At 42.1% G+C, this 144,179-nt stretch overlaps 1 protein-coding gene across 2 annotated transcripts; it reads left to right on the top strand.

Moving 5' to 3' along the window:
• Positions 1 to 1,326: 1,326 nt before the first annotated feature.
• On the top strand, positions 1,327 to 118,463 carry CRISPLD1 (cysteine rich secretory protein LCCL domain containing 1). 2 transcript variants are annotated; one of them, XM_077270671.1, is made up of 15 exons: positions 1,327 to 1,482; positions 3,676 to 4,006; positions 46,919 to 47,037; positions 48,156 to 48,288; positions 49,883 to 49,998; positions 50,215 to 50,315; positions 60,051 to 60,230; positions 66,193 to 66,253; positions 71,290 to 71,356; positions 75,630 to 75,760; positions 77,411 to 77,454; positions 77,546 to 77,618; positions 102,033 to 102,108; positions 104,863 to 104,996; positions 115,576 to 118,463. In XM_077270671.1, the coding sequence occupies exons 2-15, from the start codon at positions 3,749 to 3,751 to the stop codon at positions 115,625 to 115,627; spliced, it is 1,545 nt and encodes a 514-aa protein (XP_077126786.1). In that variant the 5' UTR covers positions 1,327 to 1,482; positions 3,676 to 3,748; the 3' UTR covers positions 115,628 to 118,463. The 2 variants fall into 2 exon arrangements, with proteins under 2 accessions (XP_077126786.1, XP_077126787.1); XM_077270672.1 differs by lacking the exon at positions 1,327 to 1,482 and adding an exon at positions 3,343 to 3,430.
• The last annotated feature ends 25,716 nt before the right edge of the window (positions 118,464 to 144,179 follow it).

Here is a 144,179-nt window from a genome sequence, read left to right on the forward strand (position 1 = left end):
CCGTTTGAGCTGCCTGCCTCCTGTCCGGTTCTCCGCTACTTGCAGTACCTGCCTGCCCGCCAGTCCAGCCAAGTCAGCTTCCACATACCCAGGGTTTAACTGGAGGTAGCACCTTGCATCTCCTGAACTTCCACTCTGGCTCTGTTTGAGGGGTCTTACTACGGGAGTCCGGGGCTCGCTTAGTCACACCCCCTTCAGAGCCCCCGGGTAGTGGTCCTGTGGTTCCCCAATAAGTACAATACACAAATTTGCACTTCCCCACCTGTGCCTCTGTTTCCATTCGTTACAACACCTACTACATATTGGGATAGGATTTTGGAGATGGGAATACCCCTTTAACATCTACTATGTTATTTTTACGCTGCAGCGCTGGGGTCCTGGGTTCACATCCCATCAAAGACAACATCTGCAGGGAGTTTGCACATTCTCCTCATGTTTCCTCCCACACTACAAAACCATACTGACAGAGAATTTAGATTGTGACAAGTGTTGAGTGAACATGCTTGTGTGTTAATAGAGTATCTTTGGTGTGCTTGAATACTATGTTAGAATCGCCATGACTGCATGTCTCATGGCTGTTCAACAGCAGCAACACATGCAGGGATTGCCTAACAAACAGGGAATCCCAGCATGTTTTGTGGCTGTTGAACAGCCATGAGACATGCAGCCACGGCGACTCGAGCATTATATTCGGCATGCTCGAATACTTTCTATTAGCACACGAGCATGCTCAAATACTTTCTATTAGCACATGAACATGCTCGCTCATGTCTTATTTGTGACCCAATGTGGGCCAAATAAATAATAATAAATAAAATGGGCCAAAATTACCCATAAAAGTCTATTAGTTGCTATAAATCACTTACGGTGCACATCACCATCTGTGTGCTGTACAAGATTAACAAGTTTTCTAATTTAATTATTTGTTTGCCTACAAGAAAATCACAAACAAAACTGATGGTAAAAACTGACCAAACACTGATGGAAATATGATCCAAAACACTGATAAAAATCGGTGTGGTTTTTTGTGTACGAGAAAAATCACTGAAGTTTAAATGAGTCCTGGTTGCAGAAAAATTATATTTTTTAACATCTATTTTTATTTACGTGAAGTTAAAATAACGTTAAACTATTTCCTGCAAGCGAAATCACATCCACAATCCGGTCATTCTCAATACCTAACAGCGCTCTATTTCTGTGCAGAAATTACAAGTATTAATCCTGTGCTCACAGCATACTCGACCACCCACCTGAACACTTGCACAAAAAAGCACATGACAATCAAGAGGAAAGAGGGGGTAGAGCTCAATGCACTTTCCGCAGACTCCTCCTCTATAGCTAGGATCTGCTTTGAAAGCCCCGCTCTCTGATCTGGTGGGATTACTGAGTGACAAGCTCTGCTGCCAGTGCTGTATCCCCAGCACAGAGAGCCCCTGGTACTAAGTCGCTTCTCAGCCCTGGACTTGCTTCCCACGCCAAGCAGTAAGTATCCATTCAGCACAGAGTTAGTCTTTTATTTTCTGCTTTTCACTGTACAAGGCTATGGCTGTGCTATACTCAGCTGCTTCTGAATGTATGGGGCTACACTCAGGAGCATGTGACTGTATGGCACTTGTCTATAACTGTGGACTTCATACTTGGATACTATATTATTTCTGTATTGCATGTGTGAACTTTGCAATAGTTGCGGGAGATTTCCTACAAAGGCGAGGAGAAACTATGCAGACGGAATTCATTGAATTCTTGAAAGTTGTATATAAACAGTTCTGCTCTCATCTGTTCTCCTCCGAGCAGCTGAAACTATCCACTCAGCATTTTGTGGTTGGGTCGCACATTGCAGCATTTGGCACTGCAGTCTTATTACTTCCAAGACAAGTACGTAAAGTTATGTTGACCTAAAACTGGAACAATAAGTCCCAGTCAAGATCCCATCGGGCTCTGTACATCTCAAATGGCCAAAATTGACTCTACTATTGTCCAATTTGCCATGGCTGAAATGGGGGGGGGGGGGCACAATGATTTCTGTAGGATATGATCAAAATATATAACTGCACATTAGAAAAGGCACAAATAAGCAAGAAAATGCAGATTCACGCCGTTGATTGCTATGTTCTTGTTATACATGATGATACATCGTCTTGTTATGTTATATCGGTTGAATAGTTTTGACAAAATATTGACATGTACAGAATCACAAATTAGGAAAGATTTTATGCAGTACTTTCTTCAGCTTGTTTCATTCATTTGAATGGGACTTGCCGAAATCAATGTTCATGCTGCTGAGACAGCAGAAACAACTGCGTTCACAAGAATGGGATTGGTTTACAGTCATGGAAAATTCTACAATGAATGTGTCATATTGATTTACCTGCGCCAACAGAAAATCAATCAGGAAGATCAAGACTATAAAGTAATCAAGCGTTTAACACGTGGATACATTGTAACTCCTGGGTTTAAATGACTGTCATAAGTTCTGTGCAGTATATACAATAGAGGGGATATGGGAAGTGTAATGTGAGAATTGTCAAAGTGCCAACGTGTATCATTACAATATCTAGACATGGAGAATGAAATGTATAGAAAGTGTGAAACAAATCATTGTGTTAAAAATACAGCAGGGCTGAGTTTGCACTTGGCACGATACAGTGAAGCCTCTCCAAAAGACCACCTTCCTGAGAAGACCACTCCATTATCTAGAGCACATTAAGCTTTTCCATACATACATAAAGGACAACTTTGAGAAGTTCATTCTTCCAAGCAATTTCTGGTGTCTTTAAAAAAGTTTCACTTCATTTCATTCAGAAGTCTTACCCATGGTCCACGTATTTACATAGGACTGCATGAATACATAGGGCATTGCCTTTTCTTGGACAATTCAATGTTTATTCTTATTCTTAGTTGTGTTGTTAATGTATGGGTTAAATAGTGGCATTGGAGTAGTTTTATCTTACTGGCTAACATGATGCTATACAGATGCTAAAGAGGACCCTGATGAAGGGGAAAAGCTGCAGCATCGAGAGTTCCTGGCTGACCTGGATAAGTCACCCATTGATTGTGTTTAGGGATCAAAATGCTGTTAGTCTTGTTATACCGTCCCTGACTTTTATTATATTCAATTACTGAGTTTGTGCTCTGAGAGTTGTTCCTTGCTTATTTTTCCTGAGATGCAGAACATTTAGTGATCTGCTGCAGTGAGGTCCTGTGGATAGCCGGTGTAACTGTGAATCTGCAGGAGCAGCACTGATTGACATCCTACCCACGTGGATCTAGGGGGAGTGCCTTGGGGTCTTGGCAGAGCAGACGTGTGTCTAGAGTTACAGTAGTATTAGTCACTGTGTTGCAGGAGAGTGTTTAGGATGGCATTCAAATCTCACTTGGCGGTATTATTTTATGCTTTTTAATGTGCTGCATATATTTTTGCGACATTAAGGTACGTAGCATAGATGAGCTAGTCAGATGTAGACGTAGCAGATCTATGCTGTAGCAAAGCTGGATTGTCCCATTTAATCGTCTACATCACAATTACGTTATTTCTTCATGCTGTGACATTTCTCTTTGATTCTTTTTTATTTTATACTGGTTGACTTATGTTTTTTACTGTTTTTATAATTTCCATATTGTGGAGCGGTTTACTCTGTGCTACAATTTGTTTCATTGATTGTATTTTTCTTACAGGTATAATTTTGAGAACAAACACATGCAACTTTAAATCCGATTTTATTCTCGAAGAGTTGACAGGCCTCTCATCATGAAATGCACAGCACAAGAATGGCTCCGGCGGACTGCCTTGCTATTCATAGTTCAAACAGTTGCTCCAATGCTCATTCCTAATGCCACCCAATTAGAAGGCCTCTTGGAAAAATATATGGATGAAGATGGAGAGTGGTGGGTTGCAAAGCATAGGGGAAAAAGAGCCATTATGGAGAGTGACATGAAGCTTATCCTAGATTTGCACAATAAACTGAGAGGTGAAGTTTACCCTCCTGCTTCTAACATGGAGTTTATGGTAAGACATGTTTCCGTTATATACAGCATTGAAATTATTAATTTTTTAAAATAATATGAATATTAAAAAAGTAATATGGGTGATGGAAATAAACCTTTAACTTATTTGAGAACCTGTGTAATCACTGTAATCCATGTTTCACGGCACTAGTATACACCACGAAACATGGACTGGCTACAGATCTCCAGTCTGTGCAGTGCGGTCTATGTTCGGACCCGAAAACATGGACGTGTGACACCAGCTTTAGGCTCAGGTTTAATTTAGGTCTCTGACTAGGCCACTTGCTCCGTAATTGGACCAATGTACTGCAACCTATCCCAGTGCTACTGCAGTTACAGATAATGCACTAGTGACCATTATATGGATTCTTCTTGGTGTAGTGCATAATTCATTGCTACTTTCTTAATGACAGGTTGTCAAAGTCATGTGATAGCTAAGCATTTCCACAGCCATTTTGGACTGTTATGAAGGCACCACTTCAGCATTTTTTTCTTTTTATTCCAACGATGGAGTGGTGCCAGTAATATAAGTTCCCTGCACTTACTCTCATACTTAACAGCCGTCGTTTTCCTCTTTTATCGGCATCGCTCTGGTCTGTTTCCAGCAGATTGTGATCTGCCAGATAGCCCCAGTGTTTTCTGGCAGTCACTTATTAATGCAAGTCGATGAGAGACTTCTACAAAGAAGGAATAAGGAACAGGAGAAGTCAGCTCACCATTTGCAGTGTCTTTCCAAGAATGAGTTCCATGCACGGAGCCACATTGGCTTGGGAAGGCAAGTTCCAAAGATTGAAGAAGAAAAGGTACTCCAGCATAGAAAAATCTAAAACTTTGTCTTAAATGGAAAAAAATCATAAAAACAGGCACAATACGGACAAAATCAAGATCCCAGAGAGCTAAAAAAGTGACGTGTTTCCACATGATTAAGACCGAAGTGTCGAAACATGTCAGTTGGTAGCTCTCTGGGACCTATATCTTGTTCCCATTGTGCCTGTTTTTATGATTTTTTTTCCATTGAAGATGAAGTTTTAGATTTTTCTATGCTGGAGTACCTTTTTTTTCTTCATTCTGTGAGAGACTTGTGACCTTTACCTCTGACTTTACCTTCTGTCTGACAGACAGAAGATACAGTCACAAGATAGGACTGAAGCGGCGCCAGGGAGAATTGAAGACTACAGGTGGTGAGTATGATATTAGGTGCAGGGATCTTACTCTCTGCAATAAAAATAAATGCTGGAGTGGTGCTTTAAGTAGGTGTTTTCATCTCATAAAGTGATACATATTTACTAAAACATGCAATTAATTTATGATAAGTAGTTGCCTGACCTCTGGATTTCTATCCAATCCTTAAAAAGATCTGTTCATAAGTTTGACCCCCCCATTCCCTAAACCCTTTTTTTGCACATATAGCCCAGTGCAAGATTAATTCAATGGTATTTTTGTAGGTTCCAAGAATGTTTATAACCCAAGGAGTCAAAACTTTGGTAAGTTCAGTCTCCAAACAATAGTACTTAAAGGGGTTGTCCACTACTTTCAGTTAACCCCCCAATGTATCCCCCCGAGGCCCCTAATTAATTTTATAAATACCTTCTGTTGCCGTTTTCGCCTGTGAGTGGCGCTATGGCGGCGGTTGAGTCCGGGTCACGTGACCCCCAGGCTGCAGCCACCGCTAATTTCCGCCGACGTCACGTCAATTTCCAGATTCTGGAAATTGACGTGACGTCAGTAACAAGTTTGTCCAAGCCGCACAGTCAGCAGTCACTCAAGAGTGACTGGGCTGTGGGTGGGGCTGGGGGCCGCCTGCGGCGCTGTGCTGGGGGCGGGCGGGACTTTCCTGGGGGGCGGGGCTGTGTGTGCAGGCCAGGTATCTGTGCTGGGATCTGCTGGCCGAGATGTGCGGCGGCGGCCGATCCCGTGGTGGCGGCCGTTGCGTCGGCATCTGGTGCCGTGGCGTCGGCCGGTGCGTCGGCATCTGGTGCCGTGGCGGCGGCCGGTGCGTCGGCGGCGGCCGGTCCCGTGGTGGCGACCGGTGCTTTGGCGTCCGGTGCTGTGGCGGTGGCCGGTGCGGCGGCTGGTCCCGTGGTGGCGGCCGGTGCGTCAGCGTCCGGTGCCGGCCGGTGCGACGGCGGGGGTCTGCACGGTGAAACCGAAGGTGCTGGAGTGTGGCTGTGCGTTGGTGGTGGCGGCGGCGTTGTCTCTGTGTGCAGGCATGGTCCGATGGGACTACAAGTCCCATCGGGCTCTGCCTGCTACACTGACAGTGATTGACACATTAGCCAATGATGGGACAGTAGTAGTCCCATCATCCGGCTAATGTGTTGAATGTAAAAAAAAACACATATACATACAGTACATACATAGAACACACATACAGAACATGCGATGACATGCGCCGTGCGACGACATGCAACATGTGACATCATGCAGCATGAGAAATGTGACATGCAGCATGCGACGACATGCGCCATGCGACGACATGTGCCATGCGACATGTGACATCATGCGGCATGCACCATGCGACATTCCACATGCAGCACGCTACATGTGACAACATGCGACGACATGCAGCATGCGACGACATGCAGCATGCACCATGCGACGACATGCAGCATGCGATGACATACGCCGTGCGATGACATGCAACATGTGACATCATGCAGCATGCGAAATGTGACATGCAACATGCGACGACATGCGCCATGCGACGACATGCGCCATGCAACATGTGACATCATGCGACATGCACCATGCGACATGCCACATGCAGCACGCTACATGTGACAACATGCGACAACATGCAGCATGCGACATCATGCACCATGCGACATGTGACATCATGCGACATGCACCATGTGACATGTGACGGCATGCGACGACATGCACCATGCGATGACATGCAACATGTGACATCATGCGACATGCCACATACAGTACATACATACAGTACATATAACATAGATTACATACTCACCATCACTTGTCACTTTGATCCCCGAAGCCATTGTCATCTGTAAAAAATATTAAAATAATAAACAAACACTATACTCCCTGATCCGCAGAAATCCAATTAAAACGAGTGTCCCTCGACGATCTCCCGTGGAGAGCTGGAGCATCAGCTGATGCGACCACTCTCCAGGGGCTCCAGGAACACAATGAAGGGTGGAAGGTATCCTTCCACAATGTATTCCCCACAATGTATTCCTACGCCCCTGTGAGAAAATAGTCCCTAGTCTCACTTTATGCCATTACTGTGTGAGACACAGGCAGCAATTGCCATAAAGTGAGACTTTGTCCTAAGGTAACCTCAGTGATGCACTGCAGGAGCCTTTGTCTCCTGTCAGTGTGTCACTGAGGGTCCTATAGAGCAGTGATATCACCCGATGTCACTGTTCTATAGGGGAGATCGTCGTGGGACACTCGTTATTAATTGGACTACGGCGGACAGGTAGTATACGGTTTATTATTTTTCGTTTTTTGCAGGCGCTGAAGTATGGTAAGTATGGTTAAATGAAGAATAATAAAATACTTTTTTCCTAATGTGTATGTGTTTTATTAACCCTTTCTTACTATTGGATTAATAATGGATGGGCGTCTTATTGACGCCTCTCCGTTATTAACCCGGCTTAATGTCACCTTACAATAGCAAGGTGACATTAACCCCTTATTACCCCATATCCCACTGCTACACGGGAGTGGGAAGAGAGGGGCTAAGTGCCGGAATTGGCGGATCTTACAGATGCACCATTTCTGGGGCGGCTGCGGACTGGTATTTGTAGCCGGGGGGGACCAATATCCATGGCCCCTCTCTAGGCTATGAATATCAGCCCGCACCTGTCTGCGTAGTCTTTCTGGCTATAAAATATAGGGGGACCCCACGTAATTTTTTTTGTGGGGTCCCCCTATTTTAATAGCCAGTAAAGGCTATGCAGACAGCTGCGGGCTGATATTCATAGCAGGCTACAAATATTGGCCCCCGGCCGTCAGCTTTCCCCCTCTGGCGCAGAAAATTTCGCGGGAGCCAACGCCATTTTTTTTTTTCTAACTGAAACATATTGTTCATTAACCCCTTTCTGCCAGCTGACGGAATAGTACGTCAGCTGGCAGTATCCCCCTCTTTGAGGTGGGATTCGGCGGTGAGCCCACTTCAAAGCCGCAACATGTCAGCTGTTTTCAATACAACAACTAAAAAAAATGTACATGATCGCTAAACGGCATAGCGAGAAAAAAAAACAAAAGACAAAATTATGTTTTTTTGGTCGCCGCGACACTGCATTAAAATGCAATAACGGGCGATCAAAAAAAATGTATCTGCACAAAAGTGGTATCATTAAAAACGTCAGCTCGGCACGCAAAAAATTAGCCCTCACCTGACACGATATCTCAGAAAATATAGACGCTACAGGTATCAGAAAATGGCGCAATTATTTTATTTCTTTTTAGCAAACTTTTGAATTTTTTTTCACCACTTAGATAAAAAATAACCTAGACGTGTTTGGTGTCTATGAACTCGTAATGACCTGGAGAATCATAATGGCAGGTCAGTTTTATGCTGTGTGCACACGTTGCAGATTTGGGTGCCGAATTTTCTGCACAAAATCTGCATCTCCTTGCAGAAAACGCCGCTGCGTTTTGGATGCATTTTTTTCAAGTTTTTTTCATTTTTTTTGCGCGGTTTTGATGCGGGTTTTTTGTGTGGTTTTGATGCAGTTCTTGGTGCGGTTTTTGGTGCGGTTTTTGCGTGGTTTTTTGTGCGTTTTTGCATGCGTTTTTGAAAGCTAAATAAAGATGTATTATTGAACAAAAAAAAAGATTTGGGATTTCATTATTGTCCAACCTCCTCTTTTACATTTGTCCAACCCACACTCCATTACACACACAGATAGACAGATAGATGATAGATGAGATGGATAGACAGATCTACATATAGATAGATCTATAGATGCATACATCTATCTATTCCTATATCTATCTATAGATATATCTGGATAGATATACTGTATCTATTGATAGATGTATGGATAGTGTAGGGTGTGTGTCCACTGTCCGGATTACATCCGAATTAGCTGCAGATTGGATGCTGCGTACTTGTAGTCCCATCGGATGATGCCTGCACACACCCCAAAAGACCCCCCGCACAGCCCCGCACACACCTGAACAGTCCCGCACACACCCGAACAGTCCCGCACACACCCGAACAGTCCCGCACAGCGCCGCACACATCCGAACAGTCCCGCACACATCCGAACAGCCCGCAGACCCCGCACACAACTGAACAGTCCCGCAGACCCCGCACACACCTGAACAGTCCCACACAGCGCCGCACATATCCGAACAGCCCGCAGACCCCGTCCGCACACACATACACACACACCGTCGCCGCCCACACACTTCCCTCCTCCTGAACTGCAGTGTTTCTCGGACCCACATCCGCATCTAAACTGCACATCTTTTTTATATCTGCGGTTTTGCTGCGGATGTGCCCGACTCAATGCAAATCTATGGGTGCATAAATGCTGCAGTTCGGCACAAAAGAAGTGACATGCTGCGGAAAAAAAAGCTGCGTTTCGGTGTGGCCTTTTCCGCAGCATGTGCACAACAAGTCTGCGGCTCCCATAGACTTACATTGGTTGTGCACTACACTGCGGATTTGATGCAATTCTGTGCTGCAAAAAATGCTGCGGATCTGCAATCGAATCCGCAACGTGTGCACACAGCCTTAGCATTTAGTGAACCTAGCAAAAAAGCCAAGCAAAAAACAAGTGTGGGATTGCACTTCTTTTGCAATTTCATCGCACTTTGATTTTTTTTCACATTTTCTGTTACACGACATGGTAAAACCAATGGTGTCGTTCAAAAGTAGAACTTGTCCCGCAAAAGATAAGCCCTCACATGGCCATATTGATGGAAAAATGATGGCTCTGGAAAGAAGGGGAGCGATAAACGAAAACAAAAATGCTCCAGGGGTGAAGGGGTTTAGAAACATGGATATGGACATATATATAGAAATAGACATAGATATATAGATATATCTGTATGTATTCATCTATCTATCTATCTATCTATCTATCTATCTATCTATCTATCTATCTATTTGTTATCTATCTATCTATCTATCTATCTATCTATCTATCTTTCTATCTGTGTGTAATGGAGTGTGGGTTGGACAAATGTAAAAGAGGAGGTTGGACAGAAATGACATCACAAATCTTTTTGAAGATAGAGGAGGGAGAGGAGGGAGGGGTTGGGGTGTGTTTTGGAGTGGGTGTGCCAGGTGCAGAGTTACAGGCGAGTGCAATGCATCATGGAACTTGTAGTATTAGAGCACAGTAAGTCAGGGGAAAGGAAGTTGTCGATTAACCCCATGAGAGCTGGATCCAGCACTGAAGATGTGCTGCTACAGCATGATAAAAGGTAATATTGCTAAAATAAACACAGTAGATGTTTTCAGTGGCACATAATAGCAAGATTTATGAAAAAAAAAAAAAAAGTTTATTGTAGTGGACAACTTCTTTAACAAATAGATTTATCAAGATTCAGGCAATGGAAGGACATGGTAAAGATACCGATGAGCTCATATTTCACTGGACTGGATGACATGGGCATACAAATAGTTTACGAGGGTCAAACTTACTGAAATAAAAGCGACTTAATGGTGGCTTATATCTGCTTTCCATTCTAAGTTTTCTTTGCAGAGTGTTGCTTCTGGCCACTCATTGTGCAGAAAACTAAAAAAGTGTCCAAATTAATGAGATCAGGCCATCATTTTGTAGGAAAGGAAAACCAGATTGGGCATGGTGTCCAACTATACCAGAGAAGCCAGAATAATGCAAATATTGCCTCAAAATTACAGGTGCAGATTATTTTTTAAAGTGTAAATGTTACTTTAGTTTTTCTTCCATAAATCAATAGAACACATGAAAATAAGCAACTTTGTGATATATCTTATCGGACAAATCTATTTCTTTCTCTGCCAGAATTGATCAGTCATTAGCAAAATTCTCTATTCTGAGGTAAAACCTGTAATCAGTGAAGACAGACTGTTACATCACTGAGATAGGAGATGGTGGCTGCTACTGATAACATTCTATGTAGATGGGATAAGCTCTGTCTCTAGCTCCTCTCATCCACATAGAACCTTATCAGTAGCAGCCGCCATCTCCTATATAGATGGGAGGAGCTAAAGACAGAGCGCCTTACCTTCTATCTAACCAGTAGCAGCCGCCATCTCCTATATAGATGGGAGGAGCTAGAGACAGAGCTCCTTACCTTCTATCTAACCAGTAGCAGCCACCATCTCCTATATAGATGGGAGGAGGTAGAGACAGGGCTCCTTACCGTCTATCTAACCAGTAGCAGCCACCATCTCCTATATAGATGGGAGGAGCTAGAGACAGGGCTCCTTACCTTCTATCTAACCAGTAGCACCCACCATCTCCTATATAGATGGGAGGAGCTAGAGACAGGGCTCCTTACCTTCTATCTAACCAGTAGCAGCCGCCATCTCCTATATAGATGGGAGGAGCTAGAGACAGAGCTCCTTACCTTCTATCTAACCAGTAGCAGCCACCATCTCCTATATAGATGGGAGGAGCTAGAGACAGAGCTCCTTACCTTCTATCTAACCAGTAGCACCCACCATCTCCTATATAGATGGGAGGAGCTAGAGACAGGGCTCCTTACCTTCTATCTAACCAGTAGCAGCCGCCATCTCCTATATAGATGGGAGGAGCTAGAGACAGAGCTCCTTACCTTCTATCTAACCAGTAGCAGCCACCATCTCCTATATAGATGGGAGGAGCTAGAGACAGCTCCTTACCTTCTATCTAACCAGTAGCAGCCGCCATCTCCTATATAGATGGGAGGAGCTAAAGACAGAGCGCCTTACCTTCTATCTAACCAGTAGCAGCCGCCATCTCCTATATAGATGGGAGGAGCTAGAGACAGAGCTCCTTACCTTCTATCTAACCAGTAGCAGCCACCATCTCCTATATAGATGGGAGGAGGTAGAGACAGGGCTCCTTACCGTCTATCTAACCAGTAGCAGCCACCATCTCCTATATAGATGGGAGGAGCTAGAGACAGGGCTCCTTACCTTCTATCTAACCAGTAGCACCCACCATCTCCTATATAGATGGGAGGAGCTAGAGACAGGGCTCCTTACCTTCTATCTAACCAGTAGCAGCCGCCATCTCCTATATAGATGGGAGGAGCTAGAGACAGAGCTCCTTACCTTCTATCTAACCAGTAGCAGCCACCATCTCCTATATAGATGGGAGGAGCTAGAGACAGAGCTCCTTACCTTCTAACCAGTAGCACCCACCATCTCCTATATAGATGGGAGGAGCTAGAGACAGGGCTCCTTACCTTCTATCTAACCAGTAGCAGCCGCCATCTCCTATATAGATGGGAGGAGCTAGAGACAGAGCTCCTTACCTTCTATCTAACCAGTAGCAGCCACCATCTCCTATATAGATGGGAGGAGCTAGAGACAGAGCTCCTTACCTTCTATCTAACCAGTAGCACCCACCATCTCCTATATAGATGGGAGGAGCTAGAGACAGGGCTCCTCCCTTCTATCTGACCAGTAGCAGCCGCCATCTCCTATATAGATGGGAGGAGCTAGAGACAGAGCTCCTTACCTTCTATCTAACCAGTAGCAGCCGCCATCTCCTATATAGATGGGAGGAGCTAGAGGCAGAGCTCTTCCTCCCCTCCTATATATATAGAATTAAATCTGTAGAAGCTTTCATATATCCCAGTAACGGGAGAGTCTGTCTTCATCACTTGGTGTAATCCATGTGCTGCCCAATGTTGTATGTGAGGTACCATATTCTTCTGTAGGACACATGCTTAATATGAGGAAAAACCTCCATAATATGTCATGAGATTCACTCTGAAGTGAATGCAGCCCCTATAACAATAATTGCTAGTGATGGTGGCTGCACTGATGCGGTTTACTAAGCAGTGATAGAATGAACCTGATGGTTAAGGAAAGCAAAGGAATATGTGGATGCTACTACTGTGCAACCAGCCTCTCAGAAGAGAAGACGCAAGCTTATATGCACCAGGCTTGGCATTTGTAGCTAGAGGCTGCAGCAGTGTGGGCCAGGTAGGATCAAAGCTGCAGTGTTGGTGTTGAAAAAAAGTGCCACCAAGATGGCCTGCTGGAGCACCACCAAGATGGCGTGCTGGAGTAATCCATGGTGACAGTAGATCTGGGAACAACAATGTTGCCTGTGAGAGATTGTCTTTCTCAGCTACAGATTTATAACTTCAAAGCTTTCCGTGTCAATAGCAGAACTTGAGACATACTTTAAGTAGTGCTGAAATATTCTGCCATCATGACAAATATAGACAGAGCTTGGTGGATGACTGTTTAGATGGATAACTGGTGCTGGAGCCACTGAAAGGCACTTGCTATGTGAATCATCCCCATTCCTCTAAAGTACATATGAGGAAGAATGTTTTGAAGTAGGAGATATTTCAGAGTTTAAATGTAACCCATCAATAAGGCTAAATTGAATACAAACAGAAATATACTGAACCCCCTATATTACCCACACAGAATGCCAAATGAAACTCAGTGGAAGAATACTGAACCCCTATAGTACCCATACAAAGCGCCATACTAACACATTTATACATCAGTACAGATTGACAATTAGTACGAATTTTTCTAATGGTCATGTGCATGAGATTCCAGGTGTAAACACATTTCTGCAACAAGTACCTACCTGAGCAATTTCTGCATTAATGCAGCCTATATTGTGGTTCCCATCATATTTGCTAGAAAAGGCTATGTTCGATAAGGTTTTGGTGAGTTTTTGACTCTTTCACTGCATCAAAACCGTAGAGTCTTACAGGTCCAGCAAAGTGGTTGGGATTTATAGAGATCTCATGCCCACCGTGCTTTTATTTTACTGACCTGAGATGCGTGTTTCAAAATCTGCAATAGGTCAGTTTCTCTTGCCGGTACACTGAGTTTTCTGTGCAGATTTTCCCAAAATCCACAGCAAAAAAATGCACATGCGTTTTTAGCATGTCTCCACAGCAGATTTTCTCTGCAGAGAGTAAGAGGACTAGAACTCTAGTGCCACCTATTGGAAGTAGCAATCCTAACAGTCAATATTGACCCTCTAACAAGCATAGCCACATGACTTAGGATAAAAGCCAAAACCAAAATCTCAATTTGCAGACACTGTTTTGTGGTACTGCCCCTCATCAGTGCGTAGTGTGAGATCTGGTTTGGCTAGGTGAAAGACTTCTGACCAGGATACAAGGGGTAATGTTTCTCTGTGCAGTGAGACTGAAATGTCAAGCCTGACATGCCAAGATGAGGGGACATTTAAGCCTTGAAATGCTCCTCTGGGAAAGATGCAAATTGTCTCTTCAGAGAGGAAGAGGACTAGAGCTCTGCTACCATCTATTGAAAGTGTCGAACCTACAAGTCAATATCGACCCTCTAATGAGCCTTGCCACATGACTTAGGATAAAAGTCAAAGCCAAAATCTCAAATTTGCAGACACTGTGTTTCAGGGTACTGCCCCTCGTCAGTGCAAAGTGTGAGATCTGGTTTGGCTGTGTGAGAGGTAGCTGACCAGTATCCACAGTGGAAACACAAGAAAACTGCTTGTAATCCGCACATAGGTATATCAATAATGTTTTACATGTCCCCCATTGATTCCTCTTGAAAAACAAAAATATTCTAATTACAGGATCCTTTAGTCCACTTTGCTAAGAAGCAAAAAAAAGAGGATTTTGTCATTTATGGGTCAGATACCTTTTTCTCAAAGTCAAATACTAGGAAGTATCAAAAACTAAGCTACTTTTTTTAGTGTGACACACCAAACAGAGACAAAAACAGCATCAAAACCGTGGTAAAAACGTGTTAAAAAATGCACACAAAAATGCAATAAAAAAGCAAGTAACCTAATTAAAATGACCATAAATGCACCATACGGGGCTACAGATAGTGGTACTTTTATGGCTTTTGGATAGCTGTATGGAACTATACAGTATGATAAGAACTTCTGCAGGTGCTCTTGGGCCAATTGGTACCAGTCTTTCATATGTTAATGTGCATGAGGCCTAATTCTCAGAAAGAAATAGAAAGCCCATCCAGAAAGGAAATAATATAAATGTGCTTTTCCTTTTCCATTAAACTATATAAGGAAATTCCACTGATTACTTTTGGATTTCTTCCAGCTGACATGTTCGTGACAAGGATTTAATTCCTCCCAAATTTTAGAGAATTTCAATTCCCACTTCAAGCAGTTAATGAATGAGAGAAGAAACACTTATCGATGAGATACCCATGCCATGTATTCTGCTTCAAATCCATCTTTTTGTCATCTTCCTCTTTGGTTACAATTTCCAATAGGTGCGTGTGTGGGACATATGTTCAGCATTTTAGAGTTGTTTATGGCAATACTGAGGAGGAAAAATCTTACTTCTGCTCACTTGTTTAAAGTTGGATAAAAAAAGAACAAATATGTGCAGTGTGGATTGAATTTCATTTCCTTAAAAAAAATGGTTTTGAGAAGTTTCAGCCTTGGAGTCATGTAATTTTACATCCATTTTTTTCTCATGGTTTCTGGCTTTGTAACAAATTGAAAAATATTATGGTGGTATTTCCATGAAATGAGTTACAAAAAAATAACTCTTCTGCTTTCATTTTCTTACTGCTATCATCTATAATAATTATGTTGACAACTGTTTTCGACTGCTCTACAGTTATTGCATTATTTCCTTTCAGACATGAACATCAATGCACAGACTTATTATGTGACGTTTATAAAAGTTCATCATTTTTATTAGTCTTGAATCTTTCATCATTTAACCATGATACTCAAACGTTAAGGAGCTTTCAGGTACTAAAGAATGCTTTCTTGCAGGGGCGGAACTTGAATCTTGTGAACCCAATGCAAAATCTCGAACACCCAACTTTTAGAGTTCCATAAAAGTAATAGTCTCTTTTTATAGAGCAGATGCCCCTTTGGGACATCCCTTAGCCTCCAAGGCCTGGGTACGATTGCAACCCCTGCACCTAATATAGCTAGGTCTATGCCTCTAAGTTTCTTTTAGCACACAGCTTTAGTAATATGTTGTGGAAAGCTAGAGCAATGTTCCTAAATTGTGAGTGATTGGTGTTAATCCATGAACATACCAAGCTCAGACATCTGCACTTTTGAATTCCATTTCTCTGTTCCATTTGAGGAGGATGGATCCATTGCATAACAGATGCAAATCATTCCAGAAACACTCCATTGACTATAATGGTGTCAGTCTAGATTCTGTTAAGCCATGTTCAAATGAGCATATGAAAAATTTAAATTATTCATCCATATTGCCTTCTGTTTCACATCTGTATGGAACCATCTGGAACCAGAAAGACTCCTTCGAAAATAATGGCATCAGTCTAGATTCTGTTAAACCATGTACAGGCTATCAAATGAAAAATTGACATTTTTCATCCATATTGCCCTCTGTGTGTCATCCATATATCCATTTTTTTACGTCAATATTTATTGTATTTTGCGGTTTATAAGACGCACCAGATTATAATATGCACCCCAAATTTTGAGAAGAAAAATAGGAAAAAAAACTTTTTTTAATAAAATGGTGGTGCTTCTTACAATCCATGCATCTTATTGCAGGGTGGAGGCTGCAGGGTGGAGGCTGTGGTGAAGCGGAGTCCCAGGGTTGCTGCTAGAGGAGGCAAGAGTGGAGCGTTGCTGCAGGTCACATGGTGGGATGAGGGGTCACTGCAGGTGTTCAGTGGTGCGGGGGCTCCGCAGACATTTTGTGAAAGCCCAGAGCCCCTGCACTTACTTTGTTTACTATGTATTGGACTCCAGGAAAATGGCTGATGGGGGCGGTGCATTTGCAGATGAAGATCTTGGTGTTGAGATCTCATCTCTCGAGATCTCCATCTGCGCATGCCCCACCCCTGGCAGCCATTTTCCAGGAGTCCACCGCATAGTAAACCATGTAAATGCGGTAGCTCTGGGCTTTCATAAAATGTCGGCGGAGCCCTTGCACCACCAAATACCCGCAGCGGCACACATCTGAAGACCCCCTCATCCCAGCCTGTGGCCTGCAACAATGCTCCACTGTTGCCTTCTCCAGCAGTGACCCTGGGACCCTGCTCTACTGCGGCCGGTAAGGTATATCAGCATTATAAGACCAACCCCCAATTTCTACCAAAATTTTTTGGGAAAAAAATTAGTCTTATAATCTGAAAAATACAGCAATCTGCTTTTATATATCAACAGTCTTAAAATGATAAAAAAACATTTCCTTTTTAATAGCTGCTATGCAACATGCATGGTCTATAAGGGATACTTTTTTTGTTTTCATTGAGTTGAATGGGCAAGACTCATCCAAGAAATGGAAGAACCAAGTGCAGTCTTGGTGCCCGTGTGCTACAAATCTGCTCAATAAGATCGGTTTGTGTGCAGTCCAATTTTTAACACGGACAACCCATGTTTATAAAAGATGCTCTTCTGAATGAGTCCTGAAGATGTCCATTATTTTACTGAAGAAAAAAGTGCATAAATTCAATTTCTCTGTTCCTAGAGCTGAAAAAAGAAAGTGAATACAAAAATGTAGGGTAGGATGGAGCCTAACTTTGTCATCCAATGTCTCCCATTGGATCCTCTTGAAAAACAAAAATATTGTAATTGCAGGATCCTTTAGTCCACTTTGCCAAAAAACGAAAACAGGAAGCATTTTGTCATAAAGGTGTCAGATACTTTTTTCTCAAGTCAGTTTGGATAATATTCTTTGAGATCATGAGCTGAAAGTGAAACTTTTGTTAAAAAAGAAATGGCTCCTGTGAGTCCTGTTACATCTGGTCTAAAGCTTACATAAGATTTCACAGTTAGAATATCATAACATAACTGTAATGGTGTAATGATTATTTGCTGCCGTAGGACCTTGACAACTTAATATAATTTAGAGAACCATGACATCTGCACTTTGCCAGAAAATCCTGAAGGAGCACAAACATTCAGTTTTTCATTTAAAGACGAAGCAAAATTATATTATGTACAGTTATATAGATACTAGGATGGGGGATATGTAAATACTAGATGGAGGCCCAATGCTATCGCATCGGGATGGCAGTAATGTCACGATGGGGGCAGGCTTTGCAGCGTTGAGAATCTCTCCCCCATGTGCTCACCCACCTATCCACTCTCTCTTTCCAAATGTCCTGACTTCTCCCGTCTGTGCTTTCTTCTTTGACCTGTCTACCCCATGTGCTATATGGATTGTTTTTGTCCCAGAGATGCTGTTGCTCTTTAAGAGTCTCATTTGCCCGTTGTTGTCTTCAACATTGTGCCTTTGCTGCTTTCCTTTCAATGTCATTGCCGTACTTTTTAGGAGGAGCCATGTTGGCATTGATAATTGCTCTTTAAAGGATTTTTCCCACAAACGAAAGTTAATTTTAAAAATTGTCTGTGTCTGACCATGTACAGAACATACCACAGCTCCTGGGCAGGGGAGGAAGCAAAAGACAATACTGATATTACAGCAGGAGATCGCAGAGGATACATTTTGTGAGGTAAAATATTGTTTAAATACAGTCAGTGAAAATTTTACCTGACAAAATGAGTCCTCTGTGATCCCCTGCTGTAATGTTAGTATTGTTTTTTGCTTTCTCCCCTGCCCAGGAGATGTGGTATGCTCCGTAGATGGTCCGACTTTCGTTTGTGGGAAAACCTCTTTAATTTGACCGGCTTCCTCTGCCTGTTGACACATCGCGCATCTGCCGCCGGGATCAGCCGAATGATTCACTGTGCCTGCGTGGAATTTTCGCAGGTGCAGTAAGTCAGACCACTGCCATCTTTGTGCAGACAGATAGCGGTTTGTCACATTAAAACTAGGCATGTGCTCCTCCTGTACAAAGGTGGCCACGGTCAGTGAATCATTCGGCTGATCCCGGCGTGTTTGCGACGTTGTTCCGCTGGTGGTACCACGCAAAAGGCTGCGTAGGGCACATACAGTGTGTGTATGTGTGTGTGGTGCATATGGAGTATACAGTGTTTGTGTATGTGTGTGGTGCGTACAGCATATACGGTGTGTGTTTGTGTGTGTGTGTGGTGCGTATGGCGTTTACAGTGTGTGTGCATGTGTGTGTTGCAGCTGTGTTTCGCTGGTGGTACCGCGCAAGAGACTGGTACCACCAGCAGTTTCCATATTGGGATACCCATCACTTGGGTGTCCCAATATGGCCGTCGGTGAACTTCTGCTTCTTGGAATTCTGGGATCCGGATACATCTGGACGTAACAGGATGTGAAAACATTACAAGGTAAGTATATATTAAGATTAGTGATGGGTGAACGTGCTCGGATAACGTCTTACCCAAGCATGCTCGAGTGTTATCCGAGTACCTTGGGTGTGCTTGTATATTATGTTCGCGTCCCTATGTCTGCATGATCTGCGGTTGTTAGACAGCCTGAACACATGTGGGGATTCCTTAACAAGCAGGCAATCCTGCATGTGATCAGGCTGTCCAACAGCTGCAAATCATATAGCCATGGGTAAGCGAATGTAATATACGAGCATGTGCAATATACTGGGATAACACCCAAACATGCTCGGATAAGATGTTATCTGAGCACGTTTGTCCATCACTAATAAATATTGATGAGCAACACAATCACTTAATAGCTAAAAACAAACTAAATGAAAGTTTTTGAGTGACTATGTCTCAACTTAGGCTTAACTTTGCACATCCACACATGGATCATAAAATTCCAGAATGTGTGGAAATTCAATTTGCAGAGAAGTTACTCTCTGCAAATTCATAGACCCTTGTTATGGTCTAGGGTCTTTCTAAACCCTAGAGCATACCAAACATAAAATGTAAAAAAACACACAAAATATTTAAACTCACCTTACCGCTCACCTCTTCAGACCCTCCACTCCTCACAATTGGTGATGAGCGAGTATACTCGTTGCTCGGGTTTTCCCGAACATGCTCGGGTGGTCTCCGAGTATTTGTGAGTGCTCGGAGATTTAGTTTTTGTTGACGCAGCTGCATGATTTATGGCTGCTAGACAGCCTAAATACATGTGGGGGTTGCCTGGTTGCTATGGAATCCCCACATGTATTCAAGTTGTCTAGCAGTCATAAATCATGCAGCTGCGTCCACAAAAACTAAATCTCCGAGCACTCACAAATACTCGGAGACCACCCGAGCGTGTTTGGGAAAACCCGAGCAACGAGTATACTTACTCATCACTACTCACCATCACTCATCTGGTCCTCATCATATCTTCTTATCACTGCCATGAACACTGATCTGACTGGGCCTCCTGCATTAGGTGAAGACTTCTGACTGTGATGAGGCCCTGGGCAGTTCTGCACAATCACTTGAAAAGTAATGACATCACGACGTGCACCATGACCTTGCACATACATGCAGAACTTTCCCAAATCTCATTAAAGCTGGATGTCCTAAGAGGCCAGGGGATTTCAGGGAGAAGACGACTGGGACAACTCTTATCCCTGAATGCGTTTTCTACTATATTTGTAACTGAAATTGCAGCATTTCAGACTAAAAGAGTTCTGTAGTGTAGGATTCGTGTGTTCGGTTTGGGAAGCAAGAATTAGGTGACAGGTTTATTAAAAAAAAGCTAATGATAAAGGCAAAAGGGGGAAAACATAGCTTATTCACTTTATATTAAGATTAAGAATACCAAAGAATAGATCTTTAAACCTTTAAAAATTATTTTGGCCTAGGTGCTACTTTTAATCAGTTTGGACAGCCTATTTCAGAATGTAGACAAATAGATCATAGGAGTCTCGCATAGCAGCTAGCTTGAGTTTTTTTGTCATGTTCTCCAGTCCTTCAAACCAGAAACCCTAATATTTTAGCTAAACCTACACAAGCTCGGCATTAAACTAAGGCTAAACTAAAGAATAGAACCCTTCAACAACAGTTGAAATTTTAATTTTTTTTAGATGTGATATTTTGTGTATTATTTTGTAATCTTTCATTAAAAAGAACCTGCAACAGTTTTGACTTTGTAAAACTGCCGACAGTAATAGAATGAGCGATTTGCATAGACACTCCTCAACACTGAAATTGCAACATCTAGAAGGAAAAGCCATGGAATTCTGAAAATCATGTGATCAATTAATGTGTTAATGATATGCAGGTGATGAAAAAAGGGAATACAAAGCATCCCAATTTATTCAGTATTGATTATGAGCGCTACGTGCAGAAATTCCCGGACTTGCGCGCCTTGGCTGGTATCAATGAGGTTATTGATGATTGTCTGAGGATTGTTTTGTCATGCTAAATGCACTTGGTCAGCAAATCATGATGATTTGCTGCCAGCAGCTTCTTTCTTCTTTTGCAATTGCCGACCAATGACCCAAATGTGCTTGATGGGAGACAAGTACAGAGACACTGCAGGTCATGGTAGCACGTTTAGGCCATGCAGCTGGAGCATATTTGAATGAATAGCATGTACCATTGAGTTGAAAAATGGCTCCTCGGACATTTTAAAGAAACGGTCATACCATGGTTCTATGATTAGTCCATTCTGTAATGCAAATGAAATTGGACATCACATACTAAACTTAAGGCATCATTGACTACACATATCATCAGAAGGTGTTTGCACAGCATTGGATAAGAACCAAATGTCCACCTACTGGTGTTTCATTATTTTCACATTACAACTCTAAAAGGCTATCACTGTGCAGATCAGTAGAGGACAATGGAGGCAGCAATGTAGGTTTATGCTCTTCAATGATGAGTTCTGCTTTTGTCTGGGATATAATGATGGCCGGAGATTAGTCTGGATACTATGTGGGCAACGTGGCAATGTTATTAATAGGCCTTCACAAGGAAACGTTGCATTGATCATACTCTCAAAATTATGGTGTGGGGTGACATTGTGTATGATAAGACTCCCTTAGCCTTTATTGCACGTATCTTAACAGCATGGCATTACATTGACTTAGTCAAGGAACATGACATATCCAAGTCACATGTTGCTCATGCTACTGTCTGCAAGCTATACAGCCTAAATTTGCTATCATGCCTTGCAGCATCTCTGGACATGTCTCCTATTGCTCATACTTGGGACATCATTAGTTGGCAATTTCAAAGGGAGCTGCCAGCAGCAGATCATGATGCTTTGCATGCCCAAATGCATTCAGTGTGGCAGAACATTCCTCGGACAACCATTAATAATCTCATTGATAGTAGCCAAGATGTGTGAGTGCAGAGATTTCAAGATGTTTTGAAAACGTTTCTATCTTTTTATCATTTAGTATTTCATGAACCTGTCTATTGATACTGTGATTTCTATTACTTTTTCCTTTTTTGCACATATAGCTCTAAGTAAGAGCATGAATATGAAAAAAAGTTTTACTCCAGAGCTTGAAACTCCCACTAGTTTACTGGAGTGTACTGGAGGCACTTTGGTTTCTATGCACAGTGCCTCATAACCACTCCAATTCTGTCTTTAATTGACTAACTGCCGTAGTCTTCAACAGAAGTGCACTGCAGTCATCAATCAAGCGCAGGGGATAAGGGGTTGCAGGGCCACTTGTTACAAAGCCTGAAGTGCATGTCAGAGGTATGATCCTCCTCCTCCAGTGCACATGCTGGCGCTGCAGGCCCTGGAGTAAACCTGTATTTTTAAAATCATGTTGCCACTTACTAACAATTTACAGGTATGTTTAGGCAGATCCCATGCTTCTTATCTATCCATGTCAACAGTCTTGCACAGAAGTGATAGCAAGTTCCCTTTTATTCTGACTCCATAACTAGGATGCAAGTGTAGGGTGCTTTAGTCACCATTTCTAGGCTGTCTTTATGTACCATTACTCACACAAAGTGATTTCATCACATAGCTTGAATCGACTGCAGAGGCAAGTATAAAGATTTCAGAAGAGTTATTTTCAAGCTGAACTCTTGTAGTTCTATACAATTACAGTAGCAGTAGCTGTAACAGCTACAGTAGGTAAAAAAGACTATTCTGAACCAAAGCTGCAACACATGTGGCTTCTTAAGATGGCTGACATATTCACAAAGAGGAAGAAGATGGGGGGTTGCTGACATCAGAGATAGGAAGACAGACAGGGAGAGAGGAGGACTAACTACTAAAAGGCAAACCTTACTGCATAGCAACACTATAGCAACAATATGATACAATACTGTATGATTCCTAAGTCATGGGACATGACACCTTGATATATTTTCTATGATTAGTCAGGCTAGGAGAGAATGGATGACCCCAATAATAATTATACCTTATATGTAGTTTCCAGTTTTCCTACTCATCCTAGAAAACAGCTTAACTTGTTAACCAGCTACAGGGGTAACAAGTACCCATGGAACCCAAAGAAAATTTAAGAAGAGACCCTGGTTTACCTGGACTACCCTTATCAGCAAGTATTTTTGACTTAAGAAGTGTATGATTGATTATTTTGTGATACACTCTGACTGATGGTTTTTTTCTTTTTTTTAGCTTGATCTCATAGCAGTTTGTATTCAGTTTTCAATTACTACAGCATTAATCCCATTATTCATCATCATCACTAACTGCAGCTTTAACTTAGCAGTTTGGCCCCACAGCAACAGGCATCTCTCCTACCGTGAAAATAATTCTGATGTGATTGGGATTTGTTGCTGGTTGTAGTCCACCACAAAACTTATTCCAACTGTTCTTGTTATGGAGATTGCCCAATTTTATTTTGAATGACAGAAACTGTGTAGAAGGTGGGATCTAGATGATAGTATAAATATATGCAAAATGCGGAAAATATTTATAAACGTGTAAAAATCCCCTTAAGTAACGTTTCTTTTACATGTACCGTTGCTTTGCGGCCTGTTTGTGCGGCCCAAATAAATTTCTATGGGGTCAAAAAAACGCGCGGCAATAATTTTGCGGTGCGCCATGCGCCTTATGGCCGTGAGGGCCATACTTATGGCCTTGAAAAAAGATCGAGCCTGCTCGATCTTTTTGACAGCTTATGGACATGGCCCCCATTGTAAATCAATGGGGCCACAAAAACAACAGAAGTTTGTTTTTGCGGTGCACTGTGACTTCCGGTTTTGCGGAGCACCGTTTTTTTTCCAATACTATTTCCATAGTATTGGAAACCTGAAAATCGGCGATCCGCAAGTTTTTTGTGGTCCGTTATTGCAGCAGACCATGAAAATTGCGGCGATATGGCCCGCAAAAGAGGCCCGCTATAACGGGCCGCAAAAAACACGGTATGTGTAAAAGTAGCCTAAGGATAATCTACTTTTCCCACTTCATTTTGACATTACATGTCGAAAATAGTTTTAAAAGCTAGAATTTATATAAAATCTGATTATTCCAGTGATGGTGCAGTGTTACTGTGCTTCTTAGAGAATGATGGCTTTGAACAGCTCATACTCGGGGTTGTAAGAAAACAATCATGCTTTCAACTCCAAAACCGATCCTCAGTCCTTGAAGTGAAATCAGAGCCTCCTCTTCCTTTCCTTAATGGAGTTACGGATGTAAAATAAAGCCCTGTCATTGAAACAACTCCGGGGATGAAAAAAGACAGTGGACCATTGTTGTAAGAATGAAGGCTTTATTTATTGGAAATGATAGTAAGCAATGCCTCCTTATTTATTGCAAAAGTTGTTTCTGGTAGAAGTGTAGTTAACTGTAATTGCACACTCTCTAAATGATATTCAGACTTCTCTCTATTTTCTCTTTGAATGAAAATTATAATTTGTGTTTTCAAACTGAACAGAACTGATATCATGTGCCGCATTTCCAAGAGATGTTCTCCTTTAATCAAGGTCATAGTCTTATTTAGGTTTTTCCCTTTGTAAGGGAACTCTTGTTTCCAGATTTGCTTGAAGGTCCCAAAACATCCTATCATCCTCTGTGTATGTACGATCTGGGGGTTTGCTACTTACCTGTTTTTAGGCCACTAGTGGTTAGATGGTAAGAGGACCTTGAAAATCCATGACAAATCAGTGAGACCAGAATCCAGCGTAAAAAGACTAAAACCTCTTTACTGAAATTCCTTAAGTAGAACTGTAATAAACGATGGCAAGCACAATGCTTCTTGCACACATCTCCTGCATCATACAGAGGCTGTCTTCTTTTGTATAACACACTCAGCATTTTTATGCTAATTGTTGTACTTTTGAACAACACCTTTACTTTTACCATATAGTGTACTGGAAAATGGGAAAAAATTCCAAGTGCAATGAAATTGGAAATAAATTGCAATTTTTGTAAAATTTTTTACCATGTTCACTAAATTCTAAATCTGACCTGCCATTGTGATTCTCCAGGTCACTATGAGTTTGCAGATATCAAACATGCATTGGTTCTTTTTTATTTCATTGGTGATAAAAAAAATCCAAAATTTGTAAGAAATAAAAAAAAAACTTAATTTTCCGAGATCCATAGTGTTTTCATTTTTCAGGATCTAGGGCTGGGTGGAGGCTTGTTTTTTTGTGCGCCAAGGTGACATTTTTAATGATAACATTTTTGGGTAGATACAATATTTTGATTGACTGTTAGTGCATTTTGCATTTTGCATTTTGCGTCCGCCCAAAAAACGTACAGTACAGACCAAAAGTTTGGACACATCTTCTCATTTAAAGATTTTTCTATATTTTCATGACTATGAAAATTGTATATTCACACTGACGGCATCAAAACTATGAATTAACACATGTGGAATTATATGCTTAACAAAAAGTGTGAAATAATTGAAAATATGTCTTATATTCTAGGTTCTTCAAAGTATCCACCTTTTGCTTTGATGACTACTTTGCACACACTTGGCATTCTCTTGATAAGCTTCAAGAGCTAGTCACCGGAAATGGTTTTCACTTCACAGGTGTGCCCAGTCAGGTTTAATAAGTGGGATTTCTTGCCTTATAAATGGGGTTGGGACATCAGTTGTGTTGAGCAGAAGTCTGGTGGATACACAGCTGAAAGTCCTAATGAATAGACTATTAGAATTTGTATTATGGCAAGAAAAAAGCAGCTAAGTAAACAAAAATGAGTGGTCATCATTACTTTAAGAAATGAAGGTCAGTCAGTCTGAAAAATTGGGAAAACTTTGAAAGTGTCCCCAGGTGCAGTGGCAAAAACCTTCAGGCGCTACAAAGAAACTGGCTCACATGAGGACCGCCCCAGGAAAGGAAGACCAAGAATCACCTCTGCTTCTGAGCATAAGTTTATCCAAGTCACCAGCCTCAGAAATCGTAGGTTAACAGCAGCTCAGATTAGAGACCAGGTCAATGCCACACAGAGTTCTAGCAGCAGAGACATCTCTACAACAACTGTTAAGAGGAGACTTTGTGCAGCAGGCCTTCATGGTAAAATAGCTGCTAGGAAACCAATGCTAAGTACAGGCAACAAGCAGAAGAGACTTGTTTGGGCTAAAGAACACAAGCAATGGACATTAGACCAGTGGAGATCTGTTCTTTGGTCTGATGAGTCCAAATTTGAGATCTTTGGTTCCAACCACCGTGTCTTTGTGCGATGCAGAAAAGGTGAACGGATGGACTCTACATGCCTGGTTCCCACCGTGAAGCATAGAGGAGGAGGTGTGATGGTGTGGGGGTGCTTTGCTGATGATACTGCTGGGGATTTATTCAAAATTGAAGGCATACTGAACCAGCATGGCTACCACAGCATCTTGCAGCGGCATGCTATTCCATCCGGTTTGCGTTTAGTTGGACCATCATTTATTTTTCAACAGGACAATGACCCCTAACACACCTCCAGGCTGTGTAAGGGCTATTTGACCAAGAAGGAAAGTGATGGGGTGCTACGTTAGATGACTTGGCCTCAACAGTCACCAGACCTGAACCCAATCAAGATGGTTTGGGATGAGCTGGACCGCAAAGTGAAGGCAAAAGGGCCAACAAGTGCTAAGCATCTCTGAGAACTCATTCAAGATTGTTGAAAGACCATTCCCGGTGACTACCTCTCGAAGCTCATCAAGAGAATGCCAAGACTGTGCAAAGCAGTCATCAAAGCAAAAGGTGGCTACTTTCAAGAACCTAGAATATAAGACATACAGTGGGGCAAAAAAGTATTTAGTCAGTCAGCAATAGTGCAAGTTCCACCACTTAAAAAGATGAGAGGCGTCTGTAATTTACATCATAGGTAGACCTCAACTATGGGAGACAAACTGAGAAAAAAAAATCCAGAAAATCACATTGTCTGTTTTTTTTATCATTTTATTTGCATATTATGGTGGAAAATAAGTATTTGGTTAGAAACAAAATTTCATCTCAATACTTTGTAATATATCCTTTGTTGGCAATGACAGAGGTCAAACGTTTTCTGTAAGTCTTCACAAGGTTGCCACACACTGTTTTTGGTATGTTGGCCCATTCCTCCATGCAGATCTCCTCTAGAGTAGTGATGTTTTTGGCTTTTCGCTTGGCAACACGGACTTTCAACTCCCTCCAAAGGTTTTCTATAGGGTTGAGATCTGGAGACTGGCTAGGCCACTCCAGGACCTTGAAATGCTTCTTACGAAGCCACTCCTTCGTTGCCCTGGCGGTGTGCTTTGGATCATTGGCATGTTGAAAGACCCAGCCACGTTTCATCTTCAATGCCCTTGCTGATGGAAGGAGGTTTGCACTCAAAATCTCACGATACATGGCCCCATTCATTCTTTCATGTACCCGGATCAGTCATCCTGGCCCCTTTGCAGAGAAACAGCCCCAAAGCATGATGTTTCCACCACCATGCTTTACAGTAGGTATGGTGTTTGATGGATGCAACTCAGTATTCTTTTTCCTCCAAACACGACAAGTTGTGTTTCTACCAAACAGTTCCAGTTTGGTTTCATCAGACCATAGGACATTCTCCCAAAACTCCTCTGGATCATCCAAATGCTCTCTAGCAAACTTCAGACGGGCCCGGACATGTACTGGCTTAAGCAGTGGGACACGTCTGGCACTGCAGGATCTGAGTCCATGGTGGCGTAGTGTGTTACTTATGGTAGGCCTTGTTACATTGGTCCCAGCTCTCTGCAGTTCATTCACTAGGTCCCCCCGCGTGGTTCTGGGATTTTTGCTCACCGTTCTTGTGATCATTTTGACCCCACGGGGTGGGATTTTGCGTGGAGCCCCAGATCGAGGGAGATTATCAGTGGTCTTGAATGTCTTCCATTTTCTAATTATTGCTCCCACTGTTGATTTCTTCACTCCAAGCTGGTTGGCTATTGCAGATTCAGTCTTCCCAGCCTGGTGCAGGGCTACAATTTTGTTTCTGGTGTCCTTTGACAGCTCTTTGGTCTTCACCATAGTGGAGTTTGGAGTCAGACTGTTTGAGGGTGTGCACAGGTGTCTTTTTATACTGATAACAAGTTTAAACAGGTGCCATTACTACAGGTAATGAGTGGAGGAAAGAGGAGACTCTTAAAGAAGAAGTTACAGGTCTGTGAGAGCCAGAAATCTTGATTGTTTGTTTCTGACCAAATACTTATTTTCCACCATAATATGCAAATAAAATGATAAAAAAACAGACAATGTGATTTTCTGGATTTTTTTTTCTCAGTTTGTCTCCCATAGTTGAGGTCTACCTATGATGTAAATTACAGACGCCTCTCATCTTTTTAAGTGGTGGAACTTGCACTATTGCTGACTGACTAAATACTTTTTTGCCCCACTGTATTTTCAGTTGTTTCACACATTTTTTGTTAAGTATATAATTCCACATGTGTTAATTTATAGTTTTGATGCCTTCAGTGTGAATTTACAATTTTCATAGTCATGAAAATAAAGAAAAATCTTTAAATAAGAAGGTGTGTCCAAACATTTTGTCTGTACTGTAGTTCCGGAGTTTATTTTTTTTCTCGTTACACCATTTACCAATTGGATTATTGTTTTTTATGTTGATTGATTGGACACTTGTGATTTCAGCAATACCAATTATGTTTTTTGTTTGTTTTATTTTGAAAGGGGAAAAACGGGGGTGACTTGAACTTTTATACATTTAATTTTTTTAAAATATTTTTTAAAACCATTTTTTTCTACTTTTTATTTGCATCAATAGTCTCCTTAGGAGACTTGAAGCTGCGATCATCCGATCACTTGTGCAACACATAGCAGCCAGCGGCTGTTAGAGGAACATGAGAGCTGATCAAATCAGATGTCATGTGCCAGGAAAGATGGCTGTAATGGGGCTCTAATACCAATTAAATTGATATCTTTTTTGAAGAAATCCGCTTTGTGGTTCTTCATTTAGCACCGTTTGAAGTTTTCCGCTAATTAGATTTCGGTGCACAGGGGCCGGACTGAACACTAGGTCTTCTCTTCCCTGCCTGTGATTCCCAGCCCCTTTGCCTTGCTGTAGTCTGTGAATTACATGTCACTGCTAAGATTTCAAACAGAAGACGCAGGTCATTCAAAGACCGGAGACAGCAGAGGGGCCGAGTAATCACAGTCAGGGAAAAGACCCAGTGCACAGTCCGGCCCCTGTGCACCAAAATCTAATTAACAGAAAATTTCAAATGCTGATTTCTTCACCAAATGTATCAATTTAATCAGTTTACAGCGCAATTACAAGTATGTCTGTCATTTACATGACAAAATTGTTGATAGGGTGAGTAGGGTGGATATACTATATCTTTAAATGCATCTTGTAAATGGCAGCAATTTTTTTTACAGGGTTAGTTTTAGGAAAATGGCCAAAGCATTGTCCCTATAGAAAACTAACTTGTGGTATAGCACAAAAATCTGTGGGCGCATTGTTGCCTTCTCTCCATTCAGGCATGTCACAGCAGAGCCCCATTTTTGGAATTGTTGGGACTCCCAGCAGTTCAAACCACAGAGATCAATATATTGTCCTTTAAGCTACAAATAGGTAATAAGACATAAAAAAAAGAGTAAAAATAGTTTGCCCCTAAAAATCAAAAGGTTATATGACACAGTTTGAATGTGATTCCTGTTCACCACAATGTAACATCTGGCTGCTGCGGAACTGAACTTCCAACATAGTAGTTCGACTGGATGGTTCCCTTCATGACATTATTGATTGAGGTGTGTTTTAGTGTCAGTGACCACAAAGTACATTCAGAGGAGGAGACACAACCTTGACTTCACTCATAAATCTTTGCAGGTAAATAAAATCAAGCAGTGCATCTCAATTAGAACTGTTTGTGCTGAGCTTTTGAGCTTTGCTAAGTAAAGAAACATTTGAGGTTAATGGAGATTTAAAAGCATTAATATTAAAATAAACAGCTGAAAGATCTGAGACCTAAAAAGTCACAATGGTAAATTCAAGTTAATCTAATTCTGAAAATATAAATCAGACTTCCTTCCTATGGGGTGAATGCAGGGAGATGGCTGTAGAAAGATCTCATTCATCACAGAAACATTTACGGTCATTGTTGAAGATGCATTGGATGTTGTTTCTGCAGCTTTTATATTTCTGTCTGTCCGCCTATTACTACAGCCGGAAAACATTTCAAGAAACTAAATTTGCTTCCAATATAACTTGCACAGACAGAGCATGCTACAGTACTTGTTTGGAAAGGATACAGACCTTCTTTTGAAAGTCTTTGGCCTGATTAATTATTCATAGCTTTTGTTCATTATTTTTGCCTCTGTTAGCTTTACTGGGTCCAGGATTTCTTTTAAAGGGACAATCATATCCTGAAAATACTTCTGCGAAAATACTTAGCGAGTCAGAATTTGAGATTTTAGCTTGGGAAAAGTCACGATAAGGCCAGGGTCACACTTGCGAGTTCAATGCGAGAAACTTGCACAAGTCTCTCTCATCAAGTCCGGGCATGGCCGCCAGCACTCGGGAACAGAGCTTGCGGCTGCATAGAAATACATGCAGCCGCACGCTCCAGTCCCGAATGCCGGCAGCAGTGCTGGGACTTGATGCGAGAGACTCGTGCGAGTTTCTCGCATTGAACTCACAAGTGTGACCCCGGCCTTACTAAAAGGATTGTCCCACTATCAGCTTTTCACCTATCCTCGGTAAAAGTCTATGGAACCAACAATGATAGCAGAAGCTTTGACTTGGCTATCTTTGTCATTTCTTTAGACTGTAAATGGAGTGGCAGAATGTAAAATCGACAATCTCATGATGAGTGGGGGTTTTAGAGGTGGCATTCCCTTTAAGTAGGTGTCAAGTTGTAATTCTAGGACAGTGCTTTTCTGAAAGTAAAAAATTTGTAAAATCTATGAGTGAACATGTATATTATTCTTCTTTGCAGATATTCCTTGCATGTGCCTCAGCAGTTCTTCATTTGGTGGGTGCCAAATGTCCCTGAACAATATTTCTATACACTACACAGATGTTTGCAATATGGAGTTGTCTGATAACTCCCTGTGCATGTGCTGTGCATTCACCAATCATGTCATTACTGATGCTGCATTGGGGTCTGCCCATGTACATGATGCCTGTATTGACCATGTGTGTCTTTCTCAATTTACACTGATAGTTGTTCTGAAAATTAGTGTAAGCATGCTTGGCAATCTTTGGAACCATTATAGAAATTAGCAGAAATAGCCCCACTATCTCTATTATAGACAGAACAAGATGGGATCTCTTTCTCGAGATAGCTGCAGGCCCCAATTATGGGATAACATCTCTCACATATTTTATAGCAAAATGTAAGTATTCCCTTTATAATCACAATAGAAATAGAGTACTAATCATGTTTAATACTTTAACTGTGTAATGCACTTGATATTTGTGGATTGTCAAGTAGCTCTTGCCAGCACTACTTCATGGCGTTGGCCATCTTAGGGTTCATTTTGTAGAAGACAGTGAAGGATCTTTCGAAGAGCTCCATTCAGAAAAACAAGCTATAAAACTGTGGCACACAGTGTTTCCAGAGTCACACATTTTGTTTTGTCTGAGTATGGATCACAATGCATAAACTTGCCAAAACTCCCCTGACCTGAAGTCTGCAGTCATACATATATATATGACTGTCGATGTCAGGTCAGGAAACCCATGGCCAGTCTGTACTTGGGCTGTAAAACAAGGATGTGTGAAACTGGTATTATACTGTCTTAAAGCAGATTTTTTTTTTAGGTAACTAGGAGCTATAGTTTCAAAATTTCAAAGTGGACTTGAAATGGCTGGGAGACATTTATTATTTAAGGCACCTCCACCTGTACTGAGGTGCCAGTGCAACAATGTTAGTCTGTTATTAAACACGCTTGCTAGTTTTCAGGTCCCTGTCCACTAGTCCTGCTATTATCTGTGCATTCCTAACTACCTTGCTAGTACTTGCCTTGTCAGTATTACAGCCGGACCCGCCTGCACCTGCTGTGCCAATCTGTGTTACAGCCTGACTTGCTTTCATCAGCCTTGCCAGTCTGTAAATTAGCCGGACCCACCAGCACTTTTCATGCCAGTCTGTATACCAGCCTTACTAGTGCCTACCTGCATCAGCTCCTCTTTCCCTCTGGGCCATTCCAGCTGCCAGTCCCTTGAGGGTCAGCTGCTGTGCATCCGTGGTCTGTCCTGCGGTAGCACTTGGTGTTCATCCGAGGCAAAACCTAACTGCACCATCAGGGGCTCTAGTGAAAAGTCAGGTGCTCATCTAGTCACACCCCACCAGGCTGTCCATGGCACAGTGGTTCCACCACTCCCATTACAATTTGGTTGTACTGCTGATCTCACAAATATATGACAATTTCTAGTCCTCACTTTGGAGTTTATTGGCTAAATACCACTCTGAAAATAATTGAGACATATAAATCATCAATAGATAATGAACCACAAGCTGATCTCCAGTTGTCAACAATTTAACATTTTAACATATGGCAATATCATAGAGAACAGCAACGTTGATAGACCAACTATAAACAACAACAAGTTACTTAGAAAATTACTTCTATGTTACTACTGCTAGTCTTAGAATTCATCTATAAATTGCTTCAAGGGAAGGAAACTAAACTCTGTATCAGCAAAGGACACTGTGTGAACTGGGGCTTCAATTGAAATGATCAAAGAAAAACCAAGGAGGAAAGATATAAGCAGCAGATACTTGGTTGAGCAGAGGAACTCAGGAAATGGAGTCCTGACAAGGCCCCAAAAGTGTGGGGTTAAGGAGATAAAGCTGTTAAGAAGTACTCAGCATATATGGTATCTCTTTCAAGAATGTTGTAAAAAAAATTAAGCTCATGAAGCCAATTAGGAGAATCCCACGTGTGAGCAAATATGTTTCTAGTAATGGTGTGTCCACTTTTGTAGTGTACATAATGCAGAACCATCTTTCCCCTAGATATATACGATCCTTATTAGTCTTTTTTTTTTTTTTTTAAATTAATTAACCTCAAATTTAACATGTAGTAGTAAAATTAAAGGGAATCTGTCAGCAGGTTTTTGCTATGTAATCCAAAGACTGCATGAGGTATAGATTAAAAAACAGATTTAAATGATGTGTCACATGGTCAGGTTGTGTTATGTTTACTCACAATTAAGGTTTTATCACCTGGGGATTATCATTGACTCCAGCAGCAAATGCATGCTAGTCTGGCCACTTCTGTGATAAGCTTCTCACTGTAAATAGACACAGTAAACAGACAATGAACATAGAGGCTGGTGTTGGCGGGAGCAACTTTCACAGCTCTGCTGCATTCTACATCTTAGGGCTCATACTCACATGCGAGAAACTTGGATGAGTCTCGCACGTCAATACCTGGCACTGCACCCAGCACTCAGGAGGGGAGCGTGCGGCAGCATGTATTCCTACGCGGCCCACACTCCGATCAGAGTGCCGGGTGCAGTGTCGAGTATTGACGTGTGAGACTCATCCGAGTTTCTCACATGTGAGTATGAGACCTTAGGGCTCAGACTCATCAGCTTAAATAAGATTGATCCAATGTTCCTATAAAGTACGATGAGTGTCATGTGTGTACAATTAGATTTTTCTCACCTAGCATCCGTATGACATGCGTATGCAATTCGTAGGCAATACGTTTTTAACATCAGCTTTTACATACAGTAATTCTCTATGTCATTTCAAGCTAGTCTACTAACTAATAAAACAATCTTATATACAGATATACATAGATAGATACAGTGGATAGATAGATAGATAGATAGATAGATGTCATTGAGAGATATAATCAGTGCAGCTTACTGTACATGTATTTAGCTCATAATTAAATAAATAAAAGAAAAAATGGAAAGCTGACAGCTGGGTGCTGATGTTTATAGTCTGGGAAAGGGGTAATAAACATAGAACTTCACAGGCTATTAATATCAGCTCCCAATCATCTACTTAGCCTTTACTGATTATTAACAAGGGTAGACACCCCTGGGCTATTAATAGCCTAGGAAGAGGCCATGGATATTGGCCCCCTCCCAGACTAAGAACATCTGCCCTCCGCCACCCCAGAAATGGTGCATCCATTAGATGAACCAATTCTGGTGTTTAGCCTCCGCTCTTCCCACTTGACCTGGTGCCGTGGCAAGTGGGGTAATAGTATTAGGGTTGATGCCAACTTTGTAATGTCAGCGGACATCAAGCCCAAGGGTTAGTAATGGAGAGGCATCTATAAGACTCCCCCATTACTAACCTCATAGTCAAATGTAATAAAGACACAGACTGAGTAAAGTCCTTTAATTGAAACAAACACACAAAGTTCTTTATTTGAAATAAAAACTCCATGACCCTCTTTTATTCATTTATTAATATCCAAAGAAAAAACAACCACATCCTCATCTGTCCGTCGATAATCCATTTGTATCACGATGAGCCCAACTTGGCCATATCTGGATGTTTTGCTGAGTAGTCACATAAAATGCAACACTGGAGACACTGAGCTGCACGTGCGATCACTGCTTTAGTGCCAAGCTCTGACGTCAAAAAGGTGACTGGAGTTCATAGATTAACTCTGCTCACTTCACTGATGTTGCCACTCACTAAGTGAGAATTTCTCATGAATGTACCATTTTTAGGGGCGGCTAAGAGCTCATGTACTTAGCCAATATCCATGGCCCCTTACTAGGCTATTAATATCAGCTCACAGCCTAGCCTTTGCTGGTCATTAATTATAGGGGGGACCCCTTGCTCTTTTATTTAAAATTCTATTGTATTATGATGGTTCACGCTCTGAATTTACTGCACTCGGCTGATAAAATGTCAGGTTTCTTATGAGACGGGTGGGTAAAAATCGTACGGCCCATGCATGGTCTGTGTGCCGTGCAATTTTTTTTTTCTCTCACTCATTGACTAACATTGGTGAGTCTCATCTGATATATGCAGCCACTCGCAGCATACTGCAGTTTTTTTTTCAGTCCGATGCAAGCTGAGAAAAAAAATCACAGATGGACACAATCATTGACCAACATTAGTCAGAGTACAATCTGATTTTTTATCATATTGCACTCATCCTTTTTAAATGTAGACGAATTGAAGACCTAAAAACTCTGTGTCAGAACTGCTGCACCCAGTAATCTAAGTGATACATCATTGGATTCATGGTCTCTATATCTACATTATGCTGCTCTCAGATAAGGTAGCAAAAACCTGGTGACAGATTTCCTTTAATTACAAATGAAGCAAGTATTATCTTTACAGATTCTGAGTTATGTTATTAAAGGGAATCTGTCACCCCCAAAATCGATGATGAGGTAAGCTCACCGTCATCAGGGGCTTATCTATAGCATTCTGTAATGCTGCAGATAAGCCCCCGATGTTACCTGAAAGAGGAGAAAAAGAGGTTAGATTATACTCACCCAGGGGCGGTCCTGCTCCGATGGACATCTCAGGTCCACTCCGGCACCTCCTATCTTCATTCCATGACCTCCTCTTCTTGTCTTCACGCCGCGGCTCCGGCGCAGGCGTACTTTATCTGCCCTGTTGAGGGGAGAGCAAAGTACTGCAGTACGCAGGTGCTGGGCCTCTCTGACCTTTCCAGCGCCTGCGCACTGCAGTACTTTGCTTTGCCCTCAACAGGGCAGACATAGTATGCCTGCGCCGGAGCCGCGGCGTGAAGACAAGAAGAGGAGGTCATGGAATGAAGATAGGAGGCGCTATACCGGACCTGAGATGTCCATCGGAGCAGGACTGCCCCTGGGTGAGTATAATCTAACGTCTTTTTCTCCTCTTTCAGGTAACATCGGCGGCTTATCTGCAGCATTACAGAATGCTGTAGATAAGCCCCTGATGACGGTGAGCTTACCTCACCATCGATTTTGGGGGTGACAGGTTCCCTTTAACATTGCTCCATAATGACCTATGCTATAAATATATAGCAAGGATGTTGTAAAACAGAACATGTGGATCACTTCAGTAAGCAAAAATGTAGTCGTACTGTGTTAATTGGGTAGCATGGCCCATTTGCAGGGATAACACTTGGTATTTCTGCACCTTGATCTGAGATCCCTAATATTAACATACATATTGTGACACATCCCTTAAGTATTGAATTTAGTTTTCTCATTCAGTCTGATTGCCACAGGTGCATAAGATCCAGTCCCTCACCATGTAGTCTACCTGTACTAATATGAGACTCATTCTAAAGACCGCAGTGATATCAGTCTATTCCTGTAGAGGTCGTCACCATTGCTAAAATCAGTTATGGTAATGAAATTTCTTCCATCCAAATCTGTTCTGCAATCAATTGTAAGAGATATTATTAAAAAGTGGAAGGGTTTAGCAACTGAACCAAGAAGTGGAAAAACGTGACGTTTCGGGACAAGGTAGTTGAGTGCTGAGGTATATAAAAGTCACCAACGCTCTTCTGACTCAGTAACTGCAGAGTGCAAACCTCCAGTCCTCAGTCATTAATATCAGTGCATTGGGAGCTTTTTTACATGGATTTCCATGGCCGAGCAGCCGCATACAATCCTTACATTATCAAGCAAAATGTCAGGCATGGAATGGAGTGATGTAAAACACCCCACTGCTATCATCTGTAGTAGTGGAAACATGTTATCTGGATTAATAAATCATACTCTGCCAGTTTGATGGCTAAATCGGAGTTTGGGTTATGCCAGAAGAATGCTACCAGTCTGACTTAATTGTGCCAACTGTAATGTTTGGTGGTGTGAATTTACTGTGTTTCCTTTTTTTCATGGGTTTTCCTATACTGAAACATAATCACATCATATAGTCATAATACAATTTTATTTGTGTTCTTTTTTAAATACAGCTCTGGCAAAAATTATTTTATTCTATAAACTTCTGACAACATGTCTCCAAAAATTCAAGCAATAAATTTTAAATTTTTTTCCTGAAAAGGAGAAATGGTCAAAATTAAAAAAACCCCAAAAACATTGCTTTCAGACCTCAAATAATGCAAAGAAAATAAGTTCATAATCATTTAGAAATCATTTTGATTCTTGGTTAGTGTTTGGTTTAGACTGCTGTTATCCAATGAGGGGAAATCTTAATAGTTCAGCAGAGTAAGATATTTTGGACAATTGCAAGACTCAAATTTTGGGAACAGTTTGAGTAAGGCGCATTTCTATTCCAGCATGACTGTGCCCAGTGCACAAAGCAAAGTCCATAAAAGCATGGTTGTGTGAGTTTGTGGTGTGAAAAAAACTGACTGGCCGTACCGAGCCCTGACACTTTGAGACCTATGGGATGAGCTAGAATGATTGTAAGCCAGACCCTCTAATAAAACCAACTTGTTTGACTTGCACATACTCATATGCGTGAATGGGCAAAAATTTGTACAAACTCCAAAATGTTGCAGAAAGCCTTCCCAAAAAAGTGGAAGTTGCAAAGAGGCGAACCAACTTCATACTCATGCCTGTGGGATGTCAAAAAAGCTGCTGTAGGTTTAAAGTGTAGATGTCCTGATATGCTGTCCATATAATGTATGTCTTTATGGACATGTGTCCAAAACTGTACAGAGTATTCTGTTTGGTCTAACTAGTGATTTGTAAAATATTTAGAATTGAGAGTCCTCAGTGGTTGATACCTTTTAATGGCTAACTGAAAAGATGGTAACAAATTGCAAGCTTTCGAGACTACGCAGGACCCTTCATCAGGCATAGACTAATACAAATTCTGCAAAACCACATATTTATGCACAATACAGCCCAGAAAAAAATGCCATAGATAAGACAGGTGATGTGAAGCAGAACCACCATTATGTGAGTGCTAAATTGTTTATGTCCATAAATATTGGAACAGTTCATAAATAAGTAATGCAAATGTTTTATTGTCCTCTGATTGGGGTCTGGTTCTATGTTGTGATGACCCCAACGGTCTGAGGAGCAAATTCCTTAATTGATGTAAAAAGACTTAAATCCATGCGACGCATTCATTCCTGCACTGAGTGTGTCAAAGGTCATCATCAGCTTATATTCCCAGACTCTTCTGGATCTCTGAGATTTGAAGTTACCTTTTAATACAAGTAAATCTCAGAGAGACAGAAGAGTCTGGGAATATAAGCTGATGATGACCTTTGACACACTCAGTGCAGGAATGAATGTGTCGCATGGATTTAAGTCTTTTTACATCAATTAAGGAATTTGCTCCTGAGACCGTTGGGGTCATCACAACATAGAACCAGACCCCAATCAGAGGACAATAAAACATTCACATTCCTTATCTATGAACTGTTCCAATATTTATGGACACAACTTTTTAGCACTCTCACATAATGGTGGTTCTGCTTCACATCACCTGTCTTATCTATGGCATTTTTCTGGGCTGTATTGTGGATAAATAGGTGTTTTTTTCTGAATTTGTATTAGTCTATGCCTGATGAAGGGTCCTGCGTAGTCTCGAAAGCTTGCAATTTGTTACCATCTTTTCAGTTAGATATTAAAAGGTATCAACCACTGAGGACTCTCAATTCTAAATATTTTTCTATCCACTGGCTAACACGGTACCAAGATATATATCTTTCCTATAATGATTTGTACAAAGACAGAATGATGTTCATCTCTATCTTGGTACTTGCATAGGAATAGACAAGCAATTGCCTGGAAAACATTATAAAAACTATTAAGTTTGTAATATTAAGGTCGGGTTCAGATGACTATATTCTTGGTCTGGGCACTATCTTCATGTTTCCACTCATCCTGACAAGTGTATGGTGCTGCACATGGAGCAAGCATCATACTCAACCATATTCAAATTGCAGATGTCACTCACCTGAGTTTTAAACTTGCTGTCTGAACCAGGCATTAGGCTATGTGCACACGTTGCGGACTGGTGTGCAGATTTTTCCACACTGTTTTTGCAAAATCCGCAGGTAAACCGCACTGAGGAATCACCCGCGGATTTACTGCGGTTTTTGTGCAGATTCCACCTGTGATTTTACACCTGCGGATTCCTATTGAGGAGCAGGTGTAAACCGCTGCGGAATCCACACAAAGAATTGACATGCATTTCCGCACGTTTTTTTTCCTCAGCATGGGCACTGCTGATTTTATTTTCCATACGTTTACATGGTACTGTACAATGCACGGAAAACAGCTGCAGATCCACAGCGTCAAATTCACTGCGGATCCGCAGCAAAATCCGCAACGTGTGCACATAGCCTAAAAGTAGTAAAAATGAAAGCTTCACTTTTTGATAGTGAGGGTGATCAATGTGTTGAACAGGCTGCCACAAGAGGTGGTGAGTTCTCCTTCAATGGAAGTCTTCACACATTGAGTAGACATCTGTCTGAGATGGTTTAGTGAATCCTGCATTGAGCAGGGGATTGGACGTGATGACCCTGGAGATCCCTTTCAACTCTAACATTCTATGATCTCATTTTCTTACCCGTGTTTAGTGTATGTTGTGTTTCTGATATATATGCTGAACTTGTTCTTAGTAATAAAGCTGACATATGCAAAAAATATCTTTATGGTAATGGCAAGAGATGAGCAAAACTTGCTTAAGTTCAGCTTGGACTATCCCTATGCTTAATCCTCCTAACAACCGCAGGGATTTCCTGTCCAACACCACAGGACTCCTCCTGAGATCAGTTACTTTTCCCGCAAGCGTTTCCCCATCTGGCTTCCTCTGTTTGCAAGAGATCAAGGCACACTCCTCCTTGCCTAGTTCGGGCCATAGGCCTTAGATGTTACAGGAATGTCAGCATAAAATCTGGCATGACCCCATGCTGCCAAAATGTTATGTACTCCAGGAAATGCTTTCCCTTTTGCTTGATCTCCAGCCATTCCCATGCTGGGATAGTACCAAACATTCAACTGTATCCTATACTATTCTTATTACTGTACACTAATAAAGCCCCTCACTACCTTATCCATCCCATCTAAGTACTAAGCTCTGTTCTATAATTTCCCTACCCCTGAGCTTAGTGTACTAGGTTGCCTTAGGCATTATAAATAGAGTACCAACACAGCGGCATTGGTATACTCTATGCATTTTACATTACATTTTACATCATACAATAAAACGCACGAAAACCCAAGTCAAAATTCACATTACAATTGTTGTCTTCAGGGGCAGGTATACAAGTCTTTGCCACACCCTTACACCTGCACAGACCTCAGACTGTCTGACTATACCCTTGAGTGACACACGGTGACAACCGGTAGCCCAGCATATCCTCACTATCAGAGGCTCTAGTGAATGCCCGGTAGTCAGTTACTTACATCCTCAAGGGTAAGCCTGGCTCGTGGCACAGTGGTCCCACACCCACCAGCATCACACCAGACAACCTGCTTAATGCCTCCTGGCCCAACGACGCTTTCACCACTGATTAGCAGCTTTCTGTCCATATACATTATACACAGAAAGCTGCCAATCAGTGTTGTGTGTGAGATTACACAGGGCTCAGAGTTCAAGCACTGCTAGTTTTGCAACAGAACAAGTTATGATGCTATCATAACCTCTGTACCCAGTAGACTAAGTGATACATTGCTGCAATCAGGGTCCCAGCTTCTACCTCATTTTGCTGTCAGATTACATAGCAAAACCCTGCTTACAGATTGCCTTTAACGGGTTGTGTTTTTTTCCACATCTGTAATAGACATATGATTGGGAAATCTGTAAGAAGACAGTACGTTCAAGCCAAGTTGTTAATGTTCTACAAAACCAGAGCCCTTGTTTTTACACCTCCTATTAAAGTCAATTTAACAGTGGACAAATACTTTTTCAAGTTACAGAAACTGCTGAAGAGGTGAGAAAAATGTATCTGGGGCCAAGAGGACAGGTTTGCTGTAAGGAACAAGGGCCAAAATAAGTATAAAACAAAACCTCTTCTAGAATCTGGGGGGGAGAGAGGAATCAACGAGCGGGAAATTACATAAGTAAAATATATTGGTAATAGAATAAGAGAGCATACTTTCAGCAGATACTGCCTCTTCAAGTATAAGGGTAACACTAGATGCATTGATGTTGCATTCCACAGAACTTTTCACTGAATCTCTATTTTTTTTTCTATAAAGCAGAGGTACAAATCGAATATAAATTAGATTGTTTCCTAAATTTGATGTTAATTAGCAGTGATAGTGACAATGCCTAAATAACGGTGCCAAGTACATTTCCTTGGGCTTAAGGTACCTTCACATGAAACGACTTTGTAACGATATCGCTAGCGATCCGTGACGTTGCAGCGTCCTCGCTAGCGATATCGTTATGTTTGACACGCAGCAGCGATCTGGATCCAGCTGTGATGTCGCTGGTCGCTGAATAAAGTCCAGAACTTTATTTGGTCGTCCGATCGCCGTGTATCGTTGTGTTTGAAAGCAAAAGCAACGATACCAGCGATATTTTACACTGGTAACCAGGGTAAACATCAGGTTACCAAGCGCAGGGCCGCGCTTAGTAACCCGATGTTTACCCTGGTTACCAGCGTAAAAGTAAAAAAAACAAACAGTACATGCTCACCTGCGCGTCCCACAGCGTCTGCTTCCTGACACTTACTGAGCGCCGGCCCTAAAGTGAAAGTGAAAGCACAGCGGTGACGTCACCGCTCTGCTGTTAGGGCCGGAGCTCAGTCAGTGTCAGGAAGCAGACGCTGGGGGACGCGCAGGTGAGCATGTACTGTTTGTTTTTTTTACTTTTACGCTGGTAACCAGGGTAAACATCGGGTTACTAAGCGCGGCCCTGCGCTTAGCAACCCGATGTTTACCCTGGTTACCCGGGGACCTCGGCATCGTTGGTCGCTGGAGAGCGGTCTGTGTGACAGCTCCCCAGCGATCAAACAGCGACGCTGCAGCGATCGGCATCGTTCTCGCTATCGCTGCAGCGTCGCTTCGTGTGAAGGTACCTTTAATTTAAGAAAGTTGACTAAGCAAATTAACATCTACCATGTTGGATATAGGTTGCATGAAAACAAGAAAGTGTTACGGCTAGCGGAACGCACCAAATAATTAGAAAGATAGAGTAAGGTGCGTTCGCAGCCCGGGGCCACCATGCAGAGATGGAACCTGCTGCTAAGTAATGACGGACTATATGGAGGTACAATATGGATTCACACACGGGTTAACTTCACCCAGTATGAAGAAAGTGAACCCTGTTGCATCACAGGGCCGCGGTACCGCACAAAGAGCGCCAGCAAGGAGTCACAAAACTCTACCCCTAGCCTCGGGATTAGAGTACAACTAGACCTCTTGCGCTTGACACTGCAACTGGGGTGTCAGCGTAACCAAAATAATAATTTATATATATCTATTAAGTGCTTTTATCATCCATTATGGGAATTTTTTTTTTTTTTTTTTTGACCAAGGACACCCCATACTCCATCAACTTAGTGTCTCCCAGCAGCTGGCTCAGAGTCACCATATTAATACTGAGGACAGAGAAGACCCCTGATCCACGTAGCACAGGATGTACCAGAACTGACAAGCTCCAGTGATCCCACAGCCCAAGCCTCCCATGGTAGCTAGGATTACAGGTGTGCGCCACAGCACAAAATAATAAGTTAGATGCACGGGAGTGTGTGCGGTGCCGCTCTGGCGGACCTCACTAACCACCCAGGCTTGGGTAAGGAAAGCGCTGTGAAAGCGCATGGCGCCGCACTGGCGGTCACAGCAATCTGACGCTGTATTGTGTGTCACGTGCTGATGGCTATGTCAGGCACTAGATAGCAATCATCCACCTTACGCGAGCAGTCATACACAAGGGAGGGGATAAATAATGAACGACTTTCACACATCAACACATACACAATTACAAGTGTATACTAGCGCATAGCCGTGCGGCCATGCGAACCTTTTATAGCTGCAGCAAGTACAGGCCCTTCCCAGAAAGACCAATGGGAAGCTGACACAGAAGTTGAGCACCTTCAGGACCTTCCTAGAGGACCAATGGGTCTTGCTGCAGTATCTAAGCATGTGACCCTTGATCTCCAACGAGAGATCTTGCCCTGGGCATGTTCAGAAGGGGAAAAGTAGGACTTAGTCCCAAACACGTCTGCTCGCCGCTGCCCAGTACTGGCTACAATGGCAGAAGCTGGAAAGGCAGCAGTAACCCTTTGCACAGAGTCAGACTGAGCAAGACGTAGGGACCGACGTCTCCGCTGAGCAGACTCTACTGCGGCAGGAGAAGAATAGGAGACCGCAGCGGAGATGGTTCGAGATTCCCCCTGTGCAGAGGCGGGAACTCGACACCTAACAGGTGGTACCACAAAATCCTCTGTATAAGAAAAATTGTAAGGTATTTAGGGAAACTATTTAATTATTATTGTGATTGAACAGTCATTCACCTAATTATTCTCTTTTCTAGGATACATTAAAACCAATTGTTTAACTCTAAGGAAACTTTTTTTAACCACTGGTTGATCTGCATTGCCTCACTTTTCTAGGCCTTCTCTTTCATATTATAAGTTGGAGACAAATTCCCTAATGCTAAACATGAGCGGATTTATCCGTGGAGGTTCGAGTTCGCAAAGAATTTCCTTAACTTCTTGTGTATAGTCCCCATGTGACTGTGCGCGCTCCTGACAACATCTGAGCATGCTCTTGATATGACGGCAGGTGGTGTCCTAGATCACAGCATCAGTGAGCTTCTGGATAGTCTGTCACTACTTAGCAGTGTCATGTGCACTGATACATAATGTCCCAGAGGTTTTGAAATTGGAATCAGGTCTTGGGAACACGAGGACCCTAAATGATACCAATGCCTTCACTATCCTACACAAGCATTGTCCTGCAGGAGGAAGCCAGGGCCAACAGCCGCAGCATAAGCTTTGACAATGCCTCTGAGATTTCAACCAAAATTTTATCAGCAGGCAGGGGACAAATGGCTACAAGTCAAGGTTTGGGCAACTGTCCAATGATATGCTTCCTGACCATCAATGACTCACCACCAAACTGGTCATGCTGGGTGATGTTACAGAGAGCATAATGGTCACCATGGCATCTCCAGACTCTTTTATGTCTGTCGAATGTGCTCAGTATGAACTTGCTCTAATCTGTGAAAAATACGATGTGCTAATGCCAATTGTGATGTTCTCTGACAAACAACAATCGGGCTGCTCGGTGGTGGGCTGTAAGCTTAGGTCACACTCATGGAGACTGTTTCTCACAGTTTGGTTAGAAATATGCACACCAGTAGCCTACTAGAGATCATTTTGTAGTTCGGGCATGTTCTTCTCCTGTTCGTCCCCACAAAAAAGTGCAGATACTATTTCTGCTGCTTCATGATTGATGGCTTTCTCTGGCCTTGTCCAGCTCTCATCATGTAATGGGTTGTGTTCTGGTAGCCACACCATGACCTTGCAACCTTTCTCATGAGAGTACGTATTTATGTGCCGTCTAGGAGGAGATGGACTGAATGTGCAACCTAAATGGGCTGCAGGTACCATATTGTGGTACCAGTACAGGCAAAAGATGCAAACAAAACAAGAGAAGAATCAGTCCGGATGGATGAGGAGAGGGTAATTGTTTGTGTGCACCACCTAAAAGGTAATCCTTTTTTGAAGGTTATCGTGTTGTTCCTCTTCTGTTGTCGCTGTCATTTGCACTGAAGCAGGAGTTAAACATTTCATACTCACTTTCGTTTCATGACATTTGACCTTGACAACGTGGGTATGGACCGTGATGTCCAGACAAGCTATATGTCTCTTCAACAGCCTCATATATTTCTGTGAAGCTGTTGAATTCGGTTCAGGAAACCTGCAGCTGTTGCGGGCTTTGAAATCCATATTTGGACTATGAAAGTCAGATATGTGGAACTGGCCTCAAGCTCTGTAACTGTATAAATTGATATTTGAGGAAGATTAATTGACTTTGATTGTACTGTGATGCTTAGTTTTGTTAGCAGTTTCTGAGGAAACATTCTTAGTAGTTTTATAAAATCTGCTTATTTCTAGTTTATCTTGAGAATAAAGCACATAACGTTCTTACAAACCAGTATGGAGCATCCAAGGAAGACGTTTAAAGCTTATTTTTTTTACCACATACAGGATTAGATCACATATTGATTGAAAAATCGCCATTATTGTGGGACACAAGTCAAGATGACACTATTAATAATGGTATCCTGCAGAACTCGACAGGCACACAGAGTGCTGGCAGTACAGTATGCGGTTATACACCAGCAATGTTTTATTTCCCTTAATCTTTTCTTGAAGCTGTTGAGCTGCTGACATTGCTTGTCAAGAAGACCATAGAGGAGTTTCTAATTTTGGACCAAAGACAAGCCAACAATTCTAGAATAATGTCTGTGCAGCTGATAATAGGAGCAATTTGTTACATACTGTTCTAGAGATTTCAGTTTTTTATAATATGGATTGGGATTTTCTTTTCATTACAAGTGTTACTGTTTGGATTTAATGTGGCAGCTAACTTTGGGTACACCAAAGTTAGCTGCCAGCTTCTGCGCCAACCATAGAAGAGGATGTGGGAGTGTGGAAGGTAAGAATAATAATTATTTTTTTTACAAAATTTGTTAGACAGAAACAGAGAACATTATAGGAAGAGGTCCATAATGGGGGACATTGTTATAGGATGGTGCCCAGGATGAGGGACATTATTTCAGGAAGGGTCCAGAATGGGGGACACTATACCAAGAAGGGGCACAGGATGGGAGACATTACATATAGGAGCCTAGGATTGGGGCTATTAATATAGCAAGCGGAAAATAATGGGGGACATTAAATCAGGAAGGGACCAGGATGGGGGACTTTAATGCACGAAGGAGCACAGGATGGGAGTCTTTATTACGGGCAAGGGCCAGGAGGAAGGACATTATTAAATAAGGGGCCAGGATGGGGACATTATTACATTGGGGCAAGCATTTATGCCTTTATAGGACCTAGAACGCTACAATCTGACCAACATGAGGTTGGGGGTCCAGACCCATATTTTGCACTGGGGCACATCGAACTCTAGCTATATCAGGCATATGCTAAAAAGGTGTCTGCATACATCAGCATGTTTTTATGTTTAAGAAAGAATAATGTACTGCACCTTCCTATGTAAAGACATACAGTAAAAATGTACACTAAATCGAATACATTTCTGTAATTGGTGACATATACCAGCTGTACATTTATACAGTGGCATGCATCACAGCTTTCTGTCAAAGATACAGTATATGTTGGGAAATACGTCATTAAATCCAAAAACTAAGTGTGAAACGTCTTAGATACTGTACGTATATATTTATATGCTGCTAGTAAATCTAGACGACAACCAATATGGGCTCCATTACAGTTCCCACAGGTGTTATTAGAGGGAGGCATTTAAAGCATTTCCTACAAAAACTCCATGGTGGCCCATGTCTGCAAGCCTCAGCTGCAGTCTAGTAGAGGACAGCAGAGGATCTCTAAATAGCGTTCTTTAGATAACTGAAACTTTGGGGGTCAGGTTAAGTTCCGTAACTCTTTGAAGAATTTAATTTTTTTTTCCCACAGCTCATTTGTTTTCTTATAAAAATAGACCCTATAAAGTTATACAAAGCTAAACATTGCACTAATAAATGTAGAACTCAATAGGATCATTTTGCATTTCATGTATTATTTCAGCACAATATTTTATCCCTTTGCAAGAGTTACCAATCTTATTTTGTGTGTTTAAGATATGGGATGTCGAATTGGAAAGATCTGCTGAAGCATGGGCTGAAACTTGTCTATGGGAACATGGTCCTGCAAATTTGCTTCCATCTATTGGACAGAATTTGGGTGCCCATTGGGGAAGGTAAGACAAATATCTCTGTTTTTAGAAAAAAAGTACCATATATACTCGAGTATAAGCCGATACAAGTATAAGCTGAGGCACCTAATTTTTCCAAGGAAAACTGGGTAAGCTTATTGGCTCTAGTATAAGCCAGATATGCATTATTCCCTCATCTCTGTCCTGCTATGTGTGGCTCCCCCCGTCCCATCCTTGTATACATGGCTGGGCTCCCCCCATCCTCCCCATCCTTGTATGCATGGCTGGGCTCTCCCCACCCTCCCTATATGCATGGCTGGGCTCTCCCCATCCTCCACCGTCCTTGTATGCATGGCTAAGCTCTCCCCATCCTCCCCTGTCATTGTATGCATGGCTGGGTTCCCCCATCCTCCCTCATCCTTGTATGCATGGCTGGGCTCCCCCATCCTCCCTCATCCTTGTATGCATGGCTGGGCTCCCCCTATCCTCCACCATCCTTGTATGCATGGCTGGGCTCTCCCCATCCTCCACCATCCTTGTATGCATGGCTGGGCTCTCCCCATCCTCCACCATCCTTGTATACATGGCTGGGCTCCCCCATCCTCCCCTGTCACTGTATGCATGGCTGGGCTCCCCCATCCTCCCTCATCCTTGTATGCATGGCTGGGCTCTCCCCATCCTTCTCCGTCCTTGTATGCATGGCTGGGCTTCCTCAGTACTCCCCCATCCTCCTCCGTCCTCCTCACCCTCCTCAAGCTGTCGCTTCAAGTCCCTGCATCTCTGTTGTCCTGCGGCAGCTCTCCAGTGCTGAGCGGTCACTGGCACCGCTCATTAAGGTAATGAATATGCATGCCACACCTATGGGAGTGGACATGTGTGCATATTCATTACCTTAATGAGTGGTGCCACGTGATCGCTCAGCACAGGAATAGCTGCCGCAACTGGACAATGGAGATGCAGAGACGTACAGTGACGGCACAAGGAGGGTGAGTATGATGTCCGCCGCCCCCACTCCCCCACTGGTTGTCTGGACAATGACTCATGTATAAGCCGAGGGGGACGTTTTCAGCACAAAAAAATGTGCTGAAAATCTCGGCTTTTACAAGAGTATATACGGTACTTCTATTTATGAAAATTAAAGCCTTTTTTTACTTCCAATATAGGTTCAGGCCACCTACTTACCACGTCCAGGCTTGGTACGATGAAGTCAGAGATTATACGTTTCCATATCCACAAGAGTGTAACCCTTACTGTCCATTCAGGTGTTCCGGGCCAGTGTGCACTCATTATACACAGGTATATTTTATATCAACCACAATTAACTTATGTAGATAATCTTTAAAAATTGGAGCCTAGCTGGAGACTAATAATTGCATTAGAGTAACACCTTAACTCCTCCTTAAGAAAATTTATCATCAGGGTTTTGACACCCTGATCTGAGTGCTGTATAATGCAGGCAAAGACCCTGATTATAGCAATGTATCACTTACTGAGCAGCTTGCTGTAGTTTTGAACTTTCTGTATACAATGTACATAAGCGGAAGGAGACCAATCAGCGGTGGGGTGTGGAGTTATTCAGAGCTCATGAATAGGGAGGACTACATGACAACAGTGTTACTAGTCCAAGTGATAATCGGCTGTTGCTAAAAAGTGATTTTTATCTTTATCAAAACTGCAGCACAGAGCTCTGTAAGTGACACATCCTTAGAATTGGAGTCTCTGCCCCTACAGTATGCTGATATCAGCTTAAGTAGAAAAAACTTGGTGACAAATTCCCTTTGAAGGGGGTTCCCTCTATAATACAGCTGTAGGACAGCTCGTAGGTTGTTGGTCTGGACTTTCAATAGTTCAATTTCAACAGTGCATTTGGGTGATATGGAGTCCAGTGCAATGTTTCACACGCATTCATAGACTTATATGGATGCAAGTGATTCGATTCTGGATTGGAATGAGAAAATAATCGTAGATTTCAGCTGCCCCACAGAGCAACAATGTGACGAGCGCAATGCAATTTTTTTTATTGGACTGCACTTGTCTGATTTCATCGCAGGTGTGAGTGAGCCCTTTGTTAATGTCTTATGTGTAATAGTTATTGGCAAATTGCGTAAATTAATGTCACTGGAAGTATTTTATCATTGGTATACTATATATGCTGACTGGTATAAAAGCTTATGGCTACTATCAACTGACAGGAAACAGGCTGCCATGATTGCAGACTGTAATCTGCCAACACAACATAAAATTATCAGGATTTCTGTGATTAGAGGGAATCTGTCACCTGATTCATGTTGCCAAAACCTCAGGCAGCATGAATCAAAGCCTAGCTGCTCGATTACAGCTAAGTACATTTTCCTCTCAAATGTTTCGACATTCCAGAGAGTAATATAGTCAGAAGATCCTCATAACAGCTGTGTCCACCTTCATAATGTTAGGAGATGAGATTAATCCGGCACCAGATGATTGACCGGTCTCTCACTATGGGAGAGTCCTGTCAATCAATTCTAGCAGTGCTTGGGAAAGCCGGCCAGGGGTGGTGCCGCAACAGTCTCATCTCCGGCTATGATAGCTTGCTTGAATTTATTTATTATTTTGCTCTGTAATGCTGAAGCGTTTCAGAGAAAAATATACATGGCTGCAGTCGTGCAGCCGAGCTCTGATTCATCCTTCCCATGCTTTGGGCAGCATGAATCAGGTTTCTTTAAAGTGAGCAATTCATTGTTTACCGACATATAATATCGGTACAAAAATTAAGCTTCGCCTTAAGATTCGCAGTATTGAACAGAGCTTTAGCCTGTGCTTCAAGAGGACTACCTTTTAAAGGTAGAACATTATGATTCTATTATTGAACTTGACATTTTCTGTTTTTGTTTTTGTTTTGCTTTGTTCTTAGGTGGTTTGGGCAACAAGCAGTAGAATTGGTTGTGCCATAAACCTCTGCCATAACATGAATGTTTGGGGGCAAATATGGCCAAAGGCAATCTATCTAGTGTGCAATTACTCTCCAAAGTAAGTAAAGTTCAACTACATTGTATTTTTGTGTAATACTAATTTATAAACTGTATATATGATAAAAATAAGAAAAAATGTACCGTAAGTATAAAGTTGAACTTAATATTCGAAATTTAACTTTAAAATTAGAACATATCTAAAGTGTCAAATATAAAAATCTTGGCATTTAAAAATATATAAGTAATAACTCAATGGCAATACTATTTTTCAAAGGGGAAATTGGTGGGGTCATGCTCCCTACAAGCATGGCCGCTCATGTTCGGCTTGCCCACCCAGCTATGGAGGAGGCTGCAGGAATAATCTCTGTTTCCGAGGTACAGTATGCATCATCAGTTTAAAACTTTTACAAGTGCGTCCTACAAAAGTATAATATGTCCAAGAACACCATATTAAAGTTTGGATATAGATGAACTATAGGTATATTGAAAACTGTAAAAAGAAAATCAACCTATAACACATGCACATTTTAATGCAGATTTACCACGGATTTGTGGTGGAAAATGATTACGTGTGACTGTACCCTAATAGCCGATGTCTACACTCACACTTATGCTGGCTTCAGGGCTGTGGTTAGAGTTATGTTGACCTTGGTTACGATTTCTAATACCAACTAGTAGAACGGTAAACTTAGATCTAGGCTGTTATACAACTTAGAACTTCCGTCAGAAACTTATAAGTCAGTGAGTCGCTTTATAAATATGTTGATCAATACATAAAGGTAGAACAATAAAGGTAGAATGGATTTAATGGTAATATAATCTGATGTCGTTCAGCTTTATCTGTAGAATTTATCCTTAAAAAATTTCATCAGACCAAAGAATTATTTTGTTCAATAAAATATAATTTTATTAACATAAGATAACAATAATCATTAATATCACCACATTTATATGTAGAAATCTTATATTTATTAAAAATTATATAAATATTACATATAATAATAAACTGTATATAAAAATTATATAAAAAATATACAAACAGATGAATTATTCCCCTGAAATAGAGGTTTTACCAAGAATACTAAATTTAAAAATTAATATAAAGAAACCACGTGTGTGCAGGACAGGGCAAGCCCAAGCTGATCAGCACTACTAATTAATATGCAGCAATATATATATTTAAAAAAACCATAACAAAAATAGTGATACAGATACACATATGTATATATATATACACATATATGTATCAAAAATGAAAAAAATAATAAAAAATAATAAATCGTGAGTAAAATCAATCAGATAATATAATTTATATAATTGTGCAATCGTGCAAACAAAGTGAAGTCACCAAATCAAATTATATGCAAAATTAAATCAGACAATGAATAAACTCACAAATCCATCACCATAATGTGATTAATTCATACCATAATGCTGCCAATAATAAAGTGACATGTGCCAAAATATATTACAGTACTAACCAGCAAAGGATCGCCACTGCCCCGCACACACCACTCCAACGCACGTTTCGCTCGCCGCTTCGTCAGGGAGTGGTGTGAGTGGGGCATAAGGCCTTTATATAATAAAATAACAGCTGCCCAGTATATTCAATTACGGAACGCTATAATTATATGGCGCCGAGATACCGCATACAAACGCCGCCGCCGCCATGACCGGAAACCGGAACTACGTCACCAAGAGCGTCATCTGACACTGTTAGTAACCCAGACCCCGGAGTCAAGCCACAGGACGGAAGCGGTGCATGCGCACATCGGCGCTCAGCATCCCCACAGCCATTTTAGAGAGGGGCAAAAGAGCCAGAAACAATGAACCAGAAAAATTGCAAAATACTATACAATGATATGAATGATAATGCGATTATAACCAACTTTATTAGCACACCTAATCTAAGAATAATACTGGTGAATACACACCAAACATTTAAATTCAATATTAAATCCTAATGTGTTTAATGGACACCAACACATACTCACATACACATGTATACAACTCATATATCCATAGACATGTGAATCACTGTGTACTCATAACCCATACATACCATATATATCTGAATGACACACTAAAAATATGTTAATTGCGTGTGGAAAATATAAATAAACAACGCTTATAAAAATAAAAGCATATATAATTTATGTATACCCAAAAAAAATGTGCACCTATGTACCCATTCTTACAATACCTACACATAATCCAACACTATATATGTAACAACCACCTATGTTTTCATGATTTAACCTAATGACTGCCCAGCCCACTCTCATGTATACTATATAGGCATAATCATAGAAAAATAATAAATAAAAAATAATAAAAAATAAATAATAATAAAAAATAAAAAATATAAATGTATATTATAAATTATATATGCTTTTATTTTTATAAGCGTTGTTTATTTATATTTTCCACACGCAATTAACATATTTTTAGTGTGTCATTCAGATATATATGGTATGTATGGGTTATGAGTACACAGTGATTCACATGTCTATGGATATATGAGTTGTATACATGTGTATGTGAGTATGTGTTGGTGTCCATTAAACACATTAGGATTTAATATTGAATTTAAATGTTTGGTGTGTATTCACCAGTATTATTCTTAGATTAGGTGTGCTAATAAAGTTGGTTATAATCGCATTATCATTCATATCATTGTATAGTATTTTGCAATTTTTCTGGTTCATTGTTTCTGGCTCTTTTGCCCCTCTCTAAAATGGCTGTGGGGATGCTGAGCGCCGATGTGCGCATGCACCGCTTCCGTCCTGTGGCTTGACTCCGGGGTCTGGGTTACTAACAGTGTCAGATGACGCTCTTGGTGACGTAGTTCCGGTTTCCGGTCATGGCGGCGGCGGCGTTTGTATGCGGTATCTCGGCGCCATATAATTATAGCGTTCCGTAATTGAATATACTGGGCAGCTGTTATTTTATTATATAAAGGCCTTATGCCCCACTCACACCACTCCCTGACGAAGCGGCGAGCGAAACGTGCGTTGGAGTGGTGTGTGCGGGGCAGTGGCGATCCTTTGCTGGTTAGTACTGTAATATATTTTGGCACATGTCACTTTATTATTGGCAGCATTATGGTATGAATTAATCACATTATGGTGATGGATTTGTGAGTTTATTCATTGTCTGATTTAATTTTGCATATAATTTGATTTGGTGACTTCACTTTGTTTGCACGATTGCACAATTATATAAATTATATTATCTGATTGATTTTACTCACGATTTATTATTTTTTATTATTTTTTTCATTTTTGATACATATATGTGTATATATATATACATATGTGTATCTGTATCACTATTTTTGTTATGGTTTTTTTAAATATATATATTGCTGCATATTAATTAGTAGTGCTGATCAGCTTGGGCTTGCCCTGTCCTGCACACACGTGGTTTCTTTATATTAATTTTTAAATTTAGTATTCTTGGTAAAACCTCTATTTCAGGGGAATAATTCATCTGTTTGTATATTTTTTATATAATTTTTATATACAGTTTATTATTATATGTAATATTTATATAATTTTTAATAAATATAAGATTTCTACATATAAATGTGGTGATATTAATGATTATTGTTATCTTATGTTAATAAAATTATATTTTATTGAACAAAATAATTCTTTGGTCTGATGAAATTTTTTAAGGATATATTCTTGTGAGTTGTTTTCATTTGACCGTACAAGGTGTTACCTCTGGTATCTTTTTCTATATAGGATTTTGTTTATCTGTAGAATTATAGGATTTTAAAATCAAAATTCCATTTTTTTGGATGGACTTGTGTAAAAGTGTTGTCTTAATTGCGTTACAAATATGCATATAATTGGATATGGGACGTAACTATAGGGGTGCAGAGGTGGGAGACGCTAGAGTTGGTGCATATCAATTGTTAAGGCCCAATTTATTGGCAACTTCAGTAATCTGTGGCCACTGGACAGGAGCCCTAAGAACCGCATCTGACAGCATTTGTGGCTCCTTTTTTTATTATCCTGGCACAAATTCAACATTGTAGTGCGACGATGTACCAGGCCAGCCAATCCAAAAAGAAGGGCTGTGGATGCCATCAGGTAAGATGTGGTTCTAATGGCTCCCATTCAGCAGCCACAGATTATTGATGTAACTGATGGACTAACCTTCCAACTATAACTACACTTGTAGAGACCACAAGGACCTTTTCTTGATGAGGAAGATACCAGTATTTTGAATGTCACATAATTGTGGTGACTGTCATCATCTCTTTATTTCATTGGGCTTCAGATGCCCAAAAGAATCTACATCATAGCATAATTAGATAGCTATTTGCGTTTGGACTTTAACCCCTTAATGATCAGAGGTATTTTTGGTTTTATGTTTTCATTTTTTTTCCCCTTCTTTCCAGAGCCATAACTTTTTGATTTTTTTGGTCAAAATGGCCATGTGAGGGCTATTTTTTTGCGGGACGAGTTGTACGACACTATTGGTTTTAACATATCGTAAAAACGGGAAAAAAATCCAAGTGCCGTGAAATTGCAAAAAAAAGTACAATCCCACAGTTGTTTTTTTTTTTTTTTACCATGTTCACTAAATGCTAAAACTTACCGGCCATTATGATTCTCCAGGTCATTACAAGTTCACAGACACCAAACATGTATAAATTATTTTTACTTAAGTGTTGGAAAAAAATTTCCAAAGTTTGTTTTAAAAAAAAAAAAATTGCGCCATTTTCCTTAGCGTCTCCATTTTTCGTGATTTTTCTGTTGTTTTGACTTTTTTTCCCATTACTTCATTTAGTGATTGGTTTAATTCTTTTTTTATATTGATTGGGCAATTCTGAATGCGGCAATACCAAATGTGCGTATGTTTAATTTTTTTTATTATTGTTTTATTTTGAATGGGGCGAAAGGGGGGTGATTTAAACTTTTATATATTTTTTATTTTTTTAATATTTTTTAAAACATTTTATTTTTATTTTTGGCATGCTTCAATAGTATCCATGGGAGACTAGAAGCTGCTATAGTCCGATCGGCTCTGCTCCGTACAGGCGATGATCTGATCATCTGTATGTAGCAGAATTGCTGACTTGCTATGATCACTGACCACCGGGCGGTGCTTAAAGCAATCCAGTAGTGACAACAATAGAGGTCTGCTGGAGACCTTTGGTTGTCATGCCAACCCATCAGTGACCCACAGTCACGTGCCGGAAGAGAGCATTAAATGCTGCTGTCACAGATTAACAGCGGCATTTAACTAGTTAACAGCCATGGGTAGATCACGATTCCACCCACGGCTATTAGAGGCACATGTCAGCTGTTTAAAACAGTTGTGGACTAAGCGCCGGAGACCACATCCTAGGGAGGGAGTCCGACATTGGCGTACTATTACACCCAATGTCGGAAAGCGGTTAAAGAAGCACTCCTATGAAAATTTGTATCCTCTTAATATATTGCAATTATCATATTTCATAGCACTGTGTCCTTACAATTACTCATTATACTTTTCTACCTGGTACATTTTTCGTTTTTTCTCTGCTCTATGTAGAAACAGGAAGTCTATTTTCCCTGCATAAATCATTGCCCTCTTCAACTCCTGATCCAGCTGCTGCCTCCTCCCCCTGCCAAGAAGTTTTGCAGTGACTGATGATCCATGCAGTCATGCAGGGAATATAGACTTCCTGTTTCTGCATAGACCTTAGAAGGATTCAGCTAACCTATTTTAAACCACATGATGTCAAAGACTTAATTGAAAAGAGAAGAATTAATGGGGTAAAATGACAAAATGAGCAATTGTAAGTACACAGTGCTATATAATATGATGACTGCAATATATTAAGAGGATAAAACCTTTGATGGGAGGAGTGCTCATAAGCTGGATCTACTCTCAATTCCATATTGGGAAGTTAGAAGTGTTGATTACTTTGCTTTGGCACGTGCCCTATGTACGCAGGGCAGAGACATTTTCATCGCACACAAAGTTTAGTGCAAATATTTTAAAATTTTAATTATTGCTCAAGGCAAGTGCAAGTGGCGGACAAGGCAAAAGTATATATGATAGAAGCGACTTTAACGTTTTGAGTCGCTCCAAGGCCTTTGTCACATAGTCGCATTAAGGGAAGTGTGGAACAAAAACAGGATGTCAATGCACAAACATAGATAGTATATAAATAATGTTTTACAATATTTACAACATACAAAAATATAACAAAGATACCTGGCAGGAGAAAATATATTATGACAACATTGTAATTCATATGATGACACAACCGCAAAGCTGCATCATGTTTATGTGTTAGGTGTAAGAAATATGTATCTCTTTCTTATTTTGTTTCTGAACCTTAATTGAAATGTAATCCATTGACTATAAACATGTAGCAAACAATTTAAAATATGAAAGACCATAGAGATCAATAGAAATGTTGATGTAGAGCAAGGTTGAAACCCCTGTGGGGAAAGGTGAGACCGAGGGTGAGAGGGGAGGCAAAAGTACTATGTACCTGTATAGCGCCCAAATGACATATGGAAATCCCAGTAGGGATAAGTGTATGGTGGATTCCTGGAAGGTGTAAAATAGAGCATGAGTAGTCAATGGGACAGAAATGTAAGGAGGGGTATGACACTCATGCTGAAATTACCTTAGTAGCTGTGGCTGTCAGGTCGCTTCCATGTCTCCTGTGTGCATGTCTTGTGGGTGTGGAGCATCTTATATGGAGCAGGCCGCAAGTCTGGGAGCATTGGGTCATGGTGGGTGTTTCCCAGGAGTTGGCCATAACTAGAGTATAGAGGAGGCAGAGGAGGGGCGGCACTGTATGTTATCAGAGCCTCGATGTTCAGTGACGTGGGCAGAGGGAGGGGTCATGTGGTGATGCGTCATGCACCACATGACTCATGGTCATAGAGATCGGGGACATGATGCGGGGTGGCGCTGTGCAGAGCACGTGTCCTGGCGTGAGTGGGTGGGGATAACTGTGGTCATGTGGTAACGTGTCGCACACAAGGTGACCATTGTTAGGGTGATTGCTAACATTCACAAAAGAAGAATGATGTTTGTAGGAGACCAAGGCTGCCCCATGGGCACAGCAGCCAGACATGTTAGGAGCATGCCGTGGAGCAGTGAAAGGGTATGATGGTAATATACGGGATCTGGGTAAGGAGAAGGGAAAATTAGGAAATGACTCAGGGGGCGGGGGAATGGTGGAGAGGATAGGAGCAAAGTATGGCATACATAAGTGTGAGACAGGGGAGTGGGGTTTGTTACATGCACAAGGTATGACAAAGGGAGGACATGCCACAAAAAGGGAAGAGGTATGGAAAAAGGAGGGGGAGGGTTAGGTATAGGAGACAAAAGAACTTACCACAGGTGTGTCACCAATGGTGGTATGTGTAAAAGGGAAGAGGATGAGGGATTTCTCTTGGCTTCCTGATTAAACTGTTCTGAAATGGAAAAGAATAAGTTATTATTCAGTGAATAAAATAAATATAAAAAGATTTGATCAGTAGGGCGTGTGTCTCAATTTCTATTTCAAAAGATCAAGCTCTCAATTAAGGCCCAGTGGAGCTAGAGTTTGGAGCTTATGGATCAAGTAGGATTCTCTCCGCTTGACTAGAGTAATGTGGTTCCCACCCTGTACATGGCCTCGGACCTTCTCCAGGACTTGGAACCATAATTGTGATATAGTGTGTAGAGCTGTGGAGCAATGTGAAGGAATGGGTAGCCAACTTGTGCCACATCGAATTGTAGATATATGACTAGCTATCTGATCCCTGATGTGTTGTAATTGTTTCATCCACATAGAGATGCACACAAGGGCACTTGATGACATAGATCACGAAGTTGGACTTGCATGTGCAGTATTCCTTGATTGGAAATGATTGCCGTGTTCTAGGGTGATGGACTTCGCTGGACTTTATTACATTCAAGTAGGCAACGCAAATAAGACAAAGAAAAGTGCCTGTCTTTCTGGTGCGTTGAAATTGTTGTGTAGGTATACATGTCGTGCTGCCCAAGTCAGCTCTGATGAGAGTATCCTTGATGTTACGGGGTCTCCTGTTGTACATTAGGGCAGGTTCTTTGAAAGTCTCAATGGAGGGATAGGCTGGGAGCAGTAGCAGCCAATGTTTATGGATGAGTCTGTGGATCTTGGGCATGAATGGGTGATAGGTATGTGCAAAAGGTATGCAGTCACACTTGATGCTAGATGTACGCGGTGGTGGCATGGACAAGATCCTGTCAGTCTCTTGTTCAAGTAGAGAGGGGGGGTACTGTCTGTCCTTCAACCTGTTGGACATGTCACGCATTCTAGTGGCAATAGAGTTTTTGTGGATACTATCCTTGGGACCCTTTGGAATTGTGATTATGGAAGGTTATTCTTTGTGGACCTGAGGTGGCAACTGGTGAAATGTAGTAAGTTGTTGCAGTCTGTTAGCTTGGAATAAAGGTCCATGGAGAGCCTGCTGTCTGGATTTTTTAGTATGAGTGTATCTAGAAATGGAATTTGATGGAAGTCATGTTTGAGGGTGAAAGTAAGTTCATGTCTAACAGCATTAAGTGTGGTGGAAAAGGTGTTAAGAGTTTCAAGGAGACCTGACCAGATGCAGTATTGGTCCTCTATGTATCTTAACCAACAGCTAGCAAATTGTAAAAAGAGTGTAGACGTACTGTTCTTGAAATAAATTCAAATAGGCATTAGCATTCGCCGGGGCTACATTGGAACCCATAGTGGTCTCGCATGTCTGGATGTACCAAGCATCTGTGAATAAAAAAAGTTCCTCGTAAGACCATGGATAAAAGGTTTAGTAAAAATTGTATGGAGTCATCCTGCATCTCAGAGGTAGAGAGTAAGTGGGAAAACGCCTCAAGACCCTTGTCATGTGAAATTGAAATGTAAAGACTATTAACGTCAGGGTTCACCAGTATGCCCTCAAGGGAAACTGGGGGTTGGTTGTGAAAGATCTGTATGAATTGTCTGATTTCCAGGAGGAAGGATCGTGTGTATTTACTCAGAGGTATAAGTATTTTCTCTAGGTAATTGGAGAGTAGAGACAGAATGAAATCAGAAGAGGCCATGATGGGTCGTCCTGGAGGATTGATGGGTGATTTATGAATTTTGGTTATGACATAAAATACATGTACACATCACAACTGGCAGATAATGTGAATGGATGATATTCTTACGAATAGGACAAGGTGCACAAGACTTCATTATCTGAAAGTGATCATTGCTAAATCCCTTGAGAAAACAGGTGACAACTTCTATGGGAGTCATAATGGCATCCATACAGGTTGTGGGCCAATTTTTTTTTAAACAAGCATAACTAGAAAACTCTATAGCACAACTACTGGTAAGTTTTTGATGTTTGGTGGATATACCATTATGGTTCCATTTTTTTTTATTGTTTTGCAACAATTTTTACATTTATTTTACACTACCATTTCTGCACATTTCTAGCCTACAGTTTGATAATAAATATCGTAATATCAAGAAATCTAAATGATTTATCCCTCTCTTTTTATGGTCATAAACACACAGTTCACGTGAATCAGTTCATTGAATAGGCAAAATGTAAAAATAACCTGCAAGGTATTGTTTGTCGACCTCACTTGGCACTTTTTAATGGATAATAATATTTACCTATTGCTGTGAAAGGGCCGTGTATCTGGTATCTCTGTGTATTCATGCAGAATAATCCATATTTTGTAAGACATTTCAACACTGGAGTCATGCCTCCTGACATGAGGATTAATGGCCATCTTGATGTCCCCTGGAGAAATAGTTTGGTGGTCTTACCTCAGTCTCCAGTGAACCAGAGTCTTCTTTTTTTAAACCACAACTAGTAATTAGGTTGAGATTTACACAGTTGGCAGTCGTGTAGGGAAGATGCTTATTACTGGTCTGGCCATGCTTGTTTTCCTAGAGATCAAACAAGGTCACTTGAGTGTACTTCTGGGCCGATTCCCAACATACATTTCTTCACACAAGCTCAGATGTAACATCTTTTTAAAAATGCTATGAAATGGCATTTAACCCTAACCAATATTTTACATATGTTTATAAAGTATATATGTCTGGTGTATAGCCACATGATTTTATTTACCCTTTGGCAGATGGATCAGATTTTCACTATCCTATTCCTGAGCCTGAAGAAGAAACCAATGAGATAGAGAGACAACGTACAAAGGCACTTGACACCACTTCTCAAAGTAGAGCGAGGACTCACTCGCCAACGAGTTCCACCAGGACTGCCAGCTATGATAACAATGAAGTCATCAGCACCGAGCAAATGTGTGAGTTCTGCATTCTACTGCCACACTAGAGTCTTCATTACATATTGTCGTAACTCTCAACTCCAGTTATGCATCTATATTCTCCTCTATTACTGCTTAGTCGTTAGATTTTTTTGTAGCATGATTTTCTACCTAATTGCCTGTTGATAGTTGTAACCAAATTAGATAGGTCCATTATACTTGTTTTTTTGTTTGACTGGCATGCAACAGATTTTCTGTAGATTCTCTTGCAATATCTTGGTATTTGCTAATCAATGTATGTAAATTAGCTGGCAGAGAAAAGAAAATCATCTTACTGGTGCCAGCTAATTTAGGGAGCTAACTTTTTAAGTCAATTTCAAATAATTTAAAGAGCCTTCCAACGTGAGTAGAATTACTAGCCAAGCCAAGAGCCCAACAGCAGGAAGCTGCTTCAGGGAAATATGGCCCTAATCGGGGTTTGGCTAAGGGTGCTTTCACGTTGCGTTCATTGGCCCCATCGGATTTTACTTCTGACCCCCCGCAAAGCGGGACCTGGACGTCTGCACCAACGGGGCCATAGACAGTAATGGTGAGGGCAGAATGAATGTGCGCTTTGCCATGTATCATTTTCAGGAGTGTTTGCCTACAGGAGGTGGAGTCTTACCAAAATGATGTAGATCATAGAGTGCACGTTCGCGTATTCGGCAGCGTTACAGTCTATGGCCCTGTTGGTGGAGACATCAGGATCCCTTTATATGTTGGAGTTTGGATGTATGCCCTTATGTGGCCACCGAACACAATGTGAAAGCACCCTAACTGAAAGCTATGCCCTTGGTAACGTATTAAAGTTTCTTAAAGAGAGCAATTGAGTCTTAAAAGCAATGCTTCTTTAGAAAGAAACATGCAATTTGCCTTTCTCCCAAAGAAAAGAAAACTCTCATTTGTGCCACCTACTGAAGGTAACTACCCTATAAAGGGAATCTGTCAACATGTTTTGTTACCTCTTCTGAGAGCAGCATAATGTAAGAAAAGAGACCCTGATTCCAACAATGTATTACTTAGATTACTGGGTGCAGAAGTTATGACGCAATCAGAGCTTTTAGATTTAGTGTGTAGCAGAACTGAAGAAAGCTAACCCCGCCCACGCCTGGCTGTGTATGCACATAGTCTATAGACAGTGAGCTGCTTATCGCAGGAGGTGGTGGAGTCAGTCTAGAAAGCGTATGCCTTGTAGTCTGGTCAATGATAATCTCCTAGTGATAAAATCTTCATTATAAGTAAACAGCAGCACAGAGCCTTATATGTGACACATCCATGAAATCTGTTTTAGCCTTTATCTCCTGTTGTCTTCAGATTACATAGCAAAATCCTGCTAACAGATTCCATTTAAGTCAATGTCCACCCCTTAAAGGGAACCTGTCACCCCGTTTTTTCCGTATGAGATAAAAATACTGTTAAATAGGGCCTGAGCTGTGCATTACAATAGTGTATTTTGTGGACCCCGATTCCCCGCCTATGCTGCCGAAATACGTTACCAAAGTAGCCGTTTTCGCCTGTCAATCAGGCTGGTCTGGTCAGATGGGCGTGGTGACATCGCTGTTTCTTCCCCCAGATCTTGCTTATTTTTCCGTTGGTGGGGTAGTGGTTTGCGCATGCCCAAGGTGCCGAATCCACTGCACAGGGGAGGGAAAAGAGCGCGATCTGCGCTATTCCCTTGGTGATTGGTGGGGGCGGCCATCTTCCTGTGGCCGCGCGTGCGCAGATGGAGCGCTCTGCTGCCCAGGGCTTCAGGAAAATGGCCGCGGGATGCCGCGCATGCACAGATGGAGATCGTGGCGGCCATTTTCCTGAAGCAGAGTTCGCATCTCGGCTTCATGAAAATGGCCGCCGCGATTTCCATCTGCGCAAGCGCGGCATCCCGCGGTCATTTTCCTGAAGCCCAGGGCAGCAGAGCGCTCCATCTGCGCATGCGCGGCCACAGGAAGATGGCCGCCCCCACCGATAACCAGGGGAATAGCGCAGATCGCGCTCTTTTCCCTCCCCTGTGCAGTGGATTCGGGACCTTGGGCATGCTATATAAATAGTAAGAAACTAAAAAATGACAGTGTTGGCCCCCTTAAAAATAGTCTGGGTGAAATGGTGGATGAGGATGAGGAAAAAGCCAATATGCTAAATGACTTTTTTTCATCAGTATTTACAAAAGAAAATCCCATGGCAGACAAAATGACTAGTGATAAAAATTCCCCATTAAATGTCACCTGCTTAACCCAGCAGGAAGTACAGCGGCGTCTAAAAATAACTAAAATTGACAAATCTCCGGGCCCGGATGGGATACACCCCCGAGTACTGCAGGAACTAAGTACAGTCATTGATAGACCATTATTTTTAATCTTTAAAGAGTCCATAATAACAGGCTCTGTACCACAGGACTGGCGTATAGCAAATGTGGTGCCAATATTCAAAAAAGGGGCAAAAACTGAACTCGGTAATTATAGGCCAGTAAGCTTAACCTCTACTGTGGGTAAAATCCGGGAGGGCATTCTAAGGGATGCTATGCTGGAGTATCTGAAGAGGAATAACCTCATGACCCAGTATCAGCACAGGTTTACTAGGGACCGTTCATGTCAGACTAATTTGATCAGCTTCTATGAAGAGGTAAGTTCCGGACTGGACCAAGGGAACCCAGTGGACGTAGTATATATGGACTTTTCCAAAGCTTTTGATACGGTGCAACACAAAAGGTTGTTACATAAAATGAGAGTAATGGGGATAGGGGAAAATATGTGTAAGTGGGTTGAGAGCTGGCTCAGGGATAGGAAACAAAGGATGGTTATTAATGGAGCACACTCGGACTGGGTCACGGTTAGCAGTGGGGTACCACAGGGGTCAGTATTGGGCCCTCTTCTTTTTAACATATTTATTAATGACCTTGTAGGGGGCATTCAGAGTAGAATTTCAATATTTGCAGATGACACTAAACTCTGCAGGGTAATCAATACAGGGGAGGACAATTTTATATTACAGGATGATTTATGTAAACTAGAAGCTTGGGCTGATAAATGGCAAATGAGCTTTAATGGGGATAAATGTAAGGTCATGCACTTGGGTAGAAGTAATAAGATGTATAACTATGTGCTTAATTCTAAAACTCTGGGCAAAACCGTCAATGAAAAAGACCTGGGTGTATGGGTGGATGACAAACTCATATTCAGTGGCCAGTGTCAGGCAGCTGCTACAAAGGCAAATAAAATAATGGGATGTATTAAAAGAGGCATAGATGCTCATGAGGAGAACATAATTTTACCTCTATACAAGTCACTAGTTCGACCACACTTAGAATACTGTGCACAGTTCTGGTCTCCGGTGTATAAGAAAGACATAGCTGAACTGGAGCGGGTGCAGAGAAGAGCGACCAAAGTTATTAGAGGACTGGGGGGTCTGCAATACCAAGATAGGTTATTACACTTGGGGCTATTTAGTTTGGAAAAATGAAGACTAAGGGGTGATCTTATTTTAATGTATAAATATATGAGGGGACAGTACAAAGACCTTTCTGATGATCTTTTTAATCATAGACCTGAGACAGGGACAAGGGGGCATCCTCTACGTCTGGAGGAAAGAAGGTTTAAGCATAGTAACAGACGCGGATTCTTTACTGTAAGAGCAGTGAGACTATGGAACTCTCTGCCGTATGATGTTGTAATGAGTGATTCATTAATTAAATTTAAGAGGGGACTGGATACCTTTCTGGAAAAGTATAATGTTACAGGGTATATACACTAGATTCCTTGATAAGGCGTTGATCCAGGGAACTAGTCTGATTGCCGTATGTGGAGTCGGGAAGGAATTTTTTTCCCCATGGTGGAGTTACTCTTTGCCACATGGGTTTTTTTTGCCTTCCCCTGGATCAACATGTTAGAGCATGTTAGGTTAGGCTATGGGTTGAACTAGATGGACTTACAGTCTTCCTTTAACCTTAATAACTATGTATAATAACTATGTATGCGCAAACCACTATGCCACCAACAGAAAAATAAGCAAGATCTGGGGGAAGAAACAGCGATGTCACCACGCCCATCTGACCAGACCAGCCTGATTGACAGGCGAAAACGGCTACTTTGGTAACGTATTTCGGCAGCATCGGGGTCCACAAAATACACTATTGTAATGCACAGCTCAGGCCCTATTTAACAGTATTTTTATCTCATACGGAAAAAACGGGGTGACAGGTTCCCTTTAAGCGTATGTTCTCGCTTAGCTTAGTTGCGGCTGATTTTGTAGCAGAACGTTCTGCTACTATCATGCTTCAAGAAGTTTAAGCAATAAAATCCCAGCATCTGCATGGTCTGTGCACATGTTGAGTTTTGATAACTTTTTTCCATTTTTTCTGAGCAGTTTTGCCACAAAACCTGAAGAGACTCCTAGCCATAGAAAAGTAAATGAGAATTGTGAAGTATAATGCACATGTTGCTTTAATTTTTCTTTTGATATTTGTATAAGGTTTCGACCTGCAGCATGTGTAATTATTTCTGTGATTTTGCTGCAGATTTCACACATACTAATGAGTGGGGAAAAATCAGCAACATAAACACATGTAAAAGTGCAACAAAAAACACAGCAAAACCCACATTTTATGCAGCATTTTTCGTGCCAACACATCAGGATTTGCAGCAGAATTTTCTATAAGAGAGCACATACCCTTATAGTAGCCTTGCAACTTGACTAGTAATATTAGTCAAGTCAGACATCTATCTTGCAGGCAGCTGATTAAGGTTTACTTATACCTTATCAGTGAAAAGCAGGATTTGGCTAATGAAGACTGCCTTGATACAGCTTTTTCTTTTTTTGCATGTATCCTCATTGAACATTTCCAATACAACTCCATACTCCACCAGTCTCTTTACTGAGAGCCAGTACCTCACTAAGCTGCGTTCAGTTTCCTTAATGAGAGCCAATACCTAAATAATGTATGTGAGTTCTAAGACACTTAGTCAATTGTACTAATACTCTTTTTTTAAATCCTAAATTTAAATATTGGAGCTGTTTTCTATAGTTTTACCAATAAAAATCCATAAGCCCAGGGGCATAATTAAAAAAAAAATGTATACTCACCTGGGCGCTGCTCTTATGCTCTCGTAGCCGTTTCCCCCCACTGAACTGCAGACATCAATATCCGGTAGGAGTCGTAACAGGACAGCTGCAGCTGAACATGCAATGATCCATTTATAATTGATTGTTAGACATTATTGTCATTATTGTACATATCATTAGGTAGGAAAAAAAGGTTATTTGCAAAAAAGAACACAAACCAAGATGGCAGGTTAGGAGCGTCAAATAAGGTTGCATACAACTCATGGTCTTCCTGGAGCTTCATGCTTTTCTGTTCTAATAACAGACACAAAATGTAGAGTAGGGTGAACCCATAAATACATCATATAGTCCCTCTGCTTCTGTTCACATGACTTTTACAACAGTTCCATTTTGGTCCATCATGGACATTATGGCCCCGATTCATCAATGATGTTTATGCTGATTCTGGCGAGGGGGCATGTTGGAATCAGACACTCCTGATTCATTAAGAGGCAAACACTTGTTAATTAATTAGGTGTGTCTGAAAAGCATGCACCATAAGGAACTGGAGTAACAATTACGGTATATGTAATGCCACTGCTTATCATGAATTAATAGTCTGTAGCGTCACTCCCCCATACCGCTCCAGTCCAACAATTTTTGCATAGCTGAGCGAAATGGGTGTGAAAATGCCAAAACTCTCTACATTTTAGCACGACTTTGGTTTACGAAAAAATGTTGTGACTGATTTCTGCTTCCATTAATTGGGCCCTAGGTCCGTGTGACTGTTTCTCAAAATGGAATAGACAAGTGGAATGTTCAAATGGATGAGTGAACATAGCCCTACTCTATGAACTATAAGTACTTAACAAAAGTTCCTTGTGGAATATCAATTGTAATATTGTATTTATGATTTGTTTTTAATTTGCAGCTCAGATAGTATCTTGTGAAGTCAGATTGCGGGATCAATGTAAAGGGACAACATGTAACAGGTAATCAAACAGCGGACATATTATGTAATAGGGAAAGTTGCTTATCATGTTACTAAGTTGATGAAAGGGGTATTCTCAAGTTGTCTCTTGAGCAGCTCAGAGCAATGCATTCTCCTAAGTTTCCTTACTTATGGTGTCCAGTAGGGTGGGCGCTCCTCCTTAAGTGACAGCTCTGGATAGTAGCAGAGCTATAGGATAAGTAGAACTATAAAGCCTAGCGCAGGATCTGTGGCACCAAATTCATCTATCAGTAGTTTATTCGGGGAAGTGCATTTTTATCATTGTATTTACATATAAAAATAACAGGGCATTTGAACAAGCACAGAAATCCAGACAGAAAGAGCAGAGACAGCAAGAGGATAGAGCTGTGAGAAGCAGAAGTTGTAGAGCTGATGATTGATAACTGTATTTCTTCAGAAGATGAGAGGGAGAGGAAGTGATGGGGAGGGAGATGAGCAACAAACTTCTCTATAGAAATCAACGGACTGGAGAGAGGTGACTGGAATGTCGAACATTAACTCCTCTCTTGCATGTATCTACTGCACACTCTCAGCCAAGCTCCATGGAAACCAGCTGTAGACTATAGAAGATAAAAGTTGTCATTACTGGAGAATGATGGCATATAGGAAAAGCAAGTCAATTGCAAACTTGCTTATTTTCATGCTGTCTAACTCATAAAAGCAACCTAAGAATTTAAGAATACCCGTTTAATGTTTTTTTTTAATTGTTACTAGTACAATAATATAGATGTTACTTTTATTTATACAATATTCAGGTAGATTAGGCTCTTCTTTTTCTTAGACGTGTGCGCTTTAATCTCACACATGTTAACGGTGTAATAATTCAAAGGAATCTTTGAAAACATATGTTTTATAAGTACAGGACACAACGTATTTCCATTTTGTATATAGTCTCCTTATTCTTTGGAATGTGATGTATTTAGTCATATGCCCAAGTAACAAACCTGACTCAGCATGTTCTATGTTCTCTAATATTTTGCTCTGTTATACCAACAAAAAGCTTAACTTACTACAAGAAGATTTTTTCTGTCTTGTCTGTGAAGAGTTTCAAATACAGATGCCTCCATCTCTAGATTTCTTCCTGACTTTACATATTCTTGAATATGTAAAGCAAGATGTTCAGCTTTGGAAAAAAATTACATACCTTGCCAGGAGATTTTTATGCTATAAGATGTAGCACCTTGTGATAGAAAAAGAAAAGTGGTCACAGGATAAATGACAATACATGGAGCGCTACCGGTGTGCAGATGCATGGGAATGGAAATTTCAACTAAAACACTACAAATATGAGCAAAGAAAGCCAGTGCACATCCATATAAATATGAATATATAACTTAACAATCTTTAATATCAAAAGGTTCATAGCAAATAAAACACAACATCCACAAACACTGAAAATCAGGATACATTAAGGAATAGTTAAAAGGTGTGCCTGTGTCCCACAACTGTCACAAGGGCAGAACAAGACCATATAGCTACTGCCCAAATTGACAATTTAATAGCCAACAAGCTGGATAGATAACATATGAGTTATGACTAGTGATGAGTGAGTATGCTCGCTACTTGAGTTTTTCCGAGCACGCTCGAGTGGTCTCCGAGTATTTCGTTGTGCTCGGAGATTTAGTTTATGTCGATGCAGCTGCATGATTTGAAGCTGCTAGACAGCCTGAATATATGTGTAAATCCCTAATAAACAGGCAACTCCCACGTGTTCAAGCTGTCTAGCAGCAAATCATGCAGCTGCGTCGACATAAACTAAATCTCCGAGCATGGCAAAATACTCAGAGACCATCCGAGCATGCTCGGAGAAACTCGAGTAACGAGCATACTCGCTCATCACTAGTTATTAGCGATAATTGAAATATTGTAAAACTCTGCATGGGAATACTATGTTTAGGACATCTGACAGCCTGTACATGGAAACAAGGCAAATGTGCCTTGCTTCTTTTTCAGCCATGCTTGCCATGTTTACATCTACAGGCTTTGACGTTCTGTGGTTTTAAATGTCCCTGGAGCTTTTTGCTCTTTTTTTTGCATTAATAATTAATGTTATGTTCATACTTATTTGGTTGTGCAACGACCTTCTTTGTTTATGCATTTGCACTTTTAGTTGAGACTTTTGCCTTCACTGGCTACTGTCTTCTCATAGCTGCTCCTCTCTTCCTTCTCTTCTGTGCCCATCCTCTCCTCAGCCTTGATGCACAACATTCTTCTCATTTCCTCATGGGTCTCAGCTACCACAAGCACCATCGGTCACCATAAGCATTTTTTAGGACATTGTTTGGCGCCCAAGCAGTAAAGTTCCTTAGGCTTCTGTTTGAACGAAGATGTACTTCTGGTTTGTCCATTAATTTACTGACCAGACTAGTAAACTGACCTTGTTCACCTGTCCTGACCCTCTTTCTGTCTACTTTTGTGAGGAAACTCTGTTTTCCAGACCTCAGGCCTTTCAGATTATACTTTTGGCTCTAATTTTATTAGCACATATGGAAATCAATATGTCAGCTTTTCTTAACAGAGACTAAGGTTGCAACTTAGGGAATCCTAGCAGCAAAGTCTCGAACTCTATATAATGGTTAAAGAGTGAAAACCAGTAATTTTCTTAGATTTAGCTTCACAGTCCCAAGAAAAATCATTGACAAGTAGACCTCTAATTAGCCACCCAATGGTTGTGATGTATAGTGGGAAAAATAAGTATTTGATACGCTGTCGATTTTGCAAGTTTTCCCATCTACAAAGAATGCAGAGGTCTTACATTTTTATCGTAGGTACACTTTAACTGTGAGAGACAGAATCTAAAAATAAAAACCAGTAAATCACATTGTATGATTTTTACATAATTAATTGCATTTTGTTGGATGAAATAAGTATTTGATCACCTATCAACCGGCAAGAATTCTGGCTCTCACAGACCTGTTAGTTTTTCTTTAAGAAGCCCTCCTACTCTGCAATCATAACCTGTATTAATTGCACCTGTTTAAACATGTTACCTGTATAAAAGACACCTTTCCACACACTCAATCAATCACTAACCAACCTCTCCACCATGGCCAAGACCAAAACGCTGTTTAAGGACACCAGTTACAAAATTGTAGACCTACACAAGGATGGGATGGGATCAGGACAGTAGGAAAGCAGCTTGATGAGAAGGCAACAACTGTTGGCACAATTATTAAAAAGTGGAAGAAACGGAAGATGACTCAATATTCCTTGGTCTGGGGCTCCATGCAAGTTCTTGCCTTGTGGGGTAAGGATGATTCTGAGAAAGGTCAGGAATCAATCCAGGACTACATAAGAGAACAAGGTTAATTACCTGAAGAAAGCTGGGACCACAGTTTTAAACATTACCATTAGTAACACAATACGCCATCATGAATTAAAATTCTGCAAAGCACATAAGGTCACCTTGTTCACGCCAACACATGTCCAGGCTATTTTAACGTTTGCCAATGACCATCTCTATGAACCAGAGGAGGCATGAGAGTGGTCAGAAGAGACCAAAATAGAACTCTTTGGTGTTAACTCCACTCGCCGTGTTTGGAGGAAGAAGAAGGATGAGTACAACTGCAAGTACATCGTCCTACCCGTGAACAATTGAGAGGGCAACATACTTTTGGGGTACTTTTCTGCAAAGCGGACAGGAAGACTGCACCGTATTGAATGGAGAATGGATGGGGTCATGTTTCTCATGATTTTGGCCAACGACCTCCCTCTCTCAGTAAGAACATTGAAGATGGGTCATGGCTGGGTCTTCCAGCATGACAATGATGTCATGGTTCCACCCCTCAGGGTGTTTGGGATGCAGTTACTGACAGCTCGGCCTTCGAATCTGGTACAGGGGCATGCTGAAGCTGTCTGTACTTTGAATGACAGCATGACCATCCTGTCTGGTTCAGGGGTGTGCTGAGCTGTCAGTGTAATTATTGACAGCTCGACTAGCCAATCTGTGACTGGGAGGCATTGGCTGTCTCAGGTGTTCCACTAACCCAGGTAATGGCCATGCCTACTTAACTGAGCAGCTTCTCTCAGACCACTGCCAGATGTACATTCATTTTGTGAGGATTGTGCTTTGTGCTCCCTGTGCCTTGAGTTCTATATGCTTGATCTGTTGCCTGACCTTGGACTTCATTCTGACCAGTCACCTGTTTAACCCCTTCAGCTCTGATCCGTTATCCTCCCGGTACTCTGACCTCAGAACGTTACCTGACTATGCTTTTGTCTCTTCCTTCTGTTTATCATGTACCCTCCTGGCTTCTGACCTTGGACTCCCTGACCACTCTGACTCACAGCTTAACCATGAGAAGTGACTAGCATCACAAATGACCTGAAACACACAGCCTGTGCAACTAAGGAGTGGCTCTGTAAGAAGCATTTCAAGGTCCTGGAGTGGTCTAGCCAGTCTCCAGACCTAAACCCTATAGAAATTCTTTCGAGGGAGCTGAAACTCAATGTTGCCCATTGACAGCCACTAAACCTGAAAGATCTGGAGAACATCTGCATGGAGGAGTGGGGCAAAATCCCTACTGCAGTGTGTGCAAACTTGGTCAAGAACTACAGGAAACGTTTGACCTCTGTAATTGCAAACAAAGTTTTCTGTGCCAAATATTGCATTCTGTTTCCCTATTGTATCAAATACTTATTTTTTGCAATAAAATGCAAATTAATCATATAAAAATCAAACAATGTGATTTTTTTAAGATTCTGTCTTTCACATTTGAAGTGTACCTATGATAAAAATCACAGAACTCTCCATTCTTAATAGGTGGGAAAGCTTGCAAAATCGGTATCAAATACGTATTTTCCCCACTGTATATTGTGGACTATTGTGAGTTTTGCAAACAAGTCATGATAATATATTCATGTTCTATTACAAGAAATTGGAGACCTTAACATTCTGTGAATTGTGTTAATGGTGCAAACATTCTCATTAGAAAGAATTTGACATACAATAAAGTAAACATTAATTATTATGAAATTACTTCTTTTTGTAACATGCCTTTTTTTTTTTTTTTTAAGATATGAATGTTCAGCAGGCTGTTTGGAGAGCAGTGCCAAAGTGATTGGAAGTGTATTTTATGAAATGGTAAGTAACTATCAGTGATGAGCGAGCATGCTTGGGTGCCTATCCGAGTGTCTTCAGCGTGCTCAAAAAATTTCTTCAAGTCCCCGCGCCTATATGTCTCATGGCTGTTTGACAGCCGCAACACATGCTGAGAATTCCTGTTTGTTAGGCAATCCCTGCATGTGCTGCGGCTGTCGAACAAACAAAAGACATACAGGCGTGGGGACTTGAAGAAATTTTTTGAGCATGCTGAAGACACTCGGATAGGCACCCAAGCACCCACCTCTCTGTCCTTAACTGGCAGCTCACTTGACTGTGTAGTCAAATCATTGAGCTGTCAGTGAAGCAGAGATAGGTAGAGCTCTGCAGGGAATAGTGCCAGGGAGGTAGAGGCCTGGGAAGTGCTTTAACATACCAAAAGCACTTGAAGCTCATTTGCATATACATTAAAACAGCTACTTTTTTTGACAGTGAAAACAGATTGCATAAGTAAAGGCGTAGATAACATCTTTCAGAGAGCAAAGTGAATAAATCAACTTTTTTTTAAGGGGGGGATTATTCACTTTAAACAATCCATATGCTGTAGTGGAAAAGGTGGTTGTCCGAATAAAGGTCTGTGATGATAATACTTCTCAAAGCTGGAAAGAAACACAAGATTTTAAGTCAACAGCTGATGAAAGACTAAGCAGTGGATCATAACTGTGGCCCTTGTCAGCCAAAACATTTATGGACTAGTTAAGACAGTAAGTGTTAATTCCAACAGATTATATTTTGCATAAAGCAAAAGAGCATGATCAGGTAATGGCAGATACATGGAGTAGACACCTAAAATCCGTTTTGGTAAAAATAAAATGTATTTATGTCTATGGTATGTTAAATCTAAGTGTCTTGAATATTCGATGGCAATGAAATCTAAGATGTGAACTGTTTGTGTTTCATTGCATAAGACAAACTTCTTGCTTCCTTTTTTTTTTTTAGATTAAATTGCCATTTGAGGTTTTTAGAGGGTTTAACTATTTGGATATCCCAAAGCCTTAACAAGGCTTTCTATTACCCGAGGCAAAGTCTCAGTCAGATACATTGCCAGGGAAGCAGAGTGCACATTGGCCAAAGCAACGCAGCTTGTGATCGGTGCCCCAAAACACATGTCCCTGTTGTCCTCCTAGCTATGTTCGTGGAATGATCCCTGTTTCATACAGAGTTTTCTTTTTCTGCCAATAGGTTTTCTACTATTACCCTATTCCCGCAAATAGAAAAAATGTTTCAATGCTGTAAACAGAAAACCTTCCCAAACTATGATGGTTAGAATTATGTGAACAATAAGGATGATTTCAGATTAAGTTTTTTTGAAGCATTCAAGAATGAGTTCCTCAAAATGGAATATGCGTCAGTAAATGCCCTTGTGTTGGGGAGTTCTTGGAGTTTTACCTGTCAGGAAGAGGTTTTGTAAAAGTTTTTTTTCCTGAAAGTTTGTTTTATTGCCTTTTGATTTTACAGTGCCAAATTTGGTTTGGATTCCATCCACTTCAAAGACATTACATGCACTTTTTATTTTTCACAAAGCATTTCTCAAAACCTCTTCAGGAACAAAAAATGTTAAAAAAAGGTCATGTGTAATTTCCCTTAGAAACGAATAATGAGGAGCTTTTCAGGAGTTTTTAAAAGATCCTCTTCAAAAATACTACATGGACATAGGCTTAGACTTAAAGGGAATCTGTCACCAGGTTCTTCCCACCTAATCTGAGAGCAGCATCATATAGTGGCAGAAACCTTGATTCCAGTGAAGTGGCGCTTACTGGGCTATTTGCTGTAGTTTTATTAAAATCACTTTTTGATCATCAAGATATTTTCACTAGAGGACTAGTACACCCGCTGTCGTGTAGTCCTCCATATTCATGAGCTTTGTATAACCCCACCCCCTCACTGAATAAGAGCTTTCTGCCTATGCACAGTGAACACAGAAGGCTGCCAATCAGTGTTGTGGGCGGGATTATACAGAACTCAGCATTCCGAAAACTGATAAATCTTCAGCAGATAAAACAGTGATTTTAATAAAACTGCATTAAGAAACTCAGTAAATTACACATCACTGGAATAAGGGTATCTATTTGTACATCATGCTCTTAGATAGGGTAGCAAAAACGTGGTGATAGATTCCCTTTAATTGATGGTTTATTAAAATATTGACTTGGGATGAAGATAAGGGCATGTAACAAAAAAACAAAACAAAGCATGTAAATTAGTAGGAGTGCACTTACAAGAGGAAGAACATTAGCCAAAAGCTAAATGAAGTGGTCTTATCATGTTGGTTTATACAGTATATATCCTACAGTTGTCTCCTTCCGTATATATATATATATATATATATATATATATATATATATATATATATACTAGATGGTAGCCCGATTCTAACGCATCGAGTATTCTAGTATATGTATGTAGTTTATTTATGAAGATTTTAGAATAAAACATTGAATACACAGGATTCGGCCAACCGCGACCAATTAGCGAAGCGTGGTTCAAATCCCGCACCAATTCATGGCCGGACTGCGCCTGTCGCTGATTGTTCGCGGCCGGCCACATAGTATATAGCACAGCAACGTAGTATATAAAAGCCCATGTAGTAAATAGCACAGCCACGTAGTACATAGCAGAGCCACGTAGCATATTGTACAGCCACGTAGCATATAGCACAGCCCTTGGAGTATATAGCACAGCCCACGGAGTATATAGCAGAGCCACGTAGTATATAACACAGCCCACGGAGTATATAGCACAGCCCACGGAGTGTATAACAGCCCACATAGCATATAACACAGCCACGTAGTTTATAACAGCCCACGTAGCATATAACACAGCTCACATAGTATATAACAGCCCACACACGCAGTATATAACACAGCCCACGTAATGTATAACACAGCCTATGTAGTGTATAACACAGCCCACGTAGTATATAACAGCCCACGTAGTGTATAACACAGCCCACGTAGTATATAGCACAGCCCACGTAGTATATAGCACAGCCCATGTAGTAAATAACAGCCCATGTAGTGTATAACACAGCCACATAGTATATAGCACAGCCCATGTAGTATATAGCACAGCCACGTAGTATATTGCATAGCCCATGTAGTATATTGCACAGCCCATGTAGTATATAGCACAGCCCATGTAGTATATTGCACAGCCACGTAGTATATTGCACAGCCCATGTAGTATATTGCACAGCCCACGTAGTATATTGCACAGCCACGTAGTATATTGCACAGCCCACGGAGTATATAGCACAGCCCACGGAGTATATAGCACAGCCACATAGTATATTGCACAGCCACGTAGTATATTGCACAGCCCACGTAGTATATTGCATAGCCACGTAGTATATTGCACAGCCCACATAGTATATTGCACAGCCCACATAGCATATTGCACAGCCCACGTAGTATATAGCGATGTGGGCATCATATCCCTGTTAAAAAAAAATGCTCCTCGCCCCTCGTGAGACCGCTACGTCATCATCTTGCGAGATCACAATGCATGGAGCGGTCACCGAAGCGTCGCGAGGAGCGGGAAAGGCCTGTTCTGGATCCGAGGGGCAGACGGACGGTGAGTATATAACGATTTTTTATTTTTATTATTATTTTTAACATTCAATCTTTTTACTATTGATGCTGCATAGGCAGCATCAATAGTAAAAATTTGGTCACACAGGGTTAATAGTAGCGTTAACGGACTGCATTACACCATGGCATAACGCGGTCCGCTAACGCTGCCATTAACCCTGTGTGAGCGCTGACTGCGGGGAGTAAGGAGCGGCCATTTTGCCGACGGACTGTGCCTGTCGCTGATTGGTCGTGGCTGTTTTGCCGTGACCAATCAGCGACTTGGGATTTCTGTTACAGACAGACAGAAAGGCAGACAGACAGACAGAAAGACCGAAGTGGACCTTAGACAATTATATAGTAGATATATACAGTATATATATATTTTAAGATAAAAGAGCTCATTGTTCCTGCCCCCGAGTACCTTATCCCTGTTTTGTGATAATTGAATTACTTCTATACTGTAGATGGGGAAACTTGTACAAATTTGATAGTGCGGCATATTGGTTCTCAGGGGCTTCAAGTTACTCCTTTTGGGTAAAACTGTACATAGAATTTGCTGAGGTGATGATTGTGCTTTAATGGATGAAAAGATCATTTTTAATGGTTTGGATGTCATCTAAAAATGGATAATATTGATTTGATTTAACCTCAAAGTTCACTCATACATTTCTTTTCATTATTAGCAATCAAGTGTTTGCAGAGCAGCCATACATTCTGGTGTAATAGATAATGACGGTGGATGGGTAGATGTTACGCGACAAGGGAGAAGAAATTATTTCATAAAATCTTACAGAAATGGAGTCCAGGCTATCGGGTGAGTTCCCCTATAAATAGTTTTACCTACCCTTTCAGTAGATATTCATGATGCTGCCTTTCTGCTTATTTTTTAAAATGGCAAGATCCAGGAGTCCAAGATTTAGATTTTTGTGTGATTTCAGTACTTGTAACAGTAGTGTGTTTGTGATTTTGGATGTTGTTATATTGAGGCCCGAACACTAATTTGAAGACAAGATGAATACATTAAGGCTTCATTCAGGCTTCTGCTATTTTTCTCATACGTAAAAACGCAGACCATTGTTCATCATTGTTTTTGATCTGAGTTTCATCAGTATTTGGCCCTTGTGGCAGATTTTCCCATTAGTGATTCATTAGTGATTTTTTTTATTGATGAATTGATAAATACATTACCAGGCTTCTCCTATCCATTATAACCATAATCGCTCACTAATATAATGCATGCAATATCAGTGATTTTTAAGATCCAAAGATATGTATGGGTAATTTTAATCCGTGACTCTACTCAAAAACTAATGTTTTGCAGACTGCTTGGTCCTCAAAAAAACAGGGACATGTGAATAGCCCCGTAGAGTATAATGAGTACATGTTCTGTTGTTGAAAAACATGGATAGAACTTGTACAGAACTCACAGATATCTAGGAGGGATAAGAATTAGAATAGCTGTTCACTCTACTTTTCCTTTTATAATTAGGTCTAACTCTAATCAGGTCTCCTTTGTTCCTCCTCCGATTCATGATCTCTGCCAATACAGTGGCTGTAGTGTTGATTCATTGGTTAAAAGAGGTGGATAAGAAACTTAAAGAAGCACTTCCAGTAAAATGTATATCTTATTAATGTATTGCAGTTATCATATTATATAGCATTGTGTGCTTACATTGCTCATTTTGCCCATCTACCCATTTATTGCTTCTCTTTTCCATTAGGTCAATGACATCATGTCATTAAAAACAGACTAGCTCAGGGACTAATTTTCGGAGATGAACCATTCAAGTACTGTAGTGAGGGAATCTGAACAACCTTTTGATTCTGATGTTTGAATGTTTCATGTATCAGAATCAGGTATCAGAGTCAGGTATCAGACAGCGTATTTCTGATGTTTGACTTTGATATGTGATCATGTCCTAAAATGAACACTGTATAGCTGAATCCTTCTTAGCTCTTTGTAGAAACAGGAAGCCTCTTTTTCCCTGCATGGTTCATCATTAGAACTACAATTCTACATCAGTGCATTGTCCTTGGCAGGGGGGTGGAGCAAAGCAGCTGGGTCAGAATTTGAAGAGGTGGTGCTGGCCTGCCAGGGACTTTGCAGTGATGACTTATGCAGGGAAAACGAGGCTTCCTGAGTCTAAATAGAGCTTAGAAGGATTCAGCTAGTCAGTTTTTAATCATGTGATGTCATAAACCTAATGGAAAAGAGAAGAATTAATTGGGTAGAAGGGCAAATTGAGCAATTGTAAATACACAGTGCTATATAGTATGATGACTGCAATATGTTAAGGGGATAAAAACGTTTATGGGAGGAAGAGGAGTGCCTCTTTAATTCATATGCTTCAGTTCTGGCTGATATAAAATAACAATGTGAATTGCGAATTGTATTACACGCTTGTTCTGTAAAATAATGAAAAGACACTCATGCCTTCTAAATATTAATTTCTTTATCCAACAGCAAATACCAATCTGCTAATTCCTTTACAGTCTCTAAAGTATCATGTGAGTATCACAGTTTAGAGAATCAATGTCGTATTCAATTTAATAAATTGCTCTGAATGTATTTAATGTATTTTATATATTGTTTTTGCAGTTCAGGCTGTGACTTGTGAGACCACAGTGGAGCAATTATGTCCGTTTCAGCCTCCAGCTTCTCACTGTCCACGGTAAGATCTTCAATAAATTAATCTAATATTCTTAATGTAATCTGGCATTGTATTTAGTATTAAACATTGTAAATGTATAAACCCACATTTCTACAATTCTTCTAATATATGTGTTCGACAAAGCCATTTGAATCGCTCTCAATTTTACATAATTGGTAAAGCAAAATGAAATCCTGTTGGAATCAATGCTTAGGCTTATGCTTGAATGTTGAGTGGATCAATAATATGAAAAAATCGAAAGAAATGAACTGGGATCCAAACTGGTGTGCATGCAGCATGTACGTGCACGTTCACACTGGTCACTGAACAGAAAAAAAAACAAAGGCAGAAACATAATAAGAAAATAACCTGCAGTAAAGAAATAAATGCAATAGTGCAGGAAATAGTATAAAGTACTTAGTTAACATCATTTTGAAAAAAAAAAAATGCAAAAGCCATCCCACCACTTCACGGTGACCCTAATTGGGAGAGTCCTAACTCTAATATTAAAACCTTACCTTTTGTGAAGCGACATGCATGTGGATAAATGATGAGATGGACTGAGCCCAGCTAGTAGACACACAGCCATGGGGAACCATATCAATATAATGTCCAGCTCAAAGAAAAGGCAGACCACACCTTTATATGCACATGCTGCAAACAGACTGAAAAAACCTATTAGAACATGGCAGCATTATAAATCTATCAGACCACAACATTCCTCAATGTGTCACTCACTTTAAATATATATATTTTTTTAATTGTGCAAAATCCCTAAGAAAAATATGCTGGTCTGTGATTGTAGATTAGAATAAGGTTTTATGTTAAGGTACTTTATGGTGTCACTTCTAAGGATTCTGTTTGCATTGTTCTTTTGCTTCCTAAACTTAAAGTGAAAGAGCTTTCTAAAATGGCATGCATTAAAAAATATTCTATCATTATGCTGTTTAAATTGGACGAGTGCTATCGGTGGTTTTGACTGATAGCACGCATACCCATGTCATTCTATGGGACTCTACACATGTCCGATTTTTGTCCTCGGACTGAGTGCTCCGAGGAAAAATTCTTTGACATATCAGATTTTGATCTGAGTGTCAGATCAAATTGACAATAAAAGTCTATGGGTCCTTGGCAAACATCAGTCCGCACTCAGATGACTTCTGAGTGCTGTCTGATTTTCATGGACTGTCTGATAGTACAAGATGGAGAACCTTTTTTTCTCTTCACCTCTCAAAAAAACAGATCCCATTCTGATCAAACTGTAATCACAGTGTGATTAGCATACTCAGCCTGTTTTTAGAGAGAAAATTATCATGCGACTATAGTTTTTCTCTCAGTACAACGACAGTGTGACTAGGCTGTGTTTCATAGTCAAAGTGCAGACTCCAACGCATTGACCAACCTACCTCTGGTCTCCTTATCCAAACTCAACAGCCTCATAATAAGCATTTATGAGGCTGCTGACTTTGGTCTAGGAGACTTGCAGTAAGTCCATGCATTGGGGTCCATACTTGCAAAATACATATGTGTTCAACCGCATTAGAAATAGCATCGAGGAGGGGGTTGTACAGAGATCTCTAGTGTTGACAGGGGACAAAGTATCTACAGTCTCAAGGAGGGCAGAGAAAAGACAAAGAGCAAATAAATGAAGTATAAAAGATGGGCTAATGAACACAGTAGGACCCTGAATTCACATGGATCAGACTGCAAACTGCACAACGGAGGGTCTGAACATAAATAAATGAATGAATTAAGATTGTAGTCTGAAACTTAGTGTAATTTTATTGCCAAATGTGCTGATTGCCCTTAAGTTATTATACAGTGTGCTTAGTTCTCAACCCGAGAAGTGGTGAGGATTTTTAACACATGGGGTAGACAATGTATTGCAGACAAGGTCTCACGGGGAAGCAAATGGATAAGGGGGATTACAGATAAGATCTCATGCGGAAGCACATGGATGAGGGGCTCTGAAAGGGAAGAAGCAGGAGGTGGGAGAGGCAAGTAAGAGGGAAGTTTGGGGCAGAGTAAGTGACAGGTGCTCTGGGGAATGAGGTAAAGTGGGTGAGAGTAGCTATTGAAAAATAGATACATTAAAGGGGTTGTCCACTACTAGGACAACCCCTTCTTGATCAAACTGTTTGGCCCATAAAATAACAAAGCTTATACTCACCTCCTGTACTGACGCCGTTCCCGCCATGTCGGCACTCGCGGTCCCAGGGCTCATGTGCAGTTGTTGTGACATGTGACACTTGCACCCAATCAGCGCTGGCATCACTGTCCCTGCCTTACAACAAATCAAACATAAAGAGGAAGTCCGGGCTACAGCTGATCTCGGACTTCCTCTTCATGCTCAATTCGACAGGCGGTGGGGGCACTGATGCAAGCTTTGATTGGGCACCGGCATCACGTGTCACAACAACAGCACGGGAGCCCTGGGGAGAGCCAACACCGCTGGAACGGTGCCAGCATGGGAGGTGAGTATAAGCTCTATTATTTTACGGGGGGGCTAAGCAAGGCATATGACAAGTTGTCCAATTAGTGGACAACTTATTTAAGAACACAATTAAAGCTGATGCCTGAGCAAAAATTATGCAGGCAGCAGTATCAGACTTTCTCAGAGCTTCCACAAAGAAGAGACAGTCCAGCGTTGCTTAGTCAGAGTTGGACTGGAGCTCCTTATGCTGTGCTTCCTGCTGAGATTAGTAACCAATGAACACTTTCCCTTACTGTTATGAAAAGTGATAACTGGTCATTTGCACAGAATTTTTTTAAGTTCATTTCACTTCCTTCTTACTTTCAAATGCGAAGTTTATAGCTTTCTAAATAGTCTTCATTAAAATATTTCTACCTGATGACTTTATGCTGTCTCCCTACCTCTTCTCAGTATTAGGCCAGGGTTCACAGTAGAGAAGTATTAGGCCAGGGTTCACAGTAGAGAGGAATACGTACAAGGCGCAAAAACAACACATTGCACACGGACCAATGTTTCTCTATGGGGCAGCTCCAATCTGCCGTATATTTCTCGGCCGTATTTTACAGGCTGAGAACATCGCAGCTGCGTTTGTCAGCGTATTATGCAAAAAATCCACCCAGTCTATGGGGGCGAGAAAAATACGGATTACACACTGGTCATGCGTGTGACTTGCGAGAAATACGCATCGGTGTTCTATAGAAAAGCCGGTAATTCAGTGGAGTGTACAGTAAAATCACACTGACAGATTAGAATAGAATAGCTAAAATAAATGTGTACACATAGAATAGGTATATATATATATATATATATATATATATATATATATATATATATATATTTATATTTAATACAGTGCTAGATAGCTTAAAAGTCGGTAATTCAATTGCCGGCTTTTGCTATCTCCTTATCAAACCCGACAGGATATGAGACATGGTTTACATGGTTTCCTTTTTTTTCAGAAGATCGAGGGTCGTCAGCTTGATTGAAAGTACAATAAAGATATTAAAACCCCATGTGTTTATTTATTTCATTAAAATACTTTATTCATAATGTGTGTGTTTATTTAACCCTTTATTACTATTGGATTAATAATGGATAGGTGTCTTATTGACATCTCTCCATTATTAACTAGGCTTAATGTCACCTTACATTAGCAAGGTGGCATTAACCCTTTATTATCCCATATTCCACCACTACTCAGGAGTGGGAAGAGAGTGGCTAAGTGCCAGAATAGGCGCATCTTACAGATGTGCCTTTTCTGGGGTGGATGGGGGCAGATGTTTTTAGCCAGGGGGGCCAATAACCATGGTCCCTCTCTAGGCTATTAATATCTGCCCTCAGTTACTTGCTTTCTCACTCTGGCGGAGAAAATTACGCGGGAGCCCACGCCAGTTTCTTCCGTGATTTAACACTTTATTTTAACACCTAGAGCTCCCAAATTTTACACACAGACACTTCTAACAGTATTAGTGAGGAATATGTAAAAATATAAGGGATATGAAATGGTTTACTGTATGTAAACCAAGTATCATATCCTGTCGGGTTTGATAAGGAGATAGCAAAAGCTGGCAATTGAATTACCGGTTTTTCTGCTGTCTAGCTCTGTATGAAATATAAATATATATATATATATATATATATATGTATGTGTCTCACTGACATATATCTATATATATAATTGTCTAAGGGGTACTTCCGTCTGTCTGTCTGTCTTTCTGTCTGCAACTTCCGTCATGGAAATCTCGCGTTGCTGATTGGTCTCGCCAGCTGCCTGTCATGGCTGCCGCGACCAATCAGCGACAGCCACAGTCCGATTAGTCCCTCCCTACTCCCCTGCAGTCAGTGTCCGGCACCCGCTCCATACTCCTTGCAGTCACCACTCACACAGGGTTAATGCTAGCGGTAACGGGCCGTGGGTAACGCACTCCGCTACCGCTGCTATTAACCCTGTGTGTCCCCAACTTTTTACTATTGATGCTGCCTATGCAGCATCAATAGTAAAAAGATCTAATGTTAAAAATAATAAAAAAACAAAAAAACTGCTATTCTCACCTTCCGTCGTACGACGATGCGCTCGCGCCTGCCGCCATCTTCCGTTCCCAGAGATGCATTGCGAAATTACCCAGAAGACTTAGCGGTCTCGCGAGACCACTAAGTCTTCTGGGTAATTGCGCAATGCATCCTGGGAACGGAAGATGGCGGCAGCCGCGCGCTTATTGCCAGAGCTTCGCTGGATGCCGGCGGGTGAGTATATAACTATTTTTTATTTAAATTATTTTTTTTAACAGGGATATGGTGCTCACACTGCTATATACTGCGTGGGCTGTGTTATATACCGCGCGGCTGCTATATACTACATGGGCACTGTTATATACTGCGTGGGCTGTGTTATATGCTGCATGGGCTGTGCTATATACTACGTGCCCTGTGCTATATACTGCGTGGCTGCTATATTCTGCGTGGGCTGTGTTATATAGTACGTGGGCTGTGTTATATACTGCGTGGGCTGTGCTATATACTACGTGCCCTGTGTTATATACTGCATTGCCTGTGTTATATATTGCGTTGCTGCTATATACTGCGTGGGCTGTGTTATATAGTACGTGGGCTGTGTTATTTACTGTTTGGGCTGTGTTATATACTGCGTGGCCTGTATTAACGCATCGGGTATTCTACAATATGTATGTATGTATGTATGTACTGTATATAGCAGTCACATAGTAGCACAGGCCATGTAGTATTTGTCTGCTATATACTACATGGCTCCTATATACTACGTGGCCTGTGCTATATACTATGTGGCTGCTATATACATACATACATATTCTAGAATACCCAATGCGTTAGAATCGGGCCACCATCTAGTATATATATATATATATATATATATATATATAGAGAGAGAGAGAGAGAGAGACACTGCATGTATGTTTCCACGAATATTTGAGCCCATGGATCCATTCTATGTCCATTTTGCAAGCCGGCGAGAAAATCTTGCAGTACGGATGCCATTCGGATGACACACGGATAATTTTTGGAGAAAAAAATCGCATCCTCGCAGTGAATACGGATCGCTGTTCAGGAAATTTTCTGCATATCTCAGTGGTAAAAAAAGACCGTATTTTGATACGTTAGGTGTGATGCCGGCCTTAGAGATAGCAGCATGAGTGGGTTGTACACAATTCTTCACAGTACGGACAGGAGGAAAATAATCTCAATGAGGAAAGTTTTAGAAAAGGAGGAGAGTACATGGAAAGGAAAGCTGTGATGTTTTATTAGATATTGAAAACCTCAGGACCCTGGATATATAAGCTGACCTGACAATTAGCCTATATTACAGGGAGAAACCCTACCATATGAGAAAAATCTGAAGATTGTGTTTGAATATAAACTGTGTTTCAGGGTGTCTGAAAACTAATGAAGATAAACAGATTGCAGGCTGAAACATTGTGCACATTTTGTTAACTAAATTAACCACTAACATAGGGTAAATAACATAATTTTTCCACGTCAAAGGTGTAGATATCCTTTTATGCACGCCTATGTCACACAAATGGCATATAGCTGTGTGACAGGCACCCAAATGAACCATTTAGTACTTTCCTCTGTGGTCAAGAAAAGTGCCCAGTATTTACTCTATTCGTAGGTTGGCCATCGTGAATGGGCAGAGTTTCTAATGCATATAACCAATTAACCCTTAGTCCGACAACCTAAAAGGGTTGTCCGATCTAAAGCTACTAAAGCTACAACTTTGGGCAAAACCATCAATGAAAAAGACCTAGGTGTATGGGTGGATGACAAACTCATATTCAGTGGCCAGTGTCAGGCAGCTGCTACAAAGGCAAATAAAATAATGGGATGTATTAAAAGAGGCATAGATGCTCATGAGGAGAACATAATTTTACCTCTATACAAATCACTAGTTCGACCACACTTAGAATACTGTGCACAGTTCTGGTCTCCGGTGTATAAGAAAGACATAGCTGAACTGGAGCGGGTGCAGAGAAGAGCGACCAAGGTTATTAGAGGACTGGGGGTCTGCAATACCAAGATAGGTTATTATACTTGGGGCTATTTAGTTTGGAAAAACGAAGACTAAGGGGTGATCTTATTTTAATGTATAAATATATGAGGGGACAGTACAAAGACCTTTCTGATGATCTTTTTAATCATAGACCTGAGACAGGGACAAGGGGGCATCCTCTACGTCTGGAGGAAAGAAGGTTTAAGCATAATAACAGACGCGGATTCTTTACTGTAAGAGCAGTGAGACTATGGAACTCTCTGCCGTATGATGTTGTAATGAGTGATTCATTAATTAAATTTAAGAGGGGACTGGATGCCTTTCTGGAAAAGTATAATATTACAGGGTATATACACTAGATTCCTTGATAAGGCGTTGATCCAGGGAACTAGTCTGATTGCCGTATGTGGAGTCGGGAAGGAATTTTTTTCCCCATGATGGAGCTTACTCTTACTACATGGGTTTTTTTTGCCTTCCTCTGGATCAACATGTTAGGGCATGTTAGGTTAGGCTATGGGTTGAACTAGATGGACTTAAAGTCCCTTCAACCTCAATAACTATGTAACTATGTACAAGTCTGCAGTCACTCTTTGTGACTGCAGACTTTTGAATCCTCATATCATAGGCACTGCACACTGTGAGGATTCTCTGTTGTCGGTGTCAGTGTCGGGAGTCATTTGACCGCAAATATGGGATATGCATACTCTGTGCAACATTCCAACTAGACGAGTGCGGCCTCACTCAATGCATGTGTATTAAGAAAAGCTGGAAACAGTCTAGTTAGAATGTGGCCAAGAATATGCATAGTGCATATTTGCCGTCACATGACTGCATCTCCCGTCTCTGGTGAATCCTCACAGTGCACAGTGCATGCGATGTGAGGATTCAAAAGTCTTCAGTCACATAGAGTGACTTGGTAGCATGGAGTGGGAACTTTGGGCAAGGTACTTGCCTCCCTTTACACCCCAGTGCGCTACATGAATGTGTTGCTCATGGTTGGGTGTGTGAATTTGTACTATGTGGGCATTATGCCCGTGCAGGCCGCATGCAGCAAGGGTTATATGCAAAGTACAGTGGGTACAAAGTCTTATGCACATTTCCTTCACAGTATAAAGTATTTTGACAGCCAATGTCCTTCCTCTGCGGTTCTACTCCACGGCTAGTGAGGCACACTGTTTCGTCCTCCTCCTATACATCCCAGTTTTAACGCTACAGTCCTGATAAGCATGTCTTCTTACTTGCTCTTTAATTCCACATCCTATTTCTTCCAATACTGGCACCCTTGAACTCTTTCACTCGGGAACCTTACTAGTCTATCATACATAGTCCTGCTCAGGTCCATTACCTTCTGCATTCCAAGCTTCAGGGTTTGTGCCTTGGTGTCCTACGCGAGGGCAGATCTGGAGAGAAGACTATATCATCCAGATAGACCATGACACAAAAGTAGAGGAGAGCTTGGAAGATTTCATTCACAAATTCTTGAAGACAGCTGGGGCATTGCTGAGATCAAACAGAATAACTCAGTACAGACCATCCCTGGTGTTGAAAACAGTCATCCATTCATCTCCTTGGCATATCTGGATTAGATTGTATGCTCCTCTCAGTTCCAAGTTGATAAAAATCCTGGTACCTTTTAGGTGATCGAACAATACTGGGATCAAAGGTAACAGATGTTTTTTCTTATCCATGATCTGGTTGAAACATCTATAATCTATGCAAGGCCAGCTCCTGCCAGTGAAGAGCACTTTTGAATGAATCCCCTTTTCCATATTCTCTTTTACATACTCGGACATGCCTAGAGTCTCTGCCTGTGATTGGGCGTAGATACGACCTCGTGGAGGTGAGTATACCGGAAACAGGTCTAAAGTCGTAAGTCAGATGTGATGGTAGCGTTTTTGCTTCCATCTTGTTGAAGACTTCAGCATTCGATCAGTAGGTGGATGGTAATTCCTGCAGAGAAGATGGTGCTACCAGTGACCGAACTGGACGTACAGGTACAATACACTTCTCATGACAAAACTGTCCCCAGCGAAACACCTCTCTAGATCTCCAGTCAAGGACGGGTTCATGAATGCGGAGCCACGGAAAACCCAGAAGAAGTGAACGAGACAGTCTATGGAGCACGTAGAAGTCAATCTTCTCTGTGTGCAGCATTCCTATCCAGAGCTCTACTTGCTCAGTGGCCACCTGAACAGCTTAGGATAAGGGCCTCCCATCAACTGGTGTCTAAAACAATGGATTCTAGAGGAACCAGGAACCTCCACATGTCATAAATATGGTCAAGATCAATGGTGAAATTACTCTTGTCCAGGGTAGCCTCTCCTTCCAACCCAAGGCTTGGGAGTTTTACAACTTTTTGGGGCAGGTGTAGATAAGATGATCTGGGCCTCGGCAATAAAAGCACAAGTCCCTGGCTCAACCAATCTCCTGTTGTTCTTCAGCAAGATTTACATGGTTGACCTGCATAGGGTCAGATAAAATTGCGGCCACAAAGGTGTGAGGGATAAGCGACCTCTGGAAGGATGGAGCCAGTCAAAGCGGTTTTCTCTCATGCTCCGTCTCTTTGGAGCGCTCCTGGAATCTGATGTCAATATGGATAGCCAGGGAAATTAGGCTATCCAGGGTAGTGGGAATGTCTTTATCCTTCCAGACAATCCCTCCCAGAAGGAAGCTACTAATGCCTCGTTGTTGCAGCCAAGTTCATAAGTCAGGGGGGTGTAACTGGATGGCATATTAGCCTACAGTCAGACTTGCCTGGTGCTGTCTGAGGAAAGATGAAAGAAGGCCTGCAGATCCTAAAATGACAGTGTCTCCTCTCTCCCACAAGGGGTTAAGCCATGCCAGGGCCTTTCCTCCAAGATGGAACACCAATTCAGATGAAAACTGGTAAGCTAGCTGTTCAAAATGCAGAGAGCACTGGTTAAGGAACCCTCAGCATTGCGTAGGATCCCCGTCAAAATGAAGTGGAGCAGACAGATGGGATTCCGGACCTGGAGCATGATTTGCGGACTAAATAGTCACTGCCAAGGTTGCCGCAGCTTGGACCAGAGCAGATGCAGCTACTGATATCAGTGTATCCGGGTGAGTGTTCACTGTCTGCAGATATGACAAGATGTTATCTTGCTGGTCTCTCTGATGGGTTATCTCTTAGAACAGCTCTGAGATTGAATGGGTATGAGAGTTAGCAGGTTCCATGGCCTAAGTAAACTGTTACGCACGTGGTTGTGGAACCCCCCTGCCACGGTCCAAGGAGAGCCTTGAATGACGTAACTAGAAACCACCTGGTTCTTCACTAGAGCTCCGGATGGTTTAACTGTCGTTTCAGGTGACCTTGCATGACACGTGACGGGAGCTGCTGAGTAATTAGTGAGCACTTTTTTTGTTAAAGCGGAAAGTGCAGAATTCTTAATGTGCTGTTCTATAATTAGTTGCTATGTGTTAATATAATAATAATAATGTGTAAGGCCACACAGATGGCAATATAAACCCTAACCTTAACCCAAGCATGACAGATGAAATACATTAAGCTGTCACACTCGGGTCTGGAGAGCAGCCGATTTAAACAGAATTCTGACTGCTCTCTAACAATGACAGATTTCTTTTAGGCAATTTCATAAATCTCCCAAACTGTAATCAAAGCAGATCAAATAGGTGGGAAATCAACTAGCCTATCCGAAAATTTGTGGATCCAAGAATCCATGCTATTCGGCATCAGTTTTATACAGCCAGGGAAAATTCTAACGCAGTTGATTCACTTTTTTGAAACTGTTGGATGCAAGGACCTGTATGCACAATGATAATATTATACATAGTTTGTGATGCAATTAGAAGTGGACATGGGCATGTTCCATGTAGGCTAATAGTGAATGAGACTAAATTATTCTGTACCCACACAGAAATTATACAACTTGCAAAGTGCATTTTCACAATTAACATTCCCAGAATTACAATTTGTAGTATGACCTAAATGTGTGAAATATCACACCAGCGGGAAAATTATGTATTTCTGTCATTTACAGTAAAGTCAGACAGTATTTTTGGGAAGGGTGGTCTATGTCAGAATAGAGATGTAATTAATGAACTGCGTCATTATTCAATCAAGGGAGGAAATGATCAGTGCTAAAAAGGAGGATGAGATTTCGAGCTTAGAGCCCCCTGGGAGTGCAGTGTATGAGGTCAATCTCCCAGTATGCTTTGCTGACTGTAAGAGTTCAGCTACAGTTGGAAAACTATGAGTGCGTTATAATAGTGAATTTACAACTAATTGAGGCTTCAGTTCTGTGATTATGACTGCTGTGAAAATCATCTTTTACTTACATTTTCAGGTTTAAAGTTAGGTTTAAGTAAAGCTCATCACAATATCAGTCTCCATATTGTATGGTTTTCAGACATCCAGAAAGTTCTATTGTGGTGGTAGACATAGGGAAAATAAAGAAAGTCATATAGTATAATCTGCACCTGCATTTTAAAGGCCATCGTACCTGTCACCCAGTACTGTTTATCCAGATTTGCTTTAAATCCTGTAATCTAAATGCATATGCTAAACCACAGGGTTGTAAGTACGGGTTTATGTAAAATTTTACATAAAATTTGACTTTTTTTATTTCCTAAATCAATAGTACAAGTGAAAATAATAAACTTTGCTATATATCTTAAAGGATAAATCTGCTTCTTTCTCCTCCAAGACTGATCGATCATTCCTTTATAAAATTCTCATTTCAAGGGTAAAATCTGTATTCAGTGAAAACAGACTTTTATATTGCTGAGATAGGAGATGACAGTTGTCACAGATGAGATTCTATATAGACATGAGGGGGTAGGAGAAGGATGGAGCTCTGCTTCAAACTCCTCTCGAATATTCTATGTGGGCAATTTAAAAATCTGTATTCACTGAAGACAGATTTTATAAGTGAACTGAGAATGAATGATCAGTACTGGTGGAGAAAGAAGCAGATCTCTATGATAAGATATATTACAAAGTTCCTTATTTTCATGTGTACTATTGAGTTATGTGATACAAATCTAAATGACAATTCCACTTTAAGCTCTCTAATGGATTGAAAGGGATCACTCAATAGAAAATGTACATAAAAGTGAGAAATGACTTTCCAACCTCTTATCTTAACAACTGTTGAACTGACAGATCAAGGGCACAGTCTCCAAGCCTACATGTTGAGGCTGTGGGATGGTCTTCTAGCCCAATGTTACCACCCAGTCCAACAGCTGTCCCCCTCTTACACCTCTTCCCAGGCCAAAATCTGTAACTGTGTCCCTTTCCTACAAGGCCAAAGTTACCACTAGAGATGACAAAAGTCTTTTTTTAGAGCACTATCCAGTTCACTATTCGGCACTCCATACTTTTTCCTTTTAATGGAACAAAACCCTCTAATTTATAGGCACCTTCTAGCCCCCTCTTACTAGTACAGTCAGTATCCGGGCTCTTTCTGGGCACAACCTTTTCCTGTAACTGTTCTTAAAGAGGAAATGTAACAAAATATATGCACAGCAGACAAAATCCTGCAGGGGTTAAGGGGACCACATCTCGCCTTCCTTACAATCAGTATAACCCATACAGACTGAAAGGAAGGACAGAAGACCACGTACAGTCTTCCCTTCCATGGACGAGGAGAGGAAACTCTGCATCCTACTAGGGGAAGAGAAATCAACAGTGGAGATCGCCGCCCAGTACGTCACCATATGTCATAAGCTGAGAGGAGCTTAAAACACCAAATGGACTACCATTTCCCAAATTGTGCCCCCAACACCCCATTCCCATAATCCCCCATCCCCTCCCCTGTCACATTTATTTTCCTTGCTTTGGCAACACTAAATGTATTTTGGTCCTGCCAATAAAACCTATTTGAGTTTGTGTTTGAGTTTGAGTTGACTGAGTTCTGCAGCAGTGTTTATGTGGACACCATGGGAGGAAGATGGGGAATTGTTTTAAAGATAGCTAATTCACCAGCTTCTTACTTGTAATGAATGTGAAGGCTAAATAAAACAAACATCCCAGAATCCCCTTTCAATATGTAGGTGTTATCCAAACTTCTTTGGCACTGTTATGAGATTCCCTTCACTGCGGATCTTAAATAGACATATGCATTGGTCGTAGCTTACAAACCCTCATTCATATCATCGCCTGGTATGTTTATGTTACATGTCATGTCAGAAGGTGATTTATATGGATTCATCTTTAGCATAATCCCTGGACTGAAGGCAAAGGCTGTTAACAAGACGGGCCAGCTTGTCTTCAATTTCCTGGTGACTTGAGTAGTGTTACAATAATTAAAAAAAGGAATTGCTAAGTTTGTGGGGTTTTTTTTATTTTAAAAGATCTTGTTTTATATTTTAAAAGGAAACTGGTCACCGTGGAAAAAATATTTACCTATAGATATAGGGTAATTTTGCAGGTAAACAGCATTAAATTCTGCCTGGCTGCCTTACTGAAAGTGTGACTGCATGAAGAAAATGTATTTATTTCCTCCAGACAGCCACCGACTTCCAGTCATAGGGACTCTGAACGGAACAATTAGTAGCTCACATCACCACTCAGTCTAATATGAACACAGACCAATATACAAAACTTTTTAATACATCTTATCTGTTTCTTTCTTTTCTTATAAGCCAATTCTTCGCCTCCCTTTCTCGTCTTGAACTCACCAGATAGAGTCAATGGCAGATTATTCTGCAGTTAGTGAATGATTTTGTTTATCCCATATCTAAATTCACAGCTACTGTGCTTAGTACTGCTGTATAATGTCCTCCATGTTGCTGCTACTTGTGAACATGTCCTAAATAGAGAAAGAAAAGCAGGAATCCCTCTGCTTTGCTTTGTAGTGTGTATGGGAAACACCATAGCTGACAGTCTCTATCTGTTGTGAATTGGATTATTTGGCTCCCTCTTGTGGTCACTAGCGACATGACACTTTGAGTTTCTTTCCCCAGCTTGGTACCCACCTGGCTCGTTAGTCCAGGGGTGTTGCTCTTTAAGCTTCCTGGATTTTCAGTCTGGTGCCTGGCATCGTTGTAATCAGTTCCTTTCTGTTTGCTCCTGTCTGCTGGTCCTGGTTCTTGCAAAATAAGCTAAGTCCTGCTTTCTTGTTTTTTGGTTATTTGCATTGCTCTTATTTTTTGTCCAGCTTGCACTAAATGTGATTCCTGATTTTGCTGGAAGCTCTAGGGGGCTGATATTCTCCCCCCGGGCCGTTAGACGGTTCGGGGGTTCTTAAATATTCAGCGTGGACATTTTGATAGGGTTTTTGCTGACCGTATAAGTCATCTTACTATATTCTGCTATTAGTCAGTGGGCCTCTCTTTGCTAAAAACCTAGTTCATTCTTACGTTTGTCTTTTCTTCTTACCTCACCGTTATTATTTGTTGGGGGCTTGTATCCAACTTTTGGGGTCTTTTCTCTGGAGGCAAGAAAGGTCTATCTTTTCCCTTCTAGGGTTAGTTAGTTCTCCGGCTGGCGCGAGACATCTAGAACCAACGTAGGTACGTTCCCCGGCTGCTGCTATTTGTGGTGCTAGGATCAGGTATACGGTCAGCCTAGTTACCACTGCCCTATGAGCTGGTTTCTGTGTTTGCAGACTTGGTAATAACTTCTGAGACCCTCTGCCATTGGGGTCATAACAGTATGCCAGGCAGAAGGTGAATGTTTAATGCATTGCAGAAGTGGGATAATAAGAAAGGAAATTCTGAGGTTTTTTGTTTTTTTTTCTCTTTCTTCCTCCCCTTTACCTCTGAGTGGCTTGAGCTTGCTGCAGACATGAATGTCCAGACTTTGATTACTAGTGTGGATCAGCTTGCTGCTCGTGTGCAGGGCATTCAAGATTTTGTTACCAGTATTCCTATGTCTGAACCTAAAATACCTATTCCTGAACTGTTCTCTGGAGACCGATTTAAGTTTAGGAATTTCAGGAATAATTGTAAATTGTTTCTATCTCTGAGACCCCGTTCGTCTGGAGACTCAGCTCAGCAAGTTAAAATTGTTATCTCTTTCTTGCGGGGCGACCCTCAGGATTGGGCCTTTTCGTTAGCGCCAGGAGATCCGGCATTGGCAAATATTGATGCGTTTTTTCTGGCGCTTGGGTTGCTTTACGAGGAACCCAATCTTGAAATTCAGGCAGAAAAAGCCTTGCTGGCTATCTCTCAGGGCCAGGATGAAGCTGAAGTGTATTGCCAAAAATTTCGGAAATGGTCCGTGCTTACTCAGTGGAATGAGTGTGCTCTGGCCGCAAATTTCAGAAATGGCCTTTCTGAAGCCATTAAAAATGTGATGGTGGGTTTCTCCATTCCTACAAGTCTGAATGATTTCATGGCGCTGGCTATTCAAATTGACCGGCGTTTGCGGGAGCGCAAAGCCGCTAATCCTCTGGTGGTGTTGTCTGAACAAACACCTGATTTAATGCAATGTGGTAGAATTCAGACTAGAAATGAACGGAAAAATCATAGACGTCAGAATGGGTTGTGTTTTTACTGTGGTGATTCTACACATGTTATATCAGCATGCTCTAAACGCCTAACAAGGGTTGTTAGTCCTGTCGCCATTGGTAATTTGCAACCTAAATTTATTTTGTCTGTGACTTTAATTTGCTCATTGTCTTCCTACCCTGTTATGGCATTTGTGGATTCAGGTGCTGCCCTGAGTCTTATGGATCTGTCATTTGCCAAGCGCTGTGGTTTTGTTCTTGAGCCGTTGGTAAATCCTATCCCTCTTAGAGGTATTGATGCTACGCCATTGGCGGAAAATAAGCCGCAGTTTTGGACACAGGTAACCATGTGCATGACTCCTGAACATCGGGAGGTGATTCGTTTTCTTGTTCTGCATAAAATGCATGATTTAGTCGTTTTGGGTCTGCCATGGTTACAGACCCATAATCCAGTCTTGGATTGGAAGGCAATGTCTGTGTCAAGTTGGGGCTGTCAGGGAATTCATGGTGATTCCCCGCCGGTGTCTATTGCTTCCTCTACTCCTTCGGAAGTTCCTGAGTATTTGTCTGATTATCAGGATGTATTCAGCGAGTCCAGGTCCAGTGCTCTTCCTCCTCATAGGGACTGTGACTGCGCTATAGATTTGATTCCAGGTAGTAAATTTCCTAAGGGAAGATTATTTAATCTGTCTGTACCTGAGCATACCGCAATGCGTTCGTATATCAAGGAGTCTCTGGAGAAGGGGCATATCCGTCCATCCTCTTCCCCTCTTGGTGCGGGATTCTTTTTTGTGGCCAAGAAGGACGGATCTTTGAGACCTTGTACAGACTATCGGCTTCTGAATAAAATCACTGTTAAATTTCAGTATCCTTTGCCTTTGTTGTCGGACTTGTTTGCCCGGATTAAGGGTGCCAAGTGGTTCACCAAGATAGATCTTCGTGGTGCGTACAACCTTGTGCGCATTAAGCAAGGAGATGAATGGAAAACCGCATTTAATACGCCCGAAGGTCATTTTGAGTACTTGGTGATGCCTTTTGGGCTCTCTAATGCTCCTTCAGTGTTTCAGTCCTTTATGCATGATATCTTCCGGAAGTATCTGGATAAATTTATGATTGTTTATCTGGATGATATTCTGGTTTTTTCTGATGATTGGGACTCCCATGTAAAGCAGGTCAGGATGGTGTTTCAGGTTTTGCGTGAGAATGCTTTGTTTGTTAAGGGCTCAAAGTGTCTCTTTGGAGTACAGAAGGTTCCCTTTTTGGGTTTTATTTTTTCCCCTTCTGCGGTGGACATGGACCCAGTCAAGGTCCGAGCTATTCATGATTGGACTCAACCCACGTCAGTTAAGAGTCTTCAGAAGTTCTTGGGTTTTGCTAACTTCTACCGTCGTTTTATCGCTAACTTTTCTAGCGTTGTTAAACCTTTGACGGATATGACCAAGAAAGGTTCTGATGTTGCTAACTGGGCTCCTGCAGCCGTGGAAGCTTTCCAAGAGCTGAAGAGCCGGTTTACTTCGGCGCCTGTTTTGTGCCAGCCTGATGTCTCACTTCCCTTTCAGGTTGAAGTGGATGCTTCTGAGATCGGGGCAGGGGCCGTTTTGTCGCAGAGAGGCCCTGGTTGCTCTGTAATGAGACCATGTGCTTTTTTTTCTAGGAAGTTTTCGCCTGCTGAGCGGAATTATGATGTTGGCAATCGGGAGTTGTTGGCCATGAAGTGGGCATTTGAGGAGTGGCGTCATTGGCTCGAGGGTGCTAAGCATCGTGTGGTGGTCTTGATTGATCACAAAAATCTGATGTATCTCGAGTCTGCTAAACGCCTGAATCCTAGACAGGCCCGTTGGTCATTGTTTTTCTCCCGTTTTGACTTTGTGGTCTCGTATTTACCAGGTTCAAAGAATGTGAAGGCTGATGCTCTTTCAAGGAGCTTTGTGCCTGACTCTCCTGGAGTCTCAGAGCCAGCTGGTATTCTTAAAGAGGGAGTAATCTTGTCAGCCATTTCTCCGGATTTGCGACGTGTGTTGCAGAGATTTCAGGCTGGTAGACCTGACTCTTGTCCACCTGACAGACTGTTTGTTCCTGATAAATGGACCAGCAGAGTCATTTCCGAGGTTCATTCCTCGGTGTTGGCAGGGCATCCGGGGATTTTTGGCACCAGAGATTTGGTGGCTAGGTCCTTTTGGTGGCCTTCCTTGTCACGGGATGTGCGGTCATTTGTGCAGTCCTGTGGGACTTGTGCTCGAGCTAAGCCTTGCTGTTCTCGTGCTAGCGGGTTGCTCTTGCCCTTGCCTGTCCCGAAGAGGCCTTGGACACACATTTCCATGGATTTCATTTCAGATCTTCCGGTGTCTCAGGGCATGTCTGTCACCTGGGTGGTATGTGATTGCTTTTCCAAGATGGTCCATTTGGTGTCTTTGCCTAAGCTGCCTTCCTCTTCCGATCTGGTTCCTTTGTTCTTTCAGAATGTGGTTCGTTTGCACGGCATTCCTGAGAATATCGTGTCTGACAGAGGATCCCAGTTTGTTTCCAGGTTCTGGCGATCCTTTTGTGCTAAGATGGGCATTGATTTGTCGTTTTCGTCTGCCTTTCATCCTCAGACTAATGGCCAAACGGAGCGAACAAATCAGACTCTGGAGGCTTATTTGAGGTGTTTTGTTTCTGCAGATCAGGATGATTGGGTGACCTTCTTGCCATTGGCTGAGTTTGCCCTTAATAATCGGGCTAGTTCCGCTACTTTGGTTTCGCCATTTTTCTGCAACTCTGGTTTTCATCCTCGTTTTTCCTCGGGACATGTTGAGCCCTCTGACTGTCCTGGGGTGGATTCTGTGGTGGATAGGTTGCAGCGGATCTGGAATCATGTGGTGGACAACTTAAAGTTGTCACAGGAGAAGGCTCAGCGTTTTGCCAACCGCCGCCGCGGTGTGGGTCCCCGACTTCGCGTTGGGGATTTGGTGTGGCTGTCTTCTCGGTTTGTTCCTATGAAGGTCTCCTCTCCTAAATTTAAGCCTCGCTTCATCGGTCCTTATAAGATTTTGGAAATCCTTAATCCAGTGTCCTTTCGCTTGGATCTTCCGGTGTCGTTTGCTATTCACAACGTGTTCCATAGGTCTTTGTTGCGGCGCTACGTTGTGCCTGTGGTTCCTTCTGTTGAGCCTCCTGCTCCGGTGTTGGTTGAGGGCGAGTTGGAGTACGTGGTGGAGAAGATCTTGGATTCTCGTCTCTCCAGACGGAGGCTTCAGTATCTGGTCAAGTGGAAGGGCTATGGTCAGGAGGATAATTCCTGGGTGGTCGCCTCTGATGTTCATGCGGCCGATTTGGTTCGTTCCTTTCACGCTGCTCATCCTGATCGTCCTGGTGGTCTTGGTGAGGGTTCGGTGACCCCTCCTTAAGGGGGGGGTACTGTTGTGAATTGGATTATTTGGCTCCCTCTTGTGGTCACTAGCGACATGACACTTTGAGTTTCTTTCCCCAGCTTGGTACCCACCTGGCTCGTTAGTCCAGGGGTGTTGCTATTTAAGCTTCCTAGATTTTCAGTCTGGTGCCTGGCATCGTTGTAATCAGTTCCTTTCTGTTTGCTCCTGTCTGCTGGTCCTGGTTCTTGCAAAATAAGCTAAGTCCTGCTTTCTTGTTTTTTGGTTATTTGCATTGCTCTTATTTTTTGTCCAGCTTGCACTAAATGTGATTCCTGATTTTGCTGGAAGCTCTAGGGGGCTGATATTCTCCCCCCGGGCCGTTAGACGGTTCGGGGGTTCTTGAATATTCAGCGTGGAAATTTTGATAGGGTTTTTGCTGACCGTATAAGTCATCTTACTATATTCTGCTATTAGTCAGTGGGCCTCTCTTTGCTAAAAACCTAGTTCATTCTTACGTTTGTCTTTTCTTCTTACCTCACCGTTATTATTTGTTGGGGGCTTGTATCCAACTTTTGGGGTCTTTTCTCTGGAGGCAAGAAAGGTCTATCTTTTCTCTTCTAGGGTTAGTTAGTTCTCCGGCTGGCGCGAGACGTCTAGAACCAACGTAGGTACGTTCCCCGGCTGCTGCTATTTGTGGTGCTAGGATCAGGTATACGGTCAGCCTAGTTACCACTGCCCTATGAGCTGGTTTTTGTGTTTGCAGACTTGGTAATAACTTCTGAGACCCTCTGCCATTGGGGTCATAACACTATCTCTATTTGCTGGGTAAATACACAAATACAAATTGAGCATTGCAGACAGTTAAAAAAAGGAGTGAGAAACCTGTTTGCAATCCAAAAATCTAAAAGGAAATAGAGGTGGCACAAGAGGTAAAAAGGTCTTGTGTCTCGTAATTAGTGTTGAGCGATACCTTCCGATATGCAAAGGTATCGGTTTGGATCGGCCGATACCCAAAAAGTATCAGATATCGCCGATACCGATACCCGATACCAATGCATATCAATGGGACACAAAATATCGGAATGGTTCCCAGGGTCTGAAGGAGAGGAAACTCTCCTTCAGGCCCTGGGATCCATATTCATGTATAAAATAAAGAATAAAAATAAAAAATATTGATATACTCACCCCTCGGACGGCCCCTGGCTCTCACCGGTCCAAGCGTCTGCCTCCGTTCCTAAGAATGCTGAGTAAAGGACCTTCGATGACGTCGCGGCTTGTGATTGGTCGCGTGACCGCTCATGTGACCGCTCACGCGACCAATCACAAGCCGCGACGTCATCGCAGGTCCTAAACTCACTGCATTCTTAGGAACGGAGGCTGCTGGTTACACCGCTAAGGTCCAGGCTCTGCCGGAGGGGTGAGTATATCCATATTTTTGATTTTTATTCTTTATTTTTTACATGAATATGGATCCCAGGGCCTGAAGGAGAGTCTCCTCTCCTCCAGACCCTGGGAACCATACACTGGGAACTTCCGATTCCTATTTCCGATATCACAAAAATATCGGAACTCGGTATCGGAATTCCGATACCGCAAATATCGGCCGATACCCGATACTTGCGGTATCGGAATGCTCAACACTACTCGTAATATATGGTCTAGAGACATTAATAACATATAAAAGTAGTAATTAGTGATGAGCAAATATACTCGTTACTCGAGATTTCTCGAGCATGCTCCGGGGTCCTCCGAGTATTTTTTAGTGCTCGGAGATTTAGTTTTTCTTGCCGCAGCTGGATGATTTACATCTGTTAGCCAGCATAAGTACATGTGGGGATTCCCTAGCAACCAGGCAACCCCCACATGTACTATGCTGGCTAACAGATGTAAATCATTCAGCTGCGGCGATGAAAACTAAATTTCCGAGCACTAAAAAATACTCGGAGGACCCCCGAGCATGCTCGAGAAATCTCGAATAACGAGTATATTCGCTCATCACTAGTAGTAATATAAAGGTGCTTAAACCGCTCAGCAGCCAGTGTCTGTATATGTCCCGATATGAAGTGCTACTGAGTGCATGGAGTGTGTGGGAAAGAGATGACCGAAGAGTTCACATTCTGACAAAAAAACTTAGGAAAGGAGAACTGAGAAAAGTTAGATTCGTGCCTATAAAGATGCGGTTTAATGACCACTCATGACTGGATTTACAGGATTGTCTAAGGTGGTGCACCATGAGGGAAGTTTAAACTATGGAGGATATTAGACACAATCTTTGGCAGAATGGAGAACACAGATAGGGTGCTAGACTAAGAATAGGGAGAAGATGTAAGGTGTTGCAGATCAATGAACAACTTTGTGGGTGAGAGGAATACATTTACCGTATATTGGATTCCATAGTGGTTGGTAGACCAGTGCAGATACTGATGCAGGTTGGAGGCATCAATTTAGTCCATCAGTGGACTGAAATAAGCGCTTGGCTGATGTTTTCAACATAAATTAGTTAGTGGAGAGTTTAGTGACTGGAAAAAACGATCAGCAGTCATTCCCCCAAGATCTGCTACGCGACAGTTAGGGGACCCCTGTACATATTAAATTGCTGATGAGTTCAGACTAATTTTATCAAATGCTTATGGGCACCTTTAGATCACATTGTATCTGGCAATCTGTATCTTTAAAGGTGCAGTCCTATCAAAGTGATTATCCTCTTAATTTATTGCAGTTATCATATTATACAACACTGTGCACTTACAATTACTCATTTTCCCCTTCTATCCAGTAAATTCTTCTTTTTTCTTTACTCTATATAGAAACAGGAGTCTCTTGTCCTTACATTTATCATTCCTTTTTTCAACTTCCTGTAAAATTGCTCGCCCCTTCTCCTGCCAGGGACTTTTGCAGTTACTCATGAGTCATACAGGGAAAATTAACCTCTTGTTTCTACAAATAGATTAGAAGGGTTCAGCTCGTCAGTTTTTAACCATGTGATGCCATAGACATAATAAACAAAGAGAAGAATTAGCTGAGTAGAAGGGAAAATGAGCAATTGTAAGTACACTGTGCTATATAATATGATGACTGCAATATATTAAGAGAATAATAATGTTGATGGGAGGAGTGCTTATTAATCTCTGCTATTTATAGTTTATGTGCCAAAATTACAGCCACTAATGTGACACATGATTAGCACACAATAGACAACATTACAAAAGGCAAAAATTGTTAAACTAGGAACAATTTGCTCTTCAAACTGTTACAAAATGTGTGAATGTCTCATAAATGCATTTGTGGCATAGTGGAGTAGATCCAAATTCTGTAGTGGATGGAATCCGACACTGTTATTCGTGATAATTATATGTCTGCTGAAATCTCCTCCTACGCGTAGGTTATTTTATGTCTTCTCTCTTCCTGTTCTCCATTCAATGGCCTTTCATATTAAGCAATCTGATATGCTTTCAGCTCTTTTGCTGGCATCGGCTGCTTTAGAACATAGGAACTATGTATTACATCAGTGGTTCATGCCTCAAACCTCCTCGTAGTAAATTGGCACGTTGCTTTTCGAAGGCGAAAATTTAAACATACAGTTAGAAGTTTTACTTTTATAGAATGGAAATTCAGACACATTATAATCTGTTCTTTGTCATTGCTGCATTCACTTCCATTTTTTACACTTCGTTAAGTACTGTTTTATTTTTTTTTCAAGAGTGTAAATGTCAGCTGTGATTTAAGCATAAAAAAGATTCAAAGAAATTGATTGATAAACTTAGACAAGTAGTAATGTAGTCATTGTTGCCCTGACCAAAGTGTATTCTAGTAGGAAGAACATTTATTATTTAGATATAAAAGACGACATTAAATATCAGGGCCGGCTCCAGGTTTTTGAGGGCCCCGGGCGAAAGAGTCTCAGTGGGCCCCCCTTTAACACCACGATTCATGATCGCATATAACGCAGCCATGTAGTATATAACACAGTCCACGTAGTATATAACACAGCCACGTAGTATATAGCACAGCCCATGTAGCATATAACAGCCCATATAATATATAGAACAGCCACATAGTATATAACACGGCCCACGTAGTATATAGAACAGCCATGTAGTATATAGTACAGCCCATGTAGCATATAACAGCCCATATAGTATATAGCACAGCCACATAGTATATAACACGGCCCATGTAGTATATAGAACAGCCATGTAGTATATAGCACAGCCACGTAGTATATAACAGCCCATATAGTATATAGAACAGCCACATAGTATATAGCACAGCCCACATAGTATATAGAACAGCCATGTAGTATATAGCACAGCCCACGTAGCATATAACAGCCCATATAGTATATGGCACAGCCCATGTAGTATATAACACGTCCCATGTAGTATATAGCACCGACATGTAGTATACAGCACAGCCCCCCTCCCCCCAAGAATGGCCCCATAGTCCTGTACTCACTGTTATAGTTACAAAAAAACAAAACATTCCTCACCTCTCAACGTGCCCGCGCTGCTCCCTGCTTCGGTCTCGGTGGCTGCCGCTGCACTGCCTGACACACAGCGAGTGTGCGATGACATCATCACACATCCACAGTGGCAGTGTCAGAGGCAGAGTGGGGAATGATGGGAGAGGGAGCGTCAGGTGATGCTCTCTCCTCCATTATTTGCTTTGAACTTTACCGGCAGATGCTGGTATAGTTCACTGCGGCAGTGGGGGAGTTGGCGCTGGCAACAGGCGGCCCCCCTGCCTCACAGAGGCCCCATAGCGGCTGTGTGATGTGCCGCTAGCTGAGGGCCCCTGGAGGAGCGGGGGCCCTAGGCAGCTGCTTGCCCCTTATGCCGGCCATGAATGGGCCACCCTGTCTTGCAGGGCCCCGGCACTTGCCCGGGTACGCCGGGTGCTGACGCCGCCCTGTTAAATATCTTAGCCTTTTTAATAAGAAATAAAGTTTTATTTTCTACAGATGTTTATAGATGCGATATAAAAATTTTTAGGGTTTGGTGTGTTTAGTAAGAAAGTAAGTTTGCTGATCGGCTGCAGCCTCCTCTATTCCACTTCGATGGAATAAAGAAGTCTGCCTGCAGCGGTCACTGTGATTGGAGGAGCGGCAGCCATCCGGGAGGAAAGTATGCTGTTTTTTTTCATTTTGTGTAGAAAACTAGAGCTTTTAAGAAAGAGTTGTCCAGTAATGGACAATCACTTTAATGCATCCTGCTATTGTTCTCTAAAGACCAGGCAAAATGTTGAAACTGGTGAATAGTTGGTTCCGCTCTGCATTCTGTAAAACGGAGCACAATCCTCCATTTCTTAAAGAGGAGAGGATGAAATGAAGTAATAGAGTGTTTTGCCCATACTCAATTATTTTCCAGAAATTAAAGGGAACCTGTCATCTGAATTTGGCGGGACAGGTTTGCGGTCATATGGGCGGGATTTTTGGGTGTTTGATTCACCCTTTCCTTACCCGCTGGCTGCATGCTGGCCGCAATATTGGATTGAAGTTCATGCTGTGTCCTCCGTAGTACATGCCTGCGCAACGCAATCTTGACTTGCGCACGCGCAGTATGCTTTCCCCAACTGTGGGCAAAGCCGAAAAGCATTAGTGCGCATGCACCGGCGCACTATGTCCCGGAACACCGCAAAATACTTCTGGGACATAGTGCGCCGGCGCATGCACACTAATGTTTTTCGGCTTTGCCCACAGTTGGGCAAAGCATACTGCGCGTGCGCAAGGCAAGACTGTACTACGGAGGACACAGCATGAACTTCAATCCAATATTGCAGCCAGCATGCAGCCAGCGGGTAAGGAAAGGGTGAATCAAACACCCGAAAACCCCACCCATATGACCGCAAACCGGTCCCGCCAAATTCAGGTGACAGGTTCCCTTTAAGATGAAACAAATAGTCTTATCCTCTGGATAAGGGATAAGTCCAGCATATCCCTTTGGTAGACTCTCAGCTCCAGTCATTTCCAAACATAGCCAGGAGGGCAGTGAAATTTCTATATCTTGGATTTATGCATTTAGATTTACTTGTAGTCATTTAGTTGACCAGCATCTTATAAAGAAATAAAAGTATAATTGTCATATATGACTTAAAGTTAATAAAATAATGAATTTGTGTTTTTTTTTTATTTTTTTAATTTTATTTTATTTTTTTTAGAGTTTATTGCCCACGCAATTGTGCCCAAGCAAGCCCTTATTATGCTCGAGTTTTTGGGACTCGTATTTATTCTGATGTAAGTATTCTCATTTCCAATCGTTATAAACAAGTTGTAAAGCAGTAGCATATGTAACATAGTGCTGTAAAATATCTGACAATGTTCTGAATCCATGTGAACTGCTGTTTATTTGTATGTAGACCCTTCTGCTTCTGACTGCTCAAAAAAATAAGTATTAATGTGAAGGTTTTTAAGGTGCCTAACAGAATTTGCCACTGACGAGACTTTTAGGCAGTGCTTCTTGCTATTCTCCTGTTAGTTCTCTTGCTAATTTATTGCTTAAAGGGGTTTTCCAATGAACAAACGTTCCTTTTAATCAATAGATCTTGGAATAATAATAGTTTCCACAATTGGGTGTGTTTAAATAAAATGTTCCTGTGCTGAGATAATCTTAGAAATGTGTCCCTGCTGTGTGCTGTGTAATGACTGTGTCTGACTGTTCAGGGACATGGTCTCATCATACCACAGCTCCTTGGCAGGACAGGAAGCAAAAGAGTATACAGACAGGATAGTATGGGATCATAGCTGATTCTTTTTGTGAGGTAAAACATTTCCCTGTCTGTTTTTAAACAATATTTTCACTGGCACTGGCCCTCCCGTGGATCACGTCATATTGTTATGTCCTGAGATCCCTGCGCCCAATCCGCAGATCTCACCTCCTGACACCAGCACTGATTGAGCACAGGGATTGCATGACACAATGTTACGTGAGCTTCTGGAGAACAAGTGCCAACACCACTGGGACGTAAGTAAATATAAGTGTTGTTATTTTACAGGGGTAAATGTGCTGATTGCAAAGGGGTTGTCCAAGTAGTGTCAATCCCTTAAAATAGATTCAGCTTAAATGTATGATTTAATAAATGCCAATGGTCAATGGGAAAAATGATTCAAATTATTTAGCTCCAGAATAAAGGAAGAAGTGAAAACCTAAGACTTAGCAACTTTTACCCTTTGGGCACTGTATGACTTTTAAATCTTGCTAAAGTCTTTACCTATTAATATTAACAGCGCATATATTATTCACAGCGGTGTATGAGGACATATACCTAAATTGTTTTCATACCTCTCAGCTGTAACCATATTTCCATAAGAATTACGTATGTTTACGTAATGAAGGAAGTTTCAAAAGGATGTAGATGAGGTCAACTGCATACTTAACGCTCTTTTGTCCATCGTACTCCTTTCACAGTCCTGTGTAAAAACCATAATTGGAAAAATTAAAATATTGAGATTTTGTAGATTAGATGGTGAGCGAATGCCTTCCCAGCCCACAGTGTAAATGCCTGTTTTGACAGTTAAGTGCAGTGGTCTTAGAATATCTTTGACAGCTTTATAAGAGATTACTGTCTAAAACACCTGCTGTGCTCTAATAGCCGGCTGGCCAAGCAAAAGTGCACTCTCATGATATTTGATACATGCCTCAGCCTCAATGTGTTATTACACTAAGTTTTTCAAGCCAATGACTGTGAATACCCAACAAAGTTTTCCCTTACCAAGCCACAGTCTGGGACTCTCTGACCTCTGACATGCAGCTGATATGTGAGCTAAGACATGCGGCTCTGGATGTGTAAAACCTTTAGGATAACACGTATTCAGAAATATACCCAGCCACTTATGGACAAAAATGCGCATTATATTGAGACGATGTAAACCAAGCACCCGCCCCTCCTCACTTCACATGCTATTTGTGCTGTGTCTTTACAAATGTGACTTTTATTGTCACTCATTGCAGAAGTCTTCCGGCACATAGACCAATGATAACAAGATTTATTCTACTGACCAATGATATTCAACGTGCTGTATCATGCCAATAGTAAAGCATTCTGAGATCATTCAGTAAAAATGGTGCAAAGGAAAAATGGTGCAGTTGCCTTTAACAACCAATAAAATTGCAAAATCGCCTCTTTACACCGAGAACTTAAATGTGTTTGCTTGCCATCGGCAACTGCTCCACTTTTCTTTTAAACCACTTTTAATAAATTGTTTCCACTGTTCATACTACCGCATTGAGCTCAGATGATGATAACTTCTCACCAAAATTAAATACATTATGTAAGTCTTACCAGCTGTGATTGTCCCCTCATTGTAGCCTTTTATTTTTAATTATGGTTCCTGTAAATTTTTAGCATTCTAAGACAATGTGCGCCCAGCGTTTTTGGCCACTGCTGGAGATATACACCTGACAGTGGCAAGAAGGGATAGATGCAAAGGCATTAGTCAAGTATAAGGACCCATCATAAGAAATTGTACGCCACATGGTATATATATTTTACAGGGGCTGCCGGTGAAGTTAAATAAACAGTACATACAGTATGTGCAGATTGGCCAAAGAAAGGTTCAAAGAGCACACCTCTGGACGCCTTTTGGTGAATAGAAGCCTATGGTAACTGAGGGCTTTTCCTGGAGTACACTTCAGCAGAGTGCCAACAAACAAGAGCCACCAAATATTGGTTCTATCTCCTATATATTTCATGCCCATTTTTGTTGTGTAAAAATAAAATGTTCAACATAATGTATACTTTATTGATTTAGTCATTATATTTCTATGTAAAGTACAGTAAAAACCAAAGCAAATGCTAAAATTGGAAGCCTATTGATTTGTCAGTTTTATGTCAAAATGTAATGCATATTATAACATAGTGTACAAAGGAATGGAGATGTCTTGTTCTCTATTGCCACAAAATATGTCTTGCCTCCCTAACTGTTAGTATGCAATAATATACAATTATTGTATCCAATCTTTATTTTTGAAATGTCTGATTTCTTCCAAAGATATCAAGTATCTGCAAAGCAGCCCTTCATGCTGGTGTAGTCCGTAATCACCAAGGAGGTTATGTGGATGTTATGCCAATTGATAAAAAGAGACACTATTTTGGATCATCCCAAAATGGAGTTACTTCAGAAAGGTAAATTAATCTACATATATGTAATTAACTTGTTTTCACTGGACAATCCCTTAATTATCTATGCAAATCTGAGCGGTCAGATGGTTGATCAAAAAGTTATCACCTATTATGTGTATTATGGAAAACCCCTTTTAGATAATAATAATAATGGTTTAGAAATTCATTTTATAGAATGGATACAAAATGCGTCTTTCACTTTGGAGCATTCAGAATCCCTGTGCATTACATGGATAGTGTATGGATTACAATGAGCATTTTTTAATGCTTCAAGGGTTTTTCTGAGAGTAGAAAAAGATATTTCAAGAAAATATCATGAATAAATTCATAAATTAAATACCTTAACAAAGCACATTAGATTTTGGTGGGAGATAATCACTAAAGTTTAAATGACCACCATCTTATCACACAGGCTAAACCCAGTCCTAGTATGTTAATAGAAGATGTGCCTGTGAGCATGTCCGAGGTCTCTCTCCCCTTTCTTAAAGAGTAGGAAGACCAGGGGTGCTGAGGTAAGAATAGGCTGCTCATATTGCTGGCCACCCAGTATTTCTGATCTAATACTGGAGATACCAGGACTACTGAGGTAAAAGTAGAAGCTGCTCATGTTGTTGTCCACCCAGTCAGAGACCATTAAGTAGAGACTGATCACAGTGTTGTCTGTCCTGTCCATCAGATCTAATACTGGAGAGACCAAGGCTGCTGAGGTAAGAAGAGGTTCCTCATACTGCAGTCCAACCTTTCTTTCTGATCTAATACTGGAGATACCAGGGCTGCTGAGATAAGAAGAGCCTTCTCATATTGCTGTCCACCCTGTCTACCTGAATACTGCTGTGACCTAGAAATAGCTTGCCAGCACATGGTACAGGTTATCTTCAGGTCACAGTAGAGGTTCTTATTACTGCATATGCTCACAAGTACCTGATCTAACATTCAAGCATGGAGGGCATTTACATTTACCATATTAAGAATTAATTCTTGGGAAGTAAATTATTCGAAAAAAATTAAATATAAAAATGTTCTTTTTTTCGTGAAAATCACTGCAGGGAAAAATAATGAATACATGTGTGTATATATATATATATATATATATATATATATATATATATATATATATATATATATATATATGAATTTAGAGACTTTCTGCCAGGTTTCCCTTCCTTCTCCTCACAGGCTACAGATTATCACTGGGGTCACAGGGGTGGAAATGATTAGCTAAGGGACCTTTTGTAGACTGCGTACATTTACACTAAGATGCTCATTCCCAAATTATCGACCTGTTTAAAGGGCTGTCAATCAACCATCAAATGAGGAGTAAAGCACTTGTTCGTCTGGTTAAATGATTTTAAGCTTGCTTTAAAAAAATCACCAGTCTCGGCCGCACACTGACCAGTGTAAACCGTATGTGCTGTCGAGAACAATGATATTCTGTAAGCACAGAACTATCGTATTAATGATTGTCTTGTGCATATGAAAGCCCAGTTAGTCTGTCTTCAGAGGCTATTACTGTAGACAACTTCCGATCTTCTTACATGTAGCGTTTAACTGCTATGGCTCTGCCAGTGTAAATGCTCCCTAACAGCTCTCTAAAATTGACAATCATATCTGTTTCATTTCAGATATGACCACAAAAAACCTAGAATGCCCCATTTTCCCCAATATCAAACCTATAGTTTACTACTGTAAGTACTGGCAAATCGCTGAAAAGCTGCTAGTATGAAATTAGTGGCAAGGGGGCTAGTTGTAGTCAAAAACCACATTTTAAGATTTGAATAGAGGTAAGATAGTCAAGAATTAGATTAAAAAACAAAACAAAATTGCAGCACCATTCTTAGGTAGTGTCTGGTATTGTGTCTTGGTCCTAATTATTTTGAATGGAGGTGAACTTGAAGCGAACATGTTAGCAGGACTTTGCTAAGTAAACTGCAGGCAATGTAAGGTTGGCAGTGTTAAAATGATTAAAATGATACCTGGGGTATGAAATCCGTCTTGTGGTTCTTGTGTAATTAGTGTTAGAAGTTTCCATTTAATGAGATGCACGTGCTCTGAGGCGGGACTGTAGGCAGGGTCTTATCTTCCTTCTCTAGGCCAGAGAAACTAAGGAAAGACCAGACCACAAGCCGCCCTGAAGCACCAACATGTTCCTCATCATAGAGACAGAGGGAGAGACAGCCTGTCTGTGCTCCGGGGCAGCCCGTGGTCAGGTCTCAACATGGTTTCTCTGGCCTAGAGTACCAATATAAGACTCTACCTACAGTCCTGCCCCAGAGCACGGGCATCTCATTAATTGAAAGCTTCTAACACTGATTACACAAGAAACAAAAGATGGATTTCTTCATCCCAGTTATCATTTTAATCGGTTTAACAGTGGCAACGTGACATTGTCTGCAGTTTACTTAGGAAAAAAAAACAGATACAGCCCATGTGTATGAGACAAGGACTGGAAAAATATCAGATGCTTAACCCTTTTTCTATCCTGACTATTTACGAAATCAATTCACAATATGAGATTTTATGCAATTATTCCTGCCAATATTTCTTTTATAGAGGAGAGGAAAGCACATGTACCTATACAGCTAGTGATTGTACTGTATATAATGTTACATAAATACCTATAGTGCTTGCACCAACAAGCATAAACTGACCATTGTTTTATTTCTTAAATGGTATAAATGATGGTATTTAGTGAACTCTGGAGAAGCTGTGGTACCACAACTTCTTGTCTCCTGTAATCCCACAAATCATACTAACAAGCTGCTTATAGGTCAGACCAGCTCTGTGATTTATTTCTGTATAATGTAATATTTGATAAAATACTTTCTACTAAGAATTTAAAACTGCTTCATCATGGCACGCAATGGGTGAAAAAACTGATTATACGCTGAGGCTCACAGTCTCCATTTACAACAAGATTCCTAAAATGACTGTAAGCGGATCGGATAAACTCTAATTCCTGATATTTATAAACTGCACATTGACAAATGGTCCCGCATTTTCTTCTAAGCATTTAAGGAGAAAATAGCATAAAATGACATGTTGTTTAGGAATTGCTTCCTTATGCAAATTATTGGGAGCTCATCTTGAGGGTAAAACCTGGTTGTATGATATGTTTACTATCTGGATTGTTACCCACAATGACCAAATCACATCACTATGATATAATATCATTCTCTCACAGTTATATTGGCTTAAGTGTTAGCAAGATTTGTAAAGAAAATCACCACCATGTTGTATATAGTGCTAGTTTGGAGTTCTTAATCACTCAACACTGTAAGGGATGTCCACTACTGAACATCTCCTCCTGAACAGCTAAAAAGGCTATTATAGAAAAATAATACTAAAAAAAACAGTATACCTATTTCCCAAACCAGCACGGCTCCTCTGATACCAGCATTATATCTTCTGGCGATCATGTGACATTATTATGGGCATCCACTGGTGGTGATATAATACTAAAATGCAGCAGCTTATTTAAGCAGTCACATGACATAACTATGTCGAACCAGCAGGTGTGTTAAATTTACCTATATACATATAATATATATATTTTATTTTAATTATTATTTATTTTGTAAATATATTTTGTATATTTATATTTTGCCCTGTTTACTTCTGATGGTGAAGACCCCAGGGCCATGTGCCTTGCATTAGCTCCTGAATCCACCCTCAGTCTGTACCCTTCCCCCACCCAGAGAAGAGGGGAGTAGTAGTGTACCATAATATACCAACCAGAATAGCAAGGTAATATGAACAGGGAAAAAAGAAAATACCAATCATACAAATATACGTAAACAACAAAGGTAAACACTGGTGTTGTGAATTTGGTTTCTGGGCTCCCCCGGTGGTTTCTGGTGGTACTGCACTTGTGTGCTTCATCTCCTCTGTTCACCTGTTTCCATCAGGATGTGGGAGTTTTCTATTTAACCTTGCTCCTCAGTCATTTCTATGCCGGCCAACAATGTTACCAGAAGCCTTTCTGTTGCATGTTCCTGCTCCTAGACTACTATCAGCTAAGTTGGACTTGTAGTCCTAAGTTTGTTTTGCATTTTTGTTCCAGTTCTCTGCGATTGATTATTTCTGAGGCTGGAAGCTCTTGTGAGCTGAAATTGCCACTCTGGTGTCATGAGTTGATATTAGAGTCTTAAAGTAATTTCAGGATGGTGTTTTGAAAGGGTTTTCAGCTGACTGTGAAGTTCCCTTTTCTGTCTTCCTACTATCTAGTAAGCGGACCTCAATTTGCTAAACCTATCTTCATACTTCGTATGTCAATTTCCTCTGAAATCACCGACAATATATGTGGGGGCTACTGTCTGCCTTTTGGGGAAAATTTCTCTAGAGGTAAGCCAGGTCTGTATTTTCCTCTGCTAGGGTCAGTCAGTTCTCCGGCTGGCGCTGGGCGTCTAGGGATAAAACGTAGGCACGCTACCCGGCCACTGTTAGTTGTGCGGTAGGTTTAGCTCACAGTCAGCTCGAGTTCCCATCTTCCAAGAGCTAGTCCTTTTTGTATGCTTTACTATGTTCTCTTGCCATTGAGAACCATGACAGTTTGGCCGGCCAAGGGTTAAAATAATTGGCAGAAGAAAGGAGAGAAAAGAACTCTGCAGAGAATTTTTTTTTTTTTTTTTTTTCCTGAGTTTGCTCATTAGTTGATTCACTTGCATCTCTGCTTACTGCAGCCTTCGTCTCTCTCTCCTTCTAATCCTTGAATGGTTCTGATTTCACCTGATTAATATGGATCCTCAGAGTTTAGCTACAGGTTTGGATAATCTCGCTGTGAAGGTTCAAAGTTTACAGGATTTTGTTATTCATGCTCCTATATCTGAACCTAGAATTCCTTTACCTGAATTTTTCTCCGGGGATAGATCTCGCTTCCAGAATTTCAAACATAATTGTAAATTATTTTTGTCTCTGAGATCTCGCTCCGCTGGAGGTCCTGCACAGCAGGTCAGGATTGTAATTTCCTTGCTCCGGGGCGACCCTCAGGACTGGGCATTTGCTTTGGCACCAGGGGATCCTGCGTTGCTCAATGTGGATGCGTTTTTCCTGGCTTTGGGGTTGCTTTATGAGGAACCTCATCTAGAGATTCAGGCTGAAAAAGCCTTAATGGCCCTGTCTCAAGGGCAAGATGAGGCTGAAATATACTGCCAAAAATTTCGTAAGTGGTCTGTGCTTACTCAGTGGAATGAGTGTGCCCTGGCGGCGAATTTCAGAGAGGGTCTCTCTGATGCCATTAAGGATGTTATGGTGGGGTTCCCTGTGCCTACAGGTCTGAATGAGTCCATGACAATGGCTATTCAGATTGATCGGCGTTTGCGGGAGCGCAAACCTGTGCACCATTTGGCGGTGTCTACTGAGAAGGCGCCAGAGATTATGCAATGTGATAGAATTCTGTCCAGAAGCGAACGACAGAATTTTAGGTGAAAAAATGGGTTGTGCTTCTATTGTGGTGATTCAACTCATGTTATATCAGCATGCTCTAAACGTACTAAGAAGGTTGATAAGTCTGTTTCAATTGGCACTTTACAGTCTAAGTTTATTCTGTCTGTGACCCTGATTTGCTCTTTATCGTCTATTACCGCGGACGCCTATGTCGACTCTGGCGCCGCTTTGAGTCTTATGGATTGGTCCTTTGCCAAACGCTGTGGGTTTGATTTAGAGCCTCTGGAAGTTCCTATACCTCTGAAGGGTATTGACTCCACGCCATTGGCTAGTAATAAACCACAATACTGGACACAAGTAAATATGCATATTAATCCGGATCACCAGGAGATTATTCGCTTCCTTGTGTTGTATAGTCTACATGATGTGTTGGTGCTTGGATTGCCATGGCTGCAATCTCATAACCCAGTCCTCGACTGGAAAGCAATGTCTGTGTTAAGCTGGGGATGTCAGGGGACTCATGGGGACGTACCTTTGGTTTCCATTTCGTCATCTATTCCCTCTGAGATTCCGGAATTTTTATCTGATTATCGTGACGTTTTTGAGGAGCCTAAAATTGGTTCACTACCTCCGCACAGAGAGTGCGATTGTACTATAGATCTGATTCCGGGCAGTAAGTTTCCAAAGGGTCGTTTATTTAATCTATCTGTGCCTGAACATGCTGCTATGCGGGAATATATTAAGGAGTCCTTGGAAAAGGGACATATTCGTCCTTCGTCATCTCCCTTAGGAGCCGGTTTTTTCTTTGTATCTAAAAAAGATGGCTCTTTGAGGCCGTGTATTGATTATCGGCTTTTGAATAAAATCACGGTTAAATATCAGTATCCTTTGCCACTGCTTACTGATTTGTTTGCTCGAATAAAGGGGGCCAAGTGGTTCTCTAAGATTCATCTTCGTGGGGCGTATAATTTAGTGCGAATTAAGCAGGGGGATGAGTGGAAAACCGCATTTAATACGCCTGAGGGCCATTTTGAGTATTTAGTAATGCCTTTTTGGTCTTTCAAATGCCCCTTCAGTCTTTCAGTCCTTTATGCATGACATTTTCCGTGAATATTTGGATAAATTTTTGATTGTGTATCTGGATGATATTTTGATTTTTTCGGAGGACTGGGACTCTCATGTCCAACAGGTCAGGAGGGTTTTTCAGGTTTTGCGCTCTAATTCCTTGTGCGTAAAGGGTTCTAAGTGCGTTTTTTGGGTTCAAAAGATTTCGTTTTTGGGGTACATTTTTTCCCCCTCTTCCATTGAGATGGACCCTGTCAAGGTTCAGGCTATTTGTGATTGGACGCAACCCTCTTCTCTTAAGAGCCTTCAGAAGTTTTTGGGCTTTGCTAATTTTTATCGTCGATTTATAACTGTTTTTTCTGATGTCGCTAAACCGTTGACTGATTTGACTAAGAAGGGTGCTGATGTTGCTGAGTGGTCCCCTGCTGCTGTGGAGGCCTTTCGGGAGCTTAAGCGCCGCTTTTCTTCCGCCCCTGTATTGCGTCAGCCTGATGTTACTCTTCCTTTTCAGGTTGAGGTCGACGCTTCAGAAATCGGAGCTGGGGCGGTTTTGTCGCAGAAAAGTTCCGACTGCTCCGTGATGAGACCTTGTGCGTTCTTTTCTCGTAAGTTTTCGCCCGCTGAGCGAAATTATGATATTGGTAATCGGGAGCTCTTGGCTATGAAGTGGGCTTTTGAGGAGTGGCGTCATTGGCTTGAGGGGGCTAGACATCAGGTGGTGGTATTGACCGACCACAAGAATTTGATTTATCTTGAGTCCGCCAGGCGCCTGAATCCTAGACAGGCGCGCTGGTCGTTATTTTTCTCTCGGTTTAATTTTGTGGTTTCTTACCTACCGGGTTCTAAAAATGTGAAGGCGGATGCCCTTTCTAGGAGTTTTGAGCCTGATTCCCCTGGTAATTCTGAACCTACAGGTATCCTTAAGGATGGAGTGATATTATCTGCTGTTTCCCCAGATTTGCGACGGGTCTTGCAGGAGTTTCAGGCGGATAGACCTGATCGTTGCCCGCCTGGTAGATTGTTTGTTCCTGATGATTGGACCAGTAGAGTCATCTCGGAGGTCCATTCTTCTGCGTTAGCAGGTCATCCTGGAATCTTTGGTACCAGGGATTTGGTGGCTAGGTCCTTCTGGTGGCCTTCCCTGTCGCGAGATGTGCGAGGTTTTGTGCAGTCTTGTGATGTTTGTGCTCGGGCCAAGCCTTGTTGTTCTCGGGCTAGTGGATTGTTGTTATCCTTGCCTATTCCGAAGAGGCCTTGGACTCACATCTCCATGGATTTTATTTCTGATCTCCCTGTTTCTCAGAAGATGTCTGTCATCTGGGTGGTGTGTGACCGTTTCTCTAAGATGGTCCATTTGGTTCCCTTGCCTAAATTGCCTTCTTCATCCGAGCTGGTTCCTCTGTTTTTTCAAAATGTGGTGCGCTTGCATGGTATTCCGGAGAATATCGTTTCTGACAGGGGAACCCAATTCGTGTCTAGATTTTGGCGAGCGTTCTGTGCTAGGATGGGCATTGATTTGTCTTTTTCGTCTGCTTTCCACCCTCAGACTAATGGCCAGACCGAGAGAACTAATCAGACCTTGGAGACTTATTTGAGGTGTTTTGTGTCTGCGGATCAGGATGATTGGGTTGCCTTTTTGCCCTTGGCGGAGTTTGCCCTCAATAATCGGGCTAGTTCTGCCACCTTTGTTTCTCCTTTCTTCTGTAATTCGGGGTTTCATCCTCGTTTCTCTTCCGGTCAGGTGGAGTCTTCGGATTGTCCTGGAGTGGATGCTGTGGTGGAGAGGTTGCATCAGATTTGGGGGCATGTGGTGGACAATTTGAAGTTGTCCCAGGAGAAGACTCAGCATTTTGCCAACCGCCGTCGTCGTGTTGGTCCTCGTCTTTGTGTTGGGGACTTGGTGTGGTTATCTTCTCGTTTTGTCCCTATGAAGGTGTCTTCTCCTAAGGTTAAGCCTCGGTTCATCGGCCCGTACAGGATATTGGAGATTCTTAACCCTGTGTCCTTTCGTTTGGACCTCCCTGCATCTTTTTCTATTCATAATGTCTTCCATCGGTCATTGTTGCGCAGGTATGAGGTACCGGTTGTGCCTTCCGTTGAGCCTCCTGCTCCGGTGTTGGTTGAGGGTGAGTTGGAGTACGTTGTCGAGAAGATCTTGGACTCCCGTGTTTCCAGACGGAGACTTCAGTATCTGGTCAAGTGGAAGGGCTACGGTCAGGAGGATAACTCTTGGGTGACAGCCTCTGATGTTCATGCCTCCGATTTGGTCCGTGCCTTTCATAGGGCTCATCCTGATCGCCCTGGTGGTTCTGGTGAGGGTTCGGTGCCCCCTCCTTGAGGGGGGGGTACTGTTGTGAATTTGGTTTCTGGGCTCCCCCGGTGGTTTCTGGTGGTACTGCACTTGTGTGCTTCATCTCCTCTGTTCACCTGTTTCCATCAGGATGTGGGAGTTTTCTATTTAACCTTGCTCCTCAGTCATTTCTATGCCGGCCAACAATGTTACCAGAAGCCTTTCTGTTGCATGTTCCTGCTCCTAGACTACTATCAGCTAAGTTGGACTTGTAGTCCTAAGTTTGTTTTGCATTTTTGTTCCAGTTCTCTGCGATTGATTATTTCTGAGGCTGGAAGCTCTTGTGAGCTGAAATTGCCACTCTGGTGTCATGAGTTGATATTAGAGTCTTAAAGTAATTTCAGGATGGTGTTTTGAAAGGGTTTTCAGCTGACTGTGAAGTTCCCTTTTCTGTCTTCCTACTATCTAGTAAGCGGACCTCAATTTGCTAAACCTATCTTCATACTTCGTATGTCAATTTCCTCTGAAATCACCGACAATATATGTGGGGGCTACTGTCTGCCTTTTGGGGAAAATTTCTCTAGAGGTAAGCCAGGTCTGTATTTTCCTCTGCTAGGGTCAGTCAGTTCTCCGGCTGGCGCTGGGCGTCTAGGGATAAAACGTAGGCACGCTACCCGGCCACTGTTAGTTGTGCGGTAGGTTTAGCTCACAGTCAGCTCGAGTTCCCATCTTCCAAGAGCTAGTCCTTTTTGTATGCTTTACTATGTTCTCTTGCCATTGAGAACCATGACACACTGGGGAGTGTGTTATAATTCCCTTTCTTCTCCTACTTTGGTTTAACCCCATCCTCCACTCCCCGATGTTTACCTCTGTTTTTAATGTGTATATGTTTGTTTGATTGGTATTTTCCTTTTACCCTGTTCGTATTACCTTGTTAGTCTAGTTGGTATATTATGGCACACTACTTCTCCCCTCTTCCCTGGGTAGGGGAAGAGTACCAGACTGAGGGCTGATTCAGGAGCTGTGGGTAGCACCCAGGTGTGATTAATTGTGGAGCAGCACAGCACAGCTCTGTCAACTGCATATTTGCCTTTACCATGTAATGCATTCAAATAGTGGCAGAAGTACAGCTCCCAGCCACAGCGACTACACAGTTGTTAGAGCTGCGATGTGTAGCTCTGCAACTGATTCCATCTACTTGCCATCAGCACTGGGAACAGCTGATCAGTGGGGATGCTGGGTGTCGCACCCCCGCCGATCTGTCATTGATTTCCTATCCTAGGAATTGGTCATCAATATAAAAGTACTGGACAGCCCCTTTAAAGGGTAAGTAGGATCTAGCACAAATTAAAAACAAGCTTAGACTAGTGGGAGCCTGGAGGAGTGCTTAGCCATCTATGTAGGCAGTCACTACCTCCACATGTACGCCAGAAAAGAGCAAATCTGATGAGCACCTCTTAACATAATGAAGCAAGTGTGAACAGGTTCAACTAGTATAACTGTATTATATACATATCAAAGAACACGGCAGACACTCTGTGTGCCAACATATATGCAAACTTTGATTTTGAATACATGAATTTTAAACTGTGTTACCGTCATATAGATTATACTTATAAAAGTGAAGTACCTAGCTCACTATTTAGCCAATGCGTCACACGGACAGCCATTCAAGGATGAGTGCTTCAGCACAGTGGTTTTAGCGACTGTTCGGGTCTCAGGAGCTGGACTCCCACTGATCTATAGGGTGTTTAAGGGTCTACAATTTATATGTATAAGTATATGTAAAAACTTTTAAAGGTTTAGCAACACTGTAATAATTCTACCATTTTATTTGCTTTGCAGTTTACATAATCCATTGGGAAGCAAGGCATTTAGAATATTTGCTGTCATCTGAGATGTGAAAATAAAGCAGAGAAAAATTTCAAAAGTCCAAAAGAACATGTCTTAAGATTTGTATAAAGATGTATTATTGTACAGTCTATAATATCTTTTAGAAGAACATTTGTGGATCGCAGTAAAATGAGGCTGTATTCATTATAGAATATTTAACGATTTTAGAATTTTTATTGATTCCTGCTGTATCTGACCCCTTCATGGCATTCAAGCTATAGTATATGAATCCACTGGTATAGTCAGAATTATGCCTTTATATTGTAAAATGCCCCATTCCTTGGATTGGGGGAGTCTAAACTGAAAAAAAACCCTGAAATAATAATATTGAGTTGAAGAACGAACCATGCAACTTTTTAAGGAAATAATCAGAAAGTTCTTCTAGTTTTTTCCTTTCTAGCATTACATTTGCAAGTGGAAATATTGTTTTATAAGCAATTCAGTAGACCTATGTATGATTTATACCACCTGAAGATGAAAACAAATGTCCATTGGTTAAAGGGTTATCCTAGATTAAATCTCCAATATGGGATCTCGACTGCTCAACGAACTGGAGGAGGATGTGGCGCTCCTTCATTGTTTGTGCAAGCACAGTGGCTCGTACATTTGGTCAGCTACGTCTTCTACTGCAGCTGGTCCTATTCAAGTAAATGGAAAGAGCTGTAGTAAGCGGCACAGCCACTCTTGGGGACAAGCCACTGTGCCTTTGTAAACAGGATGCAGCACTTAAAGAACCTTCATTGTGTTGATTGGTGGGGTGCTGGAGGTCAGACCCCTGAAAATAAAAAAATGTCTGAGGGTTTCTAATTTACATAGAACACCGGTATGTTCCTAAGGCCAGAGTCACACAAGTGTATGGCATCCTATGCAAAATCGATTTGCTATGACACTCGGTTCCAGCTCTGCTGCGAGCATGATCCGAGTGTCAGTGCTCTATGCTTCAATCCTCTTGCATCAGAGAATCGGAGCATAGGTACGGAGGAGATGGAGAAAGTATTTTCTCCGTCTCCTCCATTGCCGAAGTCCATGGGATTCGGTGGTATCTGAGTGCAGTCCGATGTTTCACACGCACCCATACAATGCGATCCAGTGCGATCCAGTTCTAGGATGCAATCGCAACATGCTGCAATTGTTCTCACATGTCGAATCGGTAAAATAATAGCAGATGTGAGCTACCCCATAGATTAAGATTGGGCCGAGTCCGATTTTTTTTATCAGATTGCACTTGTCAGATTTGTGTGATCGAGCCCTGATACATATACTGTTATAATTCCTCTCGAGCATCATGGTGTGGATCAATATTTATTTCTTCGTTTACAATGGAAGTTCAGGTTTAAACATCCTCTGGTTTCACTCTCAAAGTATAAAACTTCATAAGAATGACAATGTACTGATGGAAAACTCCAGGTCCATTATCTCCATTTTTCAATTCAGTATATACCGACAAATGTCATACATTGAGCTTTATTGAGATACAACATGTCCCTGTACGGTCAGACACGGTCATTACACCATACACAGCAGGGGCACATTTATAAGATTAACTCAGCACAGGAACATTTGTGTAAAAACACATCCAATTGTGGAACTTATTTTTATTACAAGATCTACTGATTAAAATGAATTAGACAACCCCTTTAAGAACACTTCCCCACCTTCTTGTTTTCAGTCTGTATCCACCCCTTTATTGATTGACCAATCTACTTTCATAGGAGCCATAGAAGGTTAGAGACAGGTGAAAAACAATAGGTAGAAAGATGCACTGAACTATTTGGTCACACAGTGGGTGCACCAAGTGCTTGTGCTTGATTGAACAGTCAACCAATGCTGTCAGGCTCACTTATCCTTGCAACAGAACTGAGAGATGGCTATATAGTAGATTTATCTGTGTCATTTATTAGAAACAAGATTTTCCTTACCCAATGCAGGAATCCTGGTTATTAGTGTCATTATAGTTTTTCCATGTTTTTTTTAATCAATGTTGTGGCATTACAACTTTTGTTCCTAGAGGACATCAGTGGTGGTATGGCAAGAACATTAACGTTTTAATTGCTTCCTTTCACACTTATTTATGTTTGGTACATTAAAAGGTATATCTAGTATTCCACAATATAAATAGTATTTAAAAATAGCAAAATTAATCAAGTTAGCGGTTTTTAGTTCAAAATAACCACTTTTAAATATGGTCAGGACATTCTATGCTAATCGGAGTCCCCCATTGGAAAACACAAAATATCTATAAGAAATGAGAGTTGCTAAATGGAATTTTTTCCATAAAGATCCCCAAACATCCATGACTTTCGACAGGAAATATAGATTTGGTGTCACTCCAGGAAAAATGCTGGCTTGCTCTTGGAATTTCCCACAATGACACTCTTAAATTGTTGTTTCTTCAATCTCTTTTTGCTAGAAAGGTGAAAGAGTTTAATCCTAAAAGTGAGAATCCCTGTAAATGTTGCCTAAATGCCTTTATCCTCCATGTGTTTCTAAAAGTATCCACTTCTAACCAGCAGACCTCACTGAGTCTTGACACACAGTACCAAACATTTCCCATCATACCAAATAAAACATACATAATATCATAAGTAGTGTGAGCATTCCGATACTGCAAATATCGGGTATCAGCCGATATTCGCTGTATCTGAATTCCGATACCGAGTTCCGATATTTTTGTGATATCGGAAATCGGAATCGGAAGTTCCTATAAGTTCCCAGGCGTGTGCGGTACGTATGGTTCCCAGGGTCTGGAGGAGAGGAGACTCTCCTTCAGGCCCTGGGATCCATATTCATGTAAAAAATAAAGACTAAAAATAAAAAATATGGATATACTCACCCCTCCGACGGACCCTGGACCTCAGCGGTGCAACCGGCAGCCTCCGTTCCTAAGAATGCAGTGAGTGTAGGACCTGCGATGACGTCGTGATCTTGTGATTGGTCGCGTGACCACTCATGTGACTGCGACGTCATCGAAGGTCCTTCACTCACTGCATTCTTAGGAACGGAGGCAGACGCTTGCACTGGTGAGAGCCAGGGTCCGTCGGAGGGGTGAGTATATCCATATTTTTTATTTTTAGTCTTTATTTTTTACATGAATATGGATCCCAGGGCCTGAAGGAGAGTTTCCTCTCCTTCAGACCCTGGGAACCATCCAGGATAGCTTCCGATATTTGTGTCCCATTGACTTGTATTGGTATCGGGTATCGGTATCGGCGATATCCGATATTTTTTGGATATCGGCCGATCCAATCCGATACCGATACTTTTGAATATCGGAAGGTATCGCTCAACACTAATCATAAGCTAGAAATTTTTCTGCACCTGTTACCAAAATGTCTCAGTAAAAATTTTAGACTGAATACAATGATCCATTATTTTTCACATGTTATTTGATACAAATTTGATAATCTTTTATAGAGGAACAACTTCCTAAATATTTCCTCCTGTGACATGGGATATCTTTCTGTGGCTGCAGTCACTGGGTCTGGTTTGGACTTTTTGTCCTATTTGTGAGGTCTATGTACTCAAGTTTGATACAGCCTTGGCTATATGCTTTTATTCCTGCGCAAGAAGGTCTAGACGTTCTAAGTGGACTAGGACTGGTATCTACAGCCAAAACTGTCATTTCCTAATCATAGTGGGATATAATTTAGAAATAAATGTAGTTGCTCCATAGCTACTGATCCTCTTAAAAAAATTAATAAAAAAATAAAAAGGGGATGGAGCAGGATGCTAGAGGTTGTCCCACTTGGGGCGCCATCTCCATCTGCCAGAGCAGAGAACTGCTAGCAAATAGGCAGCTCTTATTCTGATCATCAAGAAAGGGTTGTGAGGAAGAGACAATCCATTTCAAACCTGTATTTGTTGTATTTGCAGTGGATCATTTATTGCTGCTATTTCTTATTAGATATTTAGGGTTTATATTGTGTAAATATTGTTCATATTGGAGTAGGATTGTTACTTTGTTTATATATTTTTATGGTGAATGAATTTACTCTATAAAAAGTTTGGAACTTTTTTAGTGTTTCTTTTTATAGCCTGGCAAATATTCCTGCAGGCCAGGAAGTGTACAGCAAAGTAGTTTATAATGCAATTAATGTGCATTCATTTCTATTATTTCACTCTGTCCATTTTTCCTTGGAAAATGGTAATTCTCAATGTTATTACCACAAGCTGGTATAAAGATGTCACTTCTAAAACGTGTTTATGTGAGAAAAATATGCCTTCTAAAGGTTGAAAAATGTTGCGGCTGGAATTGTTTTTTGTAGTACAGTTACATGCTATAATTGTGATCTTCACAACACTGTTTTTGCCAACTTTGTGTTAGTCACATTCTTGTAATGAAACATGCTTCTGTGTTGTATTTTCTATTAAAGATAATATAATAAATATCTATTGTATGAAGTAGTGGGTTTTTCTTAGTCTTACTGTATTATTGTCTTATTCGTGATTTAAGTCATGCCTTTTTTCAAGTTAATTTTATCTATTTTTTTTTCTACATTATGGGTGTAATTATTCTTATACAGATCTTTGGCTTAAGGTTAAATTCCTACGATGAGTTTTTGTGTTTTTGAGGCTGTGTATTTTAGCTGAGCAAAAAACACAGTGTCACACGGTTTCAGTAAAGCAGATGGAATTTATAGAAACCTTATGCCCTCTATGCATTTTTTAATATTGCATAAACTGACTTGCAGAGCATTTTTGAAATCAGCAACATGTCAATTTGTCAACAGTTAAAAAATGCAAATCCATTTTTAGGGAGTTTTCACTGTGGAAAAGGATTCAAAGTGCATTAACACATGACTGTATCAATAAAATTAGCTAAAGTTTAACACCAGAAGTATTAAAAACAAGGCGAGCCTTAACCCCTTTCTGACCTTGGATGGGATAGTACGTCCGAGGTCAGAACCCCTGCTTTGACACGGGCTCCGGATGCCCGCATCAAAGCCGGGACATGTCAGCTGTCTTGTACAGCTGACATGTGCCTGCAATAGCGGCGGGTGGAATTGCGATTATCCCGCTGCTATTAACTAGTTAAATGCCGCTGTCAAACGCTGACAGCGGCATTTAACTAGCGCTTCCAGCCATCGGGCTGGAAATGAGCGCATTGCTGACCCCCGTCACGTGATCGGGGGTCAGCGATGCATCAGTATAACAATCAGAGGTCTCCTTGAGACCTTTATGGTTGTCGATGCTGGATTGCTATAAGCACCACCCCGTGGTCGGCACTCATAGCAATGCAGTAAATCTACTACATAGGAGCGATCTGAGCTTCCCTCCTATGGAGCAGAGCCTATCAGGCTATGCCAGCTTCTAGCCTCCCATGGAGGCTATTGAAGCATGGCAAAAGTAAAAAAAAATGTTAAAATCACCCCCCTTTAACCCCAGGTCCTTGAGACCTCTATGGTTGTTGATGACAGATTGCTATGAGAGCCACCCTGTGGTCGGCGCTCATAGCAATGCAGTAATTCTGCTACATAGAGGCGATCTGAACATCACCCCCCTTTAACCCCAGGTCCTTGAGACCTCTATGGTTGTTGATGCCAGATTGCTATGAGAGCCACCCTGTGGTCGGCGCTCATAGCAATGCAGTAATTCTGCTACATAGAGGCGATCTGAACATCGCCTCTATGTAGCAGAGCCAATCAAGTTGTGGCAGCTTCTAGCCTCCCATAGAGGCTATTGAAGCATGCCAAATAAAAAAAAAATAGTTTTAAAATTATTAAAAAAAAAATCAAAGTTTAATTAATCCCCCTTTGCCCTCATTCAAAATAAAACAGTAAAAAAATCAAACATACACATATTTGGTATTAAATAAACACAGAAGTGACACCCAAGTATTATATAAAATCTCCGTTATTTGTAGGAAAATATTCAAATTGTACTGGAATACTGAGAGGTCACCATATATGCACGCAGCATAGTGGAACCACTAAAAGAGACTAAAAGAACGGTGCTCCAACCATAGCCCGGACCAGAACTACCACAACATGGAATGTTTAAAATATATGTACTTATTTAGTAACAATAAAAAAACATTAAAATGTACAATTAAATTTCATATAAATATGTATATACATAATATATTACATGTGCACGAATCCATAATGTACAGTATAATCAGATATCTATGTAGCAGGTCACTCTATATTATATTATGTAGTGTGTTGTGAATTCCGTTCTGGAGCTCCCTCCTGTGGTTGCTAATGGTATTTTTGTGAGTTCTGCCCTTGGGCTCCCTCTGGTGGTTTCGAGTGGAACTGCTGCTCCTTTAGGTAGCTGTAGCAGCTGCCTCCACTGATCGCCTTGCCTGGGTTTGTTATTTAAACCTGCTCTGGACTTTAGTTCATGCCAGCTGTCAATGTTCTTGGTTGGATTTGGTTCTCTCCTTGGATTTCTCATATGGCCTGTCCTTGTCAGCAAAAGATAAGTTTTTGCTAGTTCTTGTTTGTCCATTTGTTTGGACTCTATTGCTCTGCAAATATGTCTCTTTTTGTCCAGCTTGTCACTATGTCATATTCAGGCTAGCTGGAAGCTCTGGGAAAGCAGATTTGCCCCTCCACACCGTGAGTCAGTGTGGAGTTCATTTTTGTAAACTCTGCGTGGATTTTGTAGTTTTTAATACTGACCGCACAGTATCCTTTTCTCTCTGTCTATCAAGTTTAGTATTGGCCTCCTTTGCTGAAACTTGATTTCATTTCTGTGTACGTCATTTCCCTCTCCAATCACAGTCAGTATTTGTGGGGGGCTGTCTTTCCTTTGGGGGTTTTCTCTGAGGCAAGATAGCTTTCTATTTCCTACTTTAGGGGTAGTTAGCTCTTAGGCTGTGACGAGGTGTCTAGGGAGAGTCAGGAACATCCCACGGCTATTACTAGTGTTGTTGTTAGGATTAGGAACTGCGGTCAGTAGAGTTACCACCTCCTCAGAGCTCGTCCCATGTTGCGTTTTAGCCACCAGGTCATATCAGTGTGGCCTCTTAACCACCAGGTCATAACAGTACAGGTGGCCCGCAATGTGTTAAATGCATCTCAAAAGAGGGAAAAGAAGGTTCTGAGTCATTTTTTTTTCCTTTGCAGCTTGTTTTGTCTTTTTTTTCCCCTTAATCTCTGGGTGGTTCAGGATTTTGGTGCTGATATGGAGGTTCAGGGCCTGTCCTTGCGTGTGGATCAACTCGCTGCAAGGGTACAGAGTATCCAAGATTATGTTGTCCAGACTCCGGTATTAGAGCCTAGAATTCCTATTCCTGATTTGTTTTCTGGGGATAGATCTAAATTTTTGAACTTTAAAAATAACTGCAGATTGTTTTTTGCTCTGAGACCCCGTTCCTCTGGTGACCCCATTCAGCAGGTGAAGATTGTTATTTCTTTGCTTCGTGGCGACCCGCAGGACTGGGCATTCTCCCTTGAGCCAGGAAATCCTGCATTGCTCAATATTGACGCATTTTTTCAAGCGCTCGGATTGCTGTATGACGAGCCTAATTCTGTGGATCAGGCAGAAAAGACTTTGCTGGCTCTGTGTCAGGGTCAGGAAGCAGCAGAAGTATACTGCCAGAAATTTAGAAAGTGGTCTGTGCTCACAAAATGGAATGAGTATGCCCTGGCAGCGATTTTCAGAAAGGGTCTTTCTGAAGCCCTTAAAGATGTTATGGTGGGGTTTCCCACGCCTGCTGGTCTGAATGAGTCAATGTCTTTGGCCATTCAGTTCGATCGGCGTCTGCGCGAGTGCAAGGTGGTGCACCATATAGCAGTGTCCTCTGAGCAGAGTCCTGAGCCTATGCAATGTGATAGGATTTTGACTAGAGTAGAAAGGCAGAAATTCAGACGTCAGAATGGCCTGTGTTTTTACTGTGGTGATTCTGCTCATGCTATTTCTGATTGCCCTAAGTGTACTAAGAGGGTCCCTAGGTCTGTTACCATTAGTACTGTACAGCCTAAATTTCTCTTGTCTGTTACCCTGATTTGCTCATTGTCATCCTTTTCTGTTATGCATTTGTGGAATCTGGCGCTGCCCTGAACTTAATGGACTTAGAATTTGCCAAGCGCTGTGGTTTTTCCTTGGAGCCTTTGCAGAGCCCTATTCCCTTAAGGGGGATTGATGCTACAACATTGGCCAAGAATAAACCTCAGTACTGGACACAGTTAACCATGTACATGGCTCCTGTTATAGACCTGGTGGTAAGGAGCACCTGGAATGACCTGATGGTTAAACTAGACGACAGGACAAGGTCTGGGAAGTGGGATCTCTGCTGACCGCAAACCCTAATCCTATCTCACACCCTAGAAATAGCCGTGGAGCGTACCTAACTCTCCCTAGACGCCTCTTCACAGCCTAAGAGCTAACTACACCTAAAGATAGAAAAATAAGCCTTACCTTGCCTCAGAGAAATTCCCCAAAGGTAAAGGCAACCCCCACATATATTGACTGTGAGTTAAGAGGAAAGTCACAAACACAGGAATGAAACAGGTTTCAGCAAAGGAGGCCAGTCTTCACTAAATAGACAGAGGATAGGAAAGGAATCTATGCGGTCAGCACAAAAAACTACAAAAAGCCACGCAGAGTGTGCAAAAAGACCCCCGCACTGACTCATGGTGCGGAGGTGCCACTCTGCACCCCAGAGCTTCCAGCTAGCAAGGCAATATCATGTTAGCAAGCTGGACTAGAACTTAGCAAGTACTAAGAAATATATTCAGTACACAATGAACAACAAGTGAACTAGCAGGGACTTAGCTTCTGCTGGAGTAGACAGGTCATCAGAAAGATCCGAGAGAGATCTGAACCAGAACTGATACATTGACAGCTGGCATGAAGTAACGATCTGAGTGGAGTTAAATAGAGAAGCCAGCCTAGCTGCAAATGAGGGCAGCTGAGGAAGCAACCTCAAGAACCAGCAGTTCCACTCACAGCCACCAGAGGGAGTCCACAGACAGAACTCGCCGAAGTACCATTCATGACCACAGGAGGGAGTTCGAGAACAGAATTCACAACAGTACCCCCCCTTGAGGAGGGGTCACCGAACCCTCACCAGTGCCCCCAGGCCGATCAGGACGAGCCAAATGAAAGGCACGAACCAAATTGGCAGCATGGACATCGGAGGCAACAACCCAGGAATTATCCTCCTGACCATAGCCCTTCCATTTGACCAGGTACTGAAGTCTCCGTCTCGAAACACGAGAATCCAAAATCTTCTCCACCACATACTCCAACTCCCCCTCGACCAACACCGGAGCAGGAGGGTCAACGGAGGGAACCATAGGCGCCACATATCTCCGCAACAACGACCTATGGAACACATTATGGATGGCAAAAGAAGCTGGAAGGGCCAAATTAAACGACACGGGATTGAGAATTTCAGAAATCTTATAAGGACCAATGAAACGAGGTTTAAACTTAGGAGAAGAAACCTTCATAGGGACATAACGAGATGACAACCAAACCAAATCCCCAACACAAAGTCGGGGACCAACACAGCGACGGCGGTTGGAGAAACGTTGAGCCTTCTACTGGGACAATGTCAAATTGTCCACTACATGAGTCCAAATTTGCTGCAACCTGTCCACCACAGAATCTACACCAGGACAGTCCGAAGGCTCAACCTGCCCTGAAGAAAAACGAGGATGAAAACCAGAATAACAAAAAAAAGGCAAAACCAAAGTAGCCGAACTGGCCCGATTATTAAGGGCGAACTCAGCCAATGGCAAGAAGGTCACCCAATCATCCTGATCAGCAGAAACAAAGCATCTCAGATAGGTCTCCAAAGTCTGATTAGTTCGTTCGGTTTGGCCATTTGTCTGAGGATGGAAAGCCGAAGAAAAAGACAAATCAATGCCCATCTTAGCACAAAAGGACCGCCAAAACCTTGAAACAAACTGGGAACCTCTGTCCGACACGATGTTCTCCGTAATGCCATGCAAACGAACTACATGCTGGAAAAATAATGGAACCAAATCAGAGGAGGAAGGTAATTTAGGCAAGGGTACCAAATGAACCATCTTAGAGAAGCGATCGCAAACCACCCAGATGATCGACATCCTTTGAGAGACAGGGAGATCTGAAATAAAATCCATGGAAACATGCGTCCAAGGACTTTTCGGGGCTGGCAAGGGCAAAAGTAACCCACTGGCACGAGAACAGCAGGGCTTGGCCCAAGCACAAGTCCCACAGGACTGCACAAAAGAACACACATCCCGTGACAAGGAAGCCCACCAAAAGGACCTAGCCACCAAATCTCTGGTACCAAAAATCCCAGGATGACCAGCCAACACCGAACAATGAACCTCAGAGATAACTCTACTAGTCCATCTATCAGGGACAAACAGTTTCTCCGCTGAACAACGGTCAGGTCTATCAGCCTGAAACTCCTGCAGCACCCGCCGCAAATCAGGTGAGATGGCGGACAGAATTACCCCCTCTTTGAGAATACCAGCCGGCTCAGGAACTCCCGGAGAATCAGGCACAAAACTCCTTGAAAGGGCATCGGCCTTCACATTCTTAGAACCCGGAAGGTATGAAACCACAAAATCAAAACGGGAGAAAAACAGAGACCATCGGGCCTGTCTAGGATTCAACCGCTTGGCAGACTCGAGATAAGTCAGATTCTTGTGATCCGTCAAGACCACCACGCGATGCTTGGCTCCCTCAAGCCAATGTCGCCACTCCTCGAATGCCCACTTCATAGCCAACAACTCCCGATTTCCAACATCATAATTACGCTCAGCAGGCGAAAACTTTCTTGAAAAGAAAGCACATGGCTTCATCACAGAGCCATCAGAACTTCTTTGAGACAAAACAGCCCCTGCTCCAATCTCAGAAGCATCAACCTCGACCTGAAAAGGGAGCGAAACATCTGGCTGACACAACACAGGGGCCGAAGAGAAACAACGTTTCAACTCCCGAAAAGCCTCAACGGCCACAGAGGACCAATTCACCACATCAGCACCTTTCTTGGTCAAATCAGTCAATGATTTAACAACACTAGAAAAATTAGCGATGAAGCGACGGTAAAAATTAGCAAAGCCCAGGAATTTCTGAAGGCTCTTCACAGATGTAGGCTGAGTCCAATCATAAATGGCCTGAACTTTAACAGGATCCATCTCGATAGTAGAAGGGGAAAAAATGAAGCCCAAAAAGGAAACCTTCTGAACTCCGAAGAGACATTTAGACCCCTTCACAAACAAAGAGTTAGCACGAAGGACCTGGAACACCATTCTGACCTGCTTCACATGAGACTCCCAATCATCCGAAAAGACCAAAATATCATCCAAATATACAATCATGAATCTATCCAAATACTTTCGGAAGATGTCATGCATAAAGGACTGAAACACAGATGGAGCATTAGAAAGCCCGAATGGCATCACCAGGTACTCAAAATGGCCCTCGGGCGTATTAAATGCTGTTTTCCATTCATCGCCCTGTTTAATACGCACAAGATTATACGCCCCTCGAAGATATATCTAGGTGAACCAACTAGCCCCCTTAATCCGAGCAAACAAATCAGACAGTAGAGGCAAAGGGTACTGAAATTTGACCGTGATTTTATTGAGAAGGCGGTAATCTATACAAGGTCTCAGAGAACCATCCTTCTTGGCCACAAAAAAGAACCCTGCTCCCAATGGTGACGACGACGGGCGAATATGCCCTTTCTCCAAGGACTCCTTCATATAACTCCGCATAGCAGCGTGTTCCGGCACAGATAAATTGAAAAGTCGTCCCTTAGGAAATTTACTACCAGGAATCAAATTAATAGCACAATCACAATCCCTATGAGGAGGTAGGGCACTGGATTTGGGCTCATCAAATACATCTTGGTAATCCGACAAAAACTCAGGGACTTCAGAAGGGGTAGAAGAAGAAATTGACAACAATGGAACATCACCATGTACCCCTTGACAACCCCAACTGGACACAGACATTTATTTCCAATCCAATACTGGGTTATGGACCTGCAGCCATGGCAAACCCAACACGACCACATCATGCAAATTATGCCACACCAAAAAGCGAATATCTTCCTGATGTGCAGGAGCCATGCACATGGTCAACTGAGTCCAGTACTGAGGTTTATTCTTGGCCAAAGGCGTAGCATCAATTCCCCTTAATGGAATATGATACTGCAAGGGCTCCAAGAAAAAACCACAGCGCCTGGCAAACTCCAAGTCCATCAAATTCAGGGCAGCGCCTGAATCCACAAATGCCATAACAGAGTAGGACGACAAGGAGCAAATCAGAGTAACGGACAAAAGAAATTTAGGCTGTACCGTACCAATGGTGACAGACCTAGCGAACCACTTAGTGCGCTTAGGACAATCAGAGATAGCATGAGTGGAGTCACCACAGTAAAAACACAGCCCATTCTGATGTCTGTGTTCTTGCCGTTCAGCTCTGGTCAAAGTCCTATCACATCGCATAGGCTCAGGCCTCTGCTCAGAGGATACCGCCAAATGGTGCATAACCTTGCGCTCACGCAAGCGCCGATCGATCTGAATGGCCAAGGACATTGATTCATTCAGACCAGCAGGCGTGGGGAACCCCACCATAACATCCTTAAGGGCTTCAGAAAGACCCTTTCTGAAAATTGCTGCAAGGGCACACTCATTCCATTGAGTAAGCACAGACCACTTTCTAAACTTCTGGCAATATACCTCCGCTTCATCCTGACCCTGACACACAGCCAGCAAGATTTTCTCTGCCTGATCCACAGAGTTAGGTTCGTCATAAAGCAATCCAAGCGCCAGAAAAAACGCATCTACATTAAGCAATGCAGGATCTCCTGGCGCAAGGGAGAATGCCCAGTCTTGAGGGTCGCCACGTAACAAAGAAATAATGATTTTTACTTGCTGAATGGGGTCACCAGAGCAGCGGGGTTTCAAAGCAAGAAACAGTCTACAATTATTTTTGAAATTCAGAAATTTAGATCTATCCCCAGAAAACAAATCAGGAATTGGAATTCTAGGCTCTAACATCGGATTCTGAACTACATAATCTTGAATGCTTTGTACCCTTGCAGTGAGTTGATCAACACAAGAGGACAGACCTTGAATGTCCATATCTACACCTGAGTCCTGAACCACCCAGAGGTTAAGGGGAAAAGAAAGACAAAACACACTGCAGAGAAAAAAAAATGGTCTCAGAACTTCTCTTATCCCTCTATTGAGATGCATTAACACTTTGTGGGCCAGCTGTACTGTTATGGACTTGGTGGTAAGGAGCACCTGGAATGACCTGATGGTTAAACTAGATAACAGGACAAGCTCAGGGAAGTGGGATCTCTGCTGACCGCAAACCCTAATCCTATCTCACACACTAGAAATAGCCGTGGAGCGTACCTAACTCTCCCTAGACGCCTCTTCACAGCCTAAGAGCTAACTACACCTAAAGATAGAAATATAAGCCTTACCTTGCCTCAGAGAAATTCCCCAAAGGTAAAGGCAGCCCCCCACATATATTGACTGTGAGTTAAGAGGAAAGTCACAAACACAGGAATGAAACAGGTTTCAGCAAAGGAGGCCAGTCTTCACTAAATAGACAGAGGATAGGAAAGGAATCTATGCGGTCAGCACAAAAAACAACAAAAAGCCACGCAGAGTGTGCAAAAAGACCCCCGCACCGACTCACGGTGCGGAGGTGCCACTCTGCACCCCAGAGCTTCCAGCTAGCAAGGCAATATCATGTTAGCAAGCTGGACTAGAACTTAGCAAGTACTAAGAAATATATTCAGTACACAATGAACAACAAATGAACTAGCAGGGACTTAGCTTCTGCTGGAGTAGACAGGTCATCAGAAAGATCCGAGAGAGATCTGAACCAGAACTGATACATTGACAGCTGGCATGAAGTAACGATCTGAGTGGAGTTAAATAGAGAAGCCAGCCTAGCCGCAAATGAGGGCAGCTGAGGAAGCAACCTCAAGAACCAGCAGTTCCACTCACAGCTACCAGAGGGAGTCCACAGACAGAACTCGCCGAAGTACCATTCATGACCACAGGAGGGAGTTCGAGAACGGAATTCACAACAGGCTCCAGCACATCAGGAAAATATTCGCTTTTTGGTGTTGCATAATTTGCATGATGTTGTTGTGCTGGGTTTTCCATGGTTACAGGTACATAATCCAGTGCTGGATTGGAGATCTATGTCTGTAACTGGTTGGGGTTGTCAGGGGATACATAGTGATATTCCTTTGATGTCAATTTCCTCGCCCCCTTCTTCTGAAGTTCCTGAGTTTTTGTCGGATTTCCAGGATATATTTGATGAGCCCAAGTTGTTGTGAATTTGGATTCTGGGCTCCCCCGGTGGCCGCTTGTGGAATTGGACTTGTCATCCTCTTTCCTGTTTCACCTGGTTCCATCAGTAGTGGGTGTCGCTATTTAAGCTCATTTCTCTGGTGGTTTCTTGCCGGTCAACAATGTTATCTGATGCCTCTCAGTGCTTGTTCCTGCTTCTAGACTACTACTAGATAAGTTGGACTTTTGTCCATGTTTTGTTTTGCCTATTTGTTCCAGTTCACAGCTGAAGTTTTGTTACTGTGTCTGGAAAGCTCTCGTTGATCAGGGATTGCTACTCTGGCGTTATGAGTTAATGCCAGAGTTTAAGGTAATCTCTGGATGGTGTTTTGTTAGTGTTTTTCTGCTGACCATGAAAGTATACTATCTGTCTTCTGCTATCTAGTAAGCGGACATCAAATTTGCTAAGACTATTTTCCTGCTGCGTTTGTTGTTTCATCTGAACTCACCGTCATTATATGTGGGGGGCTACTGTCTTCTTTGGAATATTTCTCTAGAGGTGAGCCAGGTCTTATATTTCCCTCTGCTAGCTATTTAGGTCTTAGGCCAGAGCTGGGCATCTAGCGATAAATAGGAAATGCTACCTGGCTATTTCTAGTTGCGCGGCAGGCTTAGTTCATGGTCAGTATAGTTCCATCTTCCGAGAGCTTGTCCCTCTATAGGCTTGCTATGATCTCTGCCTGCAGAGATCATGACAGTTTGACCGGCCAATAAAGTGTTAAAGACCCAGGTTGAGAAAGGAGAGTTATAAGAAGTCTGCTGGAATTTTTTTTTTTTTTTTTCCTCCAGTCTGCCTTGCTGCAGTCTTTTTTCTCTCTCTCCTCCTAATCTCTGTATGGCTCTGTGTGCACCTGACAATAATGGATCTCCAGAGTGTAACTGCGGGTTTGAATAATCTCATCACGAAAGTACAAAATTTACAAGATTTTGTGGTACATGCTCCGGTATCTGAGCCGAGAATTCCTTTGCCGGAGTTCTTCATAGGGAATAGAGCTAGCTTCCAGAATTTCCGAAATAATTGTAAGCTTTATTTGTCCCTGAAGTCTCGTTCAGCTGGAGACCCTGCTCAGCAGGTTAGGATTGTGATTTCCTTGCTCAGGGGTGACCCTCAAGATTGGGCCTTCTCATTGCCAGCAGGGGATCCTGCGTTACGCGATGTGGATGCGTTTTTTCTGGCCTTGGGCTTGCTTTATGAGGAACCTCATTTGGAACTTCAGGCAGAAAAAACTTTGATGGCACTATCTCAGGGGCAAGACGAAGCTGAAGTTTTCTGCCAAAAATTCCGTAAATGGTCTGTGCTTACTCAGTGGAATGAGTGCGCCTTGGCGGCAACTTTCAGAGAAGGTCTCTCTGATGCCGTTAAGGATGTTATGGTGGGGTTCCCTGTGCCTGCAGGTCTGAATGAGTCCATGACAATGGCTATTCAGATTGATAGGCGTCTGCGGGAGCGCAAACCGGTGCACCATCTGGCGGTGTCTATGGAAAAGACGCCAGAAAGTATGCAGTGTGATAGAATTCTGTCCAGGAGCGAGCGACAGAATTTTAGACGGAAGAATGGATTGTGTTTCTATTGTGGGGATTCTACTCATGTTATATCAGCATGCTCTAGGCGTACAAAGAAGCTTGATAAGTCTGTTTCCATTGGCACCATTCAGTCTAAGTTTATTTTGTCTGTAACCCTGATTTGCTCTTTGTCATCCATTGCCACGGACGCCTATGTTGACTCTGGCGCCGCTCTGAGTCTTATGGATTGGTCCTTTGCCAATCGTTGTGGTTTTGATTTAGAGCCTTTGGAGACTCTTATTCCTCTGAAGGGGATTGACTCCACCCCATTGGCTAATAATAAACCACAATACTGGACACAAGTAACCATGCGTATCAATCCGGATCACCAGGAGATTATTCGTTTCCTGGTGCTGTATAATTTACATGACGATTTGGTACTGGGATTGCCATGGTTGCAGTCTCACAACCCAGTCTTGGACTGGAGAGCAATGTCTGTGTTGAGCTGGGGATGTAAGGGTATTCATGGGGACTTACCTTTGGTTTCTATTTCGTCGTCCATTCCCTCTGAAGTCCCTGAGTTCCTCTCTGATTATCAAGACGTCTTTGACGAACCCAAGCTTGGGTCGTTACCTCCGCACCGTGAGTGCGATTGTGCCATAGATTTGATACCGGGTTGTAAATATCCCAAGGGTCGTTTGTTTAATCTGTCTGTGCCGGAACATGCTGCTATGCGGGAATATATAAAGGAGTCTTTGGAAAAGGGACATATTCGTCCATCTTCTTCTCCCTTGGGAGCTGGGTTTTTCTTTGTCTCAAAAAAAGACGGCTCTTTGAGACCATGTATTGATTATCGGCTTCTGAATAAGATCACTGTTAAGTATCAATACCCATTGCCATTGCTTACTGATTTGTTTGCTCGTATAGAGGGTGCTAAGTGGTTCTCTAAAATTGATCTTCGTGGGGCGTATAATTTGGTGCGGATCAGGCAGGGGGATGAGTGGAAGACCGCATTTAATACGCCCGAGGGCCACTTTGAGTATTTGGTCATGCCTTTTGGTCTTTCTAATGCCCCTTCAGTTTTCCAGTCTTTTATGCATGATATTTTCCGCGATTTTCTGGATAAATTTATGATAATATATCTGGATGATATTCTGATTTTTTCTGATGACTGGGACTCTCATGTCCAGCAGGTCAGGAGAGTTTTTCAGGTTCTGCGGTCTAATTCTTTATGTGTGAAGGGGTCTAAGTGCGTTTTTGGGGTCCAGAAAATTTCCTTTTTGGGGTATATTTTTTCTCCCTCTTCCATTGAGATGGATCCCGTCAAGGTGCAAGCTATTTGTGACTGGACTCAGCCCTCCTCTCTTAAGGGTCTTCAGAGATTTTTGGGCTTTGCCAACTTTTACCGCCGATTTATTGCTGGTTTTTCGGATGTCGTTAAACCACTGACTGATTTGACCAGACAAGGCGCTGATGTTGCTAATTGGTCCCCTCATGCTGTGGAGGCCTTTCAGGAGCTTAAGCGCCGTTTTGCCTCTGCCCCTGTGTTGCGTCAGCCTGATGTGAATCTGCCTTTTCAGGTTGAGGTTGACGCTTCGGAGATCGGAGCTGGGGCAGTGTTGTCGCAGAAAGGTTCCGACTGCTCCGTCATTAGGCCTTGTGCCTTCTTTTCTCGCAAATTTTCGCCCGCAGAGCGGAATTATGATGTTGGGAATCGGGAGCTTTTGGCCATGAAGTGGGCGTTTGAGGAGTGGCGCCATTGGCTCGAGGGGGCTAGGCATCAGGTGGTGGTATTGACTGACCACAAAAATTTGATTTATCTTGAGACTGCCAGACGCCTGAATCCTAGACAGGCGCGCTGGTCTTTATTTTTTTCTCGCTTTAATTTTGTGGTGTCATACCTACCGGGTTCTAAGAATGTTAAGGCAGATGCCCTTTCTAGGAGTTTTGACCCGGACTCTCCTGGTAATTCTGAACCCACAGGTATCCTTAGGGAGGGAGTAATTTTGTCGGCCGTTTCTCCTGATCTGCGGCGGTCCTTGCAAGAGTTTCAGGCGGATAGACCGGATCGTTGTCCGCCTGATAGACTGTTTGTTCCGGATGATTGGACCAGCAGAGTCATCTCTGAGGTACATTCTTCTGCATTGGCAGGTCATCCCGGAATTTTTGGTACCAGGGATTTGGTGGCAAGATCCTTCTGGTGGCCTTCCCTGTCACGAGATGTGCGAGTCTTTGTGCAGTCATGTGACGTTTGTGCTCGGGCCAAGTCTTGTAGTTCTCGGGCTAGCGGACTGCTGTTGCCCTTGCCTATTCCTAAGAGGCCTTGGACACACATCTCGATGGATTTTATTTCAGATCTGCCTGTTTCCCAGAAGATGACTGTCATCTGGGTGGTCTGTGACCGTTTCTCTAAAATGGTCCATTTGGTTCCTTTGCCCAAGTTGCCTTCTTCTTCTGAGTTGGTTCCTCTGTTTTTTCAGAATGTTGTCCGATTGCACGGTATTCCTGAGAATATTGTTTCTGACAGAGGTACCCAATTTGTGTCTAGATTTTGGCGGGCATTCTGTGCTAGGATGGGCATAGATTTGTCTTTTTCATCTGCTTTTCACCCTCAGACTAATGGCCAGACCGAGCGGACTAATCAGACCCTGGAGACATATCTGAGGTGTTTTGTCTCTGCTGACCAGGATGATTGGGTTGCTTTTTTGCCATTGGCAGAGTTCGCCCTCAATAATCGGGCCAGCTCTTCCACCTTAGTGTCCCCGTTTTTCTGTAATTCGGGGTTTCACCCTCGATTTTCCTCCGGTCAGGTGGAATCCTCGGATTGTCCTGGAGTGGATGCGGTGGTGGAGAGATTGCATCACATCTGGGGGCAGGTTATGGACAATTTGAAGTTGTCCCAGGAGAAGACTCAGCGTTTTGCCAACCGTCATCGTCGTGTTGGTTCTCGGCTTTGTGTTGGAGATTTGGTGTGGTTGTCTTCTCGTTTTGTCCCTATGAGGGTCTCTTCTCCTAAGTTTAAACCTCGGTTCATCGGCCCTTATAGAATATTGGAGATTCTTAATCCTGTTTCTTTCCGTTTGGACCTCCCTGCGTCCTTTTCCATTCATAACGTTTTTCATCGGTCGTTATTGCGCAGGTATGAGGTACCTGTGGTACCTTCAGTTGAGCCTCCTGCTCCGGTGTTGGTTGAGGGTGAGTTGGAGTACGTTGTGGAGAAAATTTTGGACTCTCGTGTTTCCAGACGGAGACTCCAGTATCTGGTCAACTGGAAGGGTTACGGCCAGGAGGATAATTCGTGGGTCAATGCATCTGATGTTCATGCTTCTGATCTTGTTCGTGCCTTCCATAGGGCTCATCCTGGTCGCCCTGGTGGATCTGGTGAGGGTTCGGTGCCCCCTCCTTGAGGGGGGGGTACTGTTGTGAATTTGGATTCTGGGCTCCCCCGGTGGCCGCTTGTGGAATTGGACTTGTCATCCTCTTTCCTGTTTCACCTGGTTCCATCAGTAGTGGGTGTCGCTATTTAAGCTCATTTCTCTGGTGGTTTCTTGCCGGTCAACAATGTTATCTGATGCCTCTCAGTGCTTGTTCCTGCTTCTAGACTACTACTAGATAAGTTGGACTTTTGTCCATGTTTTGTTTTGCCTATTTGTTCCAGTTCACAGCTGAAGTTTTGTTACTGTGTCTGGAAAGCTCTCGTTGATCAGGGATTGCTACTCTGGCGTTATGAGTTAATGCCAGAGTTTAAGGTAATCTCTGGATGGTGTTTTGTTAGTGTTTTTCTGCTGACCATGAAAGTATACTATCTGTCTTCTGCTATCTAGTAAGCGGACCTCAAATTTGCTAAGACTATTTTCCTGCTGCGTTTGTTGTTTCATCTGAACTCACCGTCATTATATGTGGGGGGCTACTGTCTTCTTTGGAATATTTCTCTAGAGGTGAGCCAGGTCTTATATTTCCCTCTGCTAGCTATTTAGGTCTTAGGCCAGAGCTGGGCATCTAGCGATAAATAGGAAATGCTACCTGGCTATTTCTAGTTGCGCGGCAGGCTTAGTTCATGGTCAGTATAGTTCCATCTTCCGAGAGCTTGTCCCTCTATAGGCTTGCTATGATCTCTGCCTGCAGAGATCATGACACCAAGTCCAGTTCCCTGCCTCCTCATAGGGACTGCGATTGTGCCATTAATTTGATTCCTGGCTGTAAGTTCCCTAAGGGCCGACTTTTCAACCTGTCTGTGCCAGAGCATGCCGCTGTGCGGAGTTATGTAATGGAGTCCTTGGAGAAGGGGCATATTCGCCCGTCTTCGTCACCGTTGGGGGCTGGATTCTTCTTTGTTGCCAAGAAGGATGGCTCCTTGAGACCCTGTATAGATTATCGCCTTCTCAATAAGATCACGGTCAAGTTCCAGTACCCTTTACCTTTACTTTCTGATTTGTTTGCTCGGATTAAGGGTGCCAATTGGTTTACTAAAATCGACCTTCGAGGGGCGTATAATCTCGTGCGTATTAAACAAGGTGATGAATGGAAAACAGCATTTAATACGCCCGAAGGCCATTTTGAATATCTAGTGATGCCATTCGGGCTCTCTAATGCTCCATCGGTATTTCAGTCCTTTATGCATGATATCTTCCGGAATTATCTGGATAAATTCATGATTGTGTATTTGGATGATATTTTGGTTTTTTTCCGATGATTGGGAGTCTCATGTGAAGCAGGTTAGGATGGTGTTTCAGGTCCTTCGTGCTAATGCGTTGTTTGTGAAGGGGTCTAAGTGCCTCTTTGGAGTTCAGAAGGTTTCTTTTTTGGGGTTTTATTTTTTCTCCCTCGGCTATTGAAATGGACCCTGTTAAAGTCCAGGCCATTCATGATTGAACTCAACCCACATCTGTAAAGAGCCTTCAGAAAATTTTGGGCTTTGCTAATTTTTATCGCCGCTTTATTGCTAATTTTTCTAGTGTGGTGAAGCCTCTGACCGATTTGACGAAGAAAGGCGCTGATGTTATGAATTGGTCCTCTGCGGCTGTTGAGGCCTTTCAGGAGCTTAAACGTCGTTTTACTTCTGCCCCTGTGTTGCGTCAGCCAGATGTTTCGCTCCCTTTTCAGGTTGAGGTTGATGCTTCTGAGATTGGGGCAGGGGACGTTTTGTCTCAGAGAAATTCTGATGGCTCTTTGATGAAACCATGTGCTTTCTTCTCCAGAAAGTTTTCGCCTGCTGAGAGTAATTATGATGTCGGCAATCGGGAGTTGTTGGCTATGAAGTGGGCACTTGAGGAGTGGCGACATTGGCTTGAGGGAGCCAAGCATCGCGTGGTGGTCTTGACTGATCATAAGAATCTGATTTACCTCGAGTCTGCTAAGCGGTTGAATCCTAGACAAGCTCGGTGGTCTCTGTTTTTCTCCCGTTTTGATTTTGTGGTCTCGTATATTCCAGGATCTAAGAATGTGAAGGCTGATGCCCTTTCTAGGAGTTTTTTGCCTGACTCTCCGGGAATTCTTGAGCCGGCTGGGATCCTCAAGGAGGGGGTGATTATTTCTGCCATCTCCCCTGATTTGCGGCGGGTACTTCAGGAGTTTCAGGCTGATAAACCTGACCGCTGTCCAGTGGGGAGACTGTTTGTTCCTGATAGATGGACTAGCAGGGTAATTTCTGAGGTTCATTGTTCGGTGTTGGCTGGTCACCCTGGGATTTTCGGTACCAGAGATTTGGTGGCTAGGTCCTTTTGGTGGCCTTCCTTGTCGTGGGATGTGCGTTCGTTTGTGCAGTCCTGTGGGACCTGTGCTCGGGCTAAGCCTTGCTGTTCCCGTGCCAGTGGGTTGCTTTCGCCTTTGCCTATTCCTGAGAGGCCCTGGACGCATATTTCCATGGATTTTATTTCTGATCTTCCTGTTTCTCAGAAGATGTCTGTCATCTGGGTGGTTTGTGACCGTTTTTCTAAGATGGTCCATTTGGTACCGTTGCCTAAGTTGCCTTCCTCCTCTGATTTGGTTCCATTATTTTTTCAGCATGTGGTTCGTTTACATGGTATTCCAGAGAATATTGTGTCTGACAGAGGTTCCCAGTTCGTTTCTAGGTTTTGGCGGTCCTTTTGTGCTAGAATGGGCATTGATTTGTCTTTTTCTTCAGCATTCCATCCTCAGAGAAATGGCCAAACGGAGCGAACCAATCAGACCTTGGAAACCTATTTGAGATGCTTCGTGTCTGCTGATCAGGATGATTGGGTGACCTTTTTGCCGTTGGCCGAGTTTGCCCTTAATAATCGGGCTAGTTCGGCTACCTTGGTTTCGCCTTTTTTTTTGTAACTTTGGTTATCATCCTCATTTTTCTTCGGGGCAGCTTGAGCCTTCTGACTGTCCTGGTGTGGATTCTGTGGTGGACAGGTTGCAGCAAATATGGACTCATGTGGTGGACAATTTGACGTTGTCTCAGGAAAAGGCTCAATGTTTTGCTAACCGTCGTCTGTGTGTTGGTCCCCGGCTTCGTGTTGGGGATTTGGTCTGGTTGTCTTCTCGTCATGTTCCTATGAAGGTTTCCTCCCCTAAGTTCAAGCCTCGCTTTATTGGGCCTTATAAGATTTCTGAAATTATCAATCCGGTGTCTTTTCGTTTGGCCCTTCCAGCTTCTTTTTCCATTCATAATGTGTTCCATAGATCCTTGTTGCGGAGATATGTGGTACCTATGGTTCCCTCTGTTGATCCTCCTGCTCCGGTGTTGGTTGAGGGGGAATTGGAATATGTGGTGGAGAAAATTTTGGATTTCGAGGCGGAGGCTCCAATATCTGGTCAAGTAGAAGGGTTATGGCCAGGAGGATAATTCTTGGGTTGTTGCCTCCGATGTTCATTTTGCCGATTTGGTTCGTGCTTTCCATTTGGCTCGTCCTGATCGGCCTGGGAGCTCTGGTGAGGGTTCGGTGACCCCTCCTCAAGGGGGGGGTACTGTTGTGAATTCTGTTCTGGAGCTCCCTCTGTGGTTGCTAATGGTATTTTTGTGAGTTCTGCCCTTGGGCTCCCTCTGGCGGTTTCGAGTGGAACTGCTGCTCCTTTAGGTAGCTGTAGCAGCTGCCTCCACTGATCGCCTTGCCTGGGTTTGTTATTTAAAGCTGCTCTGGGCTTTAGTTCATGCCAGCTGTCAATGTTCTTGGTTGGATTTGGTTCTCTCCTTGGATTTCTCATATGGCCTGTCCTTGTCAGCAAAAGATAAGTTTTTGCTAGTTCTTGTTTGTCCATTTGTTTGGACTCTATTGCTCTGCAAATATGTCTCTTTTTGTGCAGCTTGTCACTATGTCATATTCAGGCTAGCTGGAAGCTCTGGGGAAGCAGATTTGCCCCTCCACACCGTGAGTCGGTGTGGAGTTCATTTTTGTAAACTCTGCGTGGATTTTGTAGTTTTTAATACTGACCGCACAGTATCCTTTTCTCTCTGTCTATCAAGTTTAGTATTGGCCTCCTTTGCTGAAATCTGATTTCATTTCTGTGTACGTCATTTCCCTCTCCAATCACAGTCAATATTTGTGGGGGGCTGTCTTTCCTTTGGGGGTTTTCTCTGAGGCAAGATAGCTTTCTATTTCCTACTTTAGGGGTAGTTAGCTCTTAGGCTGTGACGAGGTGTCTAGGGAGAGTCAGGAACATCCCACGGCTATTACTAGTGTTGTTGTTAGGATTAGGAACTGCAGTCAGTAGAGTTACAACCTCCTCAGAGCTCGTCCCATGTTGCGTTTTAGCCACCAGGTCATATCAGTGTGGCCTCTTAACCACCAGGTCATAACAGTAGTGTACCCCTAAGGACTCAACAAATATCAAAACAAAGCGAAGGAACAGTGCTTCCGAAATGCGCGTCGGGGTGCAAGGCATCAAGCTCTTGGCGGTCTCAGAACAAATTCCCCCATTTTTATAAGTAAGTAACTCCTGATAGTATCTATATATAGCACCTTAACCCCTTCCCGACATTTGACGTACTATCCCGTCGAGGTGGGGTGGGCCCGTATGACCGCCGACGGGATAGTACGTCATCACCGATCAGCGGCGCTCACGGGGGGAGCGCGGCCGATCGCGGCCGGGTGTCAGCTGCATATCGCAGCTGACATCCGGCACTATGTGCCAGGAGCGGTCACGGACCGCCCCCGGCACATTAACCCCCGGCACACCGCGATCAAACATGATCGCAGTGTACCGGCGGTATAGGGAAGCATCGCGCAGGGAGGGGGCTCCCTGCGGGCTTCCCTGAGACCCCCGGAGCAACGCGATGTGATCGCGTTGCTGCGAGGGTCTCCTACCTCCTTCCTGGCTGCAGGTCCCGGATCCAAGATGGCCGCGGCATCCGGGTCCTGCAGGGAAGGAGGTGGCTTACCGAGTGTCTGCTCAGAGCAGACACTTGGTAAGCCTGCAGCCCTGCACAGCAGATCGTCGATCTGGCAGAGTGCTGTGCACACTGCCAGATCAATGATCTGTGATGTCCCCCCCTGGGACAAAGTAAAAAAGTTAAAAAAAAAATTTTCCACATGTGTAAAAAAAAAAAAAAAAAAAATCCTAAATAAATAATAAAAAAAAAAAATATATTATTCCCATAAATACATTTCTTTATCTAAATAAAAAAAACAAAACAATAAAAGTACACATATTTAGTATCGCCGCGTCCGTAACGACCCAACCTATAAAACTGCCCCACTAGTTAACCCCTTCAGTAAACACCGTAAGAAAAAAAAAAAAAAAACGAGGCAAAAAACAACGCTTTATTACCATACCGCCGAACAAAAAGTGGAATAACACGCGATCAAAAAGACTGATATAAATATCCATGGTACCGCTGAAAACGTCATCTTGTCCCGCAAAAAACAAGCCGCCATACAACATTATCAGCAAAAAAATAAAAAAGTTATAGTCCTGAGAATAAAGCGATACGAAAATAATTATTTTTTCTATATTTTAGTTTTTATCGTATAAAAGCGCCAAAACATAAAAAAATGATATAAATGAGATATCGCTGTAATCGTACTGACCCGAAGAATAAAACTGCTTTATCAATTTTACCAAACGCGGAACGGTATAAACGCCTCCCCCAAAAGAAATTCATGAATAGCTGGTTTTTGGTCATTCTGCCTCACAAAAATCGGAATAAAAAGCGATCAAAAACGGTCACGTGTCCGAAAATGTTACCAATAAAAACGTCAACTCGTCCCGCAAAAAACAAGACCTCACATGACTCTGTGGAGCAAAATGTGGAAAAATTATAGGTCTCAAAATGTGGAGACGCAAAAACTTTTTTGCTATAAAAAGCGTCGCTGGTTTCACACTTGCGTTTTTGTCTGCAGCGTTTTTTGCACAAAAAAACGCATGCGTTTTTTCCCTATATTTAACATTGAAAACGCATGCGGTTTTTTTGTACGCGTTTGGTCGCGTTTTCAAACGCATGCGTTTTTTTTCTGCATGCGTTCATTTTCAGAAATACAACCTGCAGTATTTTCTTGCGTTTTTAAGCACATGCGTTTGTTTGCGTTAAAAACGCATGCATTTAAACACACTGAAAAGCCACCCACCACCATCAAGGTGATAAAGGGATCCAAACCCTAACCCTAACTCTACCCCTAACCTCACCCCTAACCGTTTAATGAACATTTTCTGACAGTCATAGTGCCACGTATTTCAGTGCCACGTATTTCAGTGCCACGTATTTCAGTGCCACGTGTTTCAGTGCCACGTGTTTCAGTGCCACGTATCACATATTTCAGTGCCACGTATCACGTATTTCAGTGCCACGTATCACGTATTTCAGTGCCACATATTTCAGTGCCACGTATTTCAGTGCCACGTATTTCAGTGCCACGTATTTCAGTGCCACGTATTTCAGTGCCACGTATTTCAGTGCCACGTATTTCAGTGCCACGTATTTCAGTGCCACGTATCACGTATTTCAGTGCCACGTATTTCAGTGCCACGTATTTCAGTGCCACGTATTTCAGTGCCACGTATTTCAGTGCCACGTATTTCAGTGCCACGTATCACGTATTTCAGTGCCACGTGTTTCAGTGCCACGTATTTAAGTGCCACGTATCACGTATTTCAGTGCCACGTATTTCAGTGCCACGTATTTCAGTGCCACGTATTTCAGTGCCACGTATTTCAGTGCCACGTATCACATATTTCAGTGCCACGTATTTCAGTGCCACGTATTTCAGTGCCACGTATTTCAGTGCCACGTATTTCAGTGCCACGTATTTCAGTGCCACGTATTTCAGTGCCACGTATCACGTATTTCAGTGCCACGTGTTTCAGTGCCACGTATTTAAGTGCCACGTATCACGTATTTCAGTGCCACGTATTTCAGTGCCACGTATTTCAGTGCCACGTATTTCAGTGCCACGTATTTCAGTCACGTTTAGGGTTAGGGTTAGGGGTAGGGTTAGGGTTAGGGCTAGGGTTGGAGGTAAAGTTAGGGTTGGGGCTAAAGTTAGGGTTGGGGCTAAAGTTAGGGTTAGGGTTTGGATTACATTTACGTTTGGATTAGGGTTGGGATTAGAATTATGGGTGTGTCAGGGCTAGGGGTGTGGTTAGGGTTACCGTTGGGATTAGGGTTAGGGGTGTGTTTGGGTTAGGGTTTCAGGTAGAATTGGGGAGTTTCCACTGTCCAGGCACATCAGGGGCTCTACAAGCGCGACATGGCGTCCAATCTCAATTCCAGCCAATTCTGCGTTGAAAAAGTAAAACAGTGCTCCTTCCCTTCCGAGCTCTCCTGTGCGCCCAAAAAGGGGTTTACCCCAACATATGTGTTATCAGCGTACTCGGGACAAATTGAACAACAACTTCTGGGGTCCAAGTTCTCTTGTTATCCTTAGGAAAATAAAAATTTGGGGGGCTAAAAATCATTTTTGTGGGAAAAAAAAGATGTTTTATTTTCACGGCTCTGCGTTATAAACTGTAGTGAAACACTTGGGGGTTCAAAGTTCTCACAACACATCTAGATAAGTTCCTTGGGAGGTCTAGTTTCCAATATGGGGTCACTTGTGGGGGGTTTGTACTGTTTGGGTACATCAGGGGCTCTGCAAATGCAACGTGACGCCTGCAGACCAATCCATTTAAGGCTGCATTCCAAATGGCGCTCCTTCCCTTCCGAGCTCTGTCATGCACCCAAACAGTGGTTCCCCCCCACATATGGGGTATCAGCGTACTCAGGACAAATTGGACAACAACTTTTGGGGTCTAATTTATCCTGTTACCCTTGTGAAAATACAAAACTGGGGGCTAAAAAATCATTTTTGTGAAAAAAAAAAAGAATTTTTATTTTCACGGCTTTGCGCTATAAACTTTAGTGAAACACTTGGGGGTTCAAAGTTCTCAAAACACATCTAGATAAGTTCTTTGGGAGGTCTAGTTTCCAATATGGGGTCACTTGTGGGGGGTTTGTACTGTTTGGGTACATCAGGGGCTCTGCAAATGCAACGTGACGGCTGCTGACCAATCCATTTAAGTCTGCATTCCAAATGGCGCTCCTTCCCTTCCGAGCTCTGTCATGCGCCCAAACAGTGGTTCCCCCCCACATATGGGGTATCAGCGTACTCAGGACAAATTGGAAAACAAATTTTGGGGTCCAATTTATTCTGTTACCCTTGTAAAAATACAAAGCTGGGTGCTAAAAAATCATTTTTGAGAAAAAAAATAAAAATTATTTTCACGGCTCTGCGTTATAATCTGTAGTGAAACACTTGGGGGTTCAAAGCTCTCAAAACACATCTAGATAAGTTCCTTAGGGGGTCTACTTTCCAAAATGGTGTCACTTGTAGGGAGTTTCAATGTTTAGGCACATCAGGGGCTCTCCAAACGCAACATGGCGTCCCATCTCAATTCCAGTCAATTTTGCATTGAAAAGTCAAATGGCGCTCCTTCCCTTCCAAGCTCTGCCATGCGCCCAAACAATGGTTTACACCCACATATGGGGTATCAGCGTACTCAGGACAAATTGCACAACATTTTTTGGGGTCCAATTTCTTCTCTTACCCTTGGGAAAATAAAAAATTGGGGGCAAAAAGATCATTTTTGTGAAAAAATATGATTTTTTATTTTTACGGCTCTGCATTATAAACTTCTGTGAAGCACTTGGTGGGTCAAAGTGCTCACCACACATCTAGATAAGTTCCTTAGGGGGTCTACTTTCCAAAATGGTGTCACTTGTAGGGAGTTTCAATGTTTAGGCACATCAGGGGCTCTCCAAACGCAACATGGCGTCCCATCTCAATTCCAGTCAATTTTGCATTGAAAAGTCAAATGGCGCTCCTTCCCTTCCAAGCTCTGCCATGCGCCCAAACAATGGTTTACACCCACATATGGGGTATCAGCGTACTCAGGACAAATTGCACAACATTTTTTGGGGTCCAATTTCTTCTCTTACCCTTGGGAAAATAAAAAATTGGGGGCGAAAAGATCATTTTTGTGAAAAAATATGATTTTTTATTTTTACGGCTCTGCATTATAAACTTCTGTGAAGCACTTGGTGGGTCAAAGTGCTCACCACACATCAAGATAAGTTCCTTAGGGGGTCTACTTTCCAAAATGGTGTCACTTGTAGGGGGTTTCAGTGTTTAGGCACATCAGGGGCTCTCCAAACGCAACATGGCGTCCCATCTCAATTCCAGTCAATTTTGCATTGAAAAGTCAAATGGCGCTCCTTCCCTTCCAAGCTCTGCCATGCGCCCAAACAATGGTTTACACCCACATATGGGGTATCAGCGTACTCAGGACAAATTGCACAACATTTTTTGGGGTCCAATTTCTTCTCTTACCCTTGGGAAA

The sequence above is a fragment of the Ranitomeya variabilis genome, chromosome 6 (assembly GCF_051348905.1).
Source record: "Ranitomeya variabilis isolate aRanVar5 chromosome 6, aRanVar5.hap1, whole genome shotgun sequence".
NCBI classification, from domain to species: Eukaryota; Metazoa; Chordata; class Amphibia; order Anura; family Dendrobatidae; genus Ranitomeya; species Ranitomeya variabilis.

Bases quoted from the DNA above. Each gene is read 5' to 3' on its own strand.
- CRISPLD1 (XM_077270671.1), top strand. From the start codon at position 3,749: ATGAAATGCACAGCACAAGAATGGCTCCGGCGGACTGCCTTGCTATTC. The intron at 50,316-60,050 runs GTACAGTATGCA...ACCCTTTGGCAG, and splicing joins GAATAATCTCTGTTTCCGAG to ATGGATCAGATTTTCACTAT. The intron at 104,997-115,575 runs GTAAATTAATCT...TTTGCTTTGCAG, and splicing joins AATGGAGTTACTTCAGAAAG to TTTACATAATCCATTGGGAA.